Genomic DNA, 121,018 nt, shown 5'->3' with positions numbered 1-121,018 from the left:
GTGAGTTCTGGTTGAAGTAGGTCGCATTTCTAGGTCATGTTGTGTCGGGAGGTGGTATCTCAGTTGACCCAAGTAAGAATGAAGCAATGGTTGACTGGGTGAAACCAAAAAGCATGCAGGAAGTTTGGAGTTTCCTAGGAATGGCTGGGTAGTACCGACGGTTCGTGGCGGGATTCTTTAAATTGTCTGGCCCTATGACATGGTTAACGAGGAAGGATGTGAGATTTTATTGGACCGATGATTGTGATTAGAGTTTCCAGGAGTTGAAACATTGACTGGTCACTGTTCCGGTGTTAACCATTCCATCTGAGGACGGTGGTTTTGTGATTTACAACGACACTTTTTTGAAGGGTCTGGGATGTGTGCTGATACAACAGGGGAAAGTAATTACTTATGCTTATTAGAAACTCAAGGAGTATGAGAAAGATTACTCCACGCATGATCTGGAGTTGGCGGCAGTAGTATATGTGTTGAAGATCTGGAGGCACTACTCGTACGGTGAACAGAATGAGATCTTCTTGGACCACAAGAGCCTCAAATACTTTTTCATGCAGAAGGAGTTAAACATAAGGCAAGAAAGGTGGCTTGAACTGATCAAGGACTACGATTGCACCATTAGCTATCATCCGGGGAAAGCTAATATGGTAGCTGATGCATTGAGTCGGAAGTCAAAGCACGCGTCAATATCTTCAGTAGTAGGTCAGCATTAATCAGACGGGATTTCGAGAGTCTTGGCATCGAATTGGTGGATGGTAATCACCACGCTTTCATTGCTAGCTTGTTAATCCAACCGACATTATTTGAGAGGATTAAAACCACCCAGGCTAATGATGGGGAGTTAGTGGAGGTTGTAAAGAAAGTGCAGTAGGGATTGACTACAGATTTTAACATTTTTTAGGAAGGTGTGTTGAGGTTTGGAAACAAACTGTGTGTTCTAAATGATGAGGGGATAAGGAGGATGATCCTAGAGGAGGCGCATCGTTCCTTGTATACAGTACATTCGGGTAGCACGAAGATGTATCGAGATTTACTCGAATCATTATGGTGGAGTAGCATGAAAAGGGTGATTGCTCGGTTTGTGGAGTAATGTATGATGAGTCAACAGGTAAAGGCTAAACATCAGAGGCCGAGCAGGGCCATTACAGCCATTGAGTATTCTGGAGTGGAATTGGGAGCATATCTCCATGGACTTTGTCACCGGGTTACCACTAGCACTTCACGGACAAAACGCAATCTAGGTGATCGTGGACAGGTTGACTAAATCTACTCACTTTGTGTTGATGAAGGTTAATTACCCTTTGAGTAGACTTGCAGACCTATACGTGTAGAAGATAGTCAAAATGCACGGGGTACCGGTGTCCATTGTTTCATATCGAGACCCAAGATTCGCTTCTCAATTTTGGAAGAGCTTATAGGAGGCACTAGGGACGAAACTTACTTTCTATACAGCGTTCCACCCCCATACTGATGGACAATCATAGAGGATGATTCAAATCTTGGAGGATATGTTACGGGCTTATGTTTTAGACTTCGGCAGTAATTGGATTAAGTTTATATCGTTAGGGGAGTTTGCCTATAACAATAACTTTCAAGCTAGTATCAGGATGGCACTGTTCGAAGCATAGTGTGGTCAGAGGTGTCAGTCTCCTCTATATTGGGATGACGTTGGTGAACGGCAGGTATTGGTTCCTGAACTCGTACAACAGACTTCTGAGAAGGTTAGTTTGATTATGGATAGAATAAAATCAGCTCATAGTTGGCAGAAGAGTTACGCGGATGTTTGCCGTCGAGAATTGGAATTTGAGGTGGGGGGTAAGATATTCTTGAGGATCACTCTGATGAAGGGAGTCATGAGATTCGAGAAGAAGGGCAAGCTGAGCCCGCAGTATATCGAACCATTTAAGGTACTGGAGCGAGTGGGTTCGGTAGCCTATAGAATTGCACTACCCCTAGCGCTCTCTCGGATCCATGATGTGTTCCACTTATCTATGTTGAGGAGGTACGTGTCAGATCCGTCACATGTGAATAGTTATGAATCTTTAGATATTGGAGATGCTTTGGCGTATGAGGAGATGCCCATTCAGATTCTGGACCAGAAAGTTCAGAAGCTATGTACGAAGGAGATACCGTGAGTGAAAGTGTTGTGGTGGAATCATGCAGTTGAGGAGCTTCTTAGGAATTAGAGACGAAAATACACTGGAAATATACAGAACTATTATGAGGAGTGATGGTTATAGGAATGGTTTGGGTAAGTATGTAATGTATCTATTAATTAGAGTGATGTGTGGTTAGTCTCTAGGAGAGTTTTGTGATATTGTGAGCTCCCGAGACACTGTGTATGTAACCACGGTATTCCTCCGCCATAAGTGAGGGTATGTAATATATTTGGTACGGGGCTGCTAGGTGGGTGGCCGCCGGCTCTTCCTAGAGTTGGGTATGCGTTTTGGTATATTGGTGAGTTAACAAATAAGAGATTGCAAATTTCGATGACGAAATTTTTGTAAGGAGGGGAGGTTGTAAGGACCCGATCTGAGAATTTTGGATATAATAAATGAGAAAAAGGGAAGGAAATTAAAAAGGAGAAAAATAGCAGGGCTCGTCAACGAGGCTCCTTCTCTCGTCGACGAATCCCTTTTATAGATCAGGAACGAAATTCAGAGGTTCATCGACGAGTGAATACCAAGAGATTTTAGGAATTCTAAAATCTTAGGCTTGTCGACGAGGCCACGCCATCGTTGACGAACGCCCTTCTTCTGCTCGTCGACGAGCGCTTCACTTTGTCGACGAGTCTGGCTGATCAAAGGTTTATAAATATCCTATTCACTTGCTTAGTTGCTAAGAAATCAAAAATCCTTTCTTTCTCTCTCTATAATTCGAAGGAGATTCCCTCTCTCTAAGATTTCGGGCCGTCTGTTACCCGAATCAACGATCTGACGTCACTACATGGATCAGGAGGAGAATCTTTACAGTTATAGCAAATCAAATCTTTGTTTTGAGGATTTTTGGGTTTTGTTCCAAAATCGAGATAAGGGTTTGAATTCGTTTTTGGTTCGGTAGATTTGTAGTGATTGGAATTATATTGAAGTATTGTTCTTTGGTTTTTAGGTTTTGGGGATCCCGTGTTGCTGTTTTGGTCCGATTAAGTTCGTGTTTTGATTTTCCTGAAAAAGTAAGGGGTTTATGAATATATCAGTTATTTTGTAATCTGAATTGGTAAAACTGTGGTTTATGATTATACGACTGTTTTGGTTACTTATTTGCCACGTGGCTTCGTCGATGAGAAGGCAGTATTCATTGGTGAACCATAGAATGGAATTCGTTGACTAGAAGATACATTCGTCGACGAAACTTAAAATTTGAAATTCACTCACTCGGGATCTCTTCGTCGACGAGGGACTGAACTTCGTCGACGATCCTTAGAATAACACTCGTCGACAAAGACAAGAGATTCGTCGACGAGGTCTGCTGTTCTTTCTTTCAATTTTTTTCCTTTTTCCCTTATTATTTATTTATGTACTATATTTATTATCTTTCCTAATTATTTTAATAGTTATAATTTTTTGGGTCTTTACAAAGCATGTCTGTAATAACTCGAAATCGAGAACTAAAAGAAAATAAATATAAAAGAAAGAAATAAAGGGAAATAAAAATAAAATTGGATTTTGGCCGGTTTAGGAGAAAACTGGCAACGATTTTTAGGAGAGGAGAGAAAACCGGGGACAATTTTCTGAATTTACCGCGAGGCAATAACTAGGTAAATGGTAAATCTAGGGCAATTAAAGAGAAAACCGGCGACGGTTATCTAGAAGCTTGGGGAAACCGGCGACGATTTTCTACACTGAGAGGGTTATAAGAAAGTCCTGCGAGCATTTGGCAAAGGAAACTAAATTTCCTTGTCTTTCTTCTTTGAAACCCTACGTCTCCCCTCTCCATTTTCTTCGATTCTCACTCCACAAAGGCTTATTTTGACGATTCGGAACCACCACGAGGTTCATGGGATCATTCTCTGCAAAGTTATTGAAACAGATCGTTGATTTGGGATTTTGGGGCACCATCCCAGAATCAGGGTAAGTGAGATATTTTAAAGTTTTATTATTAAATGAAGTATATGGAACCTATGAAGTATTAAATGAGTATTGTTTTGAGATTTGAGTAAGTTGGGATTTTTAGAATACAGGGTCTCGTTTCTTGTTCGATTTTAGGCAGAATCTCGAGGAGCAGGTAAGGGGAAAACGTTATAGCAGCTTTTTATTAATTTTAAACGGGCTAATTTCGAGTATACAAATAATATATATATACATTTGATTTTTCTGATTAGTTAGGCATTTGAAAGATAATGATTTTGATAATATTTTATAATTGGGAAAATTCGTGTGGTATGAAAATAACTTTTATAATTAAATGGATGTGATTACTGCTTAATTACGACTGTTGTTCGCATGTGGCTACTGATTGGGTTATAAGTTATGTTTGGTTGTGAATACTGTTCAACTGTGAGTATTGTTTGATTGTGAATATTGTGGTAAATGTGTGGATGTGCCTGGATGATTGGTTATGCATTGGATGTGTAATGTGATTCATGTAAATTGCGATATAGCGTTGGCAGTGGTATGAGAAGGTCATTATATTGTACCTAATATAAATCACCATGTAACGTTGACAGTTGTATGAGAAGGTCGTTATATGAGCATTTATATTAAGGGGGTAAAACATTGGCAATGGAATGAGAAGTTTGTTTTACCGATTTACTATGAACGATGTTGTGTGTGTGGAATTTTTGTAAGAACTTGACCCGAAAATTTTGGATTTAATAAATGAGAAAAAGGGAGGAAATTAAAAAGGAGAAAAACAGCAGGGCTCATCGACGAGGCTCCTTCTCTCGTCGACGAAGTCCTTTCTATAGCTCGACAACGAAATTAAGAGGTCTGTCGACGAGTGAATACCGAGAGATTTTGGGAATTCTGAAATCTTAGGCTCGTCAGCGAGGCCATGCCATTGTCGACGAACGCCCTTCTTTTGCTCATTGACTAGCACCCCACTTCGTCGACGAGTGTGGCTGGGTCAAAAGTTTATAAATATCTTATTCACTTGCTTAGTTGCTGAGAAATTAGAAATCCTCTCTCTTTCTCTCTAGAATTTGAAGGAGACTCTCTCTCTCTCTCTCTAAGGTTTCGAGTCGTCTGTTACCCGAATCAACGATCTAACGTCGCTACATGGATCAGGAGGAGAATCTTATACTTTCATTAGTTCAATTTCACATATACGTATCTAGTAAACAGCCATAGGCTTAGAAAACATAATTTAAATGGTTGACATTTTAAACTCATACAAAAACATAAACACGTATATATAACACAATTCATTTTCCATTAAATTCATAAAAATTTTGGTTTAATATATATTTTTCCCCTTACCTGGTTTCTTGAACTACGCCAATAGGAATCCCAAATGGATGCCTACGGCGCTCACCTGGACCCTGAATCAAAAATCCTAATTCCATTAAATAAACCCTAAATAAAATACTATTTTAATATTTCCTAGGCTCATAAATTCCAAATAAATAATTATATTCTCAAATATAACCAATTTGCTTAATTCCCCAAATCTCACTCTCGCTTTTAAATGGTGCTTATGAAACCCAAATTGAAAATTTACTCCAACCAAAATGACGACGATCGCGACTAAGACCCTGTGGTGGTACCCGATCGTCGATTTGGCTAAAGATCTAAAGAGAAATTGATGAAATAGGGAAAGATTACCTTACCCTAGGAATGGTCCCTACACCGCTCTTATGACAAATCCACTCTAATAGAAATGTCGATGGCAGAATTAGGAACCGAACGGTATTTTTTATTTTTTGATCAACTGAATATTTACCGAGAAATTGAGGAGAGAGGGAGAGGAGACGAGGAGAGTGACGAAGAGCAAGAGAGATACTGAGAGTTGCGCATCCAATTCTAAATTTCCAATTGCTCCTGAAGCTTCTTTGAGATGATATATATATATATATATATATATATATATAAGTATATAATATATTATTATTATAATATAATAACCATCATAAATATATCACTTATCCTTATATATTTAGGCATATTTATATATAACCATCATATAACTTAACTTAATTAATTAAATTTAATAATAATTAATTAATTAACAATGAATAATTTTAATTTAATTTAATTAATTTAATTTTTCTATTATTCCTTTTATTTGTTTATTTCATTAATTAATTTAATAATGTCTAATTAATTAATTGATGAATAAATTATATATTTTATTATTATTATTATTATTTTATTTTTTATTATTTTTTTCGGGTTACTACATACAGTGTATGGGCCTGTACCATACCCTAACCTCGGGAACTTTCGCTTGCAACGTTGCTGAATTATCTATTGCAGGAAATGTATAAATATATCATATATTACAGTATTGAGAATATGCTTTATATGTAACTGTTTTCAACTGAAGTAAACACATGTGGTCACACAGTGATGTAATATCTTCCACCTTACTGAGAAATGTTTCATCCCAACTTACAACCTTTGTTTCAGGTTCTTTAGGAAATCGGTCTAAGGTTTTTAGAGGGACGTCGAAGCTTAGTACTGTTTTTAGTTTACGTAAGTGTGATTTTGTATATGTACTGGACTCAGTTCATAATGTCTTTTTGGGGATTGTAAGAACAGGTTATGTTTTAAGCATGATTATATGTATATGAGAATACAGTTAGAAACTCTGGTGTATCTTTTAGATTTCCATATGGATGTTTATGTTTTCTGATGTGCATGAGTTTACAAATCAGCATGAAACACCCGTATGTCCCTATTCAGGGAGGGTTGTATATGTATGTTTGTTAGAGACATGTATATTATACAGGTGTAGTAGTACTTTGGGGTCGTACAAAGGGTCGAAGCGTTGCAATGTGACTTCTCAGCTTCTATGTTATTGATTATCAAATAATTATTTTTGGTATGTATTAAACTCTTTGCCACATCCTGTTATAGCTTTTTCTTCCTTACTAAGAGGTGTCTCACCCCGTCGAATTATTATTCTTTTTAGGTCCTTCAAGTGATTGAGCTTAGACAGCTCTGGGGCAGGGTTTAATTGTGAGTGGATAAAAGAATAGGTTTATATACAATTTTATGTTAAAATTTTTCCTGATTATGTAATATGGAGGATTTGGTATACTCTTTTATGGGTTGTATATATATATATATATATATAGAACTCTGATATTATATTTGAGGTTGTTTAATTAGTTTTGTTGCGTGAATGGTATCAAAGACACCTGATTGGTCTCATAACATCCTGGGCCCCACTTGGCAGGTTCGGGGCGTTACAATGTCCGAAGGACCATTAATGATAAAATTATGTGAATGCGTCATGTATGCATAGTTGGGGCGAACTGGGCACTTGATTAGTTAATTCAATCTATAATTAATTTAAAACTTTGAACACTATGCTGCTTTTTGAAGTATGGATTTGGAACCTTAAAGTTGGATTTGGATTTTGATGGATTTATACAAAATTCACTATAATTTTCTATTAACTCAAATAAATATGTCAAAAGTAAAAAAAATAAAATAAAACAAAGTTTTTCACTAAGGTAGTCAATCAAATCTTTTGGTCGACTCACCGACTATCCCTCTATCTCTATTGCTTGATTCCACCTATAGGTTGTAAATTAGTCCCAACAAAATTTGAACTTTTGAGTTGTCTTTTTTATGATTAGTTAGGGAATTTGGACTTGATGCTTACCCTAACGATGTGACATGTCAAATAATGACATTCACAATTGAAGATTGGTAGTTATTGTCACGCCTTGAACCCGGCAATGGGACCCAGGGCGTGATGTAGTAACCTAACCTGTCCCTGTATCATACAAAACACACATGATACTATAATGAATGAGGGTCTGACCCCGTGGGTTCCCATATACCCTATACACATTCACACACATGACATATACGCAACGGAAAAGTTCATTCCATACATACATCGTACCATACCAAAGTCTATACAAACAGAATCTAAGTTCCATATTACAAATCATAACCCAAGGTGCTAGCAATACCCAAAACGACAACCCTGTTACAGTCCAAGTACTTAGACAAGTACTCTAAGTAGTAAACCGACCACCACGCTCACAACACTAGGACGCTAGTTCCGGTTACTCAAAGGACCTAAAAACATGTACGTACGACAGGGGTGAGACACACTTAGTAAGGCAGAATCAGGTTATATAGGTGTGTGGCATGTGAGTGTTATCATGACATAAAACATCCACAGTTCAGTTTCAATATTTCTACAAAACTGTTATAGTATAGTTCTTAACACACACATGATCAATCAACCCAGTGTCGTCACACCCTTCGGCACGAAACCGACCCGCATTACACGGCATCCCTGGCATATGGCGTAGCCCTAGGCTGCCATGGCATCATACCGGTACATTTGATGGATCCACACCTTTTAGTGATCAGCCGGTAAGAGGCGATATTTCATGCCCTCGAATATAGAGCCGGACACTCTGGCCACTGGCAAGTGGTATTTCACACCCTCAGATATAGAGTTGAACACTCTTTCACAACCTAGAATAATTCGGAACACACGTTCCTATATCTCATTTCAGCAAATCACAACTCAATGCATATTTATATAATAGTTCATTCCACACTTATTTGGTAATCACAAAATCATGATTTTCAAAATACAGTTTAAAACAAGTCAAGGCACGACCATCTCCATAACACAATATACTCAACAATATATTCACGATTTTCCAACGAAACCAGATATGCAACCTGACGCCCCCTTTTCCCCAAAACTGTAACGTGAAAACCCCGTAATTTTTACCCGTTAGATTTCCCTAAATAAGTAGCTAAAACATACACAGGATCATGAACCACAATTCTACCGAATCTAATTTAAAAAATAATCAATATAAACAGATTCCCCTTACCTTTCCCCAAAAAATCCAAACCTGAACTCTACAGCTCCTAAACAGCGAATCAAGTTCCCAAAACCTATAAATCATAGTACGATAATTACTTACGATCTTACTCTCTATAGATCTACCAAAACGAAAATGAAAACCGAGCCTTACCTCGAATTTTGGGTCGAAACCCGAAGACCTCAAAATGAGAATCCGTTCCACATAACATGTAAAGATTTCTTCCCCAATCCTCGCAGTAACTTCGGATCATCAATTCCGCGACAAACGAGTAAGAAATCTAGAGAGAATGTCACGCCCCGAACCCGCAAGTGGGTCCCAGGTGTGAGTTTAAGTAACCTAACCTGTCTCTGTATCAATTTAAACATACATGATACAATACAAATAAGAGGGTCCGACCCCGTGGGGTACACGGTTGCCCTATATACATACTTATACCAATCCATACTCATCAGATATGCAGCGAAATACAATCTTTTATACATAAACAAGATCATACCAGAGTCTATACAAACTAGGACATACATTCCCATAATTACAACACGTACCCTAGGTGTCTACAAATTATCCTGACAGCCTAAATACCAAAACTCGTACCTAAAAGGTACTAGCAGTAGCTACGACATCCCTTGCTTCCGGACGCTAGGATGCTACTTACCACTACCTGAAGGACTTGAAAAACATTGTACGTACATTCAGGGTGAGACACCTCTCAGTAAGGAAGAAAACAATTTATATTAGTGTGTGACATACTAGTGTCATTTTGCATACTTTATAACACTATACATACGATACAGTTTGAAACAATTCGTACAGTTTCATACAATTTCATACAGTTTCAGTATTTTCAGAAAACCATTCCAGTTCATACAATACCAAAACATACATACATATATACGGTTAGTGTCGTTACACTAGTTCGCAACTACACAAGGTCACCTCCTCTCACAGCGATTACATTGCTACATACGCAACTATGCTGCGACGATCAAGGCCCAATAGTGATTACATTGCTCCATACGCAACTACACAAGGTCACCTAGTCTCACATCGATTACATTGCTACATACGCAACTATAATGCGACAACTCAGGCCCAATAGTGATTACATTGCCACATACGCAACTACATAAGGTCACCTAGTCGCACAGTGATTACATTGCTACACATACAACTACGAAGCGATGACTTAGGCCCACAGTGCTTACATTGCTACATACGCAACTACACAACGTCACCTAGTCTCACAACGATTACATTGCCACATGCACAACTACACTGTGACTACCTAGACTCGCAGTGATTACATTACTGCATACGGTGTAGAACACACCCTTCGGTGACCAGCCGGATCATACTGGTGATATTTCACACCCCGGATATAGAGCCGACCACTCTCGCCCATGGTAGTTAATCGATACATGACTGTTTTACAAAACCTTGGAATCATTTTGGAACTCACGTTCCTATACATTTCAATGTACGGTAATTAGCCGCCACATAGCTGTTTCACAAATACCTGGAACAATTACATACACCCATTCATACCACACTTATTTGGTTTACGACAAATCATATCAATTACAATTTCAAGTATACAGTTTATACAAATATGAATTACGGTCACCTCAATAGTACAATTTTAACATAACCAATAATTTCCAAAACAAAGTAGAGATGATACCTGAAATCCCCAATTTTTCTCGAAAACTGTAACCCAAAAATCTCGTATTTTTACCCGATAGATTTCCCCAAATAAGTTGCCAAAACATACATACGATCGTAGCCTACAAGCTTACCGATCCTGATTTCGAAAATGAACTGATATAAATAGAATCCCCTTACCTTAACTTGAATTCCAACTACGAACTCTATGGTCCTCAAAACTATGAACCGAGACTTCGAAACCTACAAACCACCGTACAGTACATGCTTACAATCCGTACTACTACTCATATACTGAATCAGAAATGAAAACCAAGCCTTACCTCGATTTTAGCTCGAAACCCAAAATCCTTCGAAACGAGATTGCGATCTGCTAGAAACGTAGAGAATCCTTTATTGATTCTGGTAGTAACTTCGGATTTGCGATTCAGGCGACAAACGACGAAGCAATCGAGGAGAGAGAGAGAGAGCTTTAAATCCTAGAGAGAAAGAGAGAGAGAGGAAAACCATAACTTAGCCAAGAAGAAACTACAAATATCCTTATAAAGACCTTTGACCCGGGGGATTTCGTTGACGAGATGGCATCCTCGTCGACGAGGTTTTCAAAAATTTCGTCGATGAGACAGCGATTTCATCGACGAATCATGATATTTCCAACTTTCCAGACCTTTCGGCTTTTTCTCGTCGACGAACCTCTGAATTTCGTCGACAATAAGTCTTCTATCTTCGTCGACGAATTATGTTCTCGTCGACGAAGTCTGCAGAATTCCATTTTTACCCCTGTTTTACATAATAAACCCATATCTCACGGTTCGGGTTCTTACAGAGAAGAAGAGATGCTCTGAATTCTAAAGAGAGAGAGAGAGAGAGAGAGAGAGAGAGAGAGAGAGAGAGAGAGAATTTTGATAACTTAGCTTCTAAGCTACCCAAAAGAATATTTATAGCACCTTTGACCTGGCCACCCTCGTTGACGAGGTGACGTCTTCATCGACGAGTCAACGAAGGAAATTCACCGATGTCTCGGTGTCCTCGTCGACGAGCCCGAGATTTTAGGATTTCCCAAAATTTATCGGCTTCTCCTCGTCGACGAACCTCTGCATTTCGTTGCCGAACAGTAGAAGGGTCTTCGTCGGCGAAAACACTGGCTTCGTTGACGAAGCCTGCTCAAATTACGATTTTACCTTTTTCTTATTTATTTATTCCACATCTCACGGGTTGGGTTCTTACAGTTATCGATAGTTATTTTTGAGTTTTAATTTTAATTTTCAAAAATTAAATTAAGACGAGATAAATACATGACTATTACATTCATTTGAAGGTTTCACAAATTTGCACAATCAATTGTAAATGGGATATTGGGGTTTATCATGGAGATGGACAAAAACTAGGAGATGTGCATGTGATAATCCCCTTTTTTCAACATTTATAATGCATACTATTGTTTAAAAATGAATATTTATTAAGTTGTAATGATTAAATATATTATTTCAACATATTAAATTTCATTTAATTTAGTAGTTTGCCTTTTTTGAGAGTGTTGTCTATGACACTGACCATTTATTAGTTATTCTAAATTTATCTTAAAAATGCAAGCAACAATATTTTTTACCTACCTTTGTCTTTCTGTCAGGATATTATTTATTGAAGAGTGTACTTTTAACCACTAAAGATTGCATGTTAGTGTCAATAAATATCATTTATACTTGTCCATCTACCCATTATGGTCTATATTGGTAATTATAAATTATACATCTTGCACTCGGAGTGAAGTTTACTCAATGGTAAAACATACCTCCGTCTGTATCTTTAAGTGAAATATTTCCCCTTCGAACCCACCACTATGGTCAGAAAAGCAGATTAGGGCAAATTATATATAATTAAAAGCTTAATGTTTATTTAGAAAATGAAGGCAAAACAACTATACTCCAACAAGTTCATACAAGAAAAGCTATAAAAATCTCCCTGCGGGGCCTTGGGGTGGGTTCTATGGGGCATGGGGATTAGTCTCAGTTGTGATGCATCTCAGGGTAATTTGGTAGATGCCGGCTGGGAACACCCTGATGATATCCAAAAAAAAAAAAAATACATTCACACCATTCACTATTGAAGGGGGGAAAAGCATCCTAACTTAGCAAGGTTAAGGATTATTCAATAGGTAGTTGATTGGTTTCCTAATAATAAAAAAGGTTTATGTGTAGCCTTAAAAATAATTATGGAGGGGTAAAGGGCGGGTTATAAGCACAGTCGTAAGACACGCTATAAAAATCCCGAGTATCCTCGTGTATATTGAGTAAATTAGTAAAGTAGATAAATATAAAAGATTGTATATTATTGAGAGTGATCTTGTTAGGAGATTGTTTCCATATTATATATATTGTAAATAACTCCGAATCATTCTCTTGAAGCTCATCCTCTTCATCATAAACAATCCGCTTGCCCCCAAAATGACCTGGCCTAAAAATGAAATCTCAATTCATTGGGCCTTTCGATACAATCAAATAGAAAGCCCCAAGGGCGTCATATTCTAGGACCCCAAACTATGTGATTGAATAAATCCTCCTCTATTTGTTGTGGGTCGAGGACTCCCATCGATATTGAGGTACCACAAGCGGTACTTCTTGATACTGTATTTGAAGCAGTTGTTAGAATTCCTTATGATATGCAACTGAAACAAGTTCTTGCTAATGGTAAAAAGGGGGCTTTAAAATAACCTTTCATTTTTAGTATTATTTGGTAATAAAGTGAAAATATAATGGAGAAAAATGAATTTCATTCTTACTTTTCTTTTGTTTATTTTCCTTCCATCAAAATTTTTTATCCAAACGAACCTTAGTGCCATATAATTACTCAGTCACCAAAAGATAAAAGTAATAGAATTAGTTGTCAACTTGCAATAGAAAAAAAAAAATAAAAAAGTAAAGAAAAATTTAGGAATCTCTTCATTTTAATCTTTATATAACAAAATTAAATAAAATTAATCTCAAAAATATTAAAACTAGTGTAAAAAATAAAATAAAATGCCTAACAATTAACAGCTAAGTATTTCAAACCCGAATAAAAAGCTTAAATAGAAGTAAGTAATTTTTAAATCAATTATTTTTTTAATACATGCATATTCTTAGTGCTTATAAGGGCAATTTCATTTTAAAAATTATTAATTATTCATGTATCATGCAAATGATCTTAATATTTTAAATTTAAAGTACTTTTTCTTTGTAATAAAATATAAGAGAGCTTGGTTCTCCTTTATTTATTTATTTTTCTCAACTTCCCCTTTTCGAAAGTAAAAATAAGGTGTAATGCGTTTGGTAAACAATCTTTTAAATATTTTAAGAGACATCTTTAAGTTTTTTAGGAAAATTTTAAAACCTACGAACCTGAAGATTTTTAAAGCTACAAATTAAAAAATTTCCAATAAATTATTCTATTTATTAATTATTATAAAATTATCAATGCAGTAGTCACATAAAATGCATGTACATTTTAGTTCATTTTAAATATATGCAAATGCCTTATAATTTTTATCAATCACTCAAAAGTACTTTTTTCTTTCTAATGATTCTTTTTTTTATTCACCAATAATTGTTCTATATTTTTTAATTAAATTATTACAAAATAATCAGTGCATTGGTTATTTTTCATAAAATGAATATTCATTTTAGTCATTTCAAATATTTGCAAACACATTATAATATATAAAAGAATTGACATATAGGGAAATAATATATGCTATAATTATGAGAGGATTAGAACTCTACAATGGTTTGAGATTAAAAAATAATTTGGAAAACTAAAAAGAAATTAGGAAATTGGTATGAATAATTTGGGTTTGAAAAACTTAGGACACCCACGACAAGAAAAAAAAAGATTGTCAAGAGATACAAATTTCTTAAAAAAAATTACAAAAAACAAAAAAAGAAGTATTCTTTTTTTTTTTTGGATTACGCACCGGATATCCACATGTCCGTTTTACGGTCCACGTGACTAATTCTGTGTCCCTTGAAGTTGACCCCACAACTCCAAAGGGAAGGTAAATTCAGGAGTTCAGGGGCAGAAATGAGCTCAGGAGGGTTTGAACACCTGACCTCATGAGAGGCACTCTCGCAGCCTACACTACCACCTGAACCACACCCTGGGGGTAAAAAAAAAAAAAAAGTATTCTTGATATAGAACAAGGATGGTGAGAGTTCGCTCTATGAGCTAGTGGGGACCGTAGATGGTGAGAGTTCGCTCTGTAAGTCAGTGGGGACCATCAATGGTGAGAGTTCTCTGTGAGCCAGCGGGGACTGTGGATGGTAATGGAGATGTGTCCCGAGAGTCGGGTTGGCTGAACGTCCAACTGTTGCACAGAAGCCGCGTCCGCATCCGGATTTTACTTTGATCAGCGAGACCTGGGGGTGGTGGACGCTGATCCATAGGTTTGGTGCCATACCAGGGGGTCTGAAGTGCTCGTTGGTGGCTGAAGTTCCTATGTACTAAAAAAAGGAAAAAGAAATTAAGGACAAACTAATTATGATTGATGAATCAAAATCATTAACAACAATATCTTGTTAATAGATGATACAAGATTCCTTACAAGTTTACGTACAAATTATAAAAACAAAGAATGTGAAAATTTTTTTTGTATGTGTAAGAATAAAATAAACACTCTAGACAAAAAATTACGGAACAATACTAAAAATGATAAAACCAAATTAATGATCCTTCACAAAAAAACAAGTATCTATGTAAGCTTAGACAAATGGTAGAACGGTAGACAATGAATCAATAAGACAATTCTAAATAGTATACGTTTTGTCTTATGACTCTTTAACATTAATTTTTTTTTCACCTTTTGTCCTATTTTTGAGCGAGTGTGGTTCCCTTTTATTTATTCATTTTTGCTCAACTTCCACTCTTCAAAGTGGAAATAAGGTATAATGTGTTGGCAAACAATCTTCTAAATATTTTAAAAGAATTGTTTAAATTTTATTAGGAATTTTTTTAAAGTTATGAACCTGAAGTTTTTTAAAAACTAAAAATGAAACTTTTTCTGATAAATTATTCTATTTTTTCAATTATTACAAAATTATCAATGCATAAATTAACATTTCATAAAACGCACATCTCAATTTAGTCATTTTAAATATTTACAAATACCTTCTAATTTGTTATCAACCACTCAAAATTAATAGCTCATTTAAATCGATCCCTTATTAGAGATTCATTCTCGAAATCAAGAAAGAGGCAATTTAAGGTAAAGCATTTTAAAACAAAAAAAAAAAGTTGTAATAAATAGTCGAGGGATGTAATTATATATATATATATATATATATTGTTTTTTAAGATCTGTTCAATATTATTTATGTTTTTTATTTTTATTTTTGTGCAATGAAAAATGTAAATCAAGAAATGCATTTGTTACATTGCTAGTTTTTAACAATTAAAAATAATATGATAGTATGAATTTTAAAAATAATTAAAATAAAAATATCCATAATTTTTTAAAAAATAAAAAGAGAAATTTATTTACAAAATATTTTTTCATATATACAATAAAATTGTTCTCATAAATTGAATTTTAAAATATAATAATAAAGAAAATAATTTAACAAATTTTATTTATGTTATAATATTTTTAATTTTTATTATTTTATACTTTTATTATTTTGATCATAATTTTTTAATTGTTATTTCAAATACAAAAATAATATTTGTTTAATAAAAAAAATAATTTATTTTAATTTTAAAAATATTAACTAATGTGTCGTTAGTTCTGACTTTTTTTTTTGACATTCGTTGAGTTTAAACAACGCGGCCGGTTTCTGTAGTTTTCCCAAAAAGAAAAAGAAAAAGAAAAAAAAACCAAGCAGAGAATCGAGAGACACAGACACGCTACCTGCCCTAGCACTCTGCGAAGCTGCGACTGTGCGCAGTGCACGCTCCACCTCGGACCTGCGGGTTTCCTCTGCACCGCCGGACCAGCGACGGCGAGAGGAGTCGCCGGAGTAGGGGCAGAGCATAGGGTTTAAGTCATCGTCGGAGTTTTTAGCTTCTTCAGTTTTTTGACTCCAGTACTTCCTAGCTGGTACATTGATGTATATTCTGTCCATCATCCACTGTGTGTCTTTCTTTTTAGTTTTGCGATCAGAGATTTAGAAAATGCCATAGGAGTTTGCCTGTTCTACATTTTCTACGATATTTCTTCTCTATTTAGCACATATACTATCGTCGCTTTTTATTTTTTCAACCAAATCGACACTGTGTTTTGTGTAAGTAATATTTTGATTGACAGTGATAAGAGATGAAGACAATTAGATAGTTGTTGAAGTTCAAAGATTAAGAATAAATTATTGAAATTTTAATTGTGAAAAATTAATTAATGCTCTTCATCAGAAGCAGAGTCATTTACAATTGGAGTAAGATTCGAGTTAGGTCACGCACATAGTTTTTCGTGTTCCACTTGAAGTGCAATTTTATCAAATTCATGTCGAACACAATTCTTTCTAGGAAAAGGTAGGAATATTTTTGTCCGCAGCTGTGTTTGTGTTTTGTCCACAGTTGTGTTTGTGCTGTATTTAATTTTTATACGTAGGGTAGAAATATTTCTTCTGGGTCTGCTGATTAACTATTTCATGGATGATAGTGGGTCACAATCAAAATTTTGTTGATCAAACAACTCATGCCATTCTGTCATTATGAAATGGAGAAAACCCTAAAATTTAATCCAAAAAATGCAAAAATTCCAGATGGACCAAAAATCTGGGATTGACTCCTAAAACTTACTGAAAACTAGAACTACTCTGGGAAGGAAATTTTTAAATAAATTAATGGATGATATCTCGATCAGAATAACCACTTTGGTGCCTTTGAATACGAGCACAATCAATTTAGCCAGATGACTCAATGCAGTTCAATTATTTGTTCCAAATACCTCATGTACCCTGCTAGTTATAGCTGCTAGGATTTTTGCTGAAGCACCAGGCTATGCAGCTACTTCGCCTTTTGTCCCTCCAACTGCTCTAGAAACTCAGTGGCAACACATTTTGCATCATGAAACCATTGTCATCTTTAGGAGCCTAGAGTTTTGAGAAAGCATAAAAAATTGAGATGGTCCTATCGTTAGAGATACGCATGATTGGAAGCAAAGCAGGCATGAAAATTATGTGGAATTATTTGGGAATTTCCTCAATTATATGCGGCTTATTCCTAATAGTTCACAGAGTCTTGAATTCATTTAACAGAAAGCGCATTACTCGGGTCACTAGACTTTTCATATTCTGTTTGCATATTTTGAGCCTTTTTTATTAGGTTATTTTATTTCACTTTCCATCTAAACTTTCAGTTGAGACCAATCAATATATATATATTTTTTAATGCAGCATTGAAGTACTTATGTGATCCCAGCAATCATGTAAGGAACTGGCTTAATGCTTTATGACTTCAGAGTAGTTAGTGATCTGCAACATGGAAAAAGTATCTCCTGACTGTCCATATCCAGGATGCTTCTTCTGTGTCATGAAGGAAGCAAATCCAAGTAAGCGCAGAGCAAGTATTCTTAAATTTTTCAGGGAACTTCCTTTGCAGGACGATGATGGTCAAGTTCTCCCAATCAGTGGTCTTTGGAACACTGCCATGGCACATCCTAATGACCCCGAGTTTATTGAATTAGGAATATTTGAGTGCATGGCTGCACTAATATGGAAGGGTTTGAAGAACTGCCGCTGGCTTTCTCATGATCAAAATATATATATTCCTTATTATGCGGCACACATCATTGGGTCTTACACGATGAACATGGAAGAGTTTGCTGAAAGTGCTGTGCATGCTGGGGTAATTCCTCCATTAGTTGAACTTCTGAGAGGGAGGCTGACTTGGGTTGAGCAGAGAGTGGCAGTTCGAGCTTTAGGACACTTAGCTACTTATGCCAGCACTTTTCCTGCTGTAGCAAGTCATGGGGAAATCCTTGAACTTTCCATTCAGCTGGCAATGAGTTCATTAGAAATTGTTTACTCTCATTTTTACCAGTATGTTGACATAAGGCTGAGTTATCACTGTGATCTGCTTACACGTGGCATGGGTGGTGTTGAAATGGAGTCAAGAAAGGCAGAGGAATGGGCTAGTCAGTTGCAGTGCTGGTCCCTTCAGCTTATTAATTGCTTTGCATTTAAACCTGAGTTTCTTTCTATTATATGCAAGCCTGAGTTTTTAATGAAGCTACCGGGCATGTGGGGTGGACTTGTTAATGAAAATTCACCAGCTGGTATTGGCTTATTACGAACAATTTGTCATCATAAGCTTGGAAGGGGTCCTGTTGGTAGCTGTTCAGGTATTGTTGAAGCATTGTGTAACATTGCCCGCTCATCAGATGATTGGCAATATATGGCTGTTGATTGTCTTCTATGGTTGTTCCAAGATACAAGTACTTGCCATAAGGTAAAATTCTTTCAACATCTATTCTGTGACTGCAATAGCAAATTTTTATTATTTTCCTTAAAAGTTTTTGATAAAAAATTTTTTTTTTTCCGTAAAATCATGTAGCTACATGGATATTAAACTTGCAAGTTGTAATGGCAAATTGGTTATCTTGGTTTGTTCTTAAAAAAGACTGTCTGTATGCACATTGGATCATTTTGTTGGTATAAATTCCTTTTTTTTTTTTTTAAATAAAATTTAGATCTACATAAATTCTATTTATGATTTTTTTTTCTCTTTTGTTATCGGGTAATGTTCTAACATAGTGATGGTTGATTAACATTGATGTAATGAAGGGAATAGTGCTGTAAATCCATTGCTCTCCAAAAATAAAAATAAAAAAGCCGACATATTATTCCATAGTTCCCATGAAAATAGACAATGTCAAAATAAATTAGAAATTTTCTCTTTATGCTAGTATCAAAGCACGCACATATAAGGCAATGAAGCTTTACTTGACCCTCTTATCTGTAAAAGATCATTAATGTCGATTCTTTCAAGGACTTCAATGCAGACAAAAGCGTTGATTTTGGAGGGCATCTTAGACTTCCAAATAATGAAATTATGACTGGGAGAACCATATTAGGAGGGAAACAAAAATGCGAATAGTTCCTTTGATTAGGATAGTGTAAACATATAGGCTATACTCCAGATTGAAGGGAGAATTATTTTGCTGAAAATCTCTCATTTGAGAACTCTTCTCCTGAGGAATCTAGCAATGAACTCGAATTCTTTCTCTCTCTCCGACTTCTCTAACTTTCAAATCTCTATCATTGAATGCACTATGATTGCGATACATCATGAATCAAAGGGCTCGTTCACTCTAGATAGAAGGGGGAAGACCTTTGATTATGAGATGGGATAAACTGGGGGAGATTTTTTGCTTTGTTCGTTTTTGAAAACAATTAGGTGTGCAATAGGTGGGTGTGGTTATTGTTAATTGCTGCAAACTGGATCTCTGATGGGTTTTAGCAGCTTCTTGGAAGTTTGATAGGGTTTTAGAAGCTTTAGATTGGCAGTGAGTTACTAGATGGTAGTTTGTTCAACAAGGCTAGGAAAGTTTTTGGAGTTAGGGCATGGTTAGAGAGGTAAGAGGTTTTCTACTTATGTTCCAAGAGGGTCTGAAGGTGATGGTTTGCTTTGATCTTGGCAAGAATTTAGCAGAATGGTGAGATCTTTTCTTCCTGATGCTGATGGTAAAGGTAGCAAAAAGATCAATGATAATTGTTCTTCCTGGAATCAAGGGAAGAAATGATGTTGAAGGGGAAGGAAATTTTTGTCAAAGAGTGTGTCGAAGACTGGCATGATAGCAGAAAATAGGCATGCTTGTGTTTGTTGTAGGGGGAATATTCCCACATTCAAGATGGCTAGGGTTTTGATGGAGAGTTGAAGGTTTCAGAGTTGAATATGCGGAAGAGGAGCGTTGGAGGTTGGGTGGTGTGGGCTTGGGTCTCTGATGAATGTTTTGGAATAGGAAGGGACTAGGGAGTCTTTATTAAATTGCTGTTGGGCCAGTCTACTGAGAAAGCCCACAATAAGATTGAAGATACAAATTTAGGCCTGTTTAATGAAGAGGAGACCGGTGCGGTTATTCCTCAGCTGAGCCACCTAAACAGGCTAACCGAAAATACTAATGTTAAAGTCCAAAAGCATGTTATTTTGAAGTAGGGCCATCATTCTTTGTTACCCCTTTTGAACAGAGCCCAAAGTCCTCAAGAAGTTCAAGATGTTCTTGGAATTGACCAAGCTTTGGAGAACCTGGACACAACACTGACAATGAAATGCTGGTCTTTGAAGCAGATTCATGGTGGCCAATAGGGTAGAAGCAGTAGTTTTGGAAAGTTTAGATGGAAAGAGGTGACTATTGAAAGGTTAGTTTAAAGAAAAATGGGAAGTTTGGCTGTTGATTTTGTTTTTTAGAGGGAAAGGTTTTTCGTGTAGAGGAGAGGACCTTCAATGGGTTGTCTGCAGTGTAAAAAGGGATAGGTTTCTCTAAGAATCAAAATTCTTGTGAGGATAAGATTCAGGGTAATGTTGTTGGTTTGGAGGAAATTACTACTGGTTAGGAAGCAACTTCTGATAAATGGGGGTCAAAAGACTTATGCTGGTCAAGAGGCAGTGCAGATGGGCTTCGAATTGAGGAATAAGTTTGATGAAAAGCGAGATTCTTTTGGTCAGAAAACAAAAGGAGTTCTAAAGAGAGATCCAAGAGGTAATTTAAGTGTACTGAAAGAGCAAATTGTTCAGGGGGTGCTAGTAGCGAGACGGTTAGCATTTGCAAGGAGGGAAAAAAAGGTGTGGGAATGTGTTGGCGATGACAATGAAGATATTAGTGATTTTGAATGCGATGGGAGTTTGCTTTTGGATGAGATTCTGGAACAGTATGTCTATGCCTCTGACTCTTCTGATCTTGGGGATTTAACATATGTGCCACCACCTCCAATGGAAGGATTGGAGGGGATTTTTATTTTTAAAGATAATGGTATGGATAAAATGGCACCCCCTAGAGGGTATTTCTGGGAAGGATCCTCAAACTCAGCTTTTGATGGATAGATTGAGTATATAATTGTCTGGTTGTGGAGGAGATGAAGTTCGGCTTGATGGTGGTAAAACTAAGGTGAAGAAGGGTCAGAAGGAAGTGGGAACTAGCTAATATGAAGTGTTCACAATGGGAAGGGCTTAACTAAGATACAGCAGGTTTGGTAATTCAGAATGAACATGGGGATTTCTCTCGTCTTTGCAGCATTTGGTAGCTATTTGGTCTGTTGAGTAGTTTTGGACAGAGATTCTATCTTGTTTTGTTGGAATGGAGATAGAATGGCATTCTTGAATATCATATGGGGCTCTCATTCTCTTATGGGTACCAAGGTCCGAACATAACCATCAAGAACTGGAGTGGCTTTTCATTCCTTCATTTCAATTGATCTTCCAAAAAAGTGTTCTATTGCACTTAGCTTGTGTCCCCACCCCCTCTCTCTTATTGCCTATATTGCTGCATGTCTCCCTTTGTTATTTTTTGTTAATTCAATTGCAGTTTCTGGAAGATGGTCTTAGTGTTAAAGATGTTGTACCTCGAAGTAAAATGTTCATCTCTATGCAAAATCATACCCGTATCCAAAAATGTGGTATAGATATAAATGGTGCATGCTTTTCTTTGTATGATATCAGCTCTATTGGAATGCTAGTAACTGTGGGTTTAGTTCAATGTTACTGAGAACATGGAAAGTTCTGGATCGAGGAATGGGAATGGGACACAATACTCTAAAATGTGATAAGCAAGGGGTATACTTATATATATTGTTAAAATGCTTAATGGTGCTTAAATATTTAAATCGAGTTAGGATATTTCTAGTTTAAAGGAGTTTTTCTTTATTGAAATAGATTAGTAATGGCTGAAAAGACACTCGTAAAATGCTCCACTTTTAGGATATCAACAACAAAAAACAACAAAAACCAAGCCTTAAGTCCCATTGGGCGGAGAAAACGTGCAGATTGCAACCAGAATTCTAAAACAAAGAATTTTTTTTGGTTTTGGGGGGGGGGGGGATACTAAATGTTGAAACTTGGTTACTTGAAAAAAGGCCCCTTCCGACCATCAAGCTGCATAGCAACCTTCTCAACTACATGATGCCAAAAGTACAATAGAGCGTGGATTAGACTTGTGAAAGGCAAATCATGATGAGTAAGAGGCAACTCCTGAATCCTACAGCCAGCAAAAGTTGCAATTATAGCTACATTTTTTAGACTCAAACAAGTGCTAGTGACACTACTTTGGGACATATTGATTTGCATCCTGGAAAGTCACTTAAAAACTTGTAGCAAATATAAACATGAGAAAAACTATCTACATCACATGGCGAGAAGAAAATAATGTCATAAGCAAGCTGTAAATTAGACAGTCACATCCTTAGCCCCCACAAGGTAGTTGTTAGTTTACCACTTGACCTAAAGCTTAAGCTATTAGGTTGTGGGGTAGCAATGTTTGTGAAGCCTTAACACTCCCCCTCACTTGAGGTCATATTGCAGTTGTAGAGATAAAGAAATAATGAATAATACAAAAAAACGATGAATTCCTGCAGCAAGAGTTTAATCCAGTGCATCTTGGCAACCATGACTTGTGGCTTTGTGCCATTTTGTTAGTTCTTGCATGCTGGCTTAAAATACACAAGTGAAATACACAAGGGAAGTCGAACTTGACCCAAAATCTTAAGCCAATAGGTCTTGGGATAATCCACATATATAAACTTCTACCCCACTCTCTTTTCTGATGTGGGACAATTGACATATGTTATTTTTCAACAGTATCCTCCTTGAATGGAAGCCAATCTTGATCACAACTATGGCAAAGGCCAAAGACATGTGTTTGGGTAAAGACTTGGCAGGATGTAATCAATGAAGGGACAGGTTTTTTTTTTCACCCATCCCTGTGGAGGAGGCTAGTGTGAAAGATGTTGAAGCTCAAAGATTGGATAAGATGGGATTATGGTTGGCTGATCTAGCTGGGAATGAAGTTTGCTTGGTTGATAAATCGAAGAAAAGATAGCATGAATTAGCAAATATGCCGAGTTTTGTAAACTATGAAGGGAAGGGTTAAAGGAAGGAATTTCTTGTTTACAGCTTGATAGGTTTTGTTTTGATTTCTTTTCTTTTCTTTTCTTTTTTCTTGTTTTTCTTCTTGCTTTGAGGATCTCTTGTCCTCTCCTACGTTGTAGTTTCTCTTTTTTCTTTCTTTATATTTTTCTTTTGCCATTGGAAAAAAAAGGCCATGGGAGTCCATTTATCAATTGGGTTAGGATTTGTAGGGTCCACCAGTCCTCTTACATAGTTAAGCATCTAAAGTAACACATGCATAATCTCTTAGGCTCAACTTGAACGGTTGAATTATCCACTCTAATACCTTTTTAAATTATCACTTGACCTAAAAGCTTAAGTAGGTTGTGGGCAAACATTTTTTAGGTTCCATCTTGTTCATGGAAATATCCAAAATGAGATCTCTTGGTGTATGCAGTTTGCAGATGATATCATGTTGATCGATGATAGTAGGAGGAAAGTGGAATCTAAGCCAACCTCTAGCTAGGCAGAGCAAGTGAGAGCAATTCTGGAGCAAACCGGAAGGCCTTTTCTCCCGTGAGAAGCAAGATAGAGCTTGACTGCACCAATATGAATATGGGTGAATCCCTAGTTGAGATACTTTCTGGGAAACTCTGGGGAGAATTTCAGAGTGGCTAACTGTTATGCTTCAGTTGCCAAGAGTTGGTGAGAGTCGAAAGGAGAAGCCTCAATGACTTCTTTGACACCTCTCGGTACAGTTGTCTTGCCAGTGAATTTCTTCAGGATGTTTAGAGGGTATTTGGTTTTGTCATAGACGTAATATGGGTTTGTAATCTGAGGACTCTTGGTTTGAGGGGACAAGGCTATCTTTTGGTACATAATCTACTTTATACATATAGTCATGACAATCTAGGCGTAAGGCATATGAAGATCTGGGGGAATAGCTAAGGGAAGGGGATGGAGTCAACATGGTTATAGATGACATGACTTCTTAATTGACACGATCAAAAAGGATAAGTAGGAATAAGATAGAATATATAAAATGTAATTTCAGTGATGTAAGGAGTAGTAATAGAGAGAAGATTAAACTTGGTATGCAAGAGATTAATAACACTAATATGTTTTGATATCTTGGATCTATTATGCAAGCTGAAGGGGAAATTGGAGAAGATATAGTACATAGAATTACAACAGGTTGGATAAAAATGGAGGAGTGCGTTGGGTGTGTTGTGTGATCGTAGAATACCCCTAAACTATAAAGGAAAGTTTTATTAGACGGCTATAATGGCAGCTATGCTTTATAGTTCAGAATGTTGGGCAACTAAGAAACAACATGTACAAAAAATAAAAATTGTTGAGATGTGAATGTTAAGGTGGATGAGTGGTTTAACGTTAAAATATAAAGTAAAAAATGAACATATAAGTAATAATTTAGGCATAGCACTAGTTGAAAACAAGATAAGGGAGGGGTGGGCGGCTTAGATGGTTAGGCATTTAAAACGCAGACCTAGTAGAGCACCTGTGAGAAGGTGTGAGTTAGTTATTGTTTCTGGCATGCAAAGGGGTAGGGGTAGGCCTAAAATAACTTGGAATCAGATAGTGAGGAAGAATTTAACAACCCTTAATCTAATAGAGGAAAACATTCTTAATCGGGTGAATTGGTGGAAAAAGATTCATGTAGCCGACCCCACCTAGTGGGACTTAAGGCTTGTTGTTGTGTCTTGTTCATGGAAATCATGGGAAGCAAGGTACATAATGGAGGACAAGGAGTCCACCTTGGATAACAAAAGATACGAAAACAATAAACTACTAAAAGAACAAGGAAAAACAGTACAAGTATCAATTACCAGAGCACTGCCCTCCAATATCTCATAAGGTCGGACAGTGATAATCCCCAAAAAATTCCAAGAGAATGCACCCGAGGGAATGTAAGGAAAGTCGTTTTATCTCCAAGTAACTATGAGTGGGTTGAGCGACCTTTAAAATCCTAGCATTCCTCTCAATCCACAAGCTCCAAAGGTGATGAATACAGCTGCAAACTGAAGAGCTCTTCCATTTCTATTTTTTTTCCAAAATCCCTAAAGTTGACCAATAACAAGTCTCCCACTTTTCTTAGGGCCACCTAGTCTTCCCCCAAAAGAGAAAAAGGGCATTCTAAAGCTTCAATGCTAACTTGCAATGCACAAAATATGGGCATTTATTTCATTCTTGCATGACACATGAAGCACATGTTAGGACCGAGAGCTTTATGGGGCCTTCTCCTCTAAAGCAAATCTTGCATGTTTTAATGTTTTCTAGCATCATAGTCCACCCGAAAGGTTGAATCTTCTCAAGGACTTTAGTCCTCCGAAGAATGTGGTTCGAAGGAAAAAGGCTGGTGGAAGGAGGTTTTAAAAGGTGAGAGAGAAAGGATTTAGAATTGAATGTACTCGAGGAATCCCCCTCCCACTCTCTTGTCCTCATAAATGGTAGGGACATGATGGTCCAATAAAGAAAGAAGGATAGTGAGCTTTTCGATCTCTTTTTCATTGAGATTTCTAAATAGATGTAAATCCCAAGATAAAGGACCCCCCTTATAAGAAATGAAGGAGTTGATGGGAGTGTTATGTAGCAAAGGAAGCTTGAACGAGGAAATTTCAACTCCAACCAAGACTCCCCCACCCACACATCCTCCCATAAGTGAACTTTTTTTGCCATTACCCACTTTGAACTGGATAAGAGGAAAGAACAAACAAGCTACCTAGGACACGAGTTTCTAGGGACACATGTGAGAGGTATGCCATTGCCTCCCGCCCCATTTGTTATTTGATCCCATACTTGCTCTTAATCGCATTATGCCATAGGGAGTCAACTTCCAGAGGGAATCTCTAAAGCCATTTGCCTATAAGGGAGATGTTTTTAGATACCACATTCTCGATGCCCAGATCCTCTCCCCCAAACTTAGGTTTGTTGACCACATCTCAATTGATTGGATGGTCCCTCCTACCCTCTCGAAACCTGACCAAAGGAAATCACACATCAACCTTTGTTGCAATTTGGCTACTTTTGAGGGATTCCTAAATAAGGAGAGATAATAAATAGGAAAGCTATAGAGTCGGGCATTAATTTAAGTGGCTCAGCCCCCAAGAGAGAAATAAACCCTCTCCAACCCTCCAATCTCCTAGCCCCCGTTTGTAGCACAGGATCCTAGAAGACTTTAGAGTTTGTTGTCCTTCTTAAAGGGAGATCAAGATAGGATAGGGGCCATGCAAGGGATTGGCAATCTAGTAGCAAAGTAAAATTTTGAAGAACTCTTTCTCCCCTATATTGATGCTTGCCATCCCACTCTTGGGCATGTTAATCTTTAATCCCACGATTTGCTAAAAAATTTTTAGCAACAAAATGAGGCATGAGTTTTGCAAAATTGTCCTTGATAAGAAGTAGGGTGTCGTATGCAAAGTGCAAACTAGAGGCAAGAGATCTCCACTTCCTCCCTCTCCACATGCAAACTATTGATAACTCCCCTACATTGAGCATGGAGAAACATCCTACTTAGGGTGTCGATAGCTAGAGTGAACAAGAATGGGACGAGTGGATCCCCTTGGTAAAGACCCCTAGAGGCCCTAAACTTTTCTCTAGGTTGACCATTTATGAAGACAAATGAGTTGAGCTAAGGCTCTCCTTAATTCACTTTCTCCATTGGTCCCCAAAGCTTGTTTTACCCAGCATTTTATCTAAAAGACCTCAGTTGACCCTATTGTAGGCTTTCTCAAAATCCACTTTAAAGAAAAGCCCCTTCACAAATCTAAGTATGTTGGCAAGACCTTTAGATAGGATTTTGTATGGGCTAGTAACAAGGCTTATCAGTCTAAACTCTAAAGGCCTTGACTGTTCTAGTTCTCTCCTTTTTGAGGATGAGGGTGACAAAAGTGGTATTTGCACTAGTATTGACCATACCCTTATGATGGAATTCATTAAATTTTTTTTTTTTTTGGATATCAACTTCTAACACTCCCTAGCTGGTCTGAAAGAACCAATCAAGAAGTTGCCTGGGTCTGGGGTCTTATCTCTACACATGTCAAAAACAAATTTTCTACTTTCTTTGACCTTAAAAGGCCTTTGTAGCCACTGAGCAGAACTCTTTTGGATGGGACTCCAATCCAGGCCTTCCACTATCAATCTATTTGGATCTCCTTAGAAAATAGAGTTTTATAGAAGTTTGTAATCTCAACTCCAATATGAGATTGACCCCTCAAAATCTAAGATCAGCTCCTTGATGTAACATTTCCTCCTCCTTCCATTCGCTACCCAGTGTAAATGACCAAAATTATAGTCCCCCTCCTTTATCCATTTAGACCTCGACGTTTGAAGCCAACGCATATCCTCTCTATGAAAAAATTTCGAACTCGTTACTAACATTGGCCCTCCTGCTTTTGTCCTCCTCCTTGAGAAGGCTGCACCATTCTAGCCTATATTGCAAATTTTAGTGAGGATACTGTTTTTAGCATATGTGACATTTTCAAGCCTCTTTGTTCCAATCTTTCAGCATAGATTTCATCATCTTTATGAATTTAAAGTCCTCCGACCCCTCCACTTGGCACTCGCTCCACCAACCATTGACCCTCTCCCTAAAGGAAGAATGAGTTAATCACATGTTCTCAAAAATGGAAGGGACTGGGGGCCACGTCATTATGTTAGACTCTAAAAGGAGAGGGCAGTGGTTAGAAATGGGTCTAGGGAGGATTTGCTGAATGAGATGACAAACTCGCTCTCCCACTCATTACCAAATAGGAATCTATCAATGAGGAAGCAAGCACGTCAATCCACAGAAATCTCTAGGTGACACTACCATTATCAATAGGGATATCTGTAAGCCTACAATCCTGGATAAAGAAGTCAAATTTTCTCGTACTCATGGAGGTCCTAAGTTTCCCTACACCTCTAATGTCAAGAAGGTTGGACAGAGAATAGGGCCCCTCAAGGATTTTCTTAAAGGATGCTGTTCTAGTACCCCAAACGATAATTCGACCCCTAGATGCCCCCGACGGAGGAAGACAAACCCAATCTTTGTGTCTACTTTCCAAAAAATTTCTCTCATGAGGGAATCAACGTTCCTCAGCTTAGTTTCCTGGTGGAACAAAATATTAGGGGTTGCCTTTGAAACAAGCTCCTTAACCACTCTCCTCTTGGCTCAACTACCTAGACCTTTAATGTTCCAAGAAAGGATCTTCATTTTGCATACAAAGGGGCCCTATATGACTAACTACCCTTGTTATATTTTAAATCGTTGAAGCGACCCTCCCCAACTAATGGGACATAAATTGTTTACAAATATAATAATTTTCAAAAATTTTACTCTAAGCAAAAGTTTGTATTATTCCATCAAAATGGAATATGATAAGAATATACGTAAGCATGGTAAATATTGAGTTTGGGAGTATGAATAGGTGACTTGGAAGAAGGGGAGGAGTTACATGTTCTCTGTGTGTTCTCTTTGCTCTTCTGTATCTCCTCATGCAGAAGGTGACTTCCCCTAGAACCATCAGGGGTTGGAAGGTTCTAAGTTCGTCCATGGGTTGGTTTATTTGCCTGCGAGGCAGATTGAAATGCAATCTTAACCCGTGAGAATTAGGGAAGAGAGTTTTTGGTTGGTGAGTAGGGGTTATAGGTGCAAAAGAGCTGAGAAAACAGCATTCACTTTTATTTTGCTTGTTGAACAGAATAAAACTGAATGTTCATTAGGTATTCATCCTTGTAAAGCACAAGAGGACTGCACTGGTTTTGCAAAGATCTCCTCATAATATCTATACATGACATGTTTTTGTTAGGAGATGAACATTACTCCAATACATTTAGAATGAGTATATTTTTGAAACCTCTATTTAGAATTCAAAAAGGATTTTCCCGTATGAATATCTGTAGTCGCTTGTCTGTAGGTATGCAGCTGTGTCCTATGCTATTTTCCTTGTTTAAAGGTTCATTAGGTTATGCCCAAGAAGGTAAGAATGTGCAGTGATGTTGGTATGGAGATGCAAGTGCAAAAGTAAGAAGGAGCTGTTGCTTTTCCTGAGCTGTTGCTTTTCCTTTCTTGTGTTATCTTCTTCTTCTTCTTCTTTTGTTTTTTAATGAATTTCTTTTTTCTATCAAAAAAATAAAATTGCAGGAATGAGGCGTGGATTTTGGCCCTTCTGTGAGTTTTGTGGTGTCTTTCACAAGAAATGAATAGTAAGGGTTTTTGATGATAAAGAATTGTCAGTAGTGTTTTTAACAGGAATAGTTTTGAGATTTTTATTTCTTGGGTTATGGGGTACACTGACTTTAATTCTTTTCTTATTATTATCTTCTGGGTATTTTGTGTATAACCCCATATTCTTGATGTATATTTTTCTGTTTTCATATAGTCTAGTGATATTTCATTAATAAAAAATGTCAATGAATCAATTTAACTTGTCATGTATGATATATAAGAGGAAGTCATTGAGGCCTGTGGTTCCATGTAGACAGTAGACTACTATTTCCTTTTTTTTTTTTTTAAATAAAGCTTATTTTTAAAATTTGACATTGTTCCTGCTTTAAAAAATGCAATTGGTGTTGCATTGTACTTTTAAAGATATTTTTCTAGCAAGCATGATGTTATTTATGCTGCTTTGCATTTCCTTTGAGGGCTATCTATTTGAAGAGAGTCGATAAAGAGTTAGATAATGACTTGTATTCAATTGAGTCAGTAAGGAAGAGGCGTATCTATTGCTGAATGAGTTAAGGGAGCATGGGGATGAGCTGGTGTCACTGAAAACCTTTTTAGGTGTATTGAATATCTTTGGTGGGTGTTTTCCTGAAGTGGACAATGGGGTTGATCTGCTGAATAGGCAGATAATGTGCATCATGTCATGATGGTTGATCCATTATGTGGTGTTAGGGATACTTGGGATCCTCAGTCTTTGTTATACATTTTGGGCTTTAGGTATGTGTCATACTTCTCAGGAGGTGAGAGCAGCTGAATCCCCTAGACCTTGGGGAAGGGAGAGGAAAAGATAAAGGTAGAATAATTGCAAAAATTAGCACTTTCTATAAACTATGGGGGATTAAAGGTAGGAAGGGAGGAGCTAGTAAAGTATTAGGTCGTGGATCTAATGCTGGTGTTTTAGGGATCTTGGGAATCCTAAGAAACATTCCAAGGCTAGGGAGGTTTCTTTTTAGGGCTTCTCCTACATTGTTCTGATTTAAAAGTCCAAGTTAGACGTGGTTGATGGATTTTTGGTTTGGAGTATTTGGGGATCCAGGTTTAACGGTGGTTTACTTCTCCTAATCTTGCTAAGCTTAGAATTTTCCTTTGGGATAAGCTGTCTGCTGTTTGTGATCTAAGAGGCTTTGGGATGGACACTTCAATATCAGCAGCACCTTGTATGAGACTATGGAAAGTTCCCAGATAGCTTCTAGTAGGGGAATTTGATAGTTCTATCAGGAAGTTTGATTTGTGTGACATCTAATATTCTACTGCTTTATTTACTTGGTTTGTTGTGGGTACTTGGTAAATCCACTTCTATCGATCGGGTTTTTTTACAACTCAATACAAGGATGGTTCCCCTAATCTGACACCTGGAAGTGCTTTTTGCCTAGGGTGGTTTCAAATCATTCTCCTAATGCTCTCAAGTCTAGTAAGTTGAGATGGGGCTTCATTTCATTTGGGTTTGAGAACATGTGGTTGGTGGGTAAATGGTTATGGACCTTACGGTACTTTCTTTTGGAATCTGAGCCCCTTTGGCAGTTTGGTGTAAGATGATTTGTAGCAAGTGTGGTATCTAGGAGAAAGATTGGGATGTTAAATAGTATTAATAGCACCCATATGACTCCTTGGAAGTTTATATCTTTCAGATCTTTTCTTTCCTTGCTGAAATTCAAGGTTGTTATTGCTTAGAAAATTTAGTTTTAGGCAGATCAGCGGATTTAGGATGCTCCTTTATTATATTCTTATAATCACCTTAATCATCTTTCTTATTTTCATAATGCTCCTATTTCCTATTTTCTTGTTTCTGAAGTGGAACTTCCATACTGCCTCTTGGAGTTTTTAGTTTGGTAGGAAATTGAATGAGGGGGAGACATGTGATGAAAGAATAAGCCAAGGGTTTTTATGTATGATATTTGTGAGATTTTCTTGAAAATTGTTTTTAAATCTTGCTCCTGATGGAGAGAAGATCTATTGAATTCCTTTATCTGCTAAGGCTAAATCACGCTCCAAAAGTTGGACTTTTTACTTGATTTGCAGTCCTTAATAGGCTCAATAGTTAATAACAATGATATGCTATTAAGAAGAAGACTTAACAAACCTCTATCCACTGATGTGTGTGTACTCTGTTATCAAAGTGGGAGCCAAATGCTCATGTCTTTTTTTGACATTTTTCTTGGTGTATTTGGAATAAGCTGTTCGGAGTTTTTGGGGAGCAACTGGTTTGCTTGTTTTTTTTTTTTTCAGGTTTCTTTCTTCATAAATTTATTGGTTTTTGTGGTGGCAAGAATGGGAAAGTTCTTTTGGAAGAGTACACCTGTTTTAGTGTCTTTTCTTGGAGCATTCTGTTGGATTTTTTAAGGGCTAGGTGATTTCTGTTGGGTTGGTCTGCATAAGTTTGGTTTTTAGTGTTGGTTTTGATGATTGATTGATGGCTTTTTCGAATGAGTGCCTATGGTGGATTTGCAGAGGTATTGAAAAACATTGCTTCATTTGTGTTCTACTTCATTTGTCTTTTTATTTTGGCTAATTTAGCAGTATTTCTTGTCATTCTTTTTGTACTTTCTTCTTCCTTAATAAATGGCTTATACTAACTATTGAGAGCTATTCATAAAGGTAAAGACAATTGGAATTCTAATTAATTTTTATTTGTTTATCTTTTTTTTTTTTTTGTGCAAATACAAAAATTGCTACAAAAGAAAAATCATGTATTCTCGCTACCAAAAGTACAATTAGTTTTATGAAGAGGGAAGACAATCTCTAGAATCCTAGAAACCTTAATTATGATTTTAGAAGTTTTCTCGTGTCATTACAATTAGTTATTTTCCTTCTAGTATTAATTTTTAATGCTTCCTGATTTGTTGGAAAGGTGATTGATAAGGCAGTTTCGGTGCTAGTAGACCTTTCGGAGATCTCAACTCTTGGGGACCACAAAAAACTTGGGGATTCTATTGTTAATGTTCTTCAGGAATGCATCCAATCACAAGGGGCAGGACGTATCACTAACCGCACAAAAGAGCTGATTGAGGAAGTTTTAAATTCCAGACAGAGATTGAAATGGGAAAAGACCATGCCAAAAGAAGATCTCCATATTAAACAGGCAGCTGCACTTGTTGTCAAGCTTGAAGGAAATTCCTTGTTCTCGTCAGGAAATATATCTGGAGCTGCATCAAAATACTCAGAAGCACTGGCATTGTGCCCAATGAGGTCCAAAAAAGAAAGAGTTGTGCTGTACAGCAATCGAGCTCAGTGTTATCTTTTGATGCAACAACCCTTGGCAGCCATAAGTGATGCTACACGTGCACTTTGTCTCCATAATCCTCTTAATCGTCATGCCAAAAGCCTTTGGAGACGAGCTCAGGCTTATGACATGCTTGGGTTAGCCAAAGAGAGTTTGTTGGATGCCATTTTGTTTATAAATGAGTGTTCTCAGTCGAATGACCCTGATCTCTCCTTGAGGCAAAACAAGGTTCCTGATTATGCTGAGCGATTAGTTAAGAAGCAGATGCGTGCTGCTTGGTTATTCAGGGATGCAGCTATTAAACATGGAGGTGTCCACTGTGAGGGTGATGCTGGTGATATCTATGGTCCAGAGACTGATGATTCTGAATGGGAGACTGCGAGTGAAAGTGATGGAGAAAATGATGGAAGAGATGAAATTGGTGGTGATGATTGTGAATGGAAGAATGGGGATGATAGGAAAGACAAGTATGATAAACCTTCTGTTAAAGGTACCATGATTCAACATTTTTAGTTCTAGATATATATTTTGTTCATTTGTGCACATGGTGATTTACATTTGTGGAAAAATATTGAGACAGCTATTGCTTGCCTTTGAGTCTTTAACAAAATTAATCTGCTTTGATAAAATCATTTGAAAATATAAAAGTTAAGTCTAAATGAAAAGGGGACATAGGAGAAGAATTATTCTGGTTCCAGTTGGACATGCTGGAACTTATAAATTTTTAAAGAAACTTCATTTATTATTATTATTATTATTTTTTGTGGGGAAGGGTGCACGCACACACAAATTGATGGGGGAGGAGGAAGGAGAGATAGATGGGAAAGCCAAGAAAAAATTGACAATGATGAAAATATCATGACTAATTTATAGAGAGGAGAGACATGGGATTGGAAAAATTCAAGAAAAGTTTGATATGAGAAATTCACAGGTAGTTTAGAGAGTGCGAGATGGAAATTTCATGAGAAGTCATTAGTTTAGAAAGAGAGATGAAAAATTCAAGAAATGTTCAACAAATGACGCAAAAATTATTAGTTTGAAATATGATTTAGAAACAATCCATTTGCATGTTCCTATTATTGAGAAAATTCTAATTCGTGTAAATTAGAATTTGGGAAATTTGAGATGTAGAAAATTTCAGTATGAAAATACCGTGCACAAGTGCACATGTCCAAGCATGCAATTTGTTGGAATGTACACCCTGATGCATGCTTGTCCATGCACCCATTTTTTTTTTGAGTAGTTATGTTCTTAGTGCTCATTTGGCTATATTCTGCTTGGTTGCAGACTTTACCACCCTTGTGTTAGTCTTGGCATGTTGCTGAATGAAGCCATGCATTGTTCTCAATTGCATTTTTTGTAGATTTATTTCCTGGCAAAAGCTTTCCTTTTTTATTTGTGGATGAGGTTGGACAGTGTACTTGTACAGGCAATCCTTCATCCACAACCTTATTTTGTGCACCTACGATTTGCTTACTTTCCTGCCAAGGCAGGCTGTTACTGGATGTTGGCAACCTGCATCAAGTTTCATTGAATGATAGCAGAAGTTTTTAAATTGGACAATGACAAGATGTGATGGAAGCTGTCGCAGAATTATTATTAGCTATTTACAAAATAAATATTGATTTATTGCTTTTTACATATTTATCCTTATAAATCTGCATAATTTGGTTTGGATTCTTCCTAGAGAATTATGGGTTAACTATGAAACTTGAGCACGACTGCTCTGTTTACCACATACTTTGCATCTGCATGGTTCAAAAACCAATATTCAATGTCAGTCATTATTTCCGTAAAACCTACTGAAATTAATAAAGTTACTTAGCAAGTGTTTTTTGTCTGTGTTTGTGTTTGTGTGTCGTGTTTGCTTTGTTTTTTCGGTTTTTTGCTTTTGTTTTGTATTCTTTGTGGCGGGGGAGGGTCAAAGAATTCAAATCCACCTGTGTATAATCACCAAAATAAAATATTTTTCAGTTTTTTTTCTCACATATATGAATAGCGGCCCTTCTTATGTTGGACCTTCTGTTTGGTACAGACATAAAGCATGGATACAATATGCAGCTTGTGGAAGATGAGCCATGAGCGTAAGACCAGGGACGCTTCTCTTGAAGTGCAAACATGGGCAGATGATGATATAATGGAATCAGGAAGTTTGCTGCTTTGGCTGTGGTATCACATTCAGCTCCTTGGCCTCCTTGAGCTCACCCCACCATGTGCATAACAAGCAGTTTCATTGGAAGCTGTTGGGAGCTGAATCTGTCTGTTTGTGTTCTAAATAAATCCTTTTCTACGCGTAAGTGTTTTGTGTGTATGTGTGTGCGTGAAAAAAATTCAACTGGAGAACAGAATGTTTAGGGGAGGTAAGGCCTTGTTCTCCCCTCTTTTTTTTTTTTTCCCTTTTTTTCCTTCCTCTTTTTTGGGGGTGAGTAATTTAAGAAACTGGTGTATAGAGAACGTTTCAAGGGCTTTTGATTTTTGAACCATCCGTCCTTTTCTAGGGGATTCTGATTTTTATTCTTTGAATGGCAATTGTGATTTTTTTTGTTCTTTGTTAACTGCCTCAAGGGAATCAACAAGTATTTTTCGTTTCTTGTCCTTTTTCTTCTTCTTCTTCTTCTTCTTCTTCTTTGCTTTTTTGCTTTTTTGATTGGTTGTGTGGTTTTCCCTAGGTGATTTTTACAGTGTGGGGTAGCCCCATCATGTAGGGAGCAACCCTGAAGTTGGGGCTCAAGCTAGCTCTAAAGACTCAATTGTCAATGCATTGATAAATCAAGGTAGGATTTTGATTGTATATAGAATGTAATTTTAGTACTTGGATCAACAGAAATGAGAGCTATGCTTAGATGCATGAACATTAAAATTAGAATTTTATATTTGAATGTATATTTAGATAAACTTTTCTATAAATTTGTATTAAATGCTGTATTTGGGTGTATGAATTTTGGATTTGGATTTGAGTGAATTTGAATAAATTTTAGTACAATTTTATATTATATTTTATTCAAATTGAATATAAATCTAAATCTAAAACCTATTCAAATATGGGGTAAGGATTTAAAAAAAAAAAAAAAAAAAAATTACACAGGTTTAAATTGAAATGTCAAAAATCTATGTTCTCAGATAGTTGTGGTGGGAGCTTTATTCTATTTCAATGAATGCAAATGTTAATATGGTATGCTGTAGTTTCTGTTGGAGCTGATGACAAAGCATGTGGTAATTTGTACATTTCCAAATATTTTTATAAACCACATATTGATTTTTGAGGTGGCTTACATTTTTTTTTTTCTTCCTTTTTTGTTTTCCTTGCAGTCCTTTATAAAAAGGATTATTTTTAAAAAAAAAATATTATATAAATTTGGATGAATAGTTAAAATAAAAATTATAGAAGAAAATTTTAAATTTTCATAATTAATTCACTTATCATTGATGTACTTCAGTTCAAAGATAAGCCTCTTGTCATCAATAGCTATAATTTATTTTTTTTAACTCTAAAATTTGAGAAATCTTGGATTTGGATTTGGATAAAATTTAATATGAAATTGTATTAAAATTTATTTAAAGCCATTCAAATTCAAAATCGATGTCTGAAATCTATAATCCCAAATGTAACGTAATTATTGTATGATGTCGTCACTCATCGCCTAATTTAGAAAATGATGCGAGACCGAAGTCCAAATATCAAATGGGTTTCAAATCATACACAGATCCTTCCCAACCATGGAAATACATTTCATCATAATGGTTAATTAAAAAAGTTGACACTTACATGTTAAAAATCTTATGTAACGCTAAGAAAAGAGTATATATAAGGCAAGGGCGACAATACTACAGACCTAATGAATGTGAAATTCAAAGAAATTAAAATATATATATATGACATTAATTGGCCTTTAATTTTAGGAGAATACTATGCATATGCTTTTCATTTATTTGCCTTCTAATTAATATGTAATTATTACATACAATCTGTCATTCAATATAAATAGACAATACCCACACTGGTTTCATCAAATCTTTTCAAAGTCCACAAGCAGTTTCCAATTAGCTATCCAGCCATGAATGCTCCTCCAACTTCTTTCCTCATGATGCTTGTGAGCAGCATCACCATCTCCATGACTCTCTTCATCTCGTCTCCTGCTCATGCAGCTCCCTCCGAGCTGGTCCGCAGCGCGTGCAACTCGACAAATAACTACACGTTCTGCGTCGGCGCGCTCGAGTCGGACCATCGAACCGCATCGGCATCGCGTCTCGGTCCCCTCTCCATCATAGCACTGGACTTGGCCATGTCCAATGCTACAAAAACTCAACGGTATATGGCAAACCTGGCCAGCCGCAGCAAGGCCAAGCCCAATGTGAGGGAAGCTCTTGAAGCTTGTGTGGAGAATTACAGAGGGGTGATTGGATCGTTTAGGAGTGCAGCAGGTGAAGTTAAAGTGAAGGAGTACATGATGGCAAACTATGACTCCGCAGTTGCTGGGGATGGTGCCAGCCTTTGTGATAAGAAGCTGGCTGCTCGTGGGGTGAGAAATCCATCACTGCTGGAGAGGAATCTGCACATCCATTATTTTAGCAATATTGGATTTGTGATTACTGGGAAACTATATTAAGGCATGCATGCATGCATGGATGCGTCTCTCTCTCTCTCTCTCTCTCTATTAATTATATATCTAAGTTCATTTTTTGTGGGCGTGATATTGATGAACATTTCAGAAGAAGATTTATCTAATGAAGGATGATGGATGGGAAAGTAAGAAAGAACATAAAATAATATATCAAGTTTATGAGTGAAATTTTGATTTAACACATCATTAGTATTTAATTTTTCTTGATTTTTAATCGTATTAAAATAAATTTTTATTTTTTATGGTATTTAAAAAGATCAGGAAAATGTAAGGGAAAATCAATTTCCTTTCCTTTCCTTTCTCCAAACAAAATCTTTGATATAAATGGACCCTAAGACCTTATTTGGAACTTGGAAAATCTTAGGAAAAATAAAGGAAAATATGAAAGAAACCTCTTTTTCATGTTTGGTTATCAATAAAGTAAGAAAGAAAAATATATACCATATTGATGAATCATAGTATAATTTCACACCAATTTACATTATATTTTTCTTAATTTTTAACCATATCACAAAAAAATTTTCATTTTCAATAATATTTGATATGGAGGAAAAATATAGAAGAAAATGAGTTTTCTTTTTGTTTTTATTTCCTTTCTTTTTTTCAACTAAAATCTTTGATCCAAACAAACCCTGATTGTTAAAGGACCATGTGTTTCCAATTAAGTTTTGAGCGAAAATCATGGATTGTGTGTCCATACATTTACTTATTTCTAAAACTACAAGATTAGTACTTTTTTTAATAAGAATAATTAATTTCTATGTAGAACATGGAAAATCTGTACACTATACTTTTAGAAAATGCAATATAAATATTTAATTATAAATGACATTTTAGTACTTGGATCAACATAAATGAGAGCTATGCTTAGAAACATGATAATGTGTTATTTATATTTTAGGTTTGAATATGTGTATTTAGGTTACCATTGGTTTGTAAAAAGTCTATTCCAAAAAATAAATACAAGAAATTATCTTGTTACAAATAAAAAACGTGAAACATTTTATGAGTCCATAATAAGGGATTGATAAGGAATAACTGTTTCCAAAATTCATGATGGGGATGTCTAGTAATTAACTGAAAAAATTAGGCATTTTCACGTTAGAAAATTTATGCTCAAATCTTAATAAGAGTGAAAATAAGAATACGAATGAGAGATGGGCAACAGTACTTTGGCCCTAATGCAAAATTCTAACATACCCAAAAAAAAAAAATTTAAAATTATGCTTGGAAATATGAATTTGGTATAAAACTAAATAATTATGATATAATATTACATTTCATTTAAATCCAAATAAATTAAATCATATTCAAGTTCAGAAAAACTCAGCTAGCAATCCATCAAACAACCGAGTGAATTGCAACAATATTCAACAATATTTTCAACAATATTCGACGCTAACCCTAGGCCCTCCCAAGATGGCTGGCTTTGTTTATTTTCTAGCAAGGGCCTACCCTCCAATGCTATTGAAATCAAATCCTCACAGCATCAACTAAAGTCAATATTATTATGGTGCACAATCCATTTGCTCCCTTTGTGTTGCAAGTTCTTTTATCTTTTCCCTTCTCTAATGATGTATTTGAAATCTAATGATAGCACATGTTTTCCCCAAAATCATTTTCTTAGAAAGGTCATATTTTTTGGCCTCACACAGGTTTTGAGGTCTTCTCTGAAGGAATATTTTCAGGTTGATTTGAAGGAAAATTTTGTTCTGAGCCTAATACACTGCAAATAATTTTTGCAACTTCTGTTTGTGTATTTCTACCAATGATTTAGACTTGTGCTTGGTCCTAACAAGGCAAATATTGAATTCTTTCATTAAAAGAAAACCTATTTATGTAGCATTTGGTATTTTCACTGTAGATTTAGTCTTAAATTTAAAGATTTGTTGTTTTTTGACTATATGTTTATGAAAAAAACCTTCCTATAAGATTGAAGGTTCTCCAATTCCAAAATGCAATTTTATTGTTTGGTTATTAGAAAATTTTATTTTCATCTCATCATTGAGTTTATACAAGCCATTTACTCTCCTTCAGGAGTCAAGCTGTCTGTTGGAATGAACAAAACTACATTATCTCAACAACAGCTCTACCAACAATGCTTCCCTGGTCAAGATCTTGGTACGCTTTGCCTACCTCCTCAAATTTGCATTTTCTTGAAACGGCTGAGTGAAGGTTAAATATACCTGTTTCTGCCAGTTTCACCAATTTGGGAAGATCCTGCCTGGCCCTTGCTCCATAGGAGCCAATCACTTTTATCTGCTCAGCCAATACAATAAAAATTCCGTAATGCTGAAGTAGAAGATATGGCAAACTAAATCTAAGCTACACTTCTGCATGGCAATGTAAAATGTCTACAGATAGCAACCGTACTTTTGATTAACACGAAAACAGTACCATGTCTTCAATTTGATATAAAATAAATAAAGGTTTGAATTTAAATTATCCCACACAAACACCTGAACACAGTACAAACCAGCAGCAGATATTTTACTTTACGCTTCCATAAGACCAGATGAAATTTTCAACGAAAAAAAAAACATTCAACACTGCGTTTGGGAGTATAAATTTCAGGCCCTAAATTTGGATTTGGGTGGATTTGGACAAAACTCAATATAGTTTTGTATTACATTTTGTCCAAATCCATAAAAAACCAAATCCAAATCCAAAAGTCTCTCCCAAACATGGGGTTGCAGAATACCTGAACGTGGGCTGTGGTAATAATGCAACAACACAACCTAACACAAATGCAGTAAAGAAAAGTAATCACAAACACACACACATGCAGCATGATCTACATGGTTTGGCAACTTGCAAACATCCATAGATGGTAGTGTTCTTGAAAATGACTGATTGCCACAATTGGCAAGCTAATATTAAATTACATTACACCTACGACATGCTATATCAAGCAATAGAGCATCCTTTGTAAAGGTCAATTGCTGCAAGATTTCAACTTCTCATCCCACCTTTTATATTTGCTTTGGGTTCTAGCGCCAGCACTCTCACCATCCCTCCCAACAATTATTTATTATTGATTAAAAATAAACATGATAACAGATCATAAATCATTATATTTGACCCAATATTCTTCTGATAACAAACCCAATACACTTGGGCCATCAATTCATCCAACTTTGGCATAACATTCACATACTCATATGTAACCAAACTCATTACAGCTCGTGATTTCCCAAATATGGTCTATAGTACACATTTATCCATATTTACTTCTTGTTTGTCTTGGTGGTTGATGCATTGAGTAGATAGGGCGGTGGATAGGGCATTCATGAGAGGTAATCATGGAGGAAGGGGGGGGGGGGGGTGATAGTGTCCCTACCACAAATTTGCCAACGAGTACTACTATTTTCATCAGTCTTTCCTGAACATTCTTATTATTTGGCACATCTTTGAGGGGATATCTGGTTTCAGGATAAATTTAGGGAAGAATAGTAGTTGGGCTATTAACCTGAGTCATGATAGGCAGATGGGGTCTAATTCTTTAGCAGGGTGCAGGGTTGTGTTTTAAATTGGCCTTTTGTTTACCTTGGGGTCCCTCTAGGTGATAATCCTCGATCCTCGTATTTTTGGGATGCTGTGGTAGCAAGGCATTTAGATGGGTGGAAGGGGGCTCTTTCTTCTTTAGGAGGGTACATCACTCTTATTCATGTCTCGTCTCTCTAATATCATTTTTTATTTGGTCTATATTTAGAATATCTCCCCGAGAAGATGGTCCAGCTGACAAGATTGAAAATGTTATAAGAGATTAATTTTGGTCAGATGCTGAAGAGAAGAGGGATCATTTAGTTAGCTGGGATGCTGTGTGCAGGTCTAAGAAGGGAGGGGGCTTGGGAATTGGTAATTCAGTGTCTAAAGATAGCCCTTTCAGGCAAATGGTTATGGTTTCCCTTAGAGGAAAACTCCCATTGGCACAAACTGATTAAAAGTAAAATTGGCCTATAGCTGATTTGTTGGGATACTAATATGGGTCTTAAATGTTCCATTGAAATTCTGTGGAGAATTATATCGCAAGTCTACCCTCTTTTTATTCCTTTAAATATAAACTGGTGAATGGTTCTCAAAAATGTTTTTGGAAATTGGGAGGATGTTTGGATGGGGGTTTCAGCACCAAAAATTATTTTTCCTCATCTCTATTGTCTGTCATCAATTCATAATGTCTGTATTTCTTTCTTCTTCTTCTTCATTTTTTGACTAATGATGGCTCTAGAGTTTGAAGGGATTTTTATTTTAGAAGAGGTCTAAATGATAGGGTGTTGGAGTAGCTTGCTTCCTTATTGTCTGTGTCCAAGGGAGGTCAGGTTTCTGATAGGAGGAATTCTAGGGAACAGTTTGTGGATATTGTTAAAGCTTGATATACATTATTGGCCTACAACCTAACAGCTTAAGCTTTTAGGTAAAGTAATAATCTAACATGGTATCGGAGTTGGTTACCAGACGTCCTGAGTTCTAGCCTTGTTGCCCGCATTTATTGTATGGTATTTAAAAAATTATTATATTCCCTATAATGGGTGATATTATGGCGTCTTTATCCTTCCACGTGCTGTCAAGCTACACATGTGGATATACATTGTTGGCCCACAAACAAACAGCTTAAACTTTTAAGTAAAGTGGTACTCTTAACAGATAATATTGCATGAATTCTCTTGCAAGTCCTTTGCCCATCATATCATGTCCATTGTGCCTTTTATCCTTCACAATTGTACTTGGGAGTCAAAGGTTCCTTCTGAGATCAAAGTTTTTGTTTGGGAATGAACACCATCAATTTGCTATGGAGTAGGAGGCCTTATAAGGTATTCCCAGATGTGTATGTATTTGTTTTAAAAGTTGAGACACAGTACCTCATTTATTTCTGCACTGTCCATTTTCTTGGGACATGTGGAATAGATTGTTCGGTTTACTTGAATAGTATGGACATGTCCAAAGATGGTGGAGAAGTTTTTGATTTTTTTCTTTATTGGGGTTGAGGAGGGGAAGGCTGCTACAACTTTGTGGGAGCAAAATTTAAAGGCTGCAACAAAAGCTCCCATATATCCAGATAGAGTGATGTAATTATTGCTAGTTCTTCGAAATAAGGGAAAATTTTTTTTTTCCCCAAAGTTCTATGATAAATATAAAGAGTTTGGGGGGGGGGGGGGGAGAGAGAGAGAGAGAGGGAATTTCTCAAGTGAGAAATAGCTAATTTTTTCAAGGGAGCACGACCAAGAGTCAAAGAGTGATGTAGCTTTTACTACAGCACCTAGGTAACCAATTCATTGAACAAGTGCATGCTAAAACAAGAGGGATTAACGTATTGATTAGATAATTCTCGAGGAAATGGCTTCAAAGTGTGTTGCAATACCTGCCTCTCACTCTCTCTTTCTTCCAAGGCTGCTGCTGAAGGCTTCTTCCTCTTTCTTTTTTTTTTTTTTTTTTTTTATTTTTTCCTTTTTTGTTAGCAAAAGAAGAATTTGATCAAAAGATTAAGAATGCACAACCAAAAAAATAAGACATGCCCTCAGCAAAGTCCAGAAAAATCCATACAAAAACAAAGAAGAAAACCCAAACGCAACAAGAACAAATCAAAACCAGCAGTCTCACAATCCACAAATATGGCCAATCACGCTGAATATCCAAAAAGCTCACCCCCTCAAAAGTTCCACACGCCAAAGAGAAGCCAAATAATGAATCTTCTCTCAAACCAGGAAATAAGACAGTTTCTTCCCTGAAAAAATATGCACATCGCATTCCATCCACAGCCCCGAAAATGCAACTAAGAAAGCACATTTCCAGAGCGCTGCCCTTTCCTTTTTCCTGCCAAAATCAACCAGCGAAACTGCCAAAAAGTCCACCACAATCCCAGCATGCACCCAACATTCACTGAAAAAACCAACTTATTCCACACCCTCCAAGCAAAATCACAATGTATATAAAAGATATGATGCAAATTCTGACAAAGTACACAACATCTGGAGAGAGAGCCCTCAAAGGTCTCCTAATTTGCAGCAAGTTATTGATATTGATTCTATCAAGTGCAACTAATCAGAGAAAAGCCTTAATTTTCAAAAGAACTTTGGCGTTCCAGATGGGTTTATAAACAGGAAAAGAAGAACTAGAGCTAGTAAAAAATTCACAAAAAGATTTGCAAGAATAAACCCCTGAAGGATCCAAAGACCAGGACCAACTACCTTTTTCCAAAGAAACCTGTCAGTTAATCAACAAGACTAGCAAAGAAGGTAAAGGACCACCTAGATCAACAACAAAAGAAGAAATGGAACCATCCAGCCTGGAGCTCAAGCGAAAAAGGTGAGTAAAAAACAGGTGGAAAAACCACGTTCCCCAACCAAAGATCTTCCCCTAAATGGATATTACACCCCTACATTTAGTATGAGGAATGAAAAGTGGGTAAATATGAGAGATAGCTTCCCACGAACTTTCTGAAGAACATCAAGATCCCAAATTAGTATCCCATGCATTCTCATCTAATCCATACTTACTTTTAATAACTCTATGCCATGGGGAAGCATCCTTGAGCGGGAGCCACCAAAGCCATTTAGCCAAGAGAGCCATATTTTTAGACAGCACATTTCCAAGACCCAGACCACGCTCCCATTTAGACCTGCACACCACTTCCCATCTCACCAAATGATACCTAAAGCCCCCTACCCCAAACAACAAGAAATCCCTCATTAATTTCTCAATCTTGCTAGCAACCCTTCAGGAATCGTAAAAATAGAAAGAAAGATACTAGAAAGACAAGCCTGAATGAGAGTAATTCTACCTTCGAGAGAAAAAGGGCACCCTTCCACCCATCTAAGCGCTTAGACACCCTATTCACAACAGGATCCCAAAAACTAATTGATCTGGGATTCCACACACCCCTTCCCCCCCCCCCCCTCCCCCAACCAAAAAAATGGAACCCCTAAATAGTAGAGCAGCCAATCCAAAACACTGTACCCCACCTCGGTAGACAACTCATGGACACTCTCAACAGGCACATTAATAGCCATAATACCACTCTTCCCCATATTAATGTTAAGCCCAGAAACCTTCTCAAAAATATGGAGAAGACCCAAAATATTCAAAAGGGAATGTCTATGGAGTATGGTCCTCTAAAAAAGAAGGCTTCTCCCTCTTTGATATTGCATTCACCCCTCAATCTCACTCAAATATTCTCTTCAAATGAAATTTATAGCAACAAGATGAGAATGATCTAGAGGTTATGACAAGAAACAGAATGCAGTCAGATATGCTTTCGTAATATGCAATAAAGTTCTCTGCAATTTGGCACCTTCAAACATACAGGTTACTATCAAATTGATATTTCACACTACTTGATGGCTTCCCCTCTTCATGCCAATGCAGATGATGAGAATCGCCATAATTGGGGTTTTTGCTCACCACAACAGGATTTGAAATTTGAATTTAATGTGACTGAAGAGGGATTGGGAAGAAGGGGTAAATTGTTTGATCAAAAATTTTTTCTGAACAGTGATTTAAGAGATTATAATTCCTGGGTGATATAATTTTTTCCTGTAATTTTTTCATTTGTAGTTTTTTTCTTGATTTGTGATTAACTCACAACCTACCATTTTTGGTCTCCATTTGTTCACCTAATTTTTTCTAGTACTTTCTCCATGTTCGGATTGTTGGAGATTTTTATATTTTTGGGATGCAAACTTGCAATTGATACATTTAGTTTCTTTTTGGAATTCGTGAAGTAGGTTTTATCCCCTTCGTGTAAGGATGGGCCGTCCTCATTACTACAAGGACTAAATCATGTATTCCCAACAAAAGCATCAACACAGATGCATTGGCACTACATAATATAGAAGCAACAAAAATGACAAGATTCCCACTGACCTTAAATCTTTTGTTCTAGTCCTAATGGGTATCACTGTACTTCCTTTTCATTGTGTATGGCATCTTCTCAGCACCATTCTCATGTTCGTATTTATTGCACTAATAACATCATGTATTCATCTAAACTGTAATCACGACACAATGCTTGAACTTGGAATACACTTAAATGAGAAAATGATATCAAGAGGGGAGGCACTGTTATCAACTATGGAGACAATAAAATTCAGCAAGTGAAATCATATAAAGTTACAGCTAATTAAGCAAATACAAAAAAAGAATTAAAATACATCAGCAGACAATCTACACACCTGTCGACGAACAAGATGGTTTATATCAACTTCTCCAACAGCTCCAGCTTTTGCAAGTCCTATCATTACAGCTTTTCCCCCATCTCGTACACTTCGTACACACTGTAAAAATGTTTGTGGTTTCCCCAGAGCTTCCACAGCTATGTCCACACCCCTTCCTCCAGTTATTTCCTATACAAAAATTAAGCTCATAATTAACAAACCAGTGATTTTCATTGTCACCTTTTAATAAATCGTAAAATTCTCTCCAATATCCCTGCTGAAAGTTTGAGCAGCATTTATTCAAGTCATTATTCAAAGGAACAAGAAATAGTTGCAGAAGCAATGAATTTGGATATTTTGTTCAATTTCCATGTAGAAATTTATTTATTGGTTGGGAAAAAGGAGAATTCATTGAATGGCACCAAGGGGTGCTGCCAAAATAAATTTATAAATGCATCTAGGCAAAATGTATCCAAAAAGTCAAGAATTATGTTAAGCGTCCAACACATGCAATTTGCTAAACCTGCTAATGAGTGGTGAACGTGAACCATCCATTTTAGAGGACTGGAGTGTAGCTTTCCTTCGAAAGCTCTTCAATGCCTTTCCCTCCACAACCCAAAAAATGGTAAGAGGGATCAAGATCATGCTTTTTTTCCCTTTTCCTTTTTCCTTTTTTTTTTCTTTGTCTTTTTTCCTTTCATTGCTGAAAGCGATGTCTTTCCAGGCCTAGATCTTTTTCTCCAGGTCCAGATCTTAGCCATAACCCAGATTTCTTCAGTCGAGCAAATTTTTAATTCTTATACAGGAATTACTTCGTAGATTTTAATAATCAACAAGGAAACAAGAAAATCAAAATATGAAACTGGATTAGCTCACAACAACCTATTTTGTTTGCTTGACACATGAACGCACAACTTTAGTGCATCATCATCACACGGTACAGCAACCATCATTGGAAGCAACAGATACCAGTAAAAAATATTCATTTAATTAATCATTAATTGCCACTGGGGCTGATACCTCAGAGATATTAACCAAGAACCCAATATTATTAGCTATATAAGATCTTGATGTGGAATCTTTCAAGTTTACTAGTGGGCCAGATAGACAATAGAAAAGGGGCTTCCATGCAGGTCAGCAATGGTTATAGGCTGAAATAATGAAAATTACCAGAGATGTAGGAGCTTCAGTATAACAATGGGAAAGTAGAGGCTGCTCAAGCTTTGTGTACGTAAGGAGTAAGGACTGGTTATATGAGGTTCTTGATGGTGGTGATGAACTAAGGTCAAGCAAGAAATACAACTCCATTATGTAGCAAGGACAGATGATACAAATGAGGAAAAGAAATGAAAAACACAAAATCACCAATCCATATTTCTGCCCAAAAACAAATGCAAGAACCATTGCCCACGACAATTTTGCTGTAAGGAATGAAGAGAGAAAAGATCTGCAATATACACCTCCAAGGGCTCTGATAATCTATATTACAACCTTCGTTTCTTAGTTGCTTTTTGCTTGTGTCAATTGTTTTCACATTTCTTACCAGTCATCTCTTCAGCAACCCTCATCACTTACACAATTTCTTCTAGCTCTGAAATTGATAGCATAGTAATATCAGAAACCTTCCTTGTCAGTTTGTGTTTAGCCTCTTCCTCGTCAATTCTTTCAGCTTCCGTCTAGCTCAAAGCCATCAACTCAGGTTAGGCTACCCAAAGACCTAACCGATATGCATGTTTTTTTTTTTTTTTTTGACACTCGTCCAATTAGATAGCAGCTTGACCGTTAACCCAGTGGGCCCAAATTTCATATCAATTCTAGGCCCAGAAGAGTTGAGCCCACTCAGTTTAAAATTTAAACTTTTCAGCTTGATATGCTGCCAAAATCCAGGTGTTATACCAAATAAATTAAAAAGCAACTTCCCTTTCTGGTTAATCAACAAAACCTTCAAATTTCAGGCCACCGGTTGGCCAGAAAATCCCCAAGAAGTTGACAGTGTATCATTGAGAATATCAGCAAGCAAAGGCTTATGATTCCCACCAGATAGTCTCTGGAAGACACTTACCTCTTCCTCCATCCTTCCTTGCCCCCAATGACAGGATCACCTATTCTAGCAATATTGGTCGACCACAATCACAGTCAGAGCAGACACTTCTCTTATAATTTGAGTTCATTACTCTTCCCTCCATGTTCTATCATATTCAAAACCTGAAAAAAAAAAAGAAAAAAAAAAAAAGAAAGCCCACCAGCCTGAAGCTTCTCCCACTTTTGGTGCTTCCGGACACAGAAATCAATCTCATTTGTTTGTTAATGGTCTCAAATAAAAAAAAACACTCTCTGCCCTCAAGGATTTTACCATGGGTTATTTCCTTCCCCCACAAGGTCCAGAGCAGAAGTGTTTCATTTGATTTATAAGCCACGTGAACAATTCATTGCCAATCAACAAAAGAGTTGTTTGCCTTCCTGCAAACTCTGAATTACTTAATGAACAATCAATCAATGTTAGACCTTTTATCCTTCTTTCAAAGACTGATGAAATCCCATACTAATCATTAGCCATTTCAACTTGCTGTAGCCACTGCATAAGCAAACTGGCAAGATGATCTTACTCGCAGCCATTCCCTACTTCCTCTCATCATGTTAAGCCCTCACAACTGCTGAAGCTTTTTGCAACTCACTTCTTTCTCCAATCTGAGCTTGGCACTGAACAAATTTTTGAGTATTCATCACTGCACCTGGTTTCCAATCTAGCCACAATTCTTTGCCACTAAACCATGATTTAAGACTTTAAAATCAATTATATTAAACCACCAGAATTTTAACAGCAATTTTAGATAACCATGCTCCCAGAATGGCTGCAATGCTTTCATTCAGAGAAAAGACCCATATTTAGAAGGAATTTTGTAGAAATTCAACATAATCAGTCTTCCATATGTCCAAATTAAATAATAATTTCACAATTTCATATTCCAACCCCTTCATGGGGCCACCTGTAGGTAAATTTTACTGTTTTAAGATAATTAAGGTTCCTCACCAAATTCCAACCAATGATGAACAGAGGAAAATAGAAAAAAGAGGACCCAAAGAAAAAAGGGAGGGGAATATGTAAGTAATACTCTAGGGTCTGGACTACTTGAGTGTTCAGGTTTTGGAAGGCACCTGTGCACATTCATTTTTAAGTCAATACTTCTATAAATAGAAGAGCCTAAAAAAGAAGCAGAAAGTAATTACTCTAATCTTTTCAGCAGCATCTTCTTGGAGAGCATTTATGGTGTGGGTGGCTCCAAGTTGCTTAGCTTTCTGCAACTTTGGGTCTTGAACATCAATAGCAATAATATCAGAAGCACCAAATGCACGCGCTAACTGCAAACAACTGGAGCATGAAATCTGGTCATAGTCACATAATTGAAAAATGGAATTGCAATTAGCAGGAGTAAATATTCAACAAAAGTAAACCCTCTTTCCTCGATGCTGATTACAAACATTTTGGTTTTGTTTGCTTATTCCTAGGAATAGAATAGTCATAAAACAAAGATTTAATAGCTTAATATGTCTGATATGTCTAAAATAAACCAGCCAATAAGAGCAAGTCAACACCTAGCCTGCACCCCCCCCGAGTCAAACCTTTTGACGAGAGCAATCAACTCCATCCCAATAAAGAGGAGGAGAGATCCACGCCAGCGGCTTAGATAGTCGAGTGATGTGCGCAAACACTTTATGACCAGGAGCGATTTATGCTCCTGCGCAATAATTATGGATCAACCAAGGGTCAACTTGAGCCCCTATAAGAAGGGATGTGGGGAAGAAGCCAAGGTAAGTCATTCAACCCATTCTACTGTTGCATTCAGCCTCTCCAGAGCATTCCTCTCACTTAGGCATCGGAGTGATCCCTCGGAGTACACCCCGGGTCCTCCAAGTCTTTCTATTTCCATCTTTTTCAAGCCACCGGAGATTTGGGAGCAGTCTTATTGGCCATCACCGATTTTATCCCGCAATAGTTGGCGCTGTCTGTGGGAACCGCTCTAGAGAGGCACTCATCCTGCTCCACTTGCGGCGTTAAAAAAATGTCAACCTCACTCGGCTCTAGCTTTGGCCCTGCCGGAAAAGAGTCGGCCTAGTCAATCCACTCTACACTCGCAAATCCTTTAGGAGTCAGCAAGAAGGAGTTCCTCGCTGTAACGACTCGGCCCTTTACACGGACTCAGGTGTCACTCACATACATCAAATACCTATACTTGTTCAAGATATGGAAACAACCCGCCCTAAACAGGGACATACAGGTGTAAAACATACATAATCATGATGTAAATGTCGCGGAAAAACATAAACATCCATTGGGATTACTACTAGCCTTATACCAGAGTTCACTAATACATCCATAATTTACATACATTCGGACTTAGAGTAATCGTCATATTACAACCCTCCAAAAAGGACTTTCATCAAGTTTAGTACAAAAATTTATATGCTTACGTAAGCTAACCAAAATAACCTCCCTAGTCCTTTTATCTACTAGGACCGACGCACGGATGGACCTGAAAACAAATGTTGTAAGATAGGGTGAGACACCTCTCAGTAAGGAAGAAGGAGTTACAACAGTGTGTGACTGCATACATGCATATTTCATTCAACATCTGGAATATAAATCAAATATTTTCAATACAGTAATGCATCAGGTATATCATTATTCATATTACAAAATTCTCACATCTGTCTTTCGACCATTTAATGATTTATCAGATGACCAACAGCAAAATATCCCTATAACCAGTTTTACCCCGTGGTTTGGGTTGTGCACTGATACTCGTCCAATGCCCTGTTCGTGCAGACACTGCCGAGTACCTACATACGATCCGACTGCCTCCATTGGCCCAATATCAGCCAATGGTTTCACCCTGCTAGCCGACCATCTTGGTACCCACATCGTTTAGTACGTGTGGTTGCACGTGTACATCTAGCTACGATATCGTACCGTATCATATAACAGTGGTTTCATTTCACCCTGCAAAGAAAGTATTTTTCAACCTTCCCGGGACTCTCAAGCTGTGGTTCCGTGTATCATAAATTCAATTTATACAAATATGATTTTATCTCCCATAATCTATATCAATAGTATAGAAATAATTCCAACGGGTTCAAACCGGCATCTTTTCACTCAGTTTACCCCTCTTTGTTTACTGATGCGGCTCGGTGTATCACCAGCCTCTGTTTATCACATTGTCAGTATAACAAATTGGAATTTCATTCCCATATTCTATATCAGTAGTATAGAAAATACATTCATTTCCATTTCAACATATATCACACAAGTTTAATACAAAAACCCGCTAAATGATAGAAATTCAATATACATAGTTAAACTAAATAAATAAAGGAATCGAGTCTCTCCTACTATAGTATAAACACAAATAAAGATGTTTGTAAAATTTGGAGATCATACGTCGAAATCCTCGTTTTTACCAAAAACCATAAAATCGTCAAACCGGCATTTCTACGCGGTAGAATTTCACAAATAAGCATTTAAATCATACATAATAACATAAACTAGTTTTTTAGCGGTTTAGTTTTCCAAAATAGCTGTTGTAATCAAGTTCCCCTTACCTTATATTCGAAATGAAACTTCGTACGAAAACGGTCCAAAACGACAACTCGAGATCCTGAAAACCTAAAACCACAGAATATAACCTTACTATGTTTTCTACTGCTATCCAAATATCCAATCAAAATTAGGATCAGATTCCTACCTCGATTCTTGGGAAAACCCGAAACTCTCCTAAACGACGATCCGATCCACTAAAAGTGTAGAGTTTCCTCTTCTGATCCACGCAGTACCCTCCGTTTTTGGAAACGGATGATGAACGGCGAAGGATCTTAGAGAGAGAGAGAAAATGAGTGTGAGAGAGAGAGAGAGAGAGAGAGAGAGGATAAGAGAATTTATAGAATAAATCCTTGAGAGAGAGAAAATGAGAGAGAGAGAGAGAGAATGAGAGAATGAGAGAGGATAAGAGAATTTATAGAATAAGTCCTTACTTAGCCCTTAAGTAATCTAAATAAATATCTCCTCCAAGATATTTATATATAAATATCTAAAAATATCTCTTTTCAAAATATCTTCTCCAAAATATCTTTTTTTTTTTCTTTTTTTTTCTTTTTTTTTTTTTCGGGGTCGGGTTACTACACTTGCCTTCCAGAAGAAAATGGAGGACATGTTCAACCTACTCTTACACCAAAAGAGTCAAGAAGGGTATGCCCCACTTCAACAACAGGTGAGTCTCGATCCACCCCGAAAAATAGATCAACCAAAAGAGAGCAAAGAGAAAACTTTCCCTACCAAAAAGGTTAAAGACGCGAACAACATAAATATCAACCAACAAAAAAGATCCTCGGAGCTGGAGGAAAGGATCAAGAAAATAGAACAAATAGAAAAATGAGGAAAGAAGGCAAGACAAACCTCCTCTATGGAGAAGCGTCTTTAAGGTCCTTGGAGCCACCCTTCACAAGAGAAGTGATGGAGGCCCCACTGCTGAGCAGATTTAAAATGCCCACCTTTGAAAAGTACGAGGGTTTCTCCGATCCAATCGACCACTTGGATACCTTCAGGTTACTGATGCAGCTGCAAGGCGTTCTTGACATCATTATGAGCCGAGCTTTTGCAGCAACCCTTAAGGGTAGTGCCAAAGATTAGTACCGAACCTTGCGACCTAGATCAATTGGATCCTTCTCGAGGATTGAACAACTGTTCACCGGCCACTTCCTCGACAATCGGAGGATTGTCAAAACAACAGCCCACCTAATGAGCATGGTCCAAGGAGAGAGGGAAACGCTAAAGAAATTCATGCATCGCTTCAACGCCGCGACTCTGGAGGTCCGCAACCTAGACATGGGGGTAGCGTTGGTAGCCCTGACCATGACTCTTCAACCTGGAAGCTTCCTATACTCTCTGGGGAAAAATCCACCTGTAGATATAGGGGAGTTGATGGCCCAAGTGCAGAAGTACATCAACATAAAAGAGATGATGGACACCAGGTGAAGTCGCATTGAGCTGAAGAGGAAAGGGAATAGCCGAGAGATGGGCGAATCCTCTAAATCCGTGAAGAGATAGGAGGCTACTACGCTGCTCACTAGCCCTAAGACGAGAGGGCAGTCCAGTAAGTTTTCCACCTATACACCCCTAAATGTACCGTGTTTTGAAGTACTGATGTAGATAAGGAAGAAAGATTATGTCTTGTGGCACGACCCCATGCGAACTCCTTTACATAAATGAAACATGTCCAAGTTTTGCCAATTCCACAAGGATCACGAACATGACACAGAGGAATGCATTCAGCTGAGAAACAAGATTGAAGCCCTGACAAAAAAGGGGATACCTATCAAGGTTTATCAAGAAAGAAAATCCGCAAAGGGAACCTTACGACCAAAGGAGACCCAACGCGAACGACAAGGAGGAACAAGTCATAGGGAAAATTGCGGTGATCTTTAGAGGATCTGCTAGTGGAGGAGACAGCGGAGGCGCTTGCAAAAGGTACGCTAAATAGGTGCTCTCAGTAGAGAAAGGGGAACCACATAGCAAAAGAAACAAACAAGGTGACGATATCATCTTCGACGGCGGAGATGAAGAAGGGGTACAACAACCACACGACGACGCGCTGGTACTCTCACTATTGGTGGCGAACTACAAAGTTAGGCGTGTATTAATAGATAACAGGAGCTCGGCAAACATTATGTTCTAGTCAGTACTCGAAGGGATGAAAATTGGAAAGAAACGACTCAAACCAATCTCAACCCCCCTGGTTGGGTTTGGTGGAGATGTGGATCATCCCATAGGGACAATCACACTGCCTGTGACAATGGAGACGACCCCACAGCAAGTTACTTCGTGGACAGAGTTCTTGATGGTTGATCGGCCTTCGGTATACAATATCATATTGGGCCGCCCTTTGCTTAATGCAGTTTGGGCTGCAATATTGACGTACCACCTCAAGATGAAATTTCCTACACCGCATGGGACAGGGGTGGTCAAGGGAGATCAAGCAGCAGCTCGAAACTGCTACGTTATGGCCTTAAAAGGAAAAATGGAGGCGAGAGAAACCTTAACCGTGGAAGATCTAGAAGTAAGGGGGAATACCCACAAATCAGCACAGTAGATGAAGATATCGCTCGCGTACCTCTAGACGGCCACCAAGAGAGATGTGTGCAGATCGGGAGTCGCCTGCCTGACACCCTGAGAGCAGGGCTAAGCAAGCTACTTAACGAATTCGCGGACATGTTCGCTTGGTCTGCCAAAGATATGCTGGGCATTGATCCTACCATCATAGAACATACGCTGCAGGCGGACCCCAACCACCGACCTGTGAAGCAGAAGAAAAGGAGTTTCGCGATAGAGCGGATCAAACTAATTGATGAGGAGGTAACAAAACTGGTGCAAGCCAACTTCGTCAGGGAGGTGAACTACCCAGAGTGGCTAAGCAATGTGGTTCCAGTAAAGAAGCCGAACGGAAAATGGCGCACCAGCATAGATTTCATACATCTAAATAAGGCGTGCCCGAAGGATAGTTTCCCTCTCCCCGAATCGATCAGATGGTAGATTCGACTTCCGGGCACAAACTTCTCAGCTTTATGGACGCTTACTCGGGATACAATCAAATCCCGATGCACCGAGATGACGAAGAGAAAACATCTTTTATCACTGAAAAGGAGCTATACTGTTACCGAGTGATGCCCTTTGGGTTAAAAAATGCAGAAGCCACGTACCAGAGGTTGGTAAACAAGATATTTAAGGATCAACTCAGAAAAACTATGGAGGCGTACGTAGACGACATGCTGGTGAAAAGCTTAAAAGCAGAGAAGCACTCAGAAGACCTGAGAGAGACATTTGAACTCTTGTGCAAGTACCACATGAAACTAAACCCGTCAAAATGCGTGTTCGGTGTTTCAGTAGGAAAGTTCTTTGGGTTCATGGTGACGCACCGAGGTATAGAGGCCAACCCAGACAAAATAAGAGCACTGCTAGAAACGGAGGCTCCGCGGACGAAAAAGGAGATCCAAATCTTAACAGAAAGGATAACCTCCCTCAGCAGGTTTGTCTCCTACTCTGGGGACAAAGGGTTACCCTTCTTCCAAGCACTAATAAAAAAAGGAGGATTCAAATGGGGGGAGGAGCAGAGCAAAGCCTTCGAACAGCTTAGACAGGAGAAGACCTATACATGTACATAGCCTCAACGACAAAAGCGATCAGCTCAGTCCTAGTCCGGGAAGAAGACAGATAGTATCAACCCATATATTACACTAGCAAGGTGCTGAGTGGAGCCGAAAAGAATTACAATACGGCGGAAAAGGTATCTTTCTCCATCATCTGTGCTGCACGAAAACTAAGGCCCTACTTTCAGGCCCACAAGATAATTGTGCTGACCAACCTACTGCTGAGGCGGATTCTTCAAAAGCCAGAGAGTTCAGGAAGAATGACGAAGTGGTCCATTGAATTGGGTGAGTTCGACATACAATACCTACCAAGGCCTGCTGTCAAGGCCCAGGTGCTCGCTGATTTCGTAGCCGAAAGACCCCCCGAAGTAACAGGAAGATACGATGTATCGGCTCTACACGTTGACGGGTCGTCAAATGCAGCCGGAGGAGGAGCAGGATTTATCCTCATGACACCGGATGGTACCGAGACTCTTTATGCACTAAAGCTCAAGTTCTCAGCAACGAAACAAGACGTTGAGTACGAAGCTTTGTTAGCAGGTCTACGCCTAACAAAGCACTAGGGGTAGCGCAAATCAAGGTGTCAAGTGATTCTCAGTTGGTAGTAGAGCCTTGAAAGGAGAATTTGAAACTAGGGACCAGAAAATGAAGAAGTATCTGACCAAGGCCCAGGAATACGCGAGGGCCTTCATTCACTTTGATATAGAGCGCGTGCCTAGAGCCGATAATACCAATGCTGACGCACTCGCGAAATTGGCCTCAACAACCAACTCGGAATGGAGGGATGCCATTTACCTAGAACGGGTCGTAAAACTCTCATACGAGGAGTACAGTATTAACTTATTGCATTCCGAAGTCAACGAGGGGGACTGGAGGGCGCCTCTATCACAATACCTCCGCGATGGATCCCTACAGGGGTATAACAAGGAGTCCCTTAAGGTGAGAAGGAAAGCAGCGAGATACACACTAATAGACCAGGAGCTATACAAACGATCTTTATCGTTACCATACCTTCGTTGCCTGAGTAAAGAAGGAGAGTACGTGCAAAGATAAATCTACTAAGGGATATGTGGAAACCATCTAGCCAGCACGGCCCTGGCTCAAAAAGCCCTACGGCAAGGGTTTTACTGGCCCACGATGAGAAAGGACGCGGTTGAGCTCGTCAAACAATGTGACAGGTGCCAACGGTGAGCGGGAATACCACACACACCTTCCAATCCCCTCTCCCCTCTGGCCAACCCCTGTGCCTTCGCCCAGTGGGGAATAGATATCTTGGGACCTCTACTTCCGACAACTGGTCAAAGAAAATTCTTGTTGGTGGCAATCGATTACTTAACTAAGTGGGTAGAGGTCGAAGCCTTAGCCCACATAACCGAACGAAATAAAACTCGATTCGTCTGGACATCGGTGGTCTTCCGGTTCGGAATTCCGTGGGCCATAGTCACCGACCACGGGATACAGTTTGACAATGAGCGCTTCAAAAATTCTGATCAGACCTATCCATTAAGCTACTCTTCACGTCAATAGCACATTCCCAGAGCAATGGACAGGTGGAAAACATGAACCGTATCATACTATACAGTTTAAGGACGCGACTCGAATCTATGAAAGGCAGGTGGACAGAGGAACTCCCCTCCGTCATATGGGCATACCACACCACCCCACGAGCCGCAACAGGGGAAACCCCATTTATGCTTGCCTTTGGTGTAGAAGCAGTCATCCCCGCAGAAGTAGGGATCCCCTCCTGGTGGAGCCGATACTTCAACGAGCAACACAATAACAAAGAGTTCAGGGCGGAAATAGACTTGCTGGAGGAAGGACGGGATCAAGCCAACATAAAAATCGCCGCTTACCAACAAAGGGTGACGACGTACTACAACACTCGAGTAAGAGTGCGGAACTTCCAGCCCGGGGACTTGGTCCTCAGGAGGAACCCAACTAGCACACAAGAGTCGGGCTCGCATTAGCTAAAGCCAAATTGGGAAGGTCCATACCGAGTTACAGCGGAGATAAAACCAAGGACATACAAATTGGAAGACATAACAGGAAAAAAGATTAATAATACGTGAAACTCTGATATGTAGAAAAAGTATTATTCATAAGTGTTTTCATACGACATAGTAATAAATTTTCAATTACAGCAATTATACTATTTCAATAAAGTTGAACAAAGCTACAAACGAAGTTTTAGCAGACTAGCTCGCTTTGCTCCCCTCTTCCGCTTCCTCCTCTTCCCCCTCTTCCTCCTTGTCCATCTCCTTTGCTGAGTCAGGACTCTTGCCTCCATAACTGTGCGAACACACGCCCTCCAAAGGAAGATCCGGGTGCTCAATTTTCACTTGTTCCCAACACCTCCCAAACCCTACTCAGTAGGTTTTGGCAGTGTCCAGGACGAACTGCGAAGAGTCCTTATACTTCCTTACTGCAGCTTAGGCCGCATCAGCAGCGGCAGCGGTGGCAACCGCGAGAATCTCCTCTCTACGAATCTGCTCGATTTCAGCCTGGAGGGCCCGTTCCTAATCCTCGGCATCATGGAGTTCGTTTTGAGCAACTACATATTTTTCCCGCGCATCCAAGGTCTGGCTATACATCTCAGCAACCTTTTCTTCTTACGCCAAGGCCATTGTCGCCAGCTAAAGAGAAAAACAGGGGAGAACAGATAAGTAAAAATCCACCTAAGAAGAAGAATAACACAGTCGAAAAGCATAAACTAAACCGATACTTGATAAGAAGTGTGTCGGATCTTCGCTGAAACAACATCAGGAAGAGAACATTGAGCCCACACATAGTCCTCCACGTGGATCGCTCGGCGTAGAGCGGCAGCGGAACAAGTCGGCTCATGAAAAATTGTCTCAGTATAAGCCATGGCGACCGGGGGAGGGGCCGCCGCAATGTTCTCACCAGCAAGGGCTTTACTATCACCTATAGTTGGGGCGTCCCTCTGAGATGATTCTCCTTCAAGCCCTCTTCTTTTCTTCCTACTCCTACTCGTTCTCTGTTTTTTGGCTTCCCCCATGAGAGATTTGTATTTATTAAAATCCATATCTGCAAAGATACAAAGAGAGGATAAAAACACCAATAACAGCAGGAGTATCCGAGTACATACATAGAAATCAAAGGCAAGATAAGACTTGGGGAAACCGGGCTGATCCCCCACTGCACGAGGACTCGCTCCTTGAGCAGCTCCTCGTGAGGGACAATCCCCTGCTGACCAAGGGCTCGCAGTTCTTTCAAGATGGCCTGCTCGTCGGGAGAGAACCTCGGAAGAATATGGTGCACCCGAACTACAAAAAAAGGGAGAGGGAAACAAGTAACTGGGTGACCTACACGCAGCCCTACAAAAAAAAAAAAAGGGTAGGAATAAATAACATTATCATTTAGAGGAGCAAACCAAACACGAGAGCCCGTATAGTTCAACTCTCCCGAGGCAAAGAAGTACCGAGACTTCCAATTGAGTATGGAAGAGCTGCCTGGCATAAAAAGTTTATAACTTGACAAAGAGTTGAAATAATACAGCTCCTTCTCTACAGAGTGCGTCCGCATCTGGAAGCAACTCCGAAAGAGAGGCACTGTAGGCTAATGACCCAGATGAAGCAGGAGGACGGCAAAACAAGTAAGGGAAAAGTAGGAGTTCGGAACCAATTGTGATGGGGCTATTTGGTAAAAACATAATACGTTAGAGATAAGGGGGGGGGGGGGGTTTAAGACCTAAGTCCAAGTAATCGGTATACAGGCAAAGCTCCTCAGAGCCCTGATCAAGGGCTGATTCCAAGCCGGCTAGCAACCTAACAGTAATATTCTGGGGGATGGCAAAAAAATACCGAACATTTTGTATATCGAAGGGGGTCAGGTCACAACCAGCGCTCCTCACTGTAGTCGGAGCCTGCAACGGGTGCGAGGAAGACTCCATCACAAAAACAAGAAAGATAAAACGCCAAAACGGATCAAACAGGCAAGCCTCCTACAAAAACAAGGAAGACAAAACGCCAAAACGGATCAAATAGGCAAGCCTCCCACAAAAACAAGGAAGACAAGATGCCAAAACAAATCAAGTGGATAAATTTTGCGTGAAAACAATAAAGCCACCATACAAAAGAAGATTAAACAAGCAACGTTCTAACAAGAACTATGAAGAACAGGAAGAACAACAATCAAACATGCAATTCAACACAAAAACGGAGAAAAGCAAGAAGAGGGGCCGAGGGAGAGCGTACCTAGCGAAAAGTAGGAACCCCTTGGAATAAGATGAGAAAGCAAAGGAAGGAGGCCCTGCCTTTATAGAGAAAAGGCTGCACAAATCCTCGAGAGTGAGAATCTCGAGAGAGCTCGGCTGCAGAAAGGGGGTTGCGTCTCGAGAGAAAGGACACAAGAAATCCCCGTACGTACGAAAATCCCTGTATGCACGCTGATTTAAACATGCATTTACTATACTTTTGCAGGAAGAACGACGCCTCAAAAGGACTACGACGTTACCTCGGAAAAAGCGTTTACCCCCCATAAATGAGAACATCTCATCAAAGGGGAAGCCCATTTGACCCTGACAGGCTGATATGCCCACAAATGAGCACTACTCATCTGGCAGAACAGGCCCAACTAACGACCACGACTCGCGAGGCCAACAACCGCCTAGAAATGAGCACGACTCATCAGGCAAAACAGGCCCAACTGACGAGCACGACTCGTGAGGCCAACAACCGCGCAGAAAATGAGCATGACTCATTAGGCAGAACCAGCCCAATCGATGAGCACGGCTCGTGAGGCCAACAACAACCCAAAAGATGAGCACGACACATTAGTGCTCAATGGGGTAGCTTGGCAAGGTCTGCTCCGCTAAAACGCTCAATGTAGCAGCTCGGCAAGACTTGCTAGGCAAATTGGTTTAACAAAGCAACTCGGCAAGACCTGCTCGACAAATTTGCTCCTTGAGACAACTCGGCAAGATCTGCTCAGTAAATTCGCTCCTTGAGACAGCTCAGCAAGGTCTACCCGGCAAAAGTGCCCAATGCCCGGCAATGCCTGCTCGGCTAAAAAGCTCAATGTAGCAGCTCAGCAAGATCTACTCGGCAAAAGGCGCTTAATGAAGCAGCTCAGGAAGACCTGCTCGGCAAATTTGCTCCTAGAGACAGCTTGGCAAGATCTGCTCGGCAAATTTGCTCCTTGTTGCAGCTCGACAAGACCTGCTCAGCAAATTTGCTCCTTGATACAGCTCGACAAGATCTGCTCAGCAAATTCGCTCCTTGAGACAGCTCAACAAGGTCTGCTCGACAAAAGTGCCCAATGCTCGGCAAGGCCTGCTCCTCTAAAAAACTAAATGTAGCAGCTCGGCAAGATCTGCTCAACAAAAGGGGCATAATGAAGCAGTTAGGCAAGACCTGCTCAGCAAATTTGCTCCTTGAGGCAACTCGACAAGACCTTCTCGACAAGATCTGCTCGGCAAATTTGCTCTTTGAGACAGTTCGGCAAGACCTACTCGGCTTGCTCCTTGATACAGCTCAGCAAGTCCTGCTCGGCAAATTTGCTCCTTGAGACAGTTTGGCAAGACCTGCTCGGCCCGAGTTGTCTCAAGGAGCAAATTTGCCGAGCAGGACTTGCCGAACTGTATCAAGGAGCAAATTTGCCGAGCAGATCTTGCCGAGCTGTCTCCAGGAGCAAATTTGCCGAGCAGGTCTTCCCGAGCTGCTTCATTAAGCCCCTTTTGCTGAGCAGATATTGCCGAGCTGCGACATTAAGCTTTTTAGCCGAGCAGGCCTTGCCGGGCATTGGGCACTTTTGCCGAACAGACCTTGCCGAGCTATCTCAAGGAGCGAATTCGCCGAGCAGATCTTGCCGAGTTGTCTCAAGGAGCAAATTTGCCGAGTTGCTTCGTTAAGCAAATTTGCCGAGTAAGTCTTGGCGAGCAACTACATTGAGCGTTTTAGCCGAGCAGACCTTGCCGAGCTGCCCCATTGAGCACTAATGTGACGAGCTCATCTTCTGGGTTGTTGTTTGCCTCACAAGCCGTGCTCGTCGGTTGAGCCTGTTCTGCCTAATGAGTCGTGCTCATTTTCTATGCGGCCGTTGGCCTCACGAGTCGTGCTCGTCAGTTGGGTCAGTTCTGCCTCATGAGTCGTGCTCATTTTTGGGCGGTTCTTGGCCTCACAAGTCGTGTTCATCAGTTGGGCCTGTTCTTCCTGATGAATCGTGCTCATTTGTGGGCTTATCAGTCTGTCAGGCTCAATGGGCTTCCCCTTTGATGAGATGTTCTCATTTATGGGGGTTGTCAAACGCTTTTTCCGAGGCGACATTGTAGTCCTTTTGAGGCGTCGTACTTCTTGCAAAAGTGTAGTCAATGCATGTTTAAATCAACCAACCTTGGGAAGTCGCGAATTCTTGGTTTTGTCATCATGTCAGTGCGTGTATAGGGATTTTCGTACGTACGGGGATTTCTTGTGTCCTTTCTCTCGAGATGCAACCCCCTTTCTGCAGTAGAGCTCTCTCGAGATTCTCACACTCTCGAGGATTTGTGCAGCCTTTTCTCTATAAAGGCAGGGCCTCCTTCCTTCGCTTTCTCATCTCATTCCAAGGGGTTCCTACTTTTCGCTAGGTACGCTCTCCCTCGGCCCCTCTCCTTGCTTTTCTTCGTCTTTGTGTTGAATTGCATGTTTGTTTGTTGTTCTTCCTGTTCTTCACTATTCTTGCTAGAACGTTGCTTGTTTAACCTTCTTTTGTATGGTGGCTTTGCTGTTTTCACGCAAAATTTATCCGCTTGATCTGTTTTGGCATCTTGTCTTCCTTGTTTTTTAGGGAGGCTTGCCTATTTGATCCGTTTTGGCGTTTTGTCTTCCTTGTTTTTGTAGGAGGCTTGCCTGTTTGATCCGTTTTGGCGTTTTGTCTTTCGTGTTTTTGTGATGGAGTCTTCCTCGAACCCGTTGCGGGCTCCGACTACAGTGAGGAGCACTGATTGTGACCTGACCCCCTCCGATGTACAAAATGTTCGGTACTTTTTTACCATCCCCCAGAATATTACTATTAGGTTGCCAGCTGGCTTGGAATCAGCCCTTGATCCGGGCTCCAAGGAGCTTTGCCTGTACACCGATTACTTGGACCTAGGTCTTAGACTCCCTTTTCCCCCTTTTATCTCTAACATATTACGTTTTTACCGAATAGCCCCCTCACAATTGGTTTCGAACTCCTACCTTTCCCTTACTTGTTTTGCCGTCCTCCTGCTTCGTCTGGGTCATTAGCCTACAGCCTCTCGGAGTTGCTTCCAGATGCGAACGCACTCTGTACAGAAGGAGCTGTATTATTTCAACTTTTTGTCAGGTTATAAACTTTTTACTCCGGGCAGCTCTTCCATACACAATTGGAAGTCCCGGTACTTCTTCGCCTCGGGAGAGTTGAACTATACAGGCTCTTGTGTTTGGTCTGCTCCTCTAAATGGTAATGTTATTTATCCCTACCTTTTCTTTTCTTTTTTTGCAGGGCTGCGTGTTGGTCACCTGGTTACTTGTTTTCCTCTCCCTTTTTTTGTAGTTCGGGTGCACCATATTCTTCCGAGGCTCTCTCCCGACGAGCAGGCCATCTTGAAAGAACTGCGAGCCCTTGTCAATAGGGGATTGTCCCTCACGAGGAGCTGCTCAAGGAGCAAGTCCTCATGCAGTGGGGGATCAGCCCCGTTTCCCCAAGTCTTATCTTGCCTTTGATTTCTATGTATGTACTCAGATACTCCTGCTGTTGTTGGTGTTTTTATCCTCTCTTTGTATCTTTGCAGATATGGATTTTAACAAATACGAATCTCTCATGGGGGGGAGCCAAGAAACAGAGAGCGAGTAGGAGCAGGAAGAAAAGAAGGGGGCTTGAAAGAGAATCATCTCAAAGGGACGCCCCAGCTGTAGATGATAGTGAAACCCCTGCTAGTGAGAACATTGCGGTGGCTCCTCCCTCGGTCGCCATGGCTTACACTGAGGCAATTTTTCATTAGCCGACCCGTTCTACTGCCGCTCTACGCTGGGCAATCCACGTGGAGGACTATGTGCAGGCTCAATGTTCTCTTCCTGATGTTCTTTCAACGAAGATCCGACACACCTCTTATCATGTATCGGTTTAGTTTATGCTTTTCGATTGGGTTATTCTTCTTCTTAGGTGGATTTTTACTAATCTGTTTTCCCCTGTTTTTCTCTTCAGCTGGCGACAATGGCCTTGGCGCAAGAAGAAAAGGTTGTTGAGATGTATCTCCAGACCTTGGATGTGCGGGAAAAATATGTAGTTGCTCAAAACGAACTCCATGATGCCGAGGACCAGGAACAGGCCCTCTAGGCGGAAATCGAGCAGATTCGTAGAGAGGAGATTCCTTCGACTGCCGCTTCTGCTGCTAATGATGATGCGGCCCAAGCCGCAGTAAAGAAGTATAAGGACTCTTCGCAGTTCGTCCTAGACACTGTCAAGACCTACCGAGTAGGGTTCAGGAGGTGCTAGGAACAAGTGAAAACTAAGCACCCAGATCTTCCTTTGGAGGGCATGTGTTCGCACGGTTATGGAGGCAAGAGTCCAGACTCAGCAAAGGAGATGGACGAGGAGGAAGAGGGGGAAGAGGAGGAAGCGGGAGAGGGGAGCAAAGCGAGCTAGTCTGCTAAAACTTCATTTGTAGCTTTGTTCAACTTTATTGAAATAGTATAATTGCTGTAATTGAAAATTTATTACTATGTCGTATGAAAACACTTATGAATAATACTTTTTCAACATATCAGAGTTCCACGTATTATTAATCTTCTTTCCTGCTATGTCTTCCAATTTGTATGTCCCTGGTTTTATCTCCGTCGTAACTCGGTATGAACCATCCCAGTTTGGCTTTAGCTTGTGCGAGCCCGGCTCTTGTGTGTCAGTTCGATTCCTCCTGAGGACCAAGTCCCCGGGCTGGAAGTTCCGCACTCTTACTCGAGTGTTGTAGTACTTCGCCACCCTTAGTTGATAAGCGGAGATTTTTATGCTGGCCTGATCTTGTCTTTCCTCCAGCAAGTCTATTTTCGCCCTGAACTCTTCGTTATTGTCTTGCTCGTTGAAGTATTGCCTCCGCCAGGAGGGGATCCCTACTTCTGCGGGAATGACTGCTTCTACACCAAAGGCGAGCATAAATGGGGTTTCCATTGTCGCGGCTGGTGGTGTGGTGTGGTAGGTTATGTGGGCTAGGGCTTCGACCTCTACCCACTTAGTGAAGTAATCGATTGCCACCAGCAAGAATTTCTTTTGACCAGTCGCCGGAGGCAGAGGTCCCAAGATATCTATTCTCCACTGGGCAAAGGCACAGGGGCTGGCCAGAGGGGAGAGGGGATTGGAAGGTGTGTGTGGTATTCCCACGCACCGTTGGCACCTGTCACATCGTTTGACAAGCTCGACCGCGTCCTTTCTCATCGTGGGCCAGTAAAACCCTTTCCGTAGGGCTTTGTGAGCCAGAGCCCTGTTGGCTAGATGGTTTCCACATATCCCTTCGTGGATTTTTCTTAGCACGTACTCTCCTTCTTCTTTACTCAAGCAACGAAGGTATGGTAACGATAAAGATCGTTTGTATAGCTCCTGGTCTATCAGTGTGTATCTCGCTGATTTCCTTCTCACCTTAAAGGACTCCTTGTTATACCCCTATAGGGATCCATCGCGGAGGTATTGCAATAGAGGCGCCCTCCAGTCCCCCTCGTTGACTTCGGAATGCAGTAAATTAATACTATACTCCTCGTATGAGGGTTTTACGACCCGCTTTAGGTAAATGGCATCCCTCCATTTCGAGCTGGTTGCTAGGGCCAATTTCGCGAGCCCGTCGGCCTTGGTATTCTCGGCTCTTGGCACGCGCTCTATATCGAAGTGAATGAAGGCCCTCGCATATTCCTGGGTCTTGGCCAGATACTTCTTCATTTTCTGGTCCTTAACTTCAAATTCTCCTTCAAGGCTCTACTACCAACTGAGAATCACTTGACACCTTGATCTGCGCTACCCCTAGTGCTTTTGCTAGGCATAGACCTGCTAACAAAGCTTCATACTCGGCATCATTGTTCGTTGTTGAGAACTCGAGCTTTAGTGCATAAAGAGTCTCGTTTGCTTATTCCTAGGAATAGAATAGTCATAAAACAAAGATTTAATAGCTTAATATGTCATCAACATAAAAGAAAATGACAAAGCAAAAAATTTTATTAATTCATAACATGGAATAAACAAGGAACGACCATTGTATATTTCACCATGGGAATGTCTATTATTATCCTACTCAAGTTTGGATGGAATAACACAAAGTTTCGCATGAGTGACTTTTTAGTAAATTATTATAGCCTATAAAATTTTAACTGCATTCCCACCTTATTTCATTTTATTCCTATGGAAAGGAATTCTGCAAACCAACATAACCTTCCATAACCTTACTGATCCTTGCAATATGTTACTTAACCATTTCAGTAAGAGAATATTAAAAATGTAAGGGTTCCTATAATACTTTTTTTTATAATTAACTTAATATTCAAACTAAACAAAAATACCTTCTAAATTTCATTGAACCAGGTGACGGTAAACACCACAAGAGTTTGAAGGACAATGCATCATGCACGGAAGCACATTAGCCCCTAGCATAAGTCAACACATTTTTACATGCATTCATCGCTGGCTTTATAAATGAAAATATTCAATAAAATTTTGAAGTAGCTCATCAAATAAATTTTATCAAGTAATAGCATGCATGCAGCTGACCACAAAATTATAGTATTTTACCTAGAGCCAACACCTCCAATACCAATTACAGCAACAGAATCCCCAGGATGTAACCCTGCCGCATGTGTCATAGCACCATAAGCAGTAAAGACAGCACATCCTAATATTGCAGACTCAGTATATGGCAACGAATCTGGCAGATGACATAATGCGTGTGCTGGCACAACGCAGTATTCAGCAAGTCCTCCCATACTATACATGAACACTGGTTTCCCTACATCACACAGCATATATATGGTCAAGAAATAAGTAGGTTGAAAAATTAGAGGGGAAAATAAAATATAAAAAAACAATTAGAGAGCTATTTCAAGAAATAAAGGCAACTAGAGAATTACTTTGGAAATAAGAAAATTATCATATTCTATGCCCACATATTGACTTAACATTATTGGTGCAAAATTAAGCAATTAAGAAAAAAGAAGAGGCCACAAAATTTTCAATGTCAAAGAATTCAACATTGCAACAATTACTATTTTCCAAATGCATGTAACTCTAGTGCTTCCATGACATGTACAGATGAAATGCTAGAAAGACAGTTAATCTTAACTGAACTTTACGGCAGTCTTTACACTTTTAAAAATTAAACAAAATGGCAGCCCAAAAGAAAACAAAAATGAAAAAAGATTAGGAGATGTGTAAGTAATTAAAAATCTAGATATTGGGTTTGCAGAAACCAAAACCCTTATAAAAAATTAGATAACTAAAGAAATTTATTAGGAGAGAGGCAATTAGAAACAACAAAATTCCTTAAAACACAAAACCAAAAACTAAAAAAATAAAATAAAAAGATAAAATCTAGAAAAATTAAATCAAAGCCCCCTTTAAACCTCTTCCCAACATAATATATAGAACATCTTCATAAAAATAAATAGATTTGATTAAGATACAAATGAATATACAAAGTTGAGAATTAGAAATCCTCTCAAAGAACAAAAAATTAAGAAGAGAGAACAAAAAAAACTCCCAACAAAATAGCAAGCCAATCAGGCTAAAAATCAAATAAACAAGTCACCCTAAAATTAACCCGGGAAAAGCCCAAAGAGAAGCCAAGAACTGAATCCTACTCCAAGAAAAGATACCTACAAACCCCTACAATCAAAGATTTGCACATTTCTCACCAATCAAATTCCCCACAATACAGCTGTTAAAGTTTGATATACATTGTTGGCCCACAACCCAACTGCTTAGGCTTTTAAGTAAAGTGGTATTCTAACATGGTATCAAAGCTGGTTACCAAGAGGTCCTGGGATCTAGCCTCTAGTCTTGTTGTCCGAGTTTATTATGTGGTGTTTAAAAATTATTGTATTCCCTGTAATGGGTCCACATGCAGGGGAGTGTTAAATCTTGATATACATTGTCGGCCCACATCCTTAAAGCTTAATCTTTTAGGTAAAGTGGAATTCTAAAAACAGAAAAAACTGCACCCCTCCACAAGCTACTAGCATCTTTTCTCCTTCCAAAACCTCTAAAAGAAATAAGTAATAACCCCACAACTGATTCCACACACACCCAACTTTTCCAAACAAACCAAACAACCTAGCCCACAAACCCCTAGCAAACAAACAATGCACAGAGAGAGAGAGAGAGAGAGTCGCAGAACTCTGAATGACATAAAACATGCATCAAGAGATAGGCTAATATAGCCTCCTAGTTGTTGGCATTAACTCTATTAGTAACTACCAACCAAATAAATGTCATAATTCTAGAGGGCAAAAAGCCTTCCAAATAAACGATTAAGAGGAAATGTGAAAGAATCAATCAAATTATCAAAAAAAAGATTTGCAAGAAATTTTCCGTCAGGCATCCAAAACACACACTTTAGATTGGCCAACTCTAATTGTCCCTTTTCATCTTGCTCACTACAATCTAACATGGCTTCCTTTACTCCTGAAGCCAACAACTGCAAGCCCATCGTTGGCCTCGTTAGGCACCCAAGAGGCTAATCTAAGAGATCTTGAACTTCAATATCCATTTTACTAATGTCCTCTGTAGGGGCGAGCATAGACAAAATACCATCTCCTCTATCCAAGCAGCCATCTCTCCAATTTGATTACTCTCTGCTTCCTCAATATAACCTAACCTTAAAAAATAAGAACCCTTCTAACCCCGTTGTAGGAGTCACAAACATGTGAGAATGAATCACAAATTCAGAGGGATCTGAGGTACAAGTATATTGCTCAAAAAATCCAACCAATAAAAAACGACTACCATAAGTCATAACCTAACTCAAAATCAAAAACCACTCCTCTCATTTGATTTATCACCCCATTTCGGTCCTCCCATACAACCCTTCTCCCCAGAGTCACTCCTTGGTATCAACAGGACTCTCAACAAAAGAAAAACTGCCATCATTATGTCTTTTGAAAACTTTGTTAGTATGCAACTCTAGATAAAGGGATTGTTGTTCATATGTTTTCCACATCTCAAAACCCAATTGTGTTCACCCTAGGTTGTGTATCATCTTTGCCAGACCCAGCCAAAGAGATTTGTTTTTGAGCATTAATTGAGTTATTCCAACCTCCACTTCTTTTTTCCAAATTCGAATCATCCACAGAATGTCCCTGATATCGAGTCACAGCATCACCATCGCGACACCTGCAAATGAATCTTTTCTCTGCTAGTCTGCTGGGATGATACATCCTGGTTTGATGCAAGCACCTGCCAATCCTTCCCCTCCCTGATCAGAATATACTTTGTTCCCAGAGGAGCCTTTCTAAGCTATCTAACACTCCAATGACTCCATCAATCTGAGCAGACTACACTATATGCAAATTACTCCCTTCTACAATTTGAGCTTGGACAACAACACCCTTTTCTTTTTAAAGATCTCTGACTGCCCCTGGAAACTGATCCACCTTGCGACTCCTGGCAACCCATTGTTTGCCACACAGCTTTTGCAGCTTAAATTGGAACTCAGCTACAAAAGTTAGCAGCATTTTAAATTAATTCCATATTTCCAGGTTAGCCATCAATTGTTGGAGTAGGCCGGGTTTGGCCATTCAAGTTATCACCACGATGGGCCTCAACATTATTGGACCAAGCACAGGCATGATCTTGTAAAAGGTTGAACTGGGCCTCACTTGACCATAGAGGCCTTGACTTCACGCCTCCTTGTTATTAATCAACTGCAGGCCCCACTGAAGATTTGAGTCGACCCATGCCTGCTTAATCTCCGTTCAGCATATCATCACCCCTTGACCAACCACCAATGAAAACCTAGTTGCCTCCAGTCTACACACTGCTCTCCACCCACTGCAACACCCAATGCACTTGACTGTCATTCTGCCCTGCTTGCATTCACTCTGCCACTCCAAAAAACCTTACACAAAGGCTTCTCTAGTCAATCTTCACAGCCTCTTTCCAACAATGAACCATTACCACTTGTGGGCACACTAACTCCCTTACCAGTAGATTCAGCAATTACCCGCGACTGGAACTCTTGCATGAAGCTTCCCAATCACCACGTCTAAACCCTCAAAGAATAAAAACATATAATCATTTTCTCATTCCAACCGAACCCTACCCTCCAGAAGCAGCTCCCCAGCTGACCAAAAACAAAAGACTTCTAAGCAAAAGGAAGATTTCTAATAAATGTGCCATTGAAAGAAAAGAGGAGACTACAGCATACAAAAGGAGGACTACTAAGAGAGGTCGCCAAAAGATCAAAGAAATGAAAAATAAAACAAAAGCTAATCAAAGAAATGAAAAATACAATGCAAGCTAAGGCATGCATGCACATGTACATGGAAAGAAGATTGTTTGAGGTGGATGGAAGTGCCTACAGCTGCCACCTGAGTTTACACACCTGAGTTTAAGCAAACTATGATTAAAAAAATGAAGCAAGGCAATTCCATTGACCTAGGAAATACGAAAATGGGTCCTATCCTTGCTTTCCCTTTGTATGAGAAGACAAGGAATGCATATTTTCAAAGCATCCTTCCAAGATCTGCAGAAATTGACAAGATTAGCCTTCTGTTCCATTTGTATACTAAACTGTTTGCATTAGGGAAACATTACAAAAGAAAGTGTTTCTGCTACCAAAGAAAGCAGTCATCACTTATCATGAAAAACCATGCCTGTTTTTCAACTCGTTGCAGCTTTCAAGTTAATATCTCGTTCTGCTTCCTTTTTCCAAAAAAGAGTCACACCCTCATGATGGAGGATTAGTTATAGCTTTTCCTAAAGGACAAAACAGGGTAAATTTCAGTTACCTCCCATGAATGTTATAATAATTGCAGAATGCAGGGATCTACTCTGACAAATCAAAAGGAACATTAACCTCTCCATATATTTGTAAGCTTGCCTTCCCAATTCCCTTGATTGACTGTCAAATATCATTGTATTTAACATTAATTGTAATATTCCTTTTTTTTTTTAAAAACAACTTTGGCACAAAACTATCATTTCCATTTGCAATTGAGCAATGTTCTGAAGATTTGAAGCAGAATATTTTATTTAGTCACAGTTACCCAAAAAGTGTTGTTTTAAACCAAAACTGCAATTCTGTATAAAATTAGCCTTTAAAATATGATAGAATCACCAAATCCATCTATTCATATAAGTTATTTTTAAAAAGTCATGGGAGATACCGAAAGTTATGAGATATTAAGTGGCCCCAAAAAGAGGAAAGAAAAATGAGAACCCGTTTAGCTTGCTTTATAAATCTATTTAAATTCTAAGAGGCAAGATAAATGCATTAGCAATGACAGGAATACAGCATACACTTTGTTTTAAATCTAAACTGCAATTCAGTATAAAATTAGCCTTTAAAACATGTTAGAATCAGCAAATCCAGGACAGTTATATACTAATATGTCAAATCCAGGAGGGTTATATACAAATATGTTATTTTCTGAAAGTCATGGAGGATACCAAAATTATGAAAAAAATTTGAGATATTAAGTGGCCCCCAAAAAAGGAAAGAAAAATGAGAACTCATTTAGCTTGCTTTCTAAGGAAATGTTAATTTAAATTCTAAGAGGCAGGATAAATGCATTTGCATTACAGGAATACTGCATACACTTCCACTATGATAGTAATATCATAGTAGGAGGATAATTCCAATTTATGCATTTTGTAAGGGAAAGAAAATAGATTGTTTTACTAAAAGGAACTGATTCTGATCAGAAATGAACTCCTACATCATCAATAGCTTTTTTGCACTCAAATGCTGTTGAAGAATTGGGTAAAATGGAATACCGAATTAAAATGATAGGTCTCTCCAAGCAACTTCAATGTGCTTCATCCGCTCATGGAAGACTGGGTTCAAACTAATATGAATAGCAGCTTGATTATCACATATCAATTCCATAGGCCAAGAATGTGGAAACCAAAGTTCTTCAAACATGTTTTTTTAGCAAAATAAGCTGCCATGTAGTGTGGGCCATGGCCCAATACTCTTACTCCATTAGAAAGCAAAAACAGTTTGTTTCTTTATTTTTCAAGGATACCACGTTACTGCCAACAAAAACTCAATATCCAGTTGTGGATCTTCTGTCAAAAGGTGACTCAGCCCAATGTGCATCTTATACCCTCAACATAAGTGCAATCACGATCTTTATATAAGAGACCTCTACTAGGTGCACCTTTGAGGTATTTCAAGATACAAATGACTACATCCCAATAGATTGTTCTCAAAAAATCAAGAAACTAGCTCACAACACTTGTTGTAAAAGATATATCTAGTCAAGTGTCTGCAACATAATTCAACATTCCAACAAGCCTACAGCATCCTCTAGTGTCAGCCAACAAATCACACACATCAAGCACTAACTTCTTGTTAGGATCCATGATGTATAGATGGGTTTGGATCCCAACTAGTCCCATCTAAAAGGTTTAGAACTTCCTCTGTGACAAGACAGTCCCCATACAAGATCTAGATACTTCTATATCCATTAAGTATTTCAATGGCACTAAATCCTTGATCTGAAATTTAGCTAGTAAAAAAGTTGGATACCTCGATAATCATCACCAACAATAATAATACCATCAACAGACACAATGAGCATAATCCTACCAGAAGTAGTATGATGAAAAAATATAGAGTGATCACACAAACTCAAGTACTACAAGACTATATTGACCAAACCATGTTCTGGGAGATTGCTTTAGACTATACAAGGATTTCTTGAGTCAACAATAATCATGACTGCCCCTAAGCAACAAACTCATGTGGTTGCTTAATATAAACCTCATTCTAAACATCACCATGTAGGAAGGCATTCTTCAAATCTAATACAAAGGCCAATGCCAAATTGGTGGCTAAGGAGATGAAAAAAATGAAATGAGGCAAGTTTGGTAACCCAGTAGAATGTGTTAAAATAGTCCAAACCATACATCTGAGTCAACCCTTTGGCAACAAGACGGGCATTCAAGAGAGCCATGGAACCATCTAGATTGATTTTTACATATACACCCAGCAACAACCAACCACAAACTTATCAGCAAAAAGAGATACCAATACTCGAGTATCATTATCTTGTAACCCACAAATCTCTTCAACCATTGCAGTCCTCCACCCAGAATGGGATAAGGCTTCAAAAATAGATCTCAGACGAGCAATAGAAGATAAAGTACCAATAAAACAATAATATGAGACAAGAAATCATAACAAACAAAATTAGAGATTGGACTTACCTTTCCGAACAGCGATAGGAAGATCAACATCTTAGGGAATAGGATCATCAAGCAAGGGAACTAGAGGTGTAGAAGTAAAATTTGGAGGAGGCTCTCCACACTTGAGTCACTATATGTACACCTACAAATTAGAATGATCCAACCAACTAGAAGAACTCAAACTAGATGAAGACGCAAGATTGGGCAAAGATAATAGATTAGAATCTGGAAGGCTAGGTAGGAGAAGGGACTCATCATGGTCAATGCAACTCAAACAATCAAAATAGTATGGTGTAGACTCGAAGAAGGTGATATCAGTTGAAACAAAGCTACAGCATCAATATCCCTTTTTAGTATAAGAGTAGCCCAGAAAAATACATTTGATAGCATCAGGATCCAATTTATCCACACCTGGACGTTACTGATGAACAAAGGACATACAACCAAAGATATGAGGAGGAAGTCAGAACAACGAAATCTTTGGGAAGATAATTAAATATGGGATTTTACCACCCAAGACAAAAATGGCATTTTATTGATGGGAGAGCAAGGCATGATACCACTCCAAAAAATTTTGGAGCCATTCATTTGATACAAAAGGTATACCTGACATCGAAAATATGTTTGTTTTTCTTCTCTGCAACACCATTTTGTCATGGAGTGTGGGCACTAGATTAACTACGGATCATGCCAAAGTTAGTTATATAGGTAGTGAACTGAGTAGAAGTACTCCTTAGCATAAGCTGCATTACCACTACAATCATCCAAATTCTTACATCAAACTGAATCCTTATTTGAGAACATAAGGCACAAAATATATTAAACAACTCATAACAATTTTTCGTTAAATACAACCAAGTCATTCTAGAGTAGTCACTGATAAATGTAACAAAGTATCCCAACTTTAACGTGACACGACAAGGACCCTAAAATCAAAATGGACTAACATGATATTAACTCAAGATGCAAAGGGAACACAACGATGCTTCCCCAATTGACAAAATTCACACTCAAGATTAGACATGTATCAAGGCAGAAACTAGTTGTTTTAACTTGTCTAATCAAGGATGACCTAGGGGACAATGGGTTTCAAGTGGTGTAGCGGCAACACAAGCAATAAGAGAGAGCAACTCAAAGTCATAAAGTCCACCAGCCTAACATACTAAGCCAATCGTCTTCAAAATTAAGAAAGAAGGTTACACAACAATTTCATGACTTTGTAATCTTACTAAGAGACATGAGATTGAAGGGATTTAGAAAGAGGGATGGAGGGAGTAGGATTTACTGTTCCTATCCCCTTACATAGTAAAGTTCACCAACATCACATACTATGCTGATCATCTTCAAAATCAGGAAAGAAGGTAACAGAACAATTTAATGACTTTGTAATCTTACTAAGAGACATGAGATTGAAGGGGTATTTAGAAATGCACAAAACAGAAAAAAAGAGGGATGGAAGGAGTAGGATTTACTGTTCCTATCCCCTTACGTATGGTGATAGACCCATCAGCAAGGGCAACTCGAAGTAGATTTTTAGATACTGGACAGCAGAAAAGCAGTTTGTTACATGTGTCATATGGTTAGTAGCGATAGAATCGATAACCCAAGGACCAGCAGGAGAGATACCAGAAGACATACAAACAGTAGGATTACATTTTTCTAGCAAAAGATGCAATGTGATGAAATGCTTGTTGGAAAGCCTACTATAGGTGTAGTGCGTTGTCCATCAATGGCTGAATGAAACATGCTTTTGGGATTTGGGAACTCCATCCCAACACACCAAACCTCAAAACAGCAACTAATCGGAAATACACAGCGAATAACATGTTTTTGGGATTCATGAACTCCATCACGGCGCACACAGCCTTTGACAACCAAAGCAAACCACAAGCACTCGATGAACAAGATAAAAACAATTTACAAACACAGAAAATACCACTGTTTCAGGCCCCAATGAGCTCAAAAAGTATTGACAAACAGCTTCCAACAATCATTCCCAAGTGCCACATACCAACAGCTAAAATGACAAGATCTTTGGGCAAAACACATCACCAAAAACTTCAAGAATGTGTTTATAGAGGGATTCAAACAGTGCAGGAGCAACTCAGGCTAGAAACATGCCTGGAAGAATCTTCACGTGCCGGCACGTGGGTCAGCCCTGCTTGCCTTTGACCGGCACATGAAGGCACATGAAGGCACATGGGAGGAGCTCCGGCGATGGGATTTCATTCGCGGGCATATTGGCATGTCTGTGGGTGACTATGATGTTGGTTTTGGTAAATCTAAAAGGGTTTTTTGTGTTCCTGAACTAGCAGTGCCATCCAGGAAATTACCAGCAACTTATGTGGCTTCTGGAAGCTGCTGGCTGTTTCAGGCCTATGGTGGTGCTGGCAATTCTCCAATGATGGTAGACATGCAGCAAATTTAGGGTTTTAGACTTCAGCTTTGATGGTGGCTGTGGCAATTAGGGTGTAGGTCTCAGAATCATGCTTAGATACCATGTTGAGGAATTGGGTAAAATGGAAGACTAAAATCACAATGATGGGTCTCTCCCTATTTTATAATATATGCCAAGAACATACACTGACCATATTACCACTACTAACTCGCGCACTAACTCATGCTCACTAACACAGCAATTATATACAATAGCAACACTAGATAACTAGTAACAAATGCTAATATGTGAAGATGAGAGATACAACCTGAATGCTTATGGATTGAATCACCAACTCAAATATCATGACACTAAGAATCACAACATTACTATCATATTTTTATGAGCATAGTACCATTACTAAAGATTATATTGATGATGAATGTCAACGGTTATGGACACACAATTGTTACCATGACAAACAAAAATATTATTTACAATAAAGGTGGAGAAAAATGACTAACAAGGACAAGAAAATGACTAACAAGGACAAGAAAATGACTAGTAAGTCCAACAAGTGAAATAAATTAATATGTACAAGCTTGTGATCAAACAATGTAATTTTAGGCTTCAAAAGCATAGTTACCACTGTTGCGAAGGAACAGCCTCGTTTCACCATCATAAAGAGTTCCTTTTGCCCTGTTATATGCAAAGAAAGCCTCACACAGATCGTCTTGACCCTGATCTCATTCAGACAAGTGATAATATCAGGATTTTGATTTCAGCAACAAGTTTTCTTATAGGATTACAAATATTACAATATTCACGAACACCAAAAGTCATGGCATTAACTAATGACTTTCACAAACTGTAGAAAAAGGCTACTTAAGCATGTCTCCAACAAAAGTCCACCTTAGTACAGAAGAAACAGCTGCCACAAGGCATGATGAAAGCTCCAATAACATGAGTTCCAATAGGAAATCTGAAAAATCAAAATGATAAAATTTATAATCCATTATGCCGCCACCAAATAAACTGTGTTCAAATTAATATAAGTTACAGAACCATAAAGCATTAAAATCGCATTTGATGGGCATTCAATTCAATATTTTTCAGTACATTATGAAATTAATTTATAAACCTTTTTACAATTTGACTGTCAGTGAGTGGGCCATGTTCGACCACCTCGCCTGTTATCTCATGCCCTACAACACAAGGGCTAGCAAACGGAAGTTCACCTTTAATGACATGTAGGTCGGAGTGGCACACTCCACATGCTGCATTGAAATACACAGTAGGGAAAACATCATGAAATTATCCCCTAAAAAATAAAAATAAAAAAGGAAAAAGAAAACAGTTGTCCAACAACTTAACAGCAACCAGAAACCCATGGGTGTCATAAAAGGAAATGTCTATGAACAAATACATGTCCATTATTTGAGGAAAAGAACACAATTTCAAAAAAAAAAAAATTTCTTGCTGCTCAGTGGCAATACTCTTCCTCATTTCAAGAGCTATCAGTCAACTACTTCTTGCTTTTGAAAGCAGGAAACTAGTTTTAATAATCACATAATGATCAAGCATCCAAATACAAAACGCTAATCCATAATGACATATATTTTTCTCATATGATTGATATGAGAAATACGAATTTGTTTAGGTGCGTTGTTCCTTTGAATTATTATGTCAGTCCACACTTCTTCCCCGTTAGGACACCCAAAAAAAGGGCAGCCTGGTGCACAAAGCTCCCGCATATGCGGGATCCCGGGAAGGGGCGGACTATGATGGGTCTATAGTATGCAGCCTTACCTTACATTTTTGCTCGAGGCTATTTCTACGCCTCAAACCCATGACCTCTAGGACACACAGGGACAACTTTACCATTACTCTTAGGATGTGGAGAGATAACAAATGATAAACAACACCCATTATAGGGAACAAGATATTTCTTAACAAACAAATAATAAATGCCCCAACAAGATTAGAACCCAGCACCTCTTGGTAACCAACTCTAATGCCATGTTAGAATACCACTTTAAAAGCTTAAGTTATTAGGTTGTAGATCAACAATGTATATCAGGCCTTAACATTTCCTTTGACCAAAAAAGGCTAGTTCAAATAAAAACATTATTGGGAGTGATGGCACACACGTTTCAAGTGCATGCAAACTGACATACACCATCTCTTGAACTCTTAATATTTTTAGGTCAAGTATCATTAGAGGATTATTATTTGAAATTTCCATCAATCCTTTATTTTTGAAATACTATTTGCCCCTAAGTGCAAGACCTCGATGATGGCAATAAAATATACCTAGGGTTGTAGGTTATTTCAAGAAAAGTTAAATGAGCTAGAATAAGGCTAATAGAAATGCTAACAAAACTGCCTTCACCCAAACTACTTTGTGTGCGTGTGTGTGCGCGCGCGCACAAGCACAAGTGTATGTTATGCAGAGTGAGAAACATGTGAATATGAGAGGTTAAAAAGATACAACAATGACAAATTTTATTTTATCCTATTTTATTTTATTTTTTACAGTTCTAATAAATCGAAAAGACATTTCTCATGTTGGCATATTTGATATTTAATTTTAAATCTAAGGTCGACATACTAAAAAAACATCTTATTTAATTAAATAGTGTATCAAAAGAATAGTATATCATCATCTTCTTCATTGTATTCAAAGTTTCTATCCTTGTCCATATTTATTTTGGGCAAAAGACATTCACCTCCCCTAAGGTTTGAAAGACAAAGACCTCTTCTGAGATTTCAAAAATGTCATAGACCTCCCTTGAGATTTCAAAAATACTAAAAACCTCCCTTGAGGTTTGCCAAAAACGACATAAATCTCCCCTAAAAAATTTTACAACATACAAGAGGAGGTTTATGTCATTTTAGCAAATCATAGCGGAGGTTCTTAGAATTCTTGAAATCTCAGAGGTGATCCCTGAAATTGTTGAAACCTCAAGGAAGGTCATTGTCTTTTTATCAAACCTCAAGGGAGGTTAGTTTCATTTGCCCTTACTTTCTTTCTATCGGTCTTTTCACTTTTCACCATTTCATTCTAATAATAATCAAGCATAACTGATGTGATGTAGAATTATGATGGACGAAAGGAGAAAGAGAAGAGGGATGAGGAAAAAAAATAAAAAAAGGGAACACACCTAACTTCTCAGATGCCATAGAGGGAACATGACTCTTTGGGTTCATAGATTCCATCACCAAGATGCAGTGGATGGCAATAAACATGCTTTATACTACTAATAATCACACACGACTGACGAACAAGCTTCACATAAACCTGTTGAGAACAAACTGTCAAGCACTAACATTTAACATCTAAAGTTTGGACAAAAACAGGGGTACTCAAGAGAAAAGCTGAAGAAAATGCCCTACAGGTTCAAATAAGCAGAATGAACTGAGCCAAAGTGAAACCTGTGATGTTGGTTTGTCAAAAGAAGACCTGAAACTAACTTACGTCAATCTAAGAGGCAGCGACAAGTTGAATTTTCCAGCAATGATTCTGGTGCTGGCAGTGTAAACATGAGTGGGCACAATGCTGTTTAGGGTTTGGGCATGAGGAATCCTGTCCATGATGATGACAGCTCAAGAGTTTTAGGATTGTTGCTTAGATACCAAGTTAGGGAAGCAGAAGAGGAGAGAGGAGAAGGATTTATGTAACTTGAGAACCAAAACAAAACTTCCCCATTCTACTCATAGATGCATCTATCTGAAGGGCAAAAGTAACCTCACTAGCATATGGTAACAAGAACATAACACACACTAAACTGTAACAATGTTGTTAAGTGATAGGTGAAATTTTTGAAGTTGTTGCTTTATGTCAGTCAGATGATGAGTCAAATGTTGTTCCTCAAATTATTCTTTCATATGTTTCACACTCTCCATTACATGTATAAAGAGAGATATGAATAAGATAGAGAAACTTGAGAAATTGTAACCCATTGTAGACTTGTGGAAAATGCGGGAAATAGGATCAGGTTAATGAATCTAATCCAGTGGGGGCATCCACATGGGCTGTGGTCCTCAATATGGTTCTCCTACATAGACTTGGAATATGATTGTCATTATAGTTCTGCACTCAAGAGGTAATTTTCTACTATGTTTTGCAAACCTGGTTTAAGGGAGACTAGGGTTCCATGCTTATAAGTAAAAGGAATATGGACCTAAGGATAGAAGAAAATAAGCTCTTACAGTCATCTTATGTTCTCTCTCTCTCCCCAAACATTTTTCTCTTTCACTCCTTGGTTCTTCTCTCTTCTCTTGCTCTCTCTTGAGTCATATCATAGTGCTCAAGGTCTTAGGGCATGAAAAACATCAAAAAAGAGGACACAAATAGCCCTCTTAGCACCATTGGCGATTGTTGGTATTGAGTATAAGAATTGCAAGAAAGCTTGAAGGTTCAAGGAGATTAAACAGCACCTTCAGTGTTTCAGGTACCACATCAATAAGGCATAACATAACTTATGCCCACTCCTCTAAAAATTAAGATTGTTGAAAACTTCGCTATAACCTGTTGGTTTATTTGGTAGGCCAGCAATAGGCGTACCTCTGGAAGAAGATGCTGAAAGGATATGGTAATAATGATTAAAAAGTTCACTGCAACACTTGGGAGATCTTTCCACTACTTTCTTGTAGGCACCCAACAGTTGTAGCCATCCAAGGAAATCTTCTTCACCAGCGGTGTACAAAATAGACCCATGTAAGTATATTGCGGATAGAAAGATACGGACACAGTCTATTGGGTAATTTTGGTCATGCTCTCTGTGTGAGCTCCCGCAAGGAATGAAAACGGAAGATCAATCTCCTGCAGCTAGTCAGAAAGCGATCCATGACAACCATTAATCAAGCCAAGGGCACTTACTGAAGCCACTCAGCTAGCTAGAAGGTCGGATGATCCTCAGTCAACTTGGTTAGTGATGCAATGGCAGTTTAGAACAACTCATCTTCAGGTTGCCTGCCGTTCATCCTTGGAATCTAGCTTTTGATGTACAAGATAAGAAGGATAGACCTTCCTAATTGCAACATTATATTTGTCATGATAGATGAGAATGGCTGTGCATTTTATTTGTAATTTCTCTCTATCTCCTCCGTTTGATCCTCTTCTCAAATGCCTTTTGTTTCAAAACCCAAAATAAAACAAAACTAAAGCAAACAAGAGAAATGGAGAAAAATTGAATTCCTTTGTCATCTCTCCTCTCCACTCCTTCCCGACGAAATGGAACGCAGAGCACTGAAAATCAAAACGAGAACGAAAAATTACCCTTGTTCTTCAGGAGAATTTCTCCAGATTTGGGGCGAGGCATGTGGAAATCTTCAATGCTGAGGGGTTTGTTTGGTTCCCAAAACACAGCACCGCGCATGTACGAAGGCCCGCCATTCAAGTGGTAAGAGGCGGAGGCGGAGGCGGTGGAGAAGGAAGGCGAGGAAGAGGAGGAGGAGGAGACACCGCACTGCCCCCCTCTCCAACAGCTGCTCTTGCTGGTTGCTCTGCGGATCAATGAGCGATACAGGGAGACGGCCATGACACTGATTTCTCAGACTACGCGAGTGTAGGTGACGACGGATCGACTCTTTCAAGGACTCCACCAGACCCATTTGGTTCGCGTTTTCTGCGCTCGTCGAAACGGACACGCATTGCTGACGAGGAGTTACAGATAAAATTTGAAAATTTATTACATATAAATATGTGTCGGGTCGCTTTCGCCGGACACTAAAAAATTAAAACGTAAGTCAATTATTGTATTCTTTTATTTCTTGCGAATAAAATATATTTTTCTTAAGATAATCATTGGCTTTCGTTAGGTTTGTGAGTATTAATTTGATTTCAATCCTAATCATGTTTGAGTGGGTGGAAAGAGCAAAGAAAGAAGAAGCATTCTTCATAAGAGAGAGCGTTTAATTCTAGGTCTTAAGTAAAGTCAAGATGAACGAGGGAAAATTAAGATACGTTAATAGAAGTCTATTTAGTTTTAAATTCCTCTCTTTCTGCTTGAGCCTTTGTTTCTATTCCAAACATTATTGTATGAAGGTTGAAACTCTAAGGAAGATCGTTGGAATGAGTGTTCATAGAGGTTCCATTTAGACACCAAACATAATAATGGGATACGAAAGACTACCTGATACAACTTCATACGAGGTTGAAAAAGAAAAACCAAGATAAGGTAATAAACTTTTATTAATTAATTTTTTTTTCCCCCTTTGTTATTCTTGTCTTAGTTTTGAGTCCAGCAGGGATTCGCAAGAAATTGGTATCATTCCATTTGTATATGATTTTTTAAGTAATGAATTATTAATATATTGTAACGTGACATATTTGTTTTAGAAACCTCTAAAATTTAAATTTAATCTTCTCAATTTTTTTTTAATTTAAATTTAATCTTCCTAAAACTATTATTTTTAAAATTTTAAATATATCTTCTATTGATTCCATCATATTTTCCTACATTCTTATTGGCTTGTATTATTATTTTTTATATTTTATCAAATAATTATAGCCTATATGTTTTCACATTAAATCGGTGGTTAACTTTCATGGTACATCTTCTATCTCACTTTCTAGGTAAAATGCATATATAGTCACTCAATTTTGAATTAAAAATCTTAATGCCATTCAACTTTAATTTTTTGCATTAAGATCACTATAAATTTATTGTGGTAAGCCTCTTTTCATCCATTTTAAACGACTATATGTTTTGTACGTTGAGCTGGAGTTCATTTTTTGCCTACACGATAGCATAGGTTCCACTCCAACACCCAAACTCGCACCCCTTCTCTTTATCTTCTCCTTTCACTTTTATCTTCTCATTCTCTTATCTTCCTGTAACAACCCCTTTGTGCGACGACCATTTTAGGCTTTCAATATGAAGAATTTGGTAATGTCCATCCCAACTCAAATGTAATTTTTCCTTATTGTTGTTGTAACTTTGAAGCATAAATGAGGACATCATGGATGGAGGCTAAATCAAGAAGGAGATTCTATAGTTGTCAAAAGTACAAAGTAAGGCAATATCTTGATCTTGCTTGCAATCTTCTTGCAAGTTTCTTACCCATGGAAGATTTTGTCTTGATTGTCCTTATTTTCTTGATCAAAAGTCAAGTGCAAGTGGATTCTTTTCAGTGGGTAGACCCCTTTGTGCTAGATTGTTCTCGATGTATAATTAATGAATTGTTTCAAAATATAAAAGGCAGAAGAGGAGTCAGAGGCTACGAGGAATTTTATTTTTTATTTTTATTTTTTTATTGATGGGGACATCTTGTATTGAATTAATTTTCATAATTTGGTGTTTGTGTTTTCTATTCGAAGGGGAGTCCCCTTAGCCTAATGTGCTTTGTAATCTATTCTCTATATTTGTTCCTTGTTCAATGTTATGCCTTAAAAGATGGATAAATTTGTTATGAGTTGTTATTCATCTAGTTTTGAGCGATCTCTTTATTTTTTATTTGATATTATTTTTATATCACAACTAAAATTAATTTTGGTGCTCAAATGAAAGTCATCGTCTCTTTGATAAGTTAGTGCTCGGTTGATAGTCTTAATTAAAATCTTAATCTAGTGCTCAATTGAAAGTCATAGCTTCTAACAACCCAATTGTTTCGATTTTGGAATCAACCATTTTATAAAGTTGCTCACCATCCTCAAATCTCTTCTCCACCACTACTATCAATACTCAAGATCATTACAATAAACCAACAAAAGGAAAAATAATACCTAAGGTCAAAGAGTCTTGGCCATATTATCGGGATTTGTTCACAAATCACAAGGGGAAGCTACCCACCACCACTCATATTTGAGACATAAATATTAGAAAGATAAATCAACGATTAAAAACAAAAACAAAAACAAGCAAGAGAAGAAATAGGGAGATAAGTTTTTCTTTTCTTTTTCTTTAACATTGATTTTCAAAAGGAAAATAAATGAATGGATTCAAAGTGGATTTAATTAGCAACATGTGTCACTTTATTAGGGTAAGACTATCAATTTATATGATTCTCAAAAACAATGCATATTCATTAGAAATGTGCAAATATGTGCAACCAAAAAACTAAGTGTCTTAAAAATAAAACAAACCATTAAGTTAGGAAATTCAACTCTGTGTACAAACCACAATATGTTAGTAACACCCATTATATTAACAATTACACAATTGTCCAATAAAAAAGTTTCCCTACTGAGCTACCAATCCACTATTTAGATCATTGCATCAACCTATGTTGCTTTCTTTTATATCTTAGGGGTACTAATTTAACCCTTGGTTTTTAAGTACTTGCTTGTTCTAAAGGTACTCTCCCTTCAACTCCCTGTGTTCCTTGATTTCCATGCATTCTTGTGCTATTGCTTTGTTGTTGTGATGTTCCTTGAGAGCTTTGCTATTCCTTGTGGGACTTCTTATTGTGTCCTTCTTTTTCACAAATAGTGTCCTTCTTTCCCACAAATAGTGCAACCCCACGCTTGGTCATCTTCTTGGGATTCTCCAATTCTTTTGGTTCCCTTTTCCGTTTTGTCTACCTTCTAACTTTTCATAGGTTCAATACGTGAGAGTTGCATTAGGGCTAAAATTGTGGTTAGCGAACACCCTTGGCCTGTTGATTAGGTTAATAACATTTCCGTACATCCTCATGAATGTCTTTACCCTATAGGAGTCATTAACAAATGATTCAAAATGCATGTTTGCACCATTAAAGCAACTACATGAGTTGCAACTCAAGTCAACAACAAACTGTGCCCTATGGGAGAAGGCACTTGAAATTGAGTCCCACCTAACCATTGGGGAATGTGCCTCATAGATAATATTTTAGCTCAACTCAACTTGTTTTGAATTTTGGAACAAATCACCCCTCTAAACTTCTTCATTATATCTCTTCCCACAAATAGTTTTCTTATAAAGTAAGATCAGACCATCTCCAACAAAGTTAAATTAGCTCCTCCCACTTATTGAAGCATTGAAAAAAAAATTGTTAAGTAATATGTCACATTTTAGTCAACATGAGAAGTATGACCTTGACCAATGAGCAATTGGCTTTTCACTTAAGCCATTCACATGCATTTGGAGAAATCTTCTTTACCTCTCATGTTAGAATATGTGTCTCATATTAGAGCAATGGGGTGCTACTTGTATGAGCGGGTAATCACTCCTATCATTGGGTAATCTTGTGAGTAAAATGTCTTTATGTTTGATTAGGAACAGAAAATGATTTCAGAAATTATGCTAATGATTTGCAAATGATGAAAATGTATACTTATGTTATTTACAAACCTCATGTTAGCCACACGCCGTTTTAATATATTATTTATTCCCTTACTGAGATGTGTCTCATTCGAATATGAACTTATCTTTTTCAAGACCTCCACGAGCTCGAGCCTAGCTAGCTTGAGGTGTTTGTAGCATTTTTGGGATTTAGAAAAGAAAAGGTATATACCTAACTGATAGTTTGGGTTGTATGTAAGTTAGGTTTTATATTTTATGTTTTAAGTTTTCTGAGGTATTGATGGTTGTAAAATATACTCATATTTGTGAATACTAAATGTTTTTGGAGATATGTATATATATGAGAATACAGGTGATGAATAATTATTTTGGATTTTAAATAGAAATAGTAAACTCTAGTATTATATTTGTGGAAATTATATTTATGTTTTCCACTGTGTACATGATATTAAAATATGAATTATCAGATAAATGAATGGATTAGTAGCACTCCAGCCCACGTAGAGGGTTGGGGTCATTACAAATTATTATTACTACTACAATAAAAATAATAACTACTAATAATTGCTATAAAAATATTATCTAATATTATACAAATGATAATAACAACCAGAACGATATTAGTAATAAAAAAAGGTCAAAATAACAATAATTATAAAAAGAATAACAAATAATAAAAACTAATGATAAATACAACAAATATAATATTTTGTTGCGTAAAACCCTCAAATAAGCACAACGGAAATATATATTTGTGTAAATAATCAAATACACACTACAATAATCTAATGATGAATATACAAAACAATTCTACAACCACAATAATATAAAGAAAATAATAACAATTACAAAGACACAAAGAATTATGTGGTTTGACAATGCCTACATTCACGAGAGCAAAAGTTGAAAATTCATTATCTTTTTGTGTAAATTACAAGAGAAATACAAGAATTGTCTTAGTTCTCAAAACAAACATCAACCAATACACTTGACTCACCATATACAGTATATATATCGCCATATACAAGCCCCTTAGAGGTTTCCCCCCGAAACCCAACCATATTAACGTCCAAATATTCAAAATTTAAAATATGCATTGCGTGTCCTGAACCAAATAGTGGACTGATTGAGCCAATCGATCGACTGTTTCTGGAAAAATGTAATTGTTTGAATTTTGAATCAAACCGTCGACTGATTTGACCAAACAATCGACAGTAAGGGTGAGCATAATTCGGTGAAAACCGAATTAACCGAATTAACAGGACGAAATTGGCCGGTTCGGTTCAGGTAAAAATCCCGGTTCGGTCGGTTCGGTTATAATTCTACAAAATTTCGGTTAATCGGTTTCAATTCGGTTAAGGGTAAAAAAAATTTCGGTTAACCGAATTACTAATTAATTAGATTTTAAATACAATTTATGAATATAAATTTTGCTTATGCAAGTGCATTAAGAAGTTTAATTAACCTATTTGGATTCTTTGTTCTATGATAAAATATTATTTTCATTAATAAAATTAATAAATAAGGTATTTAATTAAGTTGGATTTGGTTTTAAAAAAAATTTATAATTGTATTATATTTCTAGCAATTAATTTTAAATGATTTCAGTTAAAATCGGTTAACCGAATTACCCGAATGGGCAATTCGGTCGGGGTCGGTTCGGTGTCCTTCGTCAATTTGGTCGATTCGATTAATGGTATTATTTAACCAAATTTTTTGGTTAATTCGGTTAATTACCCGAATTTAACCGAACCGACCGTTTGCTCACCCCTAGTCGACGGTTTGTTGTTGCTTATTAGCACAAGTCACTTTCAATTATGTTTTCTTCCTTGTTTATGCATTCCATCAAGTATATGAGCCACAAAAATACAACATATTTATTATTGTAAAATAATAATAACAACAAAAACAGTAATAATAATAAAAAATTTAAAAATAATATTTGATTATAAAAACTAATAATAATTACAAAAAATATAATATTTATATTGTAAAATAATAATAACAATAAGAAAATAATAATAACAAAATTAAAAATAATATTTATTATTTAGAAGATAATAATAATTATAAAAATAATAATAGTAATAAAACAATAAGAAAATGACAATTACACTAATGATAATCACCATCATGAAAATAATAAAATAATAATTAAAAAAAACAACAGCAAATGATAGTATAGTAATTATTGCTATTATTATAAAATAATAACAACTAATAATAATTACATAACAACAATAATAACTTTTAATAATAATGAGAATAAGAACAATATTAATAATAAATGAAAATAAATAATTATTATTATTTTAAGGACAATATTTATTATAAAAATAATAAAAATAATGATAACAAGTAATAATAATTGCAATGACAATAATATTTTTTACTGTACAAATCATAATAACAAAAATTATAAATTAAAATATAAAAAATAAACCTTATTTGGCCAAAAAATAAATAAATAACTAATAGGATATATCCTACCTCATCATATGGACAAAAAAATTTATTGTCTTTTAAAAGTAAAATAAAGAGCTTCCAAGAAATATATTCAAGAAAATTAGATAAAAATTACATTTCAAAATTTTATATTAAATTGTTAAGATATAAACCATTTGATTAAAAAAAATGAAATAATCATAATGTTATTTTAACTATTAAATAAAAAATAAATCTCAAAATAAAATATGTAAATTCCTTTAATACTTTAAAATTGTTTTGAAGACGTCCAATATTATTTAGATAAATGATATTTGAAATTTAGAAATAAAATTATAAACCTAAAAGTACCCGAAAAAAATATTTTAGGTAGCAAATCACAACTTAGAAGTTGCAATTATTGATATTTTCTTTCGAAGAAGTCATATATTGAGATATTTCATAAAATAAAAAATAGTAATAAATTATGGGTATTTATTAACAGTTTGAGCAATAGCCGCTAACATCTCCAACGATTTGATGAAAAAACATGTTTTATGTTTCAGAAACTAAATAGACCTCTCTTGAGGTTTGGCAAAAGTACAAATATGCTCTTAGATATTTGCCAAAAGATAAGTGCCCAATAGGATATAATTGTCCTAAAAATAAAATATCACCAAGATAGTCATATAAGATTTTTAAAACTTCGGAAGAAGTCTGCGTCTTTTTGTTAAACCTTAAGGGAGACTCATGAAATTTTTTAAACTTGAGGGAAGACTTGCGTCCTTTTAACAAACCTCGGGAAAAAATATCTATATTTATTTATTTATTTATTTATTTATTTTGTTATATAAATATTAAAAGTTAGAGCATTATTGTAACATGGTATATTTTAAAGATTTTTCTCTTCCCTTTTATTTTTTTTGTTATAATTAACATCTTATGTCTATGCTTATATTCATGATTTTCAATGAAATATTATTTTATAAATAATTTTGGATATTCATATTTCAATATTTGTAAATTAATTTATGATAATGTGTTATTAATTTAAATTAAAATAGATATAAGTTTTATTAAAAAATATAAAAAACTTTACATAATATAATACATGATAAACAATACACACCTAACACATTTAGTAATGTTTCATATATGGCATGATGCCAAAACTATGTTCGATTAGAATGTTTTATACTTTCATAAACTTTGATTTTCTTTATATAACAAACATAGTATCTCTAAGGAATCTCAATATGTTTTCGATTGTAAGACCAATATGATAATTACAGAGTACATAAGGGAAAAACTTCCTTTACTACAAAATTCGTAACACCAATTAATATTTACTAAAAAAATAATAAATAGAGATCATGACATATAACAGTCAAAACTATTCAAAGAAAATGATTAGAATTAAAAATACAAGCTTAAAAAGTCACAAAAATAAAATAGAAAACTTAAAATTTGTTCATGTTGTGGCAATCACAAATATAATTTTTTGTTAGTAATATTAAAATTAAAATTACAGTTAAATATCAAAAATTAAAATTTGATATTACAAATTATTAATATTTTTTGTTAATTTTTATAATATTAAAACAAAATTTATTTTTACTAGTATTTGATATAAAAAATAAAATGAAAATTATTTTTCTCTCATTTTCTTTTTTTTCCCCCTTCCATTAGACAAAATAGACAATTTACTTTTATTGCCACGTTGTTTTGTCATGTTTTTAGTTATCAAGAAAAGCGATAAGGAAAAAAAATTACACAAAATCAATGAACAAAATTTAATTTTACACATCATTAATATATTTTTCTTAATTTTTAGTCATATTGACTTTTTTTTATTTTTACTAGTATTCGATGTAAAAAATAAAAAAAAAATTATTTTTTCTCATTATTTTTTTCCAAACAAACTTTTTTATCCAAACTGCCTAAAACCACTAAAATCACTTATATAATAGAGCATCCCAATATGGATAACTCTCTACAACTAGCTTATATTGAATAAAACTTAAATATATATATATATATATAACTAATCAAAGAAGGAGGTGTCAAAAATAAAATCTTATCGAAAACGTAAATTATTCTAGATGTAAACATTTTAGAACAGTATCCCGAAAATGCTAGAATCTACATCATGTTAGATCATTAAGGTTTATGAATTCGGGTAAAGTACCTTGATCCATAGAGAACGGTTGTCTGCTGTTGCGGAAATCCTACGACGTCTTACAACAACGACCGATCAAGACCAGATGAATGCTAGCGTGAGGAGTGGTTTGTGATCTTTCTCAACCAAATCGCCTAAGTTCCTCTATGGGATTATCGTTTCTCTTCTAGGTGGGGAGAAGAGATACTGTGTGATTTTGTATATTGCGGACCATAACCAAAAGGGTCTTTATATAGGGTTCCCATAATCCCCTAAAAATGGTATCTACACATTTTAATCCATATCAATTTGAGTAATTTATGAGTTTGCCAAATAAAATAGATCACATAATCTTAGCTCATATTAAATAGCCAATTTATGATTGATTAAAAAATATTTGTTGCCCAGTATAGGAAAGATTTCCTAACAATCTCCTACTTGGGCTACATATTATTTTTGAAACAATTATATCACAAAATTCTGTAGGGCGCGCATCTGTTAACTATTTATCCTTAAACTTCTCCTTAAACAATCTGGTCCATTTCATATATTAGTAATAGAACCACCGCGACTTTTGTCTTAATATAGCCGTGACTAAACCACAATCATTACCATACTAATACACTCAATGACATAGATCAAATATGGATGAGTAGCATGGAAATTACATGTAATGTGATCTCACACATGCCTATTTCCAACTAGTCCTTCTTCAGTTCTTTAGTGAGGTCAATCCAAAATCCTTAATGCAATGCGAACATTGCACATAGAAAAACATAAGCAACCGCAAAATTTGAGCGAGAGAACCCGATGACCTTTAAACTGTTTGATCTCCAATAAGTGAGTATATAGTCTTTTGTTCTTCTCAAATAACGCAACACACATTTTGCCGCCTTCCAATGTTGCATGCCTGGATTACTCAGAAACCTGCCTAAGACTCCCACTATAATTGCTATATCGGGACGAGTACAAACTTGAGCGTACATTAGACTCCCTACTACCGATACATAGGGAATCTTATGCATCTCATTCCTTTCAAGATCATTATTGGGGCACTATTTGAGACTAAACTTGTCTCCTTTAACTACGGGCGTGTCTTCTAATTTACAATCTTTCATGCCGAATCAACTCAAAACCTTATCGATATAGCTCTTTTGTGACAACCCAAGGATACCTCGAGAACGATCTCTCGGTATCTGAATACCTAATACTAGGACTGTACACGGTTCGGTGCGGTTCAGTTTTGGCCAAAACTGAAAATTGAATTGAAATTTTCGGTTTTGGGATTTTCGAACCGAAACCGAAACCGAACCGAAATTATGCTTTAATTGAAAACCGAAAATGTGGCGATTTGGTTGCGATTAAAAAAAATCTTTATTTTTCATAAAGTTGTTGAAAATTTATTGAGCATTTTAATTTTTTATAGGGACTCATAAATTTAACAAAATAAAATTTGTTGGGCACTTTTAACAAAAATAACCTTTATTTTTCATAAAGTTCTTAAAAATTGATTGAGGATTTTTATTTTCTATAGTGGTTATATGGCAATATTGCATGCTATATTTTTACTAGCCATATTATATATATATATATATATATATATATATATATCTTATATAAATCAATTTTTCAGTTTTTTTCAATTTAGTTTCAACATAAAACTGAAACCGAAATCGAACATTTTATAATTTTAATTTATATTTAATTTAATTTTTTTTTTAGGATCGCTACATTCTCCCCTCCTTACAATAATTTCGTCCTCGAAATTTGTTAACTACTACCGATCACCTCCTTAATTCACGATCCCCATCTACAAAATAGTCAGTAGCCACCCACATAGCGGTCTTGTCCCAAGTTTATTAACTACCCTCACTTATGGCGGAGGAATACTATGGTTACAATACTGCCTTTGAGAAATTACAATAATCATAACAAATTTTCCCAAAGACTATTCATAATTAAAATTATACATAATTAACCACACAACCTACTCTAATCCCTCTATATACAATCATACCCTTACCTATCTGGCACTAGCCCTCGTTGAACAGTTGCGAGTACTTCTGGCGTATTTTTGTTTCTAACTCCCAAGAAGTCTCCTCAACTGCATGATTTCGCCACAAAACCTTCACTAATGATATATCCTTAGTACGCAGTTCTTGTATTTTTTGATCCAGAATCTGAACTGGTACCTCCTCGTATGCTAGAGTATCCCCGATCTCCAACGATTCATAACTGATCACATGTGAGGGGTCTCGAATGTACCTCCTCAACATGGACATGTGGAACACGTCATGTATCCTGGATAGTGCCGGGGGTAGTGCTATCCTGTACGCTGCCAAACCAATCCTCTCCAGAATCTTGAACGGCCCAATGTATCTAGGGCTTAGCTTGCCCTTCTTTCCATACCTCATCACCCCCTTCATCGGAGTAATCCTCAAGAATATCATATCACCTACTTCGAATTCTAGCTCCCGTCGGCAAGTATCCGCATAACTCTTCTGCCGACTCTAGGCTATCTTGATCCTTTCCCTAATAACTTCGACCTTTGCAGAGGCTTGCTAAACAAGTTTTGGTCCCAAAATTTGCCACTCGCCTACTTCATCCTAGTACAATGGAGATCGGCACCGATGACAATACAAGGCCTCGTATGGTGCCATTCCATTACTGGTCTGGTGACTGTTATTGTATGCAAACTCAACCAACGGCAAATATTGGATCCAACTGCTCCCAAAATCTAACACACATGCCCATAGCATATCCTCGAGAATCTGAATGGTTCGTTCGGACTGTCCATCCGTCTAAGGGTGAAATGCAGTACTGAAAGTGAGTTAAGAATCCAACGCTCCCTGCAAACTCTTCCAGAAACGGGAAGTGAACCGCGGATCCCGATCTGAAACGATGGACACGGGCACGCCATGTATTTTGACTATAACCTGAACATAGAGTTTTGTTAGCTTATCCATGGAATAACTAGTTCTAATTGGAATGAAATGGGCAGTCTTTGTCAATCTATCAACCATTACCCATATGACATTCTGCCCATGCAACATTGAAGGCAATCCCGATACAAAGTCCATCGAGATATGCTCCCACTTCCACGTAGGGATGTCAGTGATTGAAGTGGTCTCGCTGGCCTCTGGTGTTCAGCCTTCACCTGCTAAATTTTGAAATTTCCCTTTTCATGTTAATCCACCAAAATATTTCACGCAAGTCTCTGTACATCTTTGTGCTACCCGGGTGAACAGTATAGAGAGAGCGGTGAGCTTCTCCGCGTCATCTGGCACACACAATCAAGTGTGAAATCTGAGAACTCCATCCTCAGCAACATTAAAGTTAGTGTGCCGCTCATCCTGTATCTTCTCTACAATCTCCATCAACTCCGCATCTTTTAATTGAGCTGTTCTGATTTTCTCCCGTAAAGTTGGTTGAACCACTAGACTAGAAATGAACGCTTGATGATTCCCTTCTACCAATTCTACACCCAACCTCTCAAGGTCCATCACGATCTAGTGTGAAGCCATAACTGTTGAGGTTGACATACCCCAGATTTTCGGCTCAATGCATCGGCTACCACGTTCGCCTTTCCTGGGTGATAGCTAATGGTGCAGTCGTATCCTTTATCAACTCAAGCCATCTATGCTACCTCATATTCAACTCCTTCTGAGTGAAGAAGTACTTGAGACTCTTATAATCAGTAAAGATCTCGCACCTTACACCATAAGGGTAGTGTCGCCAGATTTTTAACGCAAACACAACTGCTGCTAGCTCTAAGTCATGCGTAGGATAGTTCTTTTCGTACTCTTTCAACTGGCACGATGCATATGCAATGACTTTCCTTTGCTGCATTAGAACAAAACCAAGTCCTTTATGTGATGTGTCACTATAAATTACAAATCCACCCTCACCTGTTGGAAGGGCCAACACTGGGACAGTGACTAGACGCTACTTCAACTCCTGGAAGCTCTGCTCACATTCGTCAGTCCAGTCAAACTTCACATTCTTTGTTGTGAGTCTTGTCAAAGACCCTGATAATCTAGAGAACCCCTCGATAAATCGACGGTAGTATCCAGTAAGACCTAGAAAACTTCTAACTTCCTACACATTCTTCAGCCTCGCCCAATCAACTACAACCTTTACTTTGCTCGGATCCACTGAAATCCCTTCCTTGGATACCACATGACCCAGAAATGCAACCCACTCTAGCCAGAATTCACATTTCTTAAGTTTAGCAAATAACTTCTTTTCCCTTAGCACCTGAAGTACTAGTCTCAGATGAGCTTCATGCTCCTCAGGGCTCCTCGAATAGACCAAAATTTCATCTATGAACACAATAACAAACTGGTCTAAGTACTCGTGGAATACCTCGTTCATCATATCCATAAATATTGCTGAAGCATTCGTCAACCCGAATGACATAACCAAGAACTCATAATGGCCGTACCGAGTCCAAAAAGTAGTCTTCAATACATCATCTGATATAACCTTCACCTGATGATATCCAGATCGCAGATCAATTTTAAATAAAATCTGTGTACCCTGAGCTGATCAAACAGGTCGTCAATTCGGGGTAATGGATACTTGTTCTTCACTGTTACCTTATTAATCTCTCGATAGTTGATGCACATCCTCATTGACTCGTCCTTCTTCTTCACAAACAACACCGGTGCACCCTAAGGCGATACACTCGGTTTGATAAACCCCTTGTCTAGAAGCTCCTGTAGTTGCTCATTTAACTCCTTTAATTCAGCTGGAACCATTTTGTATGGGGCTTTGGAGATTGGTGTTGTCCTTGGGATCAAATCAATTGCAAATTCCACCTCCCAATCAGGAGGCAACCCCGATAAATTCTCTGGAAAAACATCAAAGAACTCCCTTATCACTAGGATATCTTTCAATTTGAGTTCCTCCTTTGGCGCTTCCTTCACCACTGCAAGGTAACCCTAACATCCCCCCAAAAGTAACCTCTTTTCCTAGATAGACAGAAGGATCTGTGGTGCTAAGCGCACACATGACCCAACAAATACAAACTCCTGCTCCCCAAGAGGTTAGAATACCACCTCCTTCCTACGACAGTCAATGCTCACATAGATGGATGCTAGCCAGTCCATGCCCAGAATAATGTCAAAACCATGCATATCAAGGACTATCAAACTAGCAAACAACACTCTCCCCTGAATCTCAACTAAATAATCCCTGATGACCTTACTACATACTAGTAATGACCCTGTCGGTGTGCCCACTACTAACTTTGTCTCTAACAGTTGAACCCTTTACCCACATAGTATAATAAATCCCCGAGACACAAACGAGTGGGTCGCACCTAAATCAAATAATATAATGACACTATCTGATAGTATGTAAATAAGATATAACCCGACTTAGAAATTCACCTTTAACACAATTAATGTAAATATGGAATAATTGAATTGATATAATATACGGGTTCCAATTTAATAATTCATATTCCAATTCTATCACCAAACCATTGAGATAAAAATCTCCATCCCAACATTAACTTCACACACAGACCCACTCATACTGAGATTCCAACCTAAATTTCCTGATTTCAAGTCCCTCAACCTAGAAACGAAATCACCGATGGATTTACCATGGTTTTATGAAACTCGCGACTGGTTCAGAAAATCACAAAAGTCCGTTAATAGATTTCTGCCTCCAAGCATTCCAGACTAAAACCCATATTAACCTACCCAGTCCTATCCCTATCTTATATCAACCTATACTCTGGTAATTATCAATCCTCAAAGTTTGCAGAACCTAGCAAACCTAAGCTCTGATACCACCTGTAACGAGCCCGACCCATCATGTGGGCCTGGAGTGCCACTTTAGTGCCGCCAGTGTACCTGATTCATCAAATATAAAACACTCATACACAGCGGAAATAAAATATAAAATCCTCAAATTACATTACCAGAGTTCTAACTATCTTTATACACAAATATATTTATTTTCACATAATTATATCCCATAAAACTAAACAAAAATAAAATCTCTATCTACACACTGCCTACATAAATTTATACCTCTAGCCCGACTCCTCTAGCTCGCTAGACCCAATCTCTAAGATTTTCTAAAAAGACAGTTTGTAAAGTAGGGGTGAGGCACAACTCAGTAAGGGAAATACTAAGTTAATATCAATGTGTGGCCAGCATGCATTTAGTGTACAGAAAATAACCAGTTCACTAAGCTGATAAACACATTTATGAAAACATTCTTATTTTACACTCGCACACACAATTAGCCGAGGATAGGGAAGATTACCCGCCCATACATGTATTTTCCCTCTACTCTATTACCATTACTGCTACCAGCGCACACACCTTTCTTAGTAAGCCCTCGAAGTTATCATATTAATTAATTGTATTCACATAAATTAAAAGATATGCATATAAGACACTTCCTATGACAAACACGTCATTTACTTCCCTATGGCACGGGTTGTGCAGCCCAAAGGCTAGACTAATGTCCTGGGGGATCCACGAGACAATAGTCATCTATACTCTTCGCTAACATACTCCGCGGGTATACGCAACTCCAACTGCCCTCACCCAGGGGGTGCATTCACCTCACGTAGGCAAATCGGATAAGGCCACCCTACACCTCTCAACACAAGTATGGGCGCATATGCCCACATAACAAATCTCTAGCATTGGTACCATGCTCACAATACACTGGTCCTCAGGGTTCTTAAAGCATATCATGCAATTTAGATAATAGAAATCACCATTTAAAACATTAATTCACATATATTTCCCGCTATACCAAAAACTTGGCCCCTGGCCACAAAATACAATCTGGCATATAGCCATCAATTAAAACTCGCCCCTCGGCTATCAAATAATAATCCTGGCCCTTGACCAATCAAACAATACCTGGCCACTAGCCGTTATTTCAAACACCTGCATTTCATAAATAGTTCCAATATTTTCACAAACATTTCCAGTATTTCTCAAACAAGTCAATATTTTAAAATCCCAAATCCAGATATACAATAATTCATACCAATTAAATCATTTGTCACACGATTTTCCATATTTTAACATATCCATATAAACAAACAAGCTTTCCACCATTCATTTTATTAAAAAATACCATACCATACATCCTAGGTTTGTACAATCCATTTCAAACGGTTGGTTTTCGAAATAACCTTCAAATTCTTAAATAAATAAATAAATATATTAATTTAATCAGTTTAAATTAAATAAAATACTTGACTTAACTTAATCCCTTTACCTGATTCTTGAAAAAAAAAACTCGCTAACACCCAGGCCTACGCCCCACGGCGTTCAAAATCCCTAAAACCCTGAAATTCAAATTTCACTACATTACTTATCACAATCCCTAGAGTAATTTTCCCTAAAATTCCCGTAGGCTCCGAATACCCTAAATAGCCTAGAAAAGTCTAAATTATTAAACTTACTCCCGATTTAGGATTAGTACCTTGGAGCTCCAATTCGAAAACCTGCTCCGGTTAGATTGTAGAGAATCTCCCCATGAATCTCCTAGAAATTTTATTTCATTAATTGGGCTTATAGCTTAAGAGAAATTGAGGTAAGTTTGAGAATTGGTCTTATCCTAGGAGATATGCCAACGCCACTCCCACGATAGATTCGCTCCAGTAGAAATGTCGGTGGCGACGAGCAGAGCTCAACGGTATTTTCGGGTTTCCGAGAGAGAGAAGACGGAGGAAATAAGGGGGCGCCTCTATTCCTTACTTCCACCTAAAGGATTCTGAATCCTTTAGGATATATCCTATATATATATATATATATATATATATATATATAATTATAATATTATATTACTATTATATTATATTATTTAATTAATAATTAATAATTTATTTATTTTTAAATTTCAATTTTAATTTTAATTTAATTTTAATTCATTTTTTTTTTAGGATCACTACAGGTCTTTGTCAGATGATCAACGATCACCCAAATAACATTCAATCCCTGTCGTACTAGTGGTAACTGAGTAATAAAATCCATAGAGACGTGATCCCACTCCCATTATGGAATAAAGAGTGGCTACAGCTGCCTTACTGGTCTCTGGTGCTCATCCTCAACCTGCTAACACGTCAAATACTGCTCTACAAATTTGGCAATTTTCCTTTTCATTCCACTCTACAAAAAATACTCTTGTAGATCCCTATACATTTTACTACTGTCGGGATGGACTGTGTATAGTGATCTGTGAGCCTCCTCTAAAATCGTTCTTCTAATATCATTATCTGTAGGCACACACAATCTGGTACGAAACCTCAAAGCTCCGTCATCAGAGATACTGAACTCCTCTCCCTGATCATCTCGTACTTTGGCTATTACCTCTGCCAACTCTGCGTCATCACCTTGAGCGGCCTTAATCTTCTCATATAGCGTAGGCTGCACAACCAAACTGGCAATAAATGCCTGAGAATTAACCTCTACTGACTTTACGCCAATTTTCTCCAAATCCATCAGGATCGAATGTTGAATCTTCATAGCTGCGAGTGCTGGTCCTACTGATTTCCTGCTCAGAGCATTTGTTACCACATTCGCTTTCCTTGGGTGGTAACTAATAATGCAGTCATAATCTTTAATAAATTCCACCTTCTTTGCTTCATATTCAATTCTTTCCAGGTAAAGAAATATTTTAAGCTTTTATGATCCGTAAAGATTTCGCACTTCCCACCATATAGATAATGCCTCCAGATCTCGAAAGCGTACACCACTACAGCTAGCTCTAAATCATGCATAGGATAGTTTTTCTCATATTCTTTAAGTTGTCTAGAAGCATACGTGATAACCCTGCTATGCTGCATTAATACACATCCAAGACCCTTCAAAGATGCATCACTATATATCACAAACTCATCATCTCCTAATGGGATTGCCAATAGTGGGGCAGTAACCAACCTCTTTTTCAACTCCTGAAAGCTCTGCTCAAAGTCATCAGTCCATTCAAATCTTACATTCTTCCTCGTGAGTCGCATCAGCAGACCAGATAGACTGGAGAAACCATCAACAAAACGTCGGTAGTAGCCTACCAAACCCAGAAAACTTCTAACCTCTTGGACATTCCCTGGCCTTGCCCACCTTACTACTGCCTTTACCTTACTCGGATCAACCGATACACCTACCTCAGAAATCACATGGCCAATAAGAGAACCTGTCTCACCCAGAATTCACATTTCTTGAATTTTGTGTATAACTTTCTCTCTCTCAGAATTTGCAATACCAGCCTCAAATGATGCTCGTGCTCCTAAAAAAACTCCTCGAATAGACTAGTATATCATCAATGAATACCACCATAAATTGGTTCAAGTACTGATAGAACACTCGATTCATTAAATCCATAAATACTACTGGTGTTAGTCAATCCAAATGGCATCACCAAAAATTTGTAATGCCTATATCTAGTTCGAAACGTTGTATTTGAAATGTCTTCTGCCCAAACCTTTACCTGACGATAACCCGACCGAAGGTCAATTTTAGAATAGACTTGGGTCCCCTATAGCTGATCAAATAAGTCGTCGATCCTGGGAAGAGGATATTTATTTTTAACTGTCATTTTATTTATCTCTCTGTAATCTATACACATCCTTATGGTCCTATCTTTCTTCTTCACAAATAAAACTAGTACTCCCCAAGACGATACACTGGGCCTGATAAATCCTTTATCCAACAACTCCTGCAATTGATCTTTTAATTCTCTTAACTCAAACAGAGCCATATGGTAAGGTGTTTTAAATACTGGTGCTGACCCCGGTAGCAGTTCCATAGTAAATTCAACTTCACGGTCTAGTGGTAAACCAGGTAATTCTTCTAAAAATACGTCTGAAAATTCTCTGACCTTAGGAATATTAGTGTGTTTGAGTTCTTCTTTTGGAAATTCTTTTATGTAGGCAATAAATCCTTGGCAGCCTTCTTGAATCAGTTTCTTCACTTGAATAGCTGACGCAAGCTGTGGTGAAGAACGTACATGTGAACCAAGGAATCTGTATTCTTGCTCACCTAGAGGTCTAAAAATCACTTCTTTTAAATGACAATTAATACCTGCATGATTAAATGCCAACCAATCTATACCCAGAATTATATCAAATCCCTGCATATTTAATATCATAAGATCATCTGACAGTACTTTTCCCTTAATGGTCACTAGAAAGTCCCTGAGTATTCTCATACATCTCACCACTGATCCAGTTGGCGTAGCTACAGCTAACACAACATCCAACAATTGTGCCTCATACCCTGTTAACTTAGCATATACCGATGAAATAAAATAATGGGTGGCACCTGTATCAAATAAAACAACAACTTTATATGAAAAAGCAGTAAGGGTACCTGTAACTACGTCTCCAGTTGCCTTGGCATCACTCGGCGTCAATGCATAGACTCTCGCTAGTGTAGTGCTCCTTTGCTGGCCCCCACGGGGGGCCTGATAACCTACCCGAAACTATCTGGGAGCTGGTGCCTTGGCCGGCAATCCCTGACATGGCCAAGAACTGTGCCCGGGTCTCCCACAACCATTGCAGACATCCTCTCCCATTCTACATTCACCTGGATGTCTCTGACCACATCTAGGACAGGTAGGAATAACTCGTCCACCCTGAGGACCACCGCGCCTCATCATCCGTCCTTGACTACCTCCATATCGGTCTCCTCTCCATGGCCCTCAGCTGAAACTTGCCTGATAATCCTGAGGTGCAGACCTCTTCCTCTGACTCTGAGCTGTGGCACCTCTATGCATACTACTTTCGATAACAGCACCTCTATCCACCACCTCCGCAAATGTCTAAGCCTAAAAACCGATAACTTGCTCAAATAAATTATGCCTTAGGCCTTCCTCAATCTTCCTTGCTTTCTTCTCTTCATCAGGTGCCAAGTTTGGGACAAAACAGGACAACTCAATAAATCGTGTTGTATACTGAGGCACTGTCATCTGCCCTTGAGCTAAGTGCGGGAATTCTGTTGCCTTCGCGCTCTGAATGATAGCAGAGAAATATCGCTCGAAAAATAGCTCCTTAAATCGACTCCACGTCACTGACGCTGGATCAGGCCTCTGTTCCTCAATTAATTGCGCTAACCTCCACCAGCGCTTTGCCTCTCATGTCAGTTTAAACATTGCAAATGACACCTTCGACTCGTCTGTACAAGCAAGCACTGCCAAAATCTCCTCAATGTCCAGAACCCAGTTCTTAGCTACAATCGGGTCAGGTCCTCCAGCAAAAGAGGGTGGCTTCATCCGCGTAAACTGCTTGATCGTGCAGCCATGCTCTCTTGCGCTCCTAGCCATCTTAGTCATCACCTGCTGGGTGACACTGTGCAATACTGCATCTGTATCTCCACCTCTCATACTAGAGGGTCTTGGTCTATCACCTCTAGCATTCGTACCACTGCTCCCTGGATCCATTATGAAAATACAAAGAACACTATTTCAAGATCCTATTTCCCATACATATCTAATTTATTTCATTCAACTAAAACCTTAGATTCTCTATTAACTATCACCCCTGTTCCTGACCCAAAATCTGATTCTGCAACCCAAACACACGACTCGTTGATAGTTTAATAAGACTTTCCTGAAATCATCACCCCAGGAAAAACACAGCAACCACCACGAAAATCCTATCTAGACCACAGAACAAAACCTCAAATCCTTTTCCTATACTCTGGTATTATTTCCGCTGCATTCTAGAGTCTACAGAACCTAGCAACGTAGGCTCTGATACCAAACTGTAACGACCTGCTACTTATATCATTCATTTTTTTAAAATATATAAAACATATAACCGCTCTGTCTGTAATACTACTGAACATCTTAGGCCTATAAAACACATAGGAAACTCTGTACATCATATATTCCTAAGCAGTGGTAACAATACTGTAAACAAGTATATACAATACTAGAAATCTATAAATCCCAACATATGCAGGTATCACAAAAACACCCAGTGATGTCATCAAAAACTTAGGATCTACCCCAAACCACTAACATCATAGAAACACCTACCCTTCTAGTACGGGCAGTGTAAGCAGTCCTCTACCCGCGAGCCTAATCCGCTCGCCTAATTGAATCTCTTGAAAAATAGTAAGTCATTGGGATGAGACAACGCTCAGTAAGAAAAAATATGCTATTACTAGTGTGTGGTAGTTGAATTACACATTTAATATACAAATATAATACAGATACCGTAAAATAAATATGCTGGTATGTTGTACAAAACTCTCGTAATATAATTTAAAATACAATTATGTATCTGAGTTTTCTATTCATTCATACCGCTAATATTATAATATAACTGCTGCTGTGTGATATATTTGTACATAGGAACTTATGAGATAATACCCTGAGATATGTATGACATGATTTAATCCCTCATGATAGGGTTGTGCGGCCCATAGGCGGGACTTACTCTGGTTGGCCTACCAAGCAAGTCAATCTATATTTTCTATTAATCGCCAATCTAGCCCACTGCAATCTCTCCAGGCAATCTCCAAATCTATCTCGTCTAACTGGCCACCTCAACCCAGCTCGTTAGGGAGACTGCAATCTCTCCTGGCACGGCTAGAAGAAATCCACAAACTATCCAAATTATGTGGTTGCACTCTATCTGAAATAGCAATGGTACCGTGTATTACTGTTTGTATCTGTCTGAAATTTCCACGGGGATTTGATACTGTATAATACTATTATAAATATATATATATATATATATATATATATATATATATATATATATATATACTTATCTTACTGTTTTAACATGATTTCAAAATAACCATAACACTATAAATCTGAACCGAAATATCTGAAATATCTGACTGAAATATCAATAATATCTGTCTGAAATAGCTGTAATGTCTGTTTGAAATATCTATATTATCTGTCTGAAATATTTGTATTATTTGTCTGAAATATCTGTAATATCTGCTTGAGTGTTATGGTTTTAGAAATCATGCAATTCTGAAAATTACTATAAATCATACTTTCTGCTAATATATGTATAACTAGATATCTGTAAAACTATTTAATCATCATATTATTTTGTAGTAAACTCATGCCACACATTTGAGTAATCAAAATTTCATGCTCACTTTCTGTAATTCTACTATAATACTACAAATGATAATATTCTGGAAATACTAATCAATAAGCTGATAAATATACATAAACATAATCTTCTGACATACATTTTAAAATCCCTAACATAGCATATTTCCCTTACCTGACTGCTAGAAAGCCCCTAATATAACTGGTTCTACACCTGTAGGGTTCCCCATTAAACACCTTGAAAAGAACATTCCCCAGAATAAAAATTTAGTATTTCTCTGTGTACTACATTTCTTTCAACTATGGTAAAGCCAAATATTGGATAAAAGGTCTTACCTTGAATTTGGGTTGAAATCCAAGGTAGCCCCACCAACAATCCACTCCAGCAAACTTGAAGAGAACTTCCCCAGAAGTGTCGTGGTGGCCTTGGATCGTCAAACCGGCAAGAATCAGGCCCGAAAACTTAGAGAGAAGGTGGGAGAGACGAATAGGAGAGAGAGAGGGAATTTTGTGCGTGATTTTCAGCTGAAAAAAAAAAAGAGGTTTAGGCTATTTATACATTGGTCTTTGTCGACGAGCCACGTCACTTCATCGACGAGGTCAAGAAGAAAGTTCGTCAATGAAGGCCTACAATTCGTCGACGAAATTCAGAACTAAAATATAGCCTCTCAGTATCTTCTCATCGACGAGACACGTCCCCGTCGATGAGCCCCTCATGTGTGCTCATCGACGAAACCCCTGTGTTCATCAATGAGACCCTGCTTAATTTTTCAATTTTAATTCTTTTTCTCCCCTTCTCCTATTATTAAATTATGAAAATTATTCGGGTCTCTACATTATCAGTGTGTGGCAAATGAGTTATATTGTGACAATTATTTATATATGTCTCTTATATTACCCCTAAATATACTCAACATTAGTATAATCAATATGATGCAGTTAAATAAGTCTACTAATGTAAGTTTTATGAGATATAACACACAAGTTAAAGCAGTTTATAATAAATATACTAATGTAAGGTTTACGGCATATCACAAACAATATAATGCAGTTCAATTACATCTACTAACATACGTTTTACAACACATCATAGATAATTAAAGTTATACTTCTATAACACTTCTATATGCCACACAAACCTTCTCCTTCAATTTATATGCCACACAGGCCTTCGGCATCAATATAGACTTCACACAGAGTTTCTATACCGAGCATCACCACTTCATATGTAACGACCCAAAATTTCTATATATATATATATATATATTTCCATTATCCGTCATGCTATAAAACATATTCTCTGATACCTTGTAAATAAACATATGCCATCTTCATCACGACCCAGAATAGGCGCCATGGTAACACGTGCAATCCCAGTGTTCTACCTATGCAGCGGAAAACATAACATCCAATACATAACCCAAAATATACAATACCAGAGTTCTACGGACCCACCTGTATATACATACATACATATACATCATTTCTAAAATCCCAAAATACTATGGGCTCTACTATCCAGCCTAGGACTCATCCCAAAACTATGTTGATTCAACCGCCTCCTCTACCTCTGAGCCGGCCCCGCACGCCCTTCTGGATTACCTAAAATGTTTATAATGCTGGGGTGAGACACCTCTCAATAGGGAGAAATATGTTATTACCAGTGTGTGACATATGAGTTAAAGCTTATAATAATATCTTTAACTAAACTGTACATGGAATATTATTTAAAAATGATTGTATAATAAATCACATTTATGACATTTTTAAAAAAAATACATAAGCCTGAGTTTTCTATTAAAAAATACCGCTAACTATAATATGTACTTTGTTGATTGTGTGTACTATACATATACATAACTCTAAAAACTTCTCTGGATGGCTGTATGTCATGATTTAACCACTCATGATAGGGTTGTGCAGCCCGTAGGCGAGGCTAAACATTGGTTGACCCTCCAGTGCTAGTTTAACTATATGCATATCTAAATGTCTATAGCACGAAAGGCCCGCTCCACTTGGTTCGGATGCTAGGGAGCTCTCAACTCTACCTGTGGGCACAATCGACAATACCATACTCTATCTGAGACGCATAGGTGCACTCTATATAGCAACGGTACCGTGCTTTTATATACTGTCCTGTATACTGCTCTGTTCCATCAGGGTCTGATACTATATAATAATATCTCTATATAACATCTATTCGTTTAACCACGATTCTATATCAACTGTATTAACCATGATTATGTAACTTTCTGTATAGCCATAACGATGAAATAACTGTAAATTTGTATATTCTGTAATTCTGTAATTATGTATGTCATGACTCTATGTTCTGTATATCATGGTTCTATAAAATTCTGTATAATCACGGTTCTGCATAATTCTGTATAATCATGGTTATAAAACATTGTATAATCTTGTTCTATAATACACTGTGTAATCATGATTTTGTAACATACTATATAAACATGATTCTGTAAAATACTGTATATCATAATTTTGTATTACCATATAAACTGCAATTCTGTAAAGCACTGTATAGTCGTTGTGTAACGACCTACTTAATTTTCACACATTTTTTTCCTTAAATAATACAAATCAGTATAATAAATCTAGCAGATCATGATCAAACTGAACCCATGGGTACCAGGGATATAATAGAAACATATAACGAAAGCCTAACCAACAGGAAACATAAAATCATCATTAACTCATAAAGCCATTTACATAACACTAGTCATCATAATATCAGAGTACTACATCCATTGTATTCATTTATACACAATACACAGCCTAAAAGAGATCTAGGGTCAATTCTCACAAAATACATCTGACCCTACCAAAACGCTTACCCTTCGAGAAAGGGCAAATCAGTTGTATCTATCTCAGCGGAGCTTTATCCGCTCTCCTATCAGGGGCTCCTGAAATGTTTATGAAATTTAGGGGTGAGACACCTCTTAGTAAGGGAAATAAACTAATACTAGTGTGTATAAAATCATACGTAAACATATTAGTATAACTGTCTGTATCATATATGGGAAACACATATTCTCATATCATGGCAAAATATACAAGATTTTCATAAACATAATTCATCTTATATAATATAATACGAAAACAACCCTGGTAGGTTAGCTGACTGTTGTCATGTAATCCCTTACATGACTGGGTTGTGTGGCCTGAAGGCAGGACCTGACAATGGTTGGCCGACCACTGCCAAGTCAAAAGTATAGTCTGTAAGTCCGATGGGTCTGCTAGACCTGGTCCGTACACCAGGGGCGCTCACACTTCTTAAAACCACATCGACCATCCAATCTCACTCCACTCCGTACAGTAGCGTTAACACAAATATCATGATGAATCATGAACACATAGCATCAATACTGTGCAAGTGCTAGCCTAGACCAAGCCAACCAGGTTCTGATGACATATAACATATAATGAAACTATGATACATGGATATTTCATACCATTAATTACCAAATCAATATCATCGTATCGTTTTTGCATATATATGTATATCATGAAAATCATCGGCCTGTACGCCGGTATTTCACATTTTACCACAGCTCGGCCCGTACGCTAGCAAACATATCCATAGCACGGACTATACGCCGAAAAATCACGTACATAGCACGGCCCGTACGCCGGCAAATTATATTAATATCATTATCATATTCCCATAAAATAATGTTTCATTATAGATTCTACTCATGCCACACAAAATAGGTTTTTCATATATTTAACATACCATCATTTTCAGCAGTATTTCCTAAATATGTAACATATATAAATATATTTATTTTCCTATAATCCGATACTGTAATAACATACATATATTTTCATAAAATAATTAGCTTAATTTATTCCCTTACTTGATTCCTGAAGAGTTCCTAAAATAAACAGTCCTGCACTTGCAGGGTTCCTCGGTCAACACCCTAAAAAGGACATTCCCCATAATTAAACTTTAGTATTTCTATGCGTACTACGCTTTCTACAACTGTCAAAAAGTCAAATACTGAGTAGAAAGCCTTACCCTGAATTTGGGATGGATTTCGAACTAGCCCCACTAATGATCTACTCCGGAAGATATGCAGAGAACTTCCCTAGGAGTAGTCGTGGTGGCTTCAAAACGTCGAACCGACGAGAATCCGGCCCGAGATCTTAGAGAGAAGGAAGGAGGGACGAAAATCTAGAGAAAGAAGGAGTTCTTGTGTAATTTTTGCTGAAAAATCAAATTTTTGCATACTTATACACTGGCCTTCATCGACGAGCCACATCACCTTGTCAATGAGGCCTGAAGACAATTCGTAGACGAACTCTTCCCTCGTCAACGAAATTCAGAGGTGCTCAAATTATCCTTTCGGTATTTTCTCGTCGACGAAACGTACCCTCATTGACGAGCCCAATTGTAATTGTGTCGACGAACGTTGTTGTCGCATTCCTTCTCCTTTCCAATTTCTATTTCCTTCCTCTCTATTATTGTTTAAATATTATAATTATTCGGGTCACTACACGTAGCTTTGTAAATAAAAATTGTAAAAGCTATATATCATAATTCTGTAAAAACTATATAACCATGATTCTGAAATTTTGTATGAGTTTTCTACAATAATTCAGTATTTCTCATGCCACACAACTAAATAAACACTTTATAAACATACTCTGTAAAACTGTATAATTTTCAAACTCTAATATGTTAAAAAATTATATTATAATACTCATGGTCAAATACTATACTTTATTGATAAAGTTTCTCATAATGCTGGCATAACATGTATTCCCTTTACCAGACTATTTTAGCACTAGATATTATTTTACAATCTCATGCATGCGACATTCATAATTTCAACATCCTGGAATAACACACATATAATCCCTAGTCAATCAACTAAATTTACCAGAATAATTATTACATTCACATTTTCCCCAAATATGCATATCCATAATTTCTAGTTTATAAACTATTTGTCATTTACCTGAGTTCCTGAAATAACACCCGCTGGAATCCTAACTCATGCATGAGGTGTTTGGAAACCCAAACCTTGAAATCACAACACCTCAGTTTAATCATCCCAAACACTAGTATATCAACATCTAATACTAAATCTGGGTTCAGAAAAGCCTAATAACTATAAAAATCCTAAAATATCATACTTACCCTGATTTTGGGATGATGTTCAAACTTCTCAAACTAAGATTCTGCTTCGGTTAAGCTGTAGAGAATCTCTCAGGATCATCGTGGTAGCTTCTGATCGTCGAACTGGGAAGAAACGAAGCCAAAATCTTAAAGAGAAGGTGGGAGGGTCGTTTTCTAGAGAGAGAAACAAAAGAAGAATAAATTCTTAGCTAAAAACGTGATTTTTGCATATTTATAGGTAGCTGACCACGTGGCCTCGTCGACGGACCGAAGAAGGTACTTCGTCGACGAAGGTGAAGAGATAGTCAATGGACCAGTGAGTCTGACATACCCCCTCTTAGTTTCTCTTGGTCGATGAAACCTGAAATTTGTCCACAAACTAAACATAGGAGTTCGTCAACGAACCCTGCTTTACCTCCTTTAAATTTTCCTTTCTCTTCATTATTTAATTATTATTATTTCCCAGGTCTCTACATTATATTTTTCAATCAAATGCAAAATCTAACTTACCAATTCATGATTAATGGAATTAAACTGTCATATCTCCGTATCCATATCAAACCCGTCATTTTATAATTTCACAGTAATCCCACTATATACCTATATCCATAAATTAGTATTACGACACATACTCGCAATATCATACCATAACAATTTCAACAAATTCATATAAAATTATTTGTTAATTAATCTCATGCCACATGATCATACGTTAAAATTTTTCATTTAAGTAATTCGTCAGGAAAAAGCGCGTATTTCTAAAATTTGGTCCAATTATTTTCCAAAAATTCTATTTAATTTAAATATGCAATTTTTCCTAAAATGGAGGCACATGAACCACCCTCTTAGTTATTCCCAAATATGTAATACACTCAAAAACGACCATTCCATACGCCCAAATCATACAGAAATTCAATTACACAAAAAATTCGATTTAATTTAAACATGCAATTTTTCCTAAAATGGAAGCACAAACCACCCTCCTCGTTATTCCCAAATATGTATAACATTCAAAAATGACCATTCCATACACCCAAATCATACATAAATTCAAATACGACGTATATGTATAATATACTCAAATTTAATAGGTTTAAAATCTTTAAAAATTGACATAATATATTCCCCTTACCTAATTACTGAAAATATACTCGCGAGGAACCTACCACAATGCCTGCGGCGTTCACACAAATCTCTGTATTCATATATTAGCTTAGTTAACTAAATCCCGAAATAATTACTATCGCTCATATGCTTCTGTTAATCGGTTAAATTTTAAAAACGTGGGTATGATCAATTTCACATATTTAAATTTAATTTCTAACATATTTAAAAACACAATATGATCAAATCTCCGCAGTTTAATCTAATTTCAAAATATTTTTAAAAATATAATTTAATCAAATATTATAATTTAATAAATAAACCATAATTTTCATACCCATAAAATTACTCAGAAAACCATATACAATATTCCAGTAATTATATACCATGATTTAACCGGATGAACTTCTAAAATAACTGACATAATTTGTACTCATTACCTTAACCTTGGAGTGGTGCCTAGGGTCCCAAAATAAAAAATATGCTCTGATTAACTTGCTAAGTAGCTAAGACCTCGTGGTGGTGTTCATTTTTTGATTTAACTTACGGATGGATAAAAAATGAAGTGAGAGAGTGGGAGAGTGTGAGGAGAGAAAGAGAGTGAAGCACGGCCATGGGAGAAATGTGAGAGGGGGGAATTCCAAAAGAAGAAATTGGAATTAATCATCTAATTAATTAATTAATTAATCAATTAATATTTTTTTTCTTTTCTTGGGCCGGGTTACTATACTAAAATCTTTCTTTGTATAAAACATACAAAGTGGAACGGTAGTGGTAAAAAGGTAGCGGAAAAATCATCTTTTGTTTTGATCATTCGATCCTTTAAAAAAAAAAAAAAACATAGAACATGCTTCAAACCTAATCATTGATCCATAAAACATAAATATTTCATTCAAGAAAAATAATCCGAACACCATACGAATATAATATTCCCAAATCCTAACAATCTAACAACGATGACCGCTCTGATACCACTTGTTAAAAATAAAATCATACCGAAAACATAAATTATTCTAGATGCAAACATCTTAGAGCAATGTCTCGAAAATCCTAAGATCTACATCATGTTAGATCATTAAGGTTTATGAATTCAGGTAAAGTATCTTAATCCATAGAGAATGGTTGTCAACTGTTGCGAAAATCTTATGACGTCCAACGACGACGACCGATCAAGACCGGATGAACGCTAGCGTGAGGAGATGGTTTGTGATCTTCCTCAACCAAATCACTTTAGTTCCTCTACGTGATTATCGTTTCTCTTCTAGATGGGGAGAAGAGAAACTGTGTGATTTGGTATATTGCGAACCATAACCAAAAGGGTCCTTATATAGGATTCCCATAATCCCCTAAAAATGATATCTACCCATTTTAATCCATATCAATTTGAGTAATTTATGAGCGTGCCAAATAAAATAGATCACATAATCTTAGTCCATATTAAATAACCAATATATGATTGATTAAAAAATATATGTTGCCCAATATAGGAAAGATTTCCTAACTGGAGGAAGCATTTTTCAATAATCTTTTCTCCTTATTATTCCTAAAGTACCCTTAATTTTGTAATATATAATTGTTTACATGATTTATCTCTTGGATTTTTAAGTTTTAGTATACATTATGTTCATGATCACATGTGCATATGTAAATTTTCATTTAACAAGAATTAAATTATATCTTGGTTCAATAATTGATAATAAATATATTAATTAAGATTAATCATTATTAATATATAAGATATAATGACCAAAGTCATATATTCTTAATGACTAATACGCAAAATAATACATTACGTCATCTTTAGAAAAATAAGTATAATGAACAAAACAAAGTATTGTTTTTGTCGAAGTAACAATTATAATTGATATATTATTCTAAAAAATATGTAACATTAAATAATGGATAATTATTTGAATATAAGAAATACATTTAATTAGGAGGACAAAAAATGTTATGTACATATTTATGATTTAGTTACTTTGGCAAATATAAAAAGAGCTCTTGGTTACTCTCATCCTTAAATCAAATTTAGTAGAATTTTCATTAGTAGGGAAAAGAAGTTCACTAGTTTTCCAACACTCGAAGCTTGATTAGGATAGAGAAGAAAAGAAGTCACATAGTCTTGCATTAAATATCTTTTTGTCTCGATTGAAATGGTATGAGTTATACAAATTGTTTTTTCGTATCCCGACTTGTTTATGGTTTATAAAATAAGTTAAAGATCGTTAGTTGTAAAAAAAATAAAATAAAATATTGTTCATTCATAAATTTTAGGATATTATTCATTCATAGAATTTATGTCAATTCAAATCTTCAATTTTTATAGCTAATTAAAAGAGAAGTAATTTTTCAATCAACACTTGCCTTGTCGTTATTCTTGAAATCTCTCACTCTTACAAGATACCATTTATCACTAGTGCTACACTTACATATCAAATATCACATTTTTTTTTTTGCATACTGTTTTAAATATTTGTACCATATGTTATACCCACTGCTTTGTGAGGATTATATTATGTATATAGTACAATTATATAAAGTAATGCATAAGAAAAAAAAAGTAATGTTTAATAGGTAAATGTAGTGTTACTGTTCATTTATTTATATGACTTATAACCCTAAATATATAACTAATTTAATAAAACAAACTCAACTTTACAAATTTAATATATTTTTTTATCTTGTCCATTACTTTTGTACATCTAGACATGGTCTAGTTGAGTCAAGCTATGGCGAGCTTGAATTCGACTCGTTTATTTATAAGCGAGCTTTAGCTTGACTCAAACTTAAAGGTTTTTTTATTATAACTCGACTCGTTTAACATATATATAATTCAAGTTCAGCTCAAGCTCAACTCGATTATAGTTCATATCACATATAAATGAGCCGAACTTGAACTTGAGCTCAAACTCGATTTGATTCAAAGTCGTTTTAAACTAATAAAAAATAGAATACTAAGCTTATTAAATTAATTGATAATTAATAAATATAATTTGAGAAAAATATATTTTAATTGAGGAATAGTGACTTAGTTACTGTGAGGGGTAATAGAAGAGATAGGGGTAAACTTAAAATAACTTGAGAGGAGATTCTTGAATCAATAAAAAGAAATGGTTCATGATTGCATAGAATGACGAAAAATGATTCATAAAACTGATCTCACCTAATGGGACTAAAATTTAGTTTTGTTGTTATATTTTAAAGAAAAAAAATTAAAATTAAAATTAAATATTTTATATGATTAACATTAAGTTTGTTCATGAACCTGATATCAAGTTAATTCACAAGTTACTAAGAATCTAGTAAACAAGTTGACTCATGAGCTCTTAAATGAGCCGACTTGCGCGTTTTGAATTCAGCTCGTTTATTTATAAGTGAATTTGAGTTTGACTTGAACTTAAAATTATTTTTCTGAATTCAACTCGTGTTGCATATATACAACTTGAGTTCGGCTTGAGTTTTACTTGACTAAAACTCATTTTAATATATAAATGAGTCAAGCTCAAATTCGAGTTCAAACTCGATTCGATTAAAACTCATTTCAAACTAATAAATGAACAAAATCAACTTAAGTAAAAAAATGTGAATTAGAAATTCCTTAAATTTTGACTTAAATTTTAATGGTGTCCAAAAAAATAAAAATCCTTTTTGACCAATAGGGATACGACACGACATCAAAGGACAACTGTCCGCCCACCTCCAGCAAGTTCTGTAACAGAAATCCCTTTTTCAGCTCCTACGGCAAACGAATCTGCGCTGTCCGAACCAAAGCAAAGCTAGTCTCCGAGTTCACGTGCCAGCCCCACTCGCGCGGGTTCGAAACATCCACGGACTCGCTTCCTTCGTTCGACGCCTGCACTACACGGTGGCTCGCCGGCGCGTGATACGATCTCTGCTTTTCCTGCTAAAGTACTTGTTAGGGACGGCTTTTTGAGTCTTCACTCTCCATCAATGGCGGTGTCGTGACTACCTCTGCAACCATTTCTTTACCTGAACTGTCGGCAGTGGCTTATATATAAATCAGAAAGCAAAAGTGCAGGTACCGAAAAAAGGCCCTGAGAGTGGAGGAAATGCTGAAGCTTTTCAGACTTTATTTGTTCTTCTGCGGATTCGTTTTGTTATCGTCGCTCGTTCTCAGTGTATTAGGAAATATGTTTTCTGATTAATCATATTTCTTTTGTTTAACTTAAAAATAAAATTTCGTTGCAAAGTGGTACTTCTTGAGTTCTCTGATTTATTTATAGTGCTCAGTTTTTGTGATTCTTGTCATTTATAGGGGAAATTTCAGCAATTGTTCGTGATTATGCTTTGATTTTTTAACTGGGCCGTGTTGGGATCTGGAAGTAGTTCACTTGGGCTTGAGCTGCGAGTTTGGTCTGTCTTGAGGGTCTGTTTGGCTGCTGAGAAAACGTGGGAAATGTTGGAAGAAGTGCTTTGAATCCCGACGCTGTTATTAGTTGGGGCTAGCGGATTGAAAAGCAGAAGCCGTCGCTGGTCATAACTTGGCTTACTTTTGGTAAGTTTTTCATTTTACTGGTAGTTCAACTTACATGACACAAAAATTTTGACACTCTTCCTCTTACTAAACAGAGGATTGATTATTTTAAATAGATTATTTGTGGACAGGTTTTTTTTCTCTTGGTAATTATGGCAGTTTTGCATCTCTCCGTGGAATGAACATCTATGAAAACTAAGAATGCCTTAAAGCTCGGTTTGGTTGCTGAAAATGGAGGGAAGGAAAAGAAATTCATATTTTTGAGTTACAAAATTTATTTTCATTATTTTGGACCCAAGAAATGTAAGCAGCCTTTGGTCTTAATTGAGTTTGATAGTTTTCTGGGTGGGTAACAATCCTATTCAAATTGAGTAGGAAAGTATTAAGGCTGGAAGAGATCTCTAATTAAAAATGACAACCAAGCATATGAACAATAGTATTAGAAAAAGGCACTGTGGCATAAGCACAGGTGGTAAGGACTTGCATCTGATGGTTTTGGACAAAGGTGAAGTTTGGGCTTCGAACTCTACTGCGTGCAGCGCAAATCCGCGATTTACCTCCTACGTGTTGGTCGAGGGCATGGCTGGCGTAGGTGTGAGATTAGTCTGGTGCGTAAGCTTGGGACACCTGGTGACATAAAAAAAAAAAAAGTAGTATTAGAAAAAGAACCTTTTTTCTTTGTCTGTTGTTTCTAATACAGAATTTTTCATAGGTTCATGGCTGTCCTTTTCTCTCATATGTATTGTATTAACAAACTATATTTGGGTGCTTCACTCATTTCATAAAATGGAAAAAGGTTTTGGCCCTTGAAGTTGTCAAGTTTTGATTAATGTTTTACATGACAACCATAGTAAAGTAAAATGTGAATGGGTCCACACCGACTAAATGTTTGCCATTTGCTAAAATGAGTTATTGGTGTATGCATATTGCATCTCAACTTAGATGTGCACTTAGTTAGTTAAGTGCTATGCTATTCAGGTCAATTGCCTTGTATTGCGAAATTAGTAGGTGTATTCTAAAGGTATGCCATATGCATGATCTTGCAGTTTGATTTTTTTTGATGGCTTTGAATTTATGCTTAAGAATATGATTGTGTTTGTTGTAATATATTCCTCTAGGATGGCATTTTTGGTCTATTCCTTTGCTTTTTGTTTTCTTCATTTTCTCAATGACATGGAAACCCTGTCATTGCTTCTCTATCATCAAGCATGTGGAGTTAGGGAAGATCCTAAAGGCATAATCTCAACTGCTTGTGTGATATCTCTGATAAAAAAGATGGTTGTGTAATGACTTGAACTAGGGCATTCTTGCCAGAATGTGTTCCATTTGGTGTGAAATGGAAGCATAGGGTGTTCAAGGTATTAGCACCGAGCAATTTACCTTTTTCCTATATCAATTCTAGGGTTCCTGTAAGCGTGGATAAAAGCAAAACTGAATTTCTTATTAATCAAAAAATGGTGTGTGGGTTCAATGGTCCCAAACCCTAAAATTAAGCAAAAGGTCAGTAAAATTAGGCCACACCTAAAATCAAGTGGCCTACTTGTCATTAAACCTTCAGCCAACTCATAAAATCCCAAAATAAGATAAAATAAATAACAGATAAGATTACAACTATATTAAGTAGCCTAATGTTAGGCTCCCCCCTCCACCCCCAAACTTACGATAAACTTGTCCTCGAATTAAAGCTTAGATATATAGGAACAGATGGGGAATGATACTCAAAAGTGATTAGCAACATTGAAGGTTGTAAGATATGCAAATCCTCTGGCAAGTCCACCATGTAAGCATTGTGATTGATCTTCTATAAAATTGTGCAAGGTCTAGTCTTCTTTTGCTTCAACTTGTTAAAGGTACCTGCTACGGTCACTCTTAACGCATAAGTACTATCACTAGATCTCCTTCTTTAAAGACCTTCTTGCGACGGTCTTAGTCAATTGCTTCCTTGTGCTTCATTTTGGACCATTCTAGCTTTTCCTTGGGTTTGGATTGAATTGCCTAGATTCAATCAGCTGAATTCTTTGCAGCAATACTATACCACTAGATCTTTGGTATAAGGAACAGGATCCAAGGTATATTGTGGGGCCCTATGATGAACGATCTCAAATGGCATCTTTCCATAGATCTATTCACCATGTTATTATAGGCTAACTCAACTGTAGGAAGGCCATGATCCCATTGCTTTGGTCTACCATTGCCAAGAGTTTGTGACGGTGGAATGAACTACTATGCTATACTTCTTCCCAATTTGGAGCAATCACTATAAGTGAGTAGGGAACTTTTGACCTTGATCAAATGTGATTGACATGGGTACTCCACGTAGGCGGGCCACCTTGCGAAAGAATAAACTAGCTGCATGATACACATTTGATATCTTCGTACATGGTATGAAGCATGTCATCTTCATGTATCTGTCAACCACAACAAAAACAAACTCAATACCTTGTTGAGTTCATTGCAGACCCAACACAAAGGCCATGGAAATATCCTGCCAAGGTTTTGATGGTATGGGTAACATAACGACATGTAGAGCCTAGACGCTGAGATCGTCCCTTGGAATTCTTACAAATCACACACTATAGGACGTACTTGGTCATGTATCTTTTCAATTGAGTCCAAAAATAATGCTTTCACTAAAGCCACTGCTTATTGAGATCCAAGTGCCCATTGAAGCCCCACCTTTGGAGATCAGCTTCTCCTTTAGCAACCCATGAGGATGCATGGCTTGCTACCAAAGAACAAAGATTCTTCCTACAAGGTCATTGTTTGTGCTGGTTTAATGGAACTTATGCCTCCAATTTTGAAAATCCTTGTCTTATACATACAACTGTTTCAAGTAATAAGCCCACTACTTTTGTGTGCATAGTGAATAGTAGTCAAGCTTGCTGGCTAAGCACATCAGTCACGTCACTCTGATGGCCCAAGTTAGAACAAAATTGAATTGCTGCAAGTAGGAAACCCAGTGTAAGATTTTTTGAAGTATTTCAAAGCTTGGTGGTCGGTGTCGAGTACAAACTCCCGTTGCCCACTGTAATAAGTGCTACTCTAGTGTTTTTGATGGCTTTGAAAATTGTGTAGAACTTCAACTTGTAGGGCCACTTCTCGCCAGCTTCACACAACTTCTCATTGTAGAATGCCATTGGTGGGCCTTCTTGAGAAAGATCAGCACTAGCTCCCTCAATTGAAGCATCACATTCTAGCTCAAATACCTTCTCAAAGTTTGCATTACTAGAGTTGGAGCTACAAATATGTTTTCCTTTATCAAGGAAAAACTTGTGTCCTGCTCTTCCCTTCATTGGAACTTTCCCTCTTTGAGACACTCATAATTGGAGCCATGATTGAGCTGAAGCCTCTAATAAGTCAGTGGTAGAAGACTGCCTACCCATGGAAACTTCATAAACCACCCATGGAAACTTCATAAACCAATGTTTTGGGTGGGGCCAATCTTTGATTGCACAAACCTTGTCATCATCCACATTTATTCTTTCTACACTAATAACAAACTCTATGAAGAGTATCTTATGTGCAATGCAACTACATTTCTTTATGTTATTGTATAGCTTATTCTCCTATACTATGGTTAGTACTTCCCCATATGTGATGTAAATGGTCATCTTCACTTTGACTATAAATGAGAATATCATCAAAATAAAGTACACAAAATTTCCTAATGAAAGGTTTAAGAACCTTGCTCATCAGGCACATAAAAGTGCTAGGCACATTGAATAGTTTGAAGGGCATAACCAACCACTTGTATGACCCCTCCTTGGTTTTGAAGGCTGTATACCCACTTGCCTCCTTGCCTAATGTGAATTTGGTGATAACCACTTTGTAAGTCATAATTTTTTAACACCATGGAACATGCCAACATATCTAGCATGTCTTCTTGGCATTGAACGAGAAAATAGTGATTTTGTTGATTGCATGCTATCAACACGCATTCACTCACTACCATCCTACTTTGGGGTTAATAATGCATGCACTGCACAAGGGCTCATGCTCTTTTGAATCTTCCTGTGTTGAAAGTCAGTCCTCTATTGCATCTTATATGCTCATATGGTAGTGTGGTAGGGTTGGAAGATTGGCTCTAGGAACAAGATTGATTGTGGTGCTATGTATCCCACATGGGTGGTAACCTTGTAGGTAAAGCCATCTGACAATGCTTCCTTGAACTAATAAAGTTTGTACCATGGTTGGTACGCATCCTTGATAGTCTGCTCATCCTTTACCATGAAAGCATTACTCACTGGAGCATGTTTTACATCTACATGGACTATTGGACTTGGAATAATCAAGAATGTAGACTTTCCTTGGATTTGGTAGCCTTGGGGTGATTAGGATGAGTCATAGGGTTGAAGGTAATTCTTGTCTCACCCTTTGGAAGATTTTAAACACTATCCTTATCCTCGTGGTTAGAATTCAGGTCAAACTACCATGGTCATCCTAATAGTAGGAGACATACATCCATGTCCATGATATCACACAAAACCTCATCTCAATACTTCTCAATAGAAAAAGGAATTAAGCATTACTCGCGTACTTTGATCTTGCCAGCTGCCTTAATTCAATCAATCTTATATGGGATTGGATGGTTCTTAATTGGCAAAATTTTAGGACAATGTCTTTGGACACAATATTGTCGCTACTCCTGCTATATCTTATATGGGATTGGATGCTTCTCATTTGACAAAATTTTATGACAATGTCTTTGGACACAATATTCTTGCTACTGCTACTATTTGTGATGACATCATAGATATTCCACTTGATTTTGTTTTGTCCGAAAAATGCTGAGGGCATTGGGGCTCCTCCATCTCGAGTTAGCTAATAACGATCTTCTAACTATGAAGGAATACGATTCTCCTTCCCATCTTGTATATCATTTGGATAAAAAAATTCTAGCTGCTCATCTTTGCACTCAAGATCACTCTTTGGGTTGGGTTGTTCATGTACCACAACATTGACTTGCTTTGATTTCTTCCCTACCTCTGTTTGGGCAGTTGTTGGATTGATGCACGTACTTTTGACAGTGACAACATTTATCTGGTGACTAGCTTGGCATAAGGACTTCGTGGTTCTTCTTCCCATTTGGTTGGGATCCTAAGCCTGTTATCTTTTAGGTTGGGCCTCTGCAACTTGCCTTACTTTTGCTAGTGGTGTTTGCTACGCCACAAGTTGACTCAGGATAATGTACTGAGTTCATAATGGTGCCCTCTTCAATTGTATCTCTACCTTTTCTTTTGATAAATAAAGGGAATTTATTGAAAAGGCATCAAGGGGATGTCATCTCACTATAGAAAATCAACCATCTTGAGGGGTGTCACAAAGATCAAAGATTACATTAAAATCATTTACAACAATTCCATTATGCTGCCTGGCAATTGCCGTTAACCATAGCACTTTGCTTATCTGAAGCGTTGAGGTTGAGTTATTTAAACGCTTTCCTGTTCCTCTCTTTCCAAACACCAGAAAATTGCGTGGGGAATGAGAGACAAAGCCTTCCTCTTCTCTTTTGTTGCCCGAATCCATCTCTAGGCCTAGAGTTCCCCCCTAAGAGAGTTGGTGATAACCCACTGTTGTCCTATTAAATTCAAAGCCAATTTCCAAAGATTCTTGGTCCAAGTGCAATGAAGGAGGATATGCTCAATTGATTCAACTTCGACCATGGAAAGGGGGCATGTGTTAGCAATGGACAGCCCCCTTCTTTGCAAATTATCCAAAGTCAGGAGCTTAACATGAGCTGCCTCCGAAGCAGGGAAGGCAACTTTTGTGGGGCCAGCTGTCTTCCAATGAGTCCGGGGAAAATTATTACTATTCGACTCTGAAGGACAGAGTTTCTTGCAGAAAAATCTAATGATGAAGACCCCTTTCTTATCTAAGGTCCAAACTGGGCGATTTATGCTATTTTGGTGCTAGAAACTAGAAAGATAGATGAATAAGTCTGTAAGCTGGTGGAGTTCCCAATCTTCCACATTTCTAAGGAAGGGAATGTTCTAAAAGAATTCCTGATATGAGGTTTGGAGGTGCTGTTTGGTGCAGGAATTTTTATTGCAAGTCAAGTTGTAAATGGTTGGAAATAAGATGCTAACGATCTCCTGGTCGTGCCATATGTCATGCCAATTGTATGTATCACATACCTATTTTTGGCACATGACTGGCCATGACTCCATCTAAAATTTGATGGGGCCACTAGGCCTAGGCAAGAATTTATTTTGCTAATTCGTCATTTGGAAACAAGTTAGAAACCAAGTTAGAGTAAATATTTGTTGAAAACACACGATACATATATATATTTCATAAGGTAACTAAGAATGTTTTAGTTATACTTTCAGTTACGGGCTCTTTACATTTGGTTGTGCTTTACGTACAACATTTTTCACCCTTCCTAGTCTACATACATAATTGCCAATAGTAAACATGCTTAGTATCCCTATTGTATTCTTGCCAACCTGTAATAAATGTCAAAATGCTAGTCTCTTGGAGAATTTAACAAGTGGAGCTCTCCTTCAGTTCGAACCTGAATTTATCAAGGAATCGGGTGAGCAACCACAAGCTCAATAGATATTCTTAATTCCCCCTTATTCGAATAGGGATTTCAATACTTAACACATGATTTCTTACATGTGTGCATAATCATAAGGTGCATGAACACACTCTTTATTCAAAACACTATGTAGGACACACTTTTTATTCTAAGCTTGAATGCACACAGTTTTTGCTGTCCCAACTAAGTACACAGTTTATCTCAAACAAGTGCCAAATTCTAGCTTGGCCAACCATGCTTAATGCGGAAATTCCCTCTGGAGGTTTAGTGTCTTTCACCCATGGGAGACACAATCCCTACTTGCTCAAATTCAAACAATATAACAACCACAAAAACACATGGTGCCAGCTATTTCACATAACATGAATTCAACATATGCATACACAAGCTTTTTTGTAGCAAGTATAACAATCATCCTTACAAGGTGAATATCTACCACATGAAAATTTCCCACTAAACAAGATTTGCAGTTATGATAACCAAAGAAAACATATAGGCAGTCATATCAAAGTAATTAGAAATAACAAGCTTATATCTCCCCTACTAGAATTCAACTCTATGCAAGTTTCTATCCTTATTTCCTTTGAATACCCAAAATCCCTCTGTGAATAAATGAAAATTAAAAACAACTATTTTGATTTTTGGTTTCTTCAAACTTAGTATAAGATTCCCTCTGAATTTCCTATATTTTCTCCTGATTTCCTCTGAATTTCCTTGATTTTATACAGAGTTCTCTCTCTCTCTCTCTGTCTCTTTCTAGAACTAGGGTTTGCGACAAGAGTTTGTGGTATTTTCTTTTATGTGTTGAGGCTGCTCTGCATGGCTACAGCAGCTGCTTGCCAAGTGTCTTCTTCTAGGCTGGAAACGTGGCAGGACCGCAGCAGCTGGTGACAAGAAGGATCCTGCAGTGCGGCCATCTGTGTGCTAGGTGTCGTCTGCTGGTTTTCAGAGCTGCTAGGCGGCTGCTGCTGGTTTGTAGTGCTGGCAGGTGTCACACCTGGTTTCAGCAGGCCCTATCCTATTCTTTTTTCTCTTTCTGTCCCAACTCTTAGGTTATTTATGTTTGTTAAAGCTTGATATACATTGCTGGCCCACAACCTAACTGCTTAAGCTTTAAGGTAAAGTGGTAACCTAGCATGGTATCAGAGCAGGATATCAGGAGGTCCTGAGTTTTACTCTTGTTGCCTGTATTTATTGTCTGGTGTTTAAAAAATTATTACATTCCCTGTAATGGGTGTTCTCAATCGTGTGTGTATCTCTTCACATGCTGTCGGGCTACACGTGCGGAGGAGTGTTAAAGCTTGATATACGTTGTTGGCCCACAACTTAACAGCTTAAGCTTTTAGGTAAAGTGGTAACCTAACAATGTTTTAGCATATACCTCATTATTTTCTTTCATCTAAGCTCCTCTTACCACTAATAAGTCAAATGGAATTTCCAATCTCAGTTGTTAATGGTTATTTAGTCATTTAGCATTATTATTAATTGTTAGAGTTTGGTTTGTAATAAGTGTAAGTTAGTAAGGGTATTATGGTCATTCCAATTGTACTTGACATATATTATAAATACAGGGAAAGATCTATCATTGAGTTTAGGTCTTCCATTGTACCCAATTATTCAACATGGTATCAGAGCATGATTCTGAAACCTAAACCCCAAGTGTTACCACCACCATCAAACCGAAGCCTGAAACCCAAAATCCGCTGCATGTCTACCATCATAGAAGATTTTTCAGCAATACTATAACCCTACAAAACAGCCAGCAGCAGCTGCAGAAAGTCAGACCAGTCGCTGGAATTTTCTGGGTGACACTGCCAGTTTGAGAACATCAAATCCTCTATAGACTTGTCCAAACCAACACCATAGTCACCCACAGACACTGCCGACCTCCCCCACTGAAATCCCACCTCCAGGCAGTGTCCCATGCGCCCTCACGCATCCAGTGTCCCATGTGCCCTCACGCGCTGGATGAAGGCTGCCAGGGCCAATCCCACGTGCCGGCCTGTGAAGCCGCCTTTCAGGCATGGTTTTGACCTGAAATGATCCGGCAGTGATCCAATCTCTCTATTAACATGTTTTTGGAGTTTTTCGTGATGTTTTTTGCCCAAAGA

At 37.5% G+C, this 121,018-nt stretch overlaps 5 protein-coding genes across 6 annotated transcripts in view; 3 read left to right on the top strand and 2 right to left on the bottom strand.

Moving 5' to 3' along the window:
• Positions 1-16,392: 16,392 nt before the first annotated feature.
• On the top strand, positions 16,393-35,624 carry LOC131159734 (uncharacterized). Its single transcript, XM_058114875.1, has 4 exons — positions 16,393-16,694; positions 17,989-19,042; positions 32,704-33,565; positions 35,111-35,624. Exons 2-4 carry the CDS (start codon positions 18,074-18,076, stop codon positions 35,155-35,157), a joined length of 1,878 nt encoding a protein of 625 aa, XP_057970858.1. The 5' UTR covers positions 16,393-16,694; positions 17,989-18,073; the 3' UTR covers positions 35,158-35,624.
• A 1,351-nt stretch (positions 35,625-36,975) lies between these two features.
• On the top strand, positions 36,976-37,703 carry LOC131159502 (cell wall / vacuolar inhibitor of fructosidase 2-like). Its single transcript, XM_058114463.1, has one exon. It carries the CDS (start codon positions 37,131-37,133, stop codon positions 37,680-37,682), a length of 552 nt encoding a protein of 183 aa, XP_057970446.1. The 5' UTR covers positions 36,976-37,130; the 3' UTR covers positions 37,683-37,703.
• Positions 37,704-39,645: 1,942 nt separating this feature from the next.
• On the bottom strand, positions 39,646-80,434 carry LOC131159501 (uncharacterized). Its single transcript, XM_058114462.1, has 8 exons — positions 80,041-80,434; positions 75,901-76,036; positions 75,672-75,741; positions 75,406-75,499; positions 65,768-65,981; positions 49,076-49,217; positions 45,866-46,036; positions 39,646-39,956 (listed from the first exon to the last, which is right to left on the bottom strand). Exons 1-8 carry the CDS (start codon positions 80,300-80,302, stop codon positions 39,765-39,767), a joined length of 1,281 nt encoding a protein of 426 aa, XP_057970445.1. The 5' UTR covers positions 80,303-80,434; the 3' UTR covers positions 39,646-39,764.
• Positions 80,435-111,575: 31,141 nt separating this feature from the next.
• Positions 111,576-121,018, top strand: part of LOC131159735 (TOM1-like protein 5) — an 83,972-nt gene continuing 74,529 nt past the window's right edge. The window contains exons 1-2 of one of the 2 annotated variants that reach the window (XM_058114877.1): positions 111,576-111,910; positions 112,148-112,387. The gene's annotated coding sequence lies outside the window, so the exon portion shown is untranslated. Of the gene's footprint in view, positions 112,011-112,147; positions 112,388-121,018 lie in introns of both variants that reach the window. The other variant, XM_058114876.1, reaches the window with a different exon arrangement.
• LOC131160033 (uncharacterized) overlaps positions 120,774-121,018 on the bottom strand; it is a 2,710-nt gene continuing 2,465 nt past the window's right edge. The window contains exon 4 of the mRNA XM_058115319.1: positions 120,774-120,941. Coding sequence (XP_057971302.1) covers positions 120,774-120,941 — 168 coding nt within the window. The remainder of the gene's footprint in view (positions 120,942-121,018) is intronic.

Source organism: Malania oleifera, chromosome 7 (genome assembly GCF_029873635.1).
Source record: "Malania oleifera isolate guangnan ecotype guangnan chromosome 7, ASM2987363v1, whole genome shotgun sequence".
In the NCBI taxonomy this organism is placed as follows: domain Eukaryota; kingdom Viridiplantae; phylum Streptophyta; class Magnoliopsida; order Santalales; family Ximeniaceae; genus Malania; species Malania oleifera.
This window is presented reverse-complemented; position numbering and strand designations above follow the sequence as displayed.

Excerpts from the sequence above, each read along its gene's own strand:
- LOC131159734 (XM_058114875.1), top strand. The coding sequence starts at position 18,074 with ATGGAAAAAGTATCTCCTGACTGTCCATATCCAGGATGCTTCTTCTGT. Across the intron at positions 19,043-32,703 it reads ATACAAGTACTTGCCATAAG|GTGATTGATAAGGCAGTTTC; the intron begins GTAAAATTCTTT and ends TTTGTTGGAAAG. Across the intron at positions 33,566-35,110 it reads TGATAAACCTTCTGTTAAAG|ACATAAAGCATGGATACAAT; the intron begins GTACCATGATTC and ends TGTTTGGTACAG.
- LOC131159502 (XM_058114463.1), top strand. The coding sequence starts at position 37,131 with ATGAATGCTCCTCCAACTTCTTTCCTCATGATGCTTGTGAGCAGCATC.
- LOC131159501 (XM_058114462.1), bottom strand. The coding sequence starts at position 80,302 with ATGGCCGTCTCCCTGTATCGCTCATTGATCCGCAGAGCAACCAGCAAG. Across the intron at positions 65,982-75,405 it reads GCTGTTCCTTCGCAACAGTG|GGAAACCAGTGTTCATGTAT; the intron begins GTAACTATGCTT and ends TGTGTGATGTAG. Across the intron at positions 39,957-45,865 it reads ACCATCTTGTTCGTCGACAG|ATAAAAGTGATTGGCTCCTA; the intron begins GTGTGTAGATTG and ends TTGGCTGAGCAG.